The sequence below is a fragment of the Pinus tabuliformis genome, chromosome 4_2, assembly GCF_031772625.1.
Source record: "Pinus tabuliformis cultivar Carrire ecotype Pingquan chromosome 4_2, CPIR1, whole genome shotgun sequence".
NCBI classification, from domain to species: Eukaryota; Viridiplantae; Streptophyta; class Pinopsida; order Pinales; family Pinaceae; genus Pinus; species Pinus tabuliformis.
In genome coordinates, this window is record NC_142304.1 from 1,088,266 (window position 1) to 1,232,444 (window position 144,179).

The window sequence follows — 144,179 nt, forward strand, 5'->3', positions numbered from 1 at the left end:
GGATTGTTCTAGAGAGAACAGGCATTGTAATTTCATCTTGATTTTCCTGATTAATAGAAAATAAATAGTGGGGTTTTGAGTTGTGGCTTTCCCCGGATATTTATTGTGTTATGTGCCTTTGATTCTCTTCCTCTATTTATTATCGTTTGCTCGATGTTTATGGGCTTCCGGTGTAAAGAGTAGAAGTAGATTCTTGTCTCTTGTTTTAGTAGATTACATGAGCTTGTGAATCTACAAGTTTTTCTACAAATTTGTATGCAACCATCTGGGGGCTTAAGGAAGACCGATGGAGATAATGGGGGGGTCCCTTCCAGGGAGCAGCCACGGGTAGACTAGATTTTGGGGGTCAGTCTTCCAGTCTTCATGGTCCCATCTCTTAGATAGGATGGTTTCTTCGGTGTTTTCTATGACATGGGCCCATATCAATAGGCTGGAGGGAGGTTGATCTTTAAAAATTTCCATATTGCGCCCTTTCCATATATTCCAAAGGGTGAATCCCATCACCATCCACCATGCACGATTGATAATGGGGTTCTTAAATCGATGAAGTTGTCATCCCTCCATTGTCTCTTGAATGTCCTCTAGATGGCGCTCAATGGGCCCAAAGAGGTTGGCAAGGGAGTTCCACACCTCACGGGCTTTTGGGCATGCATCCATCAGGTGTTGCAACGTTTCTTCATTTTGCGCACATAGCGGGCATTGAGACGGGCCCACAAAACCTTACTTCTGCAGTCTATCCCAGATGAGGACCCTTTTGTACCCCACAAGATAGAGGAAATGGGCCACTTTTGGCTAGAGTTTGCTGGTCCATATTTTACGCCATAGTGGCCTGCTAGGGAGGCCGAGAGCATTTATTTTGATGAGGTATGCTTCTTTCAGCAAAAAAATCGCGGCTGAGAGCATTTATTTTGATGAGGTATGCTTCTTTTAGCAAAAAAATCCCGGAGTTGGAGTGGCCCCATCTTAATTTATCATTATTTTGGGAAAAGGGGATTCTACGCTAAGAAAGTTGCTGGGCAAGAGGCCCCCATACATCTACTGATATTTCCCTTGGACAGTCTGTCTCCATTTTCCATCGGCGCCAGCCTTGATCATTGTATCCTACTACCCAGTAATTAGCTACCCTCCCTAGCCATAGACCCTACAGGAGGTGTCAGAGATTGTTAAGATCCTGATCCCAATTAAGCCGTGGTAGCTACTGCCACGACTCCGACTAAAACAAAGGAGATTGACCATTCTTTATTTCCCAAAAGAAGTGATCTCGAATTAGATCGCTATTTTGATTGGCCATGTTCCAGATCATTGATCTTGTTAGGAGGGTGTGTTCACAGAGAAGGTCCTCTTTCGACTTACCCTACCCATATTTTTGAGTCCAAATCGATTTCCACTGTTCACCTCCTCCTTGGAGCCATCGCCACCATAATTTGGCACCTAGAGCCGCATTAAAGAGTTTTGGGTCTCGCAATCCTAGCTCGCCAAGTGTCTTGGGGAGACAAAGCTTGTGCCAGGAAACTAGCACCATTTATTCTCCATGGATGCTCCAATCCATAGAAACTTTCAAAAAGTAGTCCTCAACTCCTTATAGATACATTTGGGAGCGAGGAGGGCCGATAACTAGTATAGAGGAATTGCATATAGGACGAACTTCAAAAGCGTAGCTCTTCCGACCAAGTTTAGCACACAGAAAGTCCAGTTTGCTAATTTCTTGGAGATCTTGGAACATAGTTCCTTCCAAGGGGAAATGCAAAGAGGATTGACAATAAGAGGAACTCCTAAGTATTTCGAAGGCAGGGACCCAATGGTGAATCCCAACACACGAGCCAGAAATATCTGAATAGGGCGAGGGGTGTGAAAAAATAAATGTTGGATTTGTCTTTATTCAGGAGCATACCTAAAGCTACCTAGAATTCTGCGAGGATGTCGTCCATCTGAAGAGCCTCCCAGAGGGTGACCTCGCCATATAGGAGGTTATCATCAACAAACTGTTGATGAGTCATGGAGATGTTCGTTCCGGGCTGTTGAATTCATTGAAGGGCGTTGGCGTTGTTGGCGGCATTGATCAATTTGCCAAGGCCCTCTGTTGCAATGATGAATATGAATGGCGAGAGTGGGTCTCCTTGGCGAATTCCCTTGGAAGATCTAAAAGTGGCTGAAGGTGCTCCATTCACCATAATAGAGAAAAAGGGAGTGGATATTAAGGATCTAATCCAGAGGAGCCATTCTTCTGTGAATCCAAAACCTCACATTATTTCCAAAAGGTAAGTCCAATTGAGCCTGTCATAGGCCTTCGACAGGTCTAGCTTGAGCATCATCCCCTTATTTTTGTGGCGATTGAGGGAGTGAATAGTTTCATGGGCTGCAACTATACCGTCTAAAATCTGCCTCCCTTCCATAAAAACCGATTGTTCCCGACTGATTATGTGGTGCAGGAGGGGCTTGAGATGATGAACCAAAATGGAGGAAAGGATCTTATAGATCACATTACAAAGGGAAATAGGTCTGAAGCCACTTGGGGAGTCAACCTCCTGAGATTTCAGGATTAATGTGATGAAAGTGGCATTGAGACCATACCATACTTGCTTAAGGCGATGAGATTCCTCCACCATCTCTACAACTTCGGTCACGAAGAATGACCATCCAACTTTGAAAAATTTTGTAGTAAAGCCATCAGGCCCTGGAGCTTTGTTAGAAGGCAGTGCTTTGACCACCGCTTCTACTTCTTCAGAGGAGACTGGGCTTAGTAGGGCCTTATTTTGAGCTGGAGAAACCAAAGGCGGTGTGCATTGGGTTATCTTTGCTAAATATTTCGATTTGTCGTGCCCCTCATCACTCAGAAGTGAAGAGTAGAAGGTGATTCACGTTCAAGGTCTTTCTGACTTTCCAGATTGACGCCCTCTGAGGATGTGAGTGAGTTAATTCTATTGTGATGATGATGCTGGATCATAGAGCGGTGAAATAACTTGGAGTTCCTTTCCCCTTCTTAGAGCCATTTAATATGTGATTTCTGCCTCCAAAAGGTTTCTTCTTGGGCCTTCCTTTCCTCCAAATCCCTGATCAGATGCCCTTCTTCCTCCACTAGGTCGCTGGATTGGCCCTCACAGATGATTTGCATCTGAACAGTCTCCAGGTGTTCCTCTAGTTTGCGCTTCTCCACAAATATGTCACCAAAATCCTCCCGGTTCCAAGCCTTAGTCCATTACTTTAGTGCTTGAAGTTTCCTTTGAAAGGTTTGCATGCAATTGCCAGGACGCACCTTCAGGATTTTCCACCAAGCTTCTAGTTTTGCTAATAATATAGGGTGCCTCAACCAGAAACTTTCGAAGCGGAAAGGTCTCTTCTTGGGCATGGCATAAGGGGACAAGGTGAGGCTAATTGGCCAATGATCCAATCCCATGGAGGGGAGGATATAAGCTTCTATGGCCTAATCCTTCAACATAATGGATTCCGTCAAGAGAAATCAGTCCAAATGACTAGGCACCTGGTGCGGCCTCCCTTTGCGGTTGTTCCATGTATGGAGACCTTTTTGGTGATAACATCTGCAAGGTGCAAGTCTTCAATCGATTCAATAAAAGTTGTGGACGATGGATCAAGTCGCCGAATGTCACCTTGTTTTTCCTCCAAATTTCTAATAATGTTGAAGTCACCTCCCATTCTATTCAAGCCCAAGAATGGCTTAGGCCCCGCAGCTGCGAAAGGAATCTATCCTTATCCTAGGGGATAGAGGGTCCATATATCGCAGTCAAACTGGTCCAAGCTTTAGAGCCAATGGGTCTGAATGTTCCCGAAAAAGAGAATTGAGAGTCGATCCAGTCTTTGAAAAGAACTTTGTTCGAATCCCACCATACAACGATTCCTCATGCCGATCTAATGGCATTGATCATCATGGCTTCGTTGTTATGCCAATAGTGTTGACTGGCCTCAATAACTTTGCTATCTATCATCTTGGTCTCTTGTAAGAGTATTATGTCAGGTTTAGACTTGGCTATCTTTTCTTTAAGAGATCAGAGCTTACCTTTTCTATTTAAGCCCCGAATGTTCCAAGAGACTATCTTCATTGAGAAGGAGGGACAGATCTGGGAAAGTAATCTGTCAATTGTCCCATTTGACCTGAGCTGAGCAATAGTTCTCCAGCTTCTCTTATTACTTCCTTGGTTGTCTTGCGTCCCTTCTTCCCCTTCTCTGGAGCCCCTGGATATGGGAGGGTAAGGGCTAGGAGGTTACTTTCCTTGCCCGCCCCTCTTGGATCTGGTTCCTGTTTGCCCGATCTAGCACTCCACTGGGTGTAGAGGTGTCCAAAGTGGGATAGATGATTTGTAGGGATGTCCTTGATATCTGCCTTGATCTAGATTATGAATATATCCAACATTTTATGTTCTTTAGGTCCCAATTTGTTATGTTTGTCCTTTGTTTCCAAGACCTTGCTGGTTTGATAAAAGATCTCCTTCAATTGCTGGTCATTCTCATTAGATTCCAACATTTTCGTTTTGGCGACCAATTTGTCCCCTTGAAGGGGAATCAGTTTGTCCATCTCCATGGCTTGGAGCGGTTGAAGTGGTTTGTCGATGGGTCTCCAGGATTGCGAAGGGGTTTTCATCACCAGAGGCCTGGGGTTTACTTAGAGCTTGGGGAACAAGAGTAGATCGGGGCTAGGGGGTCATCTCGGGAGGGGGATGGGCCTGCGAAGGGCCTTGCTGGGCACGGACTGGTAAGGATCGTCTACTGCCGACTTGTTGGAACCCATCCTTGTCTCTCTGCTAGGCAACAAAGTAGGCTTCTTCTGCAATAGTCTGAGGCCAATCCCATAAGAGGTGGCCATACTCATGACAATGTCAATATTTGAACAGAACATGTTCATAGTCAGGGGTTGAGTCCATGTTGAATTGTGGGAGACCAAATCTATGGATTCAGGGAGCGACTGCGATATATTCATATGCACACAGAGACGGGAAAATGCTGCATGTCGGCATCGCTTGGTGATCTCCAACACTTTAAGAAATTGCCCAATGGCATTGCCTATGCCTTCCAAGATGTCTGCTTCCCATAATTCATTCGGTAAGGAATAGAAGCGAACCCACACTGGAGCCGCCTGAAATTCTTCCTTATCCGGATTGTAGCATTCCTCCGAATATCTTAAGAATAGTCCAACACTACCCGTGAAGTACGACCCATTCTCAAAGACTCGTTTCCTATCCTCTAGATCGTAAAAAATAACTGTAAATAATCCTTTGGCTTGAAGGTGGAGTTCGATCTGCCCTCGAGGAGCCCACTTGTTCTGGATCCACATCAGTATGTCTTGTTCCCTGGGCCAGATGCCCAAAAACTTACAGATCATTGCATGATCTTTCACGTATTGACGAGCTCTCTCCAACCGATTGTTAGGGATCACAAAGTTGGGGTTCTTGGCTCCCTTAGGGAGACAATGAATTTTCTATTCTCTAGCCTGCCATTGAGCGCCCATAGCTAAGGTTTCTGCTGCTGTTGAGGAAGAAGTAGTGGCACTAGCAGTGGGCTTGGAGCCCTGGACAAATGGCATTCGATTCATTGCATCCTTGAAGGTTTGAGGCCCCTCTCGCTTGAATGAGGGGTTGCTCATTGTGAGAACCCCTACAACACCAATACAGGGGTAGACGACTCAATTTGACAGGGAGGACGTGGCTGATCGGCCTACCGAAGCTAGCTCGGGGACGAATAAGAGGGAACGACTCTGACCAAACCCTAGCTCCACCACGCGAGCTCTAAAATGTTCCTAAAGTTTAATATTACATAAATGTTATATAAAACATTAATCTGAATATTAAAAAAAAATATAAACAAAAAAAAAACCAAACCATTCTTCCCATATAAACCTCCAAAGGAGAATCTCCAACATATTTGCAATAGTCTTGTATACGATATCACTTAAAAAACACTAAAGTAAATTTATGATGATTTACCTATGAGATGTAGACCAGTTGGTTTGGGTGGGGTTTAGTCCCTACCATGTCACACGTTCAAACCTCATGGGGAGGGGTTGAGGAGTGAAAGCCACTGCAAAGAATTAAACTTCCCAAGGGGTGTCGAGGCTTGACCAAAGCCTCACACCTCCCACAATCCCGATGATAAGCATCCCATTATGAGTAGATTGGTCATCTTCCAACCAATAAACAAGCAGATTGACCTAGGTTCCACCTATTTACCCAAAAAAAATACCTAAATACCACACACAATCCAAGTTATAAGTATCCCATTCTGGGTAGATCGGTCAATAAACAAAAAGGCTGACCCTAGGTTCCACCTATGTACCCAATTTTTTTTTTTAATGATAATTCTAAAAACACTAAAATAAATTTATAATAATTCGAATATTTAAAAAAATAAAAACAAAATTTTTGCCCTCAATTGTTTTATCCCTTTCCATAATTCTAAATATAAGGTCGAAATACATGGTTGAGGGGGAGCTCTGCTACCCAACCATAGTGTACTTCGAACACTTTCCACTACGTGCAAAGCTCACTTTTAAACCATAAACCCTACAAACCTGACGCAAAAATCACGCAGAACATTAAAGTCTGCCTAAACACAAAATGCAATGCATTTCTTATCACTGGCTGTCTTCAATGGCCCTATTCAAACTCCCATCCATTTGCGGAGCATCCTTAGGCCCTCGAAATTTACAGTTTATAAGTCGAAATTTGATGAAACTATCGCTATTTTCATGTCCGCGAACTCCTAATTTATCCATGAAAATATTCTCCAACAGAAATCATTCAAAAACTGGTTTAGCAGACGAGGATTTTGAAGAAATCCAGAAAGAGCAGTATGACGACGGCCACGTTCCAGTATTGCTCCAGGAGGTGTTGGAGGTTTTCCAGGGGCGTCAATTGCGTTCATTTGTGGATTGCACTCTCGGAGCCGGGGGCCATGCTTCGGCTGTGAGTGCTTTCTACTCGATTCTTTCTTTCTTTTTTGGTTCTTTCATGCCTTTTATTATTTTTAATTTACATTAGATAATTTATTTTTGTAAATTTATAAGATGTTTATTTACATTCACTCCTTTTTTTTAATGACATACTTAGGAAACTCTTCTGTATACATAATAGCATGAAACCAACTAAATGCAAAATAATAAACCAAATACACAACCACATTGCACAATAATATAATCAAATACACATATATATAATTAATTTTTTTACTCGAAAACTGAGGGGATGCGGAAGTTATTAATTTCTGATAGGTATCTATGTAAATTCCATTTTAACAGGATGGTATGAAGTTGCTGTGTTTTGTTTGTTTCAAAAGTATGGGCATATTCATCAATCCGAATGCGCAGTCTAACCATGGATTCAGGGCCTAGAAAACTCTGGGTACTTCAGATTATACAACTAAAAATATGATTTTCTAATTTCTAACCGGAATTTGGGCAAAATCAACTTGAAAACTTACCCGGAAAAAGGCCAAAAGGTTTTCTTCTTAGACTACTGCCAATCCGAATGGTCAGTTGTATGTTCAGTCTGTTGTAAGTTTGTCCAATAATCTAAGAAGACAGCAATCGCAAAGAAAAAAACCTATAAAAAAGATGAGCTCAGTGAAGTACAATATAATAAAATTTTCATCATCATCGGATATAACCCTCTGTCCACAGAATCCTTTAGGGATGAACTTTTGATAAAATGCTTCCAAGATTGACATATGCACTTAATACAGGAAAAAATTGGCTACAATGCAGCCGCCACAAGCACTAGCTAAGAGGGTGGGTTATAAAACAAAAACGCTCATTAACCTGATAGTAATAGTGTCCCCTTGGGGTTACATATAGCATAACAGTTCCTAAAATGTCCAAAACACATCAAAAACAAATGTCCCAAGGCCGGAGAGTAAACACAACACAAATTACCAGACAGCTGTAGGGAGAGGCCACGCAGTGGGCAACAGATCATCGATGTCTTTGGGGGTTGGCCCCCGACCAGTAACATCAAGCTCTAAGGTTTCTGATGATTGGCTTCTAGGCATTAATGGCTGGCTCTGGTGGTCTTTCCTCCAAAATTGCAAGTGCAAGCACAGGGAACTTGTAATTCTTGGCTGGGGAGGCCAGTCGCACCCCCACTGCCTCTTCTCCATTGGAAGGAATTCAAAGCTCATTCTCTACGATATGGATCAAATACTGGCAGTACAGTTATATAGTTATATTGACACTGAAATGGTTGGTATTCAGACTTCGACAAAATTAGCGGTTCTCTATTCGATTGATTTAAGGTTGGTCTATTTCATGATATACATAGTGCATAAAATAGGTGCTGAGTTGCTGACTACTCTGTTGTATCTATTTGAAGGTTATGCACCATGGCTTATAATGAGTATGCAAGCAAGATAGTTTGGGAGAGTAAACATTTGCTATTTAGCTGCTTTTTCCTGTAAATTGTTTCCCAATCTGAAAAGTACTTTCCATTATGTTACAATGATGATAATTTTCCTCTCAAGGATTTCCTTTTCATTCGAATCAAGCAAACCAGGAATGGGTATATGTTGCAGAAATGTTTCCCTCCTAACCATGGCAACAAAAGCCCCCTAAAATTTTACCATGATTCAAAATTAATAAGTCACATTAATAACTAGATGACAGGGAATATGAAACAAACTATCACTCTCATTGAGGCTATGCAAATGACACTTGTTTTGGAATATATATCTATTCAAATGGTTCTGCTTCTATTGCTCGTCTGAATTTTTTGCTATTGTGATTTGGATTGGATCATTATATTATTTGTCATCTATCTCGATTCTTTTAGAGTGGAAAAAATTGGACTCAGCTTGCGGGGTCATTTTAGCAGTAGGTATTGGTTTGGAAATTGGGGCTTTTAAACCATCCAGAGCCATTTTTTAGGCATGAAATGACATTTTTTGGGGTGAAAACTCTCCCAACTTTGGTTGAGACCTTTTGATGCTGATCTACTCAAAGACCTTTCCAATGGTGCAAGAATTGTGTCAATCAGAGCTCGTATGCAAAAGTTACGCCTCTTGCAAGTTGACCTACCGTGTTGACCACCATGATACATGAGGATGCCACTCTAACCTCCGTTACTCACACATGGGGCTACTCACGTGTGGACTTTTAAGAAGATTATATAAGGTCCAAAATCATAACTATAATTGAGGGTTGAGGAAGTCAAAACCATACCCCTAGATGGCTATTGGATAATGTTGAAAACTAGGCCACTAGGAAGAGAAGGGGTTCCATTCTATGTCATTGTGTTTGTTCCATAGTTGAGTAGAGCATTGTTAAAATTGGCAACTAGGGCCAAATTCCACCTTTGGGACAGCTCATATGATGGAGATGATTATTGCATTGGATTCCTCTTTTCGAGAGGTCCAAATTTGATATAAAGATCATCTCATTTGGACAAACAGAAGTGGTATTTTGAATTTGTTCTCTCTCATGCACAAATTGTTAAGGTCAGCCTCAGCTTAATGTAGGCTCAAGAAGCCCAATAGATGTGTCCTTTCACCCTCAACGAATTGTATCAATAGGAGTGACCTCTCTCCTCATTTGGACATCACTCACTCTTCATTTTTTCTCTCTCCAAAACAGATTGGTTCGTACAACTTGGTAATCATCTCTCTCTCTCTCTCACACGTGTCGATGAAGGATGAATTCTGGGTCAGATTGCAGGCCGGATTTCAGAGTTTCAATACAACGTTGGCCAAGGCTTTATTGACCAAGTTTGACTGTGTTTTTAGGGTCAGATTTTCATTCTCTTGAGGCCGCATTTATTGGCACAGAGATCGAGGTGTTTGGGACAGTTTGACCAACGTTGACTTCTGTTTTGACTGCAGAAAATGACAGCAGATTTTCTCTCTCCTTTGACTGGGTTTGACCAAGCTGTTTTGGGCTGTGTTTGACCTCCTCTTCAAGCCGAGTTTGACCAAGGAGGACTGAGCTGCATTGGTGATGTGTTGTTGCTGTTTTGACCAACGTTGACTTTCTGGTTAGGGCTAAACATAGTTGCGGGGGAGCGCCCCCCCCCCCCCCCCTCACTCCTGCTCCCAATACGCGCTCCGGGCGGGAGCGACTCAGGAGTGGGTCGGGAGCGCGCTCCCTAAAAAAAATTTCGCTCCCTGCCTTTTCGGGAGCATTTTGCCTTTTTTGCATTTTTTTTTGTAGTAATGTTCGAAATGCAATTTTTTTTGAAAGAAACAAATAGTTTTTGAGTGGGGCAGCTTAATGATCAAGTCTAGGCCCTATTATTGATATGCTATTCATGGCAATGTTAAATTCTTACAGTAAAAGTGACATTTTCTTTAATTTTCATTTTCATCCTTTTACTTAAATTTTTAACATTACCATGAAATGACTCAGGATGTTTGAGAGTGGTTTCGTCCTCATTGGATTTCATATGGAGAAAGTAGAATTTTAGATTTCATTCAAAATCCAGCAGACTTATCAGTTTTTCAGGATTTCAGGATTGGGGGATTGCAATGTTTCCATTGAATTTTGTCATGTATTAGGGTATGGAACTCGTATTTAATCAAGAGTACCAATCCCTCTATGTACCTTGATGTTAGTGACATTGGTTGTCGAACTCCTCTATCATGACCCTTCTAAAAATGTACGCATCACTCAAACAAAATCTTGACTTGACATGCTATGTTTTTTCTATCTTATGTTAATGCTTAGAGGGTGATATTAATGACAAAGATCCCTATACAGATACAAAGGTAATGACAAAGATACCTCTGGATATTAATGCTTGGAGGGTGATATTAATGACAAAGATCCTGATTTTGCAACAAGACTTAAAAATTAGACATTTCTCGTGGTGGCAAGAGGCCCAAGCATAAGAAATAGATAATAGATTTACTTCTCTTTTCTAGTTTCTAGTAGCTTTTATAACTATTGACTCTTTCATATTTATTATGAAATTTTTTTAAACAATATATGACAATTTAAGTTTGAAGTTAGCAATTATAACTCATTAGTAATGAATTATGAATATGATGCTTCATGAAAGTTGAAAGCTGTTTCATTTCATTTCATTTTATAACGTTTCATTTCATGTTAGATATTATTTGTTGTAATGGTTACACTTAGCTTACAAGTACAACTTTGGTGATCAATGATGATAAATGTTATATATTGAATTTTGAAAGCTTGAAACTTTAAGATTGATGAATCATGAGACTCAATATGTTGTATGTTACTATGTTACTAACTTGCGGACGTGGTTGATGAAGATTATAACTTCTAGATGATTGTTGTTATATGGTTCAATCTATGCTTTTTTATGTTTTTTTATATCTAATTCATCATTCTACATGTTTTTGTTGACATATATGTATAAAAAATTAAAAAATATATATATTTTTAAAAAATCGCTCCGGGATTCGCTCCCAAACCGGGAGCTTCTGAAAATGGTCGCTCCTGCTCCCGTTTTCGCTCCCGCTCCCGCTCCCAAGTAACATTGGGGCTGAAATTGACTGCAGAATTTTTACAGGGCTGATTTGACAGTGTATTGGGCAAGTGATATTGATTTTTGTACTCTCTCTCTGCTGAACTATTGAATAATAATAAGAAGATTTGATCAAAGGGTTTTCTCCACATTGGTGTTTTTCCTTGGTATCCACCAAATCTGGTGTCTTGTTGTCTTGGCTTGTTTTCTGCATAAGTTTTTTTGTTCTATCTACATTTACCATCAATGTGATTGCTACTGGAAATAATTGGAAATTGTCATTGGATTGCTAAAGGAACATTGAAGTAAATTGTGCTAAGCATAGAACATATCGTTGTTATCTAAATTTAACATGGGATCGGAGCTCAGGTGAAGACAAAGCCCAAGCAAGAGTGAGGAAAAGCAATCACTAAGGGAAGTTGTTGGACAAGAACTTGGAACTAGTCCCAATGACGACTACATCTTACTTCAAATCTAAGGACAAGCTTAAGGACAAATTTGACTATCATGCATGGAAGATGTCTCTAGATTTGACTTTGGAAGAAAATGATGCCATGGACTATGTCAAAGGAAGAGTAGTGGAGCCTCCTTCAAATGCATCCGCTACTGCACAAACAAAGTACAAGAAAGGTGAGGTTAAAGCTAAGAAAATTATTGTTGATTCTATTCACAAGCCTTTGGTTGCCTATATTTCTGATTTGAAAACATTTAAGGAGATGTTTGGCAAGTCGATTGGGATGTTCAAAGTAAATAATGCAAATCAAGTTCTCTTTCTCAAGAACAAGTTGAAAGACATCAAGATGGATAAAGGAGAATCTATTCAATCCTACTTCATGAGGATTACCGAAATCAAGAATGATCTCCAATCTATTGGAGAAGTTGTTGGTGATAGGGAGCTCACTCTTATTGTTCTTGGAGACCTTACAAGAGAATGGGATGTGTTTAACACTACAATTCTCAACAATGACAGGATTTCGGGATTTGATGAATTATTGGCTAGATGCACTCAAGAAGAAATAAGGATGATGGAAAGAGACAAGCCCTCAAATGGAAACAATCCTATCGCCTTCTCCACTCATGCTAAAATGAAGAACAATGCTGGTCCAAGAAGACAAGGTCAAGGGTTCAAGCCAAGATTCAAAGAAGGAAGAAAAGGAAGATGCTTCAATTGCAACAGGTTTGGCCACTTTGCTAGAGAGTGTCCTCACAAGAAGGATACACCAAGAGATGATGATAACAATAACAACAACTACGAAAGCAATGGAAATCAAAGGAACACCAGGTTCAACAACAAAGGAAAGAGGAATGCTCATGCTACTCGATATGGAAATGGTCGTCTTCCCAAGAAGTCGAGAAACTCCAAGTATGAAGAAGTTAATGTTGTAGAAAAACAAAAAGACTTTTATCTTATTTTTGCCCTCACCACAGCCTCTCTTTCGGATACATTGGATCATTGGTTGATTGATAGTGGTGCCTCAAGGCACTTCACTGGGTACAAAGAGGCCCTCTCAAACTTGATTGAAAAGAAGACTAATATGGAGATTATAATTGGGGATAATGCCACTTATCCTGTGAAAGGAATTGGGATTGTTACTCTTCACTTAAATCAAGGTCAAACCCTTCATTTACAAGAAGTGTTGTATGTACCTGATTTGAAAAAGAACCTGGTCTCTATTTCTGCGATGGAAGATAAAGGTTTCAAGGTGACATTCGTAGGTTTGTGTTTGGCAAGGGAACCCGAAAGATGCATTTACTCTTGGATTTAGGGTTGAAGGTCTCTATTAGGTTGGAGGAAGTCTGTTGGGAGCAATGACTTGCGATACTTCTCTTCAATCTGAATTATGGCACCAAATATTTTCTCACATTCATTACAAAGCCTTACCTGATGTAAGGAAGATGGTCACAGGTATGCCCGAATTCAACTTAGATCATGAAGGAGTATGTCAGGGTTCTGCAGTTGGAAAACATACAAGGGGATCATTCCCTTCAAGTGAAAGTCAAACTACCGATATTTTTCAATTGATTCATTATGATCTATCAGGTATGTTGCCTGTAACATCTTTGGGTGGATATTTGTACTGTGCAATTTTTGTGGATGACTTCTCTCGCAAAACATGGATCTATTTCTTAAAGAAGAAGGATGAAGTGTTCAAATGGTTCCGCTCTTTCAAAGCCTTGGTTGAGAATCAAACAGGGAAAAAGATCAAAATATTGATGACCGATAATGGAACCGAATACAAGTCAAATGAGTTCAATGACTATTGTAGAGAAGCTGGCATTAAGAGGGAGACCACTACTGCATATACTCCTGAACAAAATGGTGTTGCTGAAAGGAAGAATCGAATTATCATAGAAGCCACCCATGCCATGCTTCATGACCAAGGTCTACCGAAGTTCTTATGGGGAGACGCTGCCAACACCGTTGTGTGTGTTCAAAATAGATGCCTGCATCAAGCATTGGATTTCAAGGCACTCGAAGAAATTTTCACCGATAAGAAACCTGATGTTTCTCATTTTAGAATATTTGGTTGTCTCGTGTATTTTCATGTGCCGAAAGAGAAAAAAAACAAGCTAGATGCATATGGGAAGAAAGGAACGTTTGTGGGCTACAGTGAAACTTCGAAGGCATATAGAATCTATGTGTCTACTCAAAGAGAAGTGGAAATAAGTTATGATGTCACTTTCCATGAAGATTCCGCTCTTAGGAAAGTCTGAGATATTCCCATCCCTAGGAAGGACAATGATGATAATGATGAATCTCCGATGGATAATCCGATGCCCGATGTTGAAGGTCTGATGGATCCCATTGATCCACCTCCTAGTGAGCCCTCTACTTCAAGAAAAATACCTTTGTGGCTCAAGGATACTCTTGAAGATGCCAAGAGACATGTTGCACCAAGGGGAACATTTCGTGAAAGCAAGAAGCCGAACAGGTACCAAGGGTACTTAGCTGCCATGAGTACCATTGTACAATCTAAGCCATGTACATTCGAAGAAGCCGTGAAACACCAAGTCTGGAAGGATGCGATGAATGAGGAATATGAGTCGATCATGAAGAATGATGTCTGGGATGTGGTTCCTAGACCCAAGGACAAGTCAGTGGTCACTTCAAAATGGCTTTACAAAATCAAACATGGAGCTGATGGGAGTGTTGAAAAGTTCAAGGCCAGATTCATTGCTCAAGGCTTCTCTCAAAAGGAAGGAGTAGACTACGATGAGATATTTGCACCGGTTGCTCGATATACCACCATCTGTTCGATCATAGCCCTTGTTGCCTTGCAAGGATGGAGCCTACACCAAATGGATGTCAAAACTGCTTTCTTGCATGGCTCACTTAAGGAGGAAGTCTATGTAGAACAACCCGAGGGATTGGAAGTTCAAGATTGTAAGACACATGTATGCAGGTTGAAGAAAGCCCTCTATGGGTTGAAGCAAGCCCCCAGGGCTTGGTATGAGAGGATAAATAACTATCTTATGAAGCTGGAATTTACAAGGAGTGAAGCTGACCCGAACCTATACTTTAAGGTTGAAAAGGATAGGCCTCTCATTCTGGTCCTTTATGTGGATGATCTCTTTCTGACAGGTGATGACCCTCTCATTCTTCAATGCAAGAGGGAGTTGGCTTCCAAATTTGAGATGAAGGGTCTAGGACTAATGCACTATTTCCTAAGGCTGGAGGTCTGGCAAAAGCCAGGTGTGATTTTCCTTTCTCAAGGAAAATACATTGTGAAGCTACTTGAGAGATGTGGGATGGTGGATTGCAAGTCCGTGTCTACTCCAATGGAACTCAACTTCAGGAAGTTATGTGGAAGTGCTACTAGGCCCAGATTAGCAAACTCTTCCGAGTATCGTCAACTTGTGGGGGCCTTGATATTCTTGGTAAACTCCCGTCCTGACATATGCTTTGTTGTGAACACATTGAGTCAATTTATGGTCGAGCCTCATCACATTCATTGGATTGCTGCTAAGAATCTCTTGAGATATCTCCAGGGCACAATCCACTATGGACTAAGATACACTGCCGGGAATTTGAGGCTATATGGATATATAGATGCTGACTGTGTTGGCACTGTGGTGGATCGTAAGAGCACGTTTGGATGCTGCTTCTCTTTGGGGTCTACTTCAGTGTCTTGGATGAGTAGTTAACAGAAATCGGTTGCTTTAAGAACCGCCGAGGCCGAATACATTGCTGCGAGTATGGTTTTTTGTGAAGCTGTTTGGTTGAGAAAGCTCTTTAGTGAGCTATTTGAGCACGTGCTAGATACCACCGTGATCTTCTGCGACAACTAGAGTGGGATTTTCCTTTCAGAGAATTCGTGTTCCACAACCGCTCCAAGCACATTGATATCAGATACCACTTTATCCAGGATATGGTACAACGGGGAGCAATAAGGCTCCAACACATCAGGATGGATGAGCAGGTTGCAGACATTCTCATGAAGCCTTTGGGGAAGGTCAAATTCTTAACCTTACAAGAGAGACTTGGAGTCCTTGAAAGACCCTCCTATGAGGGTCCCGTATGAGTTGTACACAGGGCTCTGGGAGCTCCTGGGGGCTTGGGGTACTTCTTGGAGCTATGAGCGACCATAGGGTGAGTGGTTCACCTTCCCCTAGTGGTGCGCTATGTACAGGGTGAGCGGTTCACCTTACCTTGTGATACCCCATGATGGTTGACATGTGTTTAGGGTGAGTGGTTCACCTTCCCCTACAATTGACATATGCATAGGATGAGTGGTTCACCTTCTCCTATGGCATATGAGCAGGATGAGTGGTTCACCTTCTCTTGCTGATTCCTTAGCATACTTCCTACCCATGGAGTCTGGGACTCATGGAAAGTACCTCTCATCTGGCCAATGAGTTGGGAAAAGTGGTTAGGGACCATAGCACTACCGATGGACGCATCATGTACTGCCTTACTCTCTATGTTTAGGATGCATGGTGTTCAACAACTTGATCTGGGATCAAGGATTGACTTTTGTCAGTGGAGAGTGATAAGGTCTTGTGACTCACTCTCGATCACTTCTTCTTCATTATTACTTCATGGTTCAACAAAGAAGAGCATAGCAGTGATGACAAAGATGGTATATGATGACAGGATGGCATGATGATGACAAATGGATTGACAGGTGGAATTCTCCTTAGTTGAGAGGAAGTGTTGAAATTGGAAACTAGGGCCAAATTCCACCTTTGGGACAACTCATGTGATGGAGATGATTATTGCATTGGATTCCTCTTTTCGAGAGGTCCAAATTTGATATAAAGATCATTTCATTCGGACAAGTAGAAGTGGAATTTTGAATTTATTTTCTCTCATGCACAAATTGTTAAGGTCGGCCTTAGCTTAATGTAGGCTGAAGAAGCCCAATAGACGTGTCCTTTCACCCTCAACAAATTGTATAAATAGGAGTGACCTCTCCCCTCATTTAGACATCACTCACTCTTCATTTCTTCTCTCTCCAAAATAGATTGGTTCGTACAACTTGGTGATCATCTCTCTCTCTCTCACACGTGTGGATGAAGGATGAATTCTGGGTTAGATTGCAGGCCGAATTTCAGAGTTTCAATACAACGTTGACCAAGGCTTTATTGACCAAGTTTGACTATGTTTTCAGGGGAAGATTTCCGCTCTCTTGAGGCTGCATTTATTGGCACAAAAATCGAGGTGTTTGGGACAGTTTGACTAGTGTTGACTTCAGCTTGACTTTTCTCTTGACCGCAGAAAATCACAGCAGATTTTCTCTCTCCTTTGACTGGGTTTGATCGAGTTGTTTTGGGCTGCGTTTGACATCCTCTTTAGGCCGAGTTTGACCAAGGAGGACCGAGCTGCATTGGTGAAGTGTTGTTGCTGTTTTGACTAGTGTTGACTTTCTGGTTAGGGCTAAAATTGACTGCAGTTGACTGCAGAATTGTACAGCGCTGATTAGACAGTGTATTGGGCAAGTGAAATTGATTTTTGTACTCTCTCTCTACTGAACTATTGAATAATAGTAAGAAGATTTGATCAAAGGGTTTTCCCCACATTGGGGTTTTTCCCTGGCATCCGCCAAATCTGGTGTCCTCTTGTCTTTTCTTGTTTTTTGCATATGTATTTATGTTCTATTTGCATTTACTATCAATGTGATTAAGTTAATGTGATTGCTACTGGAAATAATTAGAAATTGTCATTGGGCTGCTAAAGGAACATTGAAGTAAATTGTGCTAAGCATAGAACATACCATTGTTATCTAAATTTAACAATCATTTAGAAGTGGAAAGTTAGAGAGTAGAACAGAGGGGGATAAGATTCTGTAGCAGCCTTACATGCCACAAGTCTTAGATAACTTCATAGAGAGTATCTCTTTCTTTGTATTTGCATATTTTCATATTGGAGAAAAGAGAGTAGAGTGGCCTCACCTTCTACCTAGGTTTTCCCTTGTATGGGTTTCCTAAGGTAAATCTCGTGTTTATTTGTGGATGGTGTGTGTGTGTGTGTATATTTATGTTCTCTGTTTTTTCACATTTAAGCTATTTCATACATTTGAGTATAAAAATCAATAATTAAAGAATTTGAGATCTAAAGGAAATTAACCTTCACAGTAAAGGTTTCAGTATTTTCTTAGATCTACTATGATAAATTGTTCTAGTGGAATATCTATATCAGTTTACATATCATATTGGTATCAAATCAATTTTTTTTGGGGCATTTTGTGGGAAGATGTAGGAATCCAGGAATTGATTTAAGAAGAAAGTCACAAAACCCCAGCCATGGCTGATGAGTTTGTTCATAATAATCATCTAGATCTAGCGTAAGAGAGATTTACGTGGTTAGAAGCACAAGTTGCTGACATCAATCGTAATATGAACCTCGTCATGGTGGCTTTAACAAGCAAGTTTGGACCGTTCAGAGAAGTTGAAGGTTCCAACTTAGGGATTAGATCAAAGTGGAAACTGGGAGATAACGAAGACCCAAAAAAGGAGTCGAGAAAAGAACTTGAGAAAGAGCAACGAAGCTTGAGTGTTGTTAACCCTTGATAGTCCCTATTCAAGAGGAAGCGAAAGTGGAAATAAAGCCATACCAAAGTGAGCTCAATGCATTATAACTAAGTTATTGGTTGCAACAACTAGAAGTTTATTTCAATGTTCACCATTTATACGAAGAATAAAAGATGTCATTTACAAGACGGAAGTTAGAGGGACATGCTTTAACCTAGTGGGAAAGGCATATGGAAACACTTAGGCTAGAGGGTTATTCACTAGTAACTATGTGGGAGGACTTCAAAACCCTGATTAAGTCCCAATTCTACCATATTGAGTATGTAGAGGACCATCGGATTCGGTGGCATTGAGTTAAGAAAGATGGCCATCATGTTGGGTATCTATCCCAAGAACCCGGATGTACTTCTCAAACATTTGAGTGGTCTACATAGCCATCTATGAAAGCAAATGATGCTTTTCAAGCCAAGGACAATGGATGAGGCATGTGTAGGGGCATAGTATCTGGGAAGCCGCAGGCTACAAGAAAGGGTAGATAAGTGGTTCCAAGTAGAAAGAGCACTAGGAAGCTTCCCAGGAGCATAAGAAGAAATGGAAAAGGGGGAAGGATAAGAAGATGATAGCCACTATGCATTAGTGCAAGGATCCTAGCAAACATTGTAACCATTATAAGATTGATGGTCACATTGAGGAAATGTATTGGAAACTACATCCAAAGCTAAACCCAATGAACCGCAAGAAGGATGCAAAGAAAAGAATCTTCAAGCCACAAAGTCAAGCAATCAGAGCAAAGGCAACTTTGATGTGGATGAGAAGATTGTTTGTACATCAATGCAGAAGGAGGTGAATCCGAGTAGCCTTCATTACCAAGAAGAGAAGGAGATGACCGAACTCTTCCAAATCAAGATCCAGTTCAAAAAGACTAAGATAGACATTTTGTTTGACATCAGTTCATAGGCTAATCTCATAAATCAGTTCATAGGCCAATCTCATAGCAACAAATGTGGTTAGCGAGCTTGGACTAGAGTTTCACGATCATCCTAGTCCTTATCCATTGGGATGGGTAAACAAGGATGGAGAGATCAAGGTAATGCAATGGTGTACGATTAATTTTTCTGTAAGTGTTGATTATATTGATGAAATGGAATTGGGTGTAGTACCCCTTAAGGTATTTTGAGTAGTGTTTTGAAGCCCCTACTTGTATATGAGGGATGCGATCTTCATGCGGGGAGCAAACCAATACTACCTGATCAAGGATGGGAAATAATCCTACATCATCAATGCATAGAAAGGCAAGTCAAAGTTTCATTGGTAAGTGCCAATCAAGCCAAGAAGTTGATTAGTTCCAGCAAGAAATATGATTCTCTTAAGAGAGAATTAGTCAGATGATGAATTAGTAAGAGTAAGACATCCTTGTAGGGGTGTACTAATAACAGAAACATTAGTTGGAAGAGTTTCTATAGGCATATAGAGGAGTGTTCCAGCAGCCTAAAGAGCTACCACCCAATAGGGAAGTGGAACACAGATTACTATTATTGCTCGACTCCCCATTGTCACATACTGGGCTATATAGACAATTTGTTTAGAAGCAAATGTAGCAATTGTTGGAGCAAAGGGTTATTCAACTGGGTACTATTACTACACAATCTAGTAGGGGTTAGGAGGGGTTCCAAAGGGACTACTACTAGACCAAGTGACAACAGTGGGACAAGGACCCACTGTCACCTCAATCGATGTCCCCCGCTCTTTACAGACTTTCACCGATGGGTGGAGTTCCAGTATGGAGGAAATCACTTGAATGATAGGATCAATGACAAGGTATAATGTGATTTCCTAGGCCCACTCAACGGAGAGGCTCAATTAGTGGTTCAAATACTTAAAAAAACACTAAAAGGCTCCCCAAGAAAGACCTATGAAGGATGACCTCAGGCTTAAGAATATTCAAAAATGATGAATGCCTAAGATCAAAACTTCCAAACTCCCTTACTTGTGATTGATGTGTTTATACAAGGGTTCCAAGTGAGGCAAGGATGGCTCATTCAATGGAAAGATTCAATTAAAGTGTGAACTTTGGGAGAAGCTAGGGTGACTTTCCATGTAAAGCCCTTTGAGAGAAATACTATAAGAGACCAAGGGTTGAGAGATGTAGCGTGTTAAAGGCTCATCCAATGATCACCTATAGTAAAGAGAAAAGGTTTTGAATGATGAAGTACAAAGTGCAAACCTTCAAGAAATCCCCACGTCAAAGCAACTCCAAGGGTTCCCTCTTGGTGTGATAGCTAGGGCATCAATTTATTTGAAATTCCACTGTCGGAATTCGTTCAAAACTGGAGGATGCGTAGAGGAGACATAAATGAAGAAACTTGTCCGGATGGAATCCTAAAATTCCTCCTCCCTAAAATTTCACACGAAGCCCTAAAAAATCTCCTTATCCTTAGGGGACGAAGAAATGAGGAAAAAAATAGGTGAAAGAATGATATTTCGTTAAGTTAATGTGATCACCAAGGATCTAGGACCAGTGCCTGGCTATTGGGAAGATTGGAGTCAAAATGATCAAGATTTAGGAACTTTGCTCTTCAAGGAGGCCTAAAGAAGCAGCTACGCTCTCTGTGGATGCAACTTCACAACAACTTTAGACTTTTATACTTCGATATGCAAGATTTGATGGAGTTTCAGGGTAAAAGGTGCACAACCTACCTCTAGGAAAATTCATTCTTCTTACCAAGATGAATAACATATGCAACGAACTAAGATTACAAGTGTTTCATAAATTCACATTAGTTTTTAGGGCACAAGTAAAGTCATGAAATAACATTCCATACATTAAACATGAAACATTATGAAATTCGGATGAAAAGATTACTTACATGACAAAAAGAGTATCATCCATAAATTTGCCAAATAAAAGCTGAAGAGAGATAGTGAAAATATTCCACGCATCAAAATGCATTTAATCATCCAAATCATTCCACAAATTGCAGGTCCGAAATCTTTAGAAAGATATATCCCAAATCCAAGTGATGATGAGAGATCAAATGAACCTCTCTTATATTTATATGATCTACCAAAGATTTCGAATGGCCTAATTATGCCTAATGATGCGACAATATCCCTACAATAAAAATAATTTGCAAAATAACATCCTTTTGGTGACAAGCCCACCAAATAGCTCCACAATAAGAATAATTAGCCTCTCAAGAGGGCCAAAATGATACATAAGTAGCTAAGAGGGTCGTTGGAAGGCCAAATAAAGTCCAACATGTGCCAAAATGTATAGAAGGGCTCCAAAAATACTGATGAAGGGGATTGCCCCTTGATCTCCAAGCAAATGATCTGTGGTGCCGCTAATTAGCTGTGGGGGCACAAAATCATCCTCATGGGTCTCCAATTGAATTGAACAAACATGTATCCCATTTGCAAGGGATGGAACAATGATGCAACCTCTCCCTTTGTCTCCCATGGTGAGACATAACCCCATTTAGGCCCTGGATCAACTTCCAAGTGTGTGGTGCAAGGGTGTAGCCGACTGGGCAAGGTGGTCCAGGTGCATCATCATCATCAAATAAGTGGGACATGAGCGAGCAATGAATGGTGCTGAAGGATCCCATGGCATGGCTATCTGCTCTCTGCTATAGTGGAGGCCCTTGGCTCTGAATGCACACCCTATAAATGCCAATATGACCCTCTGGAGGGCTTGGACCATGTATAAGGAGACCAAACCTTAAGATGAAAACCCACCTACAATCTTGCATAAGGTCCAACATCTCCTCACCTTCTAGTACAACAATCATTAGTGTAATTGAGCAAATGAGCTTACAAGTCATGGAACCAAGTGGGCATTTCATAGTGGCATGCCCTTCCATAATGGGCTTTAGAGTGTATAGGTGTCTCCAAGTTCAAGGAGGTTAATCAAGGACCCTATTAAGTGATTTCAACCTTTAAGGGAGTAACAGGTCCATGGTACATCTGTCATATGGTAGGTGTCATGTGATATAATGATGGAACCTAGTGGGTGATCAGGGGAAGGCTCCAAGTCACATGCCATGGTACAAGGGTAGCTATGAAGAGGGAGGCCCACAATTGGGTGTATAGATGTAGGAGGGAGCAATCGTGGTACATGAGTTACCTCGACCTTTGTTTTTCCACCCTTCTTCATATGCATTTTGCCTTTTATTGATTTTTCTTTTATAATTGCTTGGGGATCCAGAGGATGAGAGCATGATGCGTATGATATAACAGTGAATACCTCCTTTAAGGTTGGGTAGTTCATCGCCCAATAGAGGTTGGGACAATCATGGGTTCCTTGGTGATGCAAGGGGCCAATATAGGGGCCCTCGGAACCAGGGTGATGGTGATGATGATAAGGGTAGACCTCATGTTGGCTTTTGCTCATGTGCTAAATTTGTATGTCTCGACCATCTTTTGCATTTTATGGTGCATTTCCTATTGAGGGTGGCCAAATTATGCTTTTTACTTTTTTTTTGGCTGCCTCAAGCTTTGGGGCATTGTTCTAGGCCCGACCCAAAGTGTGGACAAGGGGAGTGGGAGGCTAACTCCTTGTGGACCCAATGGACAGATGTGGATTGAGATGAAAACTATGTGAAAAGGGGTTATAATGAGCGGAGGGGAGTGATGTATGTGATGTCGAGAAATGGGACCACACAACCAAAATCGGGGTTTCCCATGTAGTGCCACTTCTAAAGCTAGTAGCCAATAGAGAAGATCCCACAAGACTAGAATACAAGGTTAACAACCAAGTTGGACAAGGGGATAGAGTACAGACGAAGCCCATTCTTTTCGCTGAATCCCCCCACTAATCCATGCCCAAAAGTGTCCATAATAAGTAAGCAAAAATACCCAACTACATAATGAAAGCCATAGCTTCAGGGTTGGAAGGCCCACCTTCAAACATATGATCTTGACAGATGGGCGAGTGTGCATAATGGGTGGCTCAGGTGGCAGAGATGGTGGCACATCGAGCTATTTGGGGGTGCAAGGGGCTGTTGGCTGAACACAATCTAAGAGAAAAAAATTCTCCTGTGGGTGTCACCCACAGTTGGTGGGTAACATCTAGCTCCAATTGGGACATGATCTCTCAGTAGAGTGCACAAACATACTTGAATGGGGAGGTCATGAGAACACCAACAATCTCTTAGGACCGTAGAATTGTTACCTGCACATGAAAGATTAAGCACACAGGGCAACATGTTTTTACGACTTCTTTTGATCGCCCAAGCTTTTGTTAGGCCATAAAAATCAACAGGAAATAAAATCTAATTCTAAATGCGGTTTCAATCTAAATGCATCTAATTTAGTATGAGAACAAAATATGATATTAGTTCTAATATGAAAATCAACATGCGATGCATCCTACTCTAATATGCTTATTACATCATACAAATACTAAGTGTAATCATAGGCCCATTGTAACCAACATATCATCCAATCAATATGATAACAACTGCCCCTTTGGTTACTCATGCAATAGATCCAAAGGCAAGGGTAGGAATAGGCAAGTTTCCTCATAAACTTCCGATGGATGGCCATTGGCAACCTCAGGCATATCATTCTCATCATGGTCCTTATCATTCATATCGTGCTTTATGGCCACCCTAGGGCCAGGAAAGGGAGACTGCTGACATGGGGAGACACAACAAGCATGTTGCTCATGACGATCATATTCAAGCGAGAGAAATGATTCTTTGCTACAAGAAGGGTTGAGGAAAGGGTCCACATGCAACTCAACTACAACCCTAGGATTGTGAAGAGAGACAAGGGTCCTATTGGTATCCTCATCATCGGTGTCATAGATAGGGACCTTGTCAAAACGATTCCCATGAACCTCCCATTTCCCTTCTTCAATATGTAAGTAATCACTGATATCAATGTTTGAAGGGGTTACGAGATCACCTTCTCCAAGGTCTTCAAAGAGTGGATTATCAAAAATAGTATCCTCAGAAAAGGTAGGGTTAACCTCAACTTCACTTTCCATAGACTCATCCTCCCTATCACACATGTTTTGAAAATTATCTTCATCACCTTTTTCGTCATGTGGACCTAGGGAGGACCCTCCTTCCTGCTCATCATCTAGATTCCCAAGGTCATCATGATGCTTAATGAAGGCTTCCTCTTGAATGTTTAGTGCAGGGCATACTTGAAAATGTCTAAGAAAGCCATCAAAGAATTCCTCAATAGACGAGATGCTCCTAGGTTTGTGATTATGCAACCATGAATTATGACCATGGAGGGATCTCATGAACAATAGTATAAGGACATCTTGGTGGACCACTTGCATCCTTGAAGTATGTGCGGTCAATTTTTCTACATGGTCAATTACAGTGAGTGGATTACCATCAAACATGGGTACCCCACGTACCATCCTCCCTGTGACATGATTAGGGTGCCCAGGGATGCTAGTGATGTCCAAAGTAGGAAAATCATCAAAGAAAGACATCCTATTGAGATATACATGTAAATTATGTAGGAGTTGCCAGGGTGAATTTAGAGATGCCTAGAGAAATGCTTTCTCTACCCTGCAAGCACTGACCTTAAAGTTCAATGAAGAACTAGGGCTTCGTTCTTCCAATGGAATCACCAAGAATGATATATCAATGATGTTGTAAGGGAAATAAGACACTTCTCATGTCCCTGACAATGACTCCAAAAATATTACTGCACAATCTAGTAGGGGTTCCAAAGGGACTACTACTAGACCAAGTGAAAACAATGGGACAAGGACCCACTATCACCTTAGTCGATGTCCCTTGCTCTTTACAGACTTTCACCAATGGGAGGAGTCTCAATATGGAGGAAATCACTTGAATGATAAGATCAATGGCAAGGTATAACATGATTTCCTAGGCTTGTTCAAAGGAGAGGCTCAATTAATGGTTCAAATACTTAAGGAAAAGCTGAAAGGCTCCCCAAGAAAGATCTATGAAGGATGACCTCAGGCTTAGGAATATTAAAATGATGAATGTTGAAGATCAAACCTTCCAAAATCACTCACTTGTGATTGATGTGTTTATACTAGGGTTCCAAGTGAGGCAAGGATGACTCATTCAATTGAAAGATTCAATTAAAGTGTTTGTTTTGGGAGAAGTTAGGGTGAATTTCCACGAAAAGCTCCTTGAGAGAAATACTACAAGAGACTAAGGGTTGAGAGATATAATGTGGTAAAGGCTCATCCAATGATCAATGATAGTTAAGAGAAAAGGTTTTGAATGATGAACTACAAAGTGCAAAACTTCAAGAAATCCCTAAGTCAAAGCAGCTTCAAGGGTTCCCTCTTGGTGTGATAGCTAGGGCATCAATTTATTTGAAATTCCACCATCGAAATTTGTTCAAAATTGGAGGATCCCTAGAGGATACATAAATGAAGAAACTTGTTCGAACAAAATCCTAAAATTCCTCCTTACTACAATTTCGCCCCAAAGCCCTAGAAAATCTCCTTATCCTTAGGGGACGAAGAAAAGAGGAAGAAAAGAGGTGAAAGAATGATATTTCGTTAACTTAATGTGATCACCAAGGATTTAGGACCAGTGCCTAGCTATTGGGAAGACTGGAGTCAAAATGATGAAGATTTAGGAACTTCGCTCTTCAAGGAGGCCTAAAGAAGCAGCTATTCTCTCTATGGCTGCAACTTCACAACAACTTTAGACTTTTATACTTCAATATGCAAGATTTGATGGAGTTTCAGGTTTAAAGGTGAACAACCTATGTCATGCTCCTTCCCAAATAAATTTTGTAACAAGTTTTGGTCTCTCCACAATTTTGCATAAATTTTGATAAGTAAAAGAACCCAAGCATTTTGGACTTAGGAACTTAGGAGAAAGGAAGGCTGAATTAGATTGCTAGTGGAAGGTGGGAACCACCCACGTGGGAAAACGCACTTGGGCAATTCGAATTGCCTTGGAGGGGAATCAAATGGCTTGGAGAGGGGCCCACATGAGGAAAGGAAGGCCCACGAAGATATAAGGAGGAAGAGCTCCTCAATTGAGGTATTCATTTTGCACATCAAATTTACTTGTGTTGCTCAAGCTGCTTAGCTGAGTTACCTGGCTGTTTAGCATCGAGTTTCTCAGGTGGGAGACTCAACCTTTCCTTCGGGGGACTTCGAGTGCCACCCTAGGAAGGCATTTCACGCTACCTTGAGGAGAACTAGAGGAGATTTGTGGCCATACCACTCAACCTTTGAACCAACAGAGCATATTTCTGGAACACGCAGAAAGGGAAACACGCAGAGGTGATTGGGAGTTCATCTGGGCAGCACTTGCCGGGAAACTTTGGAGAGTTGGAGTACAACAGAGGATTAGCCTTTGTGAGGAGATTGGGAGCAGGAGATTGCTGCATTTGGCCAGCTCGACTTACAACTTTTGTGGACTGCGCAGAGGGCCATTCTAGGGCTCATGTGGGAGTTGGTGGAGAGAGCTACGGAGCTGGGATCAGTGGAAAGAAGGGAGGGGATAACATCTAATTGTTTGGGGCATATTTGGGGGGGCTTTCCCAACCAATTCCAGACAGACCGAGTTTGCCAACGTGAGGAGGAGGACATGTTCCTTGGAGGTTGATTTTCAGGGTTCTGAACTAGGCCTAACCCTTCCTGTGTTTTGGTGGGTTTTTGTTGAGGAGTCGGGAGCTGAAGTTGCAAAATTTTCTCAGCATAGGAAGCAGGGTTTCCAGCACATCCTTTCCAACGGGCAGCGCAATTTTCTGGGCAACGTAGAGTACCTCTGGAGTAGCAGTTGGGCAGCTCTAGGATCATCATTTTCTCACCTAGGTTTTGTTACGCTTGTCGTTGGAGACAGTCCCAGGTGCACCATTCCATCACTGTTGTATTTGCTTCAAAAAGATTTAATAAAATGGCTTAGATGTTCTCTATTTCCAGTGCTTTCAGAGGTGTTTATTGATTGTATCTCATTTCTGGATGTTGATTTGTCTATTTGCTTTGTGTATCACTAAATTTCCTAGTTAGGAACATTATAGTGGTATCAGAGCCCAGATCTTGGCTCAGTCGTGGGGAGTTTCTCCTATGAGTGAAGGGGACCGACAGAATATTACATACAGGAGGCAGAGGTACCGAAGCAGAGAAAGAGAGCTGGAGATCACTCCAGACACGGAGGATAGGGGAAAGGCAGTAGTAGAAGACATGGGAGAGCCCAAGAGCAGGGAGGAGATGGCCTTTGATAGCCTCTTGAAGGCTCTGAATGATTTAGAAAAGGGTTAGAAGGAAATGCTAGAGGAGATCAAAACGGAGAAACGGGAGAGAAGCACTCCTAGGGGGTTTCTATTTGGAGAGACTTCGGGGGTCTCTCAACAATTTGACCATCCTTTACATGCGACACAACCTCCATGAGCGAGTGGGCCAACTCGAGCTACACTGCCCTCTTTCGTTCCTTTGGCACAGAATGAACCAACAGGGGTCGAAGATCCTTCACAGATGGGAGAGCACTTCAAGGAATGGCAGTCCATGGGAGAAGACTTCAGGGAAGCACTCCCTTTTAGAGATTTCTGGAAGCTCAAGCAGAATGAGAAGAGCAAGGGCTATGGAGGATAGGGCACACAAAACTATGAGTTGCAGCGAACTATAGGAAGAATGTACTTCCCCACATACGATGGCATTGCCAAGTGAATTGTTCGGGCCTGGGTTGAGAAGATGGACACGTATTTCCAGCCCAACTGGATGACGGAGCTGGAGGCCATCAAGATGGCCATGCTACACTTGGAAGGGGAAGCCCACTGTTGGTGGTTTCATGGCTTGGCTACCTTGGGGCATTCCAATGTGACTTCATATGAGGATTTCACTAGGAGTGTGGTGGAGTGTTTTGACCAGAGGGATTCGGAGGCTCACTTCAGGGAGCTAACCCAACTCCGACAAATAGGTAACCTAGAGCAGTACATATCGGAGTTCTTGAGAGTCTCAGTGATGGTGCCAGACCTATCAGATGCTCGGAGGGTGTACACTTTCATAGAGGGCCTACTCGAGCCTCTTCGTGGACTGACGAAGTCAAGTAGACCCTCCACGCTACAGGAAGTAGTTACATGTGCCAGAGATTTACAGGGGGCCATCCCCAAGTCACGAGCACCCTTTCTTGCACGTACTCCCTACCCCCAGAAGGGGAGTGATACTAGACCACCACCACAGAGAGCAGCTCATGGGCAAGGGCAGCTAGATGATGAGACGCCGAGGGACCTCAGGAGGAGGAAGCTGTGCTTTACTTATTGGGAGCCTTGGGCACTGGGCCATCGGTGCACAGCTGGCAAAGCCCACTACATTGAGGTCTTCTCAGATAGTGATTAGGAGGACGAGGTGGAACCAGAGTGTGGTGTGGGAGATGGTGAGAGTTCGACAGAGAGGGGTCCCCAAATTTTTGACATTGAGGATTAGAGGTACGATATAGGGGCAGCGGGTTTCAGTCTTAGTTGACAGTGGGGCTGCCCACAACTTCAAGATGCCCAGTTGGTTCAAAGGAGGGGCCTCACCACGACAGAGTTTGAGGGCTTTTTAGTCTTGGTGCCGAGTGACTGGACCATGCAGTGCACTCGGTATGTGCCCGTCTTGACGGTGACCATGGGGAACTACTCCACGATAGACCATTTCTTTGTGGTTGATGTGTCAGACACCAACGTGGTGATGGGTGTCCAGTGGCCGTACTCCCTTGGATGAGTTACTATTGATTGGAAGAAGCTGGAGATGGAGTTCATTGGCCCAGATGGCAAGATGGTGGTCCACAGAGGCATGCATTCATACCCACCACAGATAGTCTCAGCGCATAGGATGGAGGCAGATCTGCAACATGGAGACATAGTGTGGGCAGTAGAGCTGAGGGTTTCAAAGGTTGGGGGACAAGCCCAATCACCACCTCCGGACATATAGGCCTTGTTAGACAGGTACTCAGTAGTATTTGGAGATATTCCACCAGGGCAGCCACCAGACAGGGGATTCGAGCACACCATCGAGTTGGAGCTTGGTGTGCAGGCAGTGATTACTACCCTTATATGCACCCTAAGGCCTATAAGGACGAGATTGAGCGAGCCATCAAAGCGCTGTTGGCATTGGCCACATCATGCCAAGTTCCAGTCCCTTTGCTTCTTCAGTAGTGTTGGTGAAGAAGAAGGATGGAACCTTGCGTATGTGCATTGACTACCGGGTGTTCAACAGGAAGACATTGAAGAACCGGTACCCCATTTCTCACATCGATGAGTTGATGGATGAGCTTAGAGGAGCCAAGTACTTCTCTAAGATAGATCGGTGATCGAGGTACAATCAGATTAGGGTGAGGGATCAATACATCCCCAAGACAAGACAGCCTTTCGATGCCATTATGGGCACTTCGAGTTTTTGGTCATGCCCTTTGGGTTGACTAATGCCCCGGCTACCTTCCAGTCATGTATGAACCATGTGTTCCGGAGGCAGTTGAGGAGGTTTGTATTGGTGTTTTTTGATGACATACTGATATACAACAGAACTTGGGAGGAGCATCTCCAACACTTGGAGGAGGTGCTGCGTATTTTGGAGGAACAACAGTTCTATGCCAAGTTGTCCAAGTGTGAGTTTGGTCTGACCGAGATGCTCTACTTGGGGCATATTATTGGCGCAGAATGGGTGAAGGTACATGAGGAGAAAATACAACCTATCCGTGATTGGCCAGTACCTAGAGATGTGACAGTGCTGAGGGGCTTCTTGGGCATCTGCACGTATTACTAGAAGTTTGTCAAGGGGTTTTCGCAGTTAGCAGCTCCTCTCACGAATTTGACTAAGAAAGGGGCTTTCGCATGGACCGATGGGGCATAGTCAACTTTTGAACGCCTCAAGGAGGTGATGAGCCACTGTCTAGTATTGGCACTTCCAGACTTCTCCCAACCATTCACCGTGGTGTGTGATGCATTCGGGGAGGGAATCAGGGCAGTTTTATCTCAGGATGGGCACCCCATTGCTTTCGAGAGTCAGAAGCTCTTACCCCATGAGAGGTCATATTCTATATATGACAAGGAGATGCTGGCCATCATGCATGCCTTGGCCAAATTTCGGTAGTATTTGGTGGGTAACAGATTCCGAGTGAAGACTGATCACAACAGTCTTCGTCACTTCATGGGGCAGCAGGGCCTCAATGACAAACAACAGAGATGGGTCAGCAAGGTGTAGGCCTCTCACTCATGAGCATTTGCCATGATTGGAAGGCCCAGTTGTTGGTAGAGTATTCCAAAGATAGGAGGGCATGCGAGATTCTGGAGGGGACCCATGCAGATGAGTGCTACTGGGTGATGGAAGAGGTCATCTACTACAAGGGGCGCATATTTCTGGTTCCCAACTCGTAGTTGAGGGAGAGAGTGCTCCAGGCAGCACATGACTCGCCATTGTCAGGGCATCAAGGGTTCAAAAATGCATACATGGCAGTCAGCGAGCGTTTCACATGGAAGGGCCTCAAGGGGGACGCGTTGAGGCACGTACAGGAGTGTGAGGCATGTCAGAGGAACAAAGGGGAGCTGATTCACCCCGCCGGGTTATTATTGCTACCGCTCCCCATCCCTGAGGGGAAATGGGAGAGTATCTCCATGGACTTCATCACTAGGCTCCCCACAGTACAGGGCAAGGATTGCATCTATGTAGTAGTTGATCGGTTGACTAAGTATGCCCACTTTTTCGCCATCCCGACCCGGTATTCGACTTCACAGGTTGCAGAGCTATTCTTCAGGGAGGTCTTCCGGTTGCATGGGCTTCCTAAGAACATAGTGAGTGACCGGGACAACAGGTTCATGGGAGGATTATGGCAGGAGTTCTTCAGTTTGGTTGGTACTGAGCTCACCCCTAACACGAGCTACCACCCCTAGATAGATGGCCAGACCGAGCGAGTTAATCAATGGTTGGAGGGGTACCTTAGGAACTACGTGATTGGGCAACAGAGGGCTTGGATTCGGTGGCTGCACTTGGGTGAGTATTGCTACAACACCACCCATCACATGTCCATCGATATGACTCCTTTCCGTGCCTTGTATGGTTATGATGCATTATCTTTTGCTGACATTGTTTTTGGAGACAATCGGGCCCCAAAGGCCAAAGACTGGATCCTAGAGAGCCAAGACATCCTCAAGGTTCTCAAGGACAACTTAGTAACAACATAAAATCAGCAGAAGATGTATGCAGACAGGCACCGAACTGAGAGACACTTTGAGGAGGGGGATTTGGTGTATCTCCAGTTACAACCATACAAACAGTCCACCTTGAAGCAAAAAGGGGCCGAGAAGCTACAACCACATTTTTATGGGCCGTACAGGGTGGTCAGACGAGTTGGAGAGGTGGCCTACAAGATGGAGCTGCCTCAGGGAGCAAAATTCACAACATCTTCCATGTCTCATGCCTCAAAAAGGTGTTGGGACAACAAGTGACAGCAACAGTAGAGTTACCCCCACTGGATGATGAGGGCCATCTGGTTTTGGAGGCTGAGCTCATTTTGGAGACCCGGAGAGGAAGCTGAGGAGCAGGACCATTAGGAAGTTTTTGGTGTGTAGGAAGAACTTGCCGGATGAGGATGCCACATGGGAGGGTGAGCACATTCTGGAGCACCCAACGCTGAAGTTGCTTGAGGGCAAGCAACATTTGGGAGGGGAGGACTATCATGTCCCTTCCCAAATAAATTTGTAACAGGTTTTGGTCTCTCCACAATTTTGCATAAATTTTGATAAGTAAAAGAACCCAAGCATTTTTGACTTAGGAACTTAGGAGAAAGGAAGGCTGAATTAGATTGCTAGTGGAAGGTGGGGACCACCCACGTGGGAAAACGCACTTGGGCAATTCGAATTGCCTTGGAGGGGAATCAAATGGCTTGGAGAGGGGCCCACATGAGGAAAGGAAGGCCCATGAAGATATAAGGAGGAAGAGCTCCTCAATTGAGGTATTCATTTTGCACATCGAATTTACTTGTGTTGCTCAAGCTACTTAGCCAGGTTACCTGGTTGTTTAGCATCGAGTTTCTCAAGCGGGAGACTCAACCTTACCTTCGGGGGACTTAGAGTGCCACCCTAGGAAGGAATTTCACACTACCTTCAGGTGAACCGAAGGGGATTTGTGGCCATACCACTCAGCCTTCGAACCAACAAAGCATATTTCTGGAACACGCAGAAAGGGAAACACACATAGGTGATTGGAAGTTCATCTGGGTAGCACTTGCCGGGAAAGTTTGGAGAGTTAGTGTACAACAGAGGATCAACCGAGGAGATTGGGAGTAGGAGGTTGTTGCATTTGGGCAACTTGACTTACAACTTTTGTGGACTGCGCAGAGGGCCATTTTGGGGCTCACGTGGGAGTTGGTGGAGAGAGCTACGGAGCTGGGATCAGTTGAGAGAAGGGAGGAAAGTCATAGGGGATAACATCTCAGTGTTTGGGGCAAATTTGGAGGGCTTTCCCAGCCAATTCCAGACAAGTCGAGTTTGCTAGCGTGAGGAGGAGGACGTGGTCCTTGGAGGTCGATTTTCAGGGTTTTGAACTAGGCCAAACCCTTCCTGGGTTTTGGTGAGTTTTTGTTGAGGAGTTTGGAGCTGAAGTTGCAGATTTTTCTGAGCATAGGAAGCATGGTTTATAACACATCCTTTCCAGGAGGCAGCGCAGTTTTCTAGGCAGCGTAGAGTACCTATGGAGCAGCAGTTGGGCAGCTCTAGGATCATCATTTGCTCACTTGGGTTTTGTCACGCTTGTCCTTGGAGACAAGCCCAGGTGCACCATTCCATCACTGTTGTATTTGCTCCAGAAAGATTTAATAAAATGGCTCAGATGTTCTCTATTTCCAGTGCTTTCATGGGTGTTTATTGATTGTATCTCATTTTTGGATGTTGGTTTGTCTATTTGCTTTGTGTATCACTGAATTTCCTAGTTAGGAACATTACAACCTACCCCTAGAAAAATTCGTTCTTCTTGCCAAGATGAATAATATATGCAAATAGCCAAGATTACAAGTGTTTCATAAATTTGCATTAGTTTTTAGGGCACAAGTAAAGTCATGACATAGCATTCCACACATTAGACATGAAACATTATGAAATTCGCATGAAAAGAGCACTTACATGACAAAAAGAGTATATCCATCCATAAACTTGCAGAATAGAAGCTCCAAGAGAGATAGCGAAAATATTCCACATATCAAAATGCATTTAATCATCCAAATCATTCCACAAATTGCAGGTTCGAAATCTTTAGAAAGATATATCCAAAATCCAAGTGATGATGAGATATCAAATGAACCTCTCTTATATTTATATGATCCACCAAGGGATTCAAATGGCCTAATTATGCCTAACAATGCCCCTACAGTTAAAATAATGTGCAAAATAACATTCTTTTGGTGACAAGCCCAACAAATAGCTCCACAATAAGAATAATTAGCCTCTTAAGGGGGCCCTAATGATAGATAAGTAGCTAAGAGGGCTGTTGGAAGGCCAGATGAAGTTCAACAAGTGCCAAAATGAATAGGACTCCAAAAATAGTAATGAAGGGGATGACCCATTGATCTCCAAGCAAATGACCTGTGGTGCCCCTAAGTGGCTATGGGGGCACGAAATCATCCTCATGGGTCTCCAATTGAATCGAACAAGCATGTATCCCATCTGTAAGGGCTGGAACAATGATGCAAGCCCTCCCTTTGTCTCCCATGGTGAGACACAACCCGATCTGGACAAGGTGGTCTAGGTACATCATCATCATCAAATAAGTGGGACATGAGCGAGAAATGAATGGTGCTGAAGGATCCCATGGCATGGTTATCTGCTCTCTGCTATAGTAGAGGCCCATGGTTGTCAATACACACCCTATAAATGCCATATTGATCCTTTGGAGGGCTTGGACCCCGTATAGGGAGATTAAACCCCAAGATGAAAACCCACCGGTGATCCTACATAAGATCCAATACGTCTCCTCACCTTCCAGTACAACAAATCATTAGTGTAATTGAGCAAATGAGCTTACAAGTCATGGAACCAAGTGGGCATTTCATGGTGGCATGCCCTTCCATAATGGGCTTCAAAGTGCACAAGTGTCTCCAAGTTCAAGAAGGAGGTTAATCAAGGACCCTATTAAGTGGTTTCAACCTCTAAGGGAGTGACAGGTCCTTGGTACATCCGTCATATGGCAGGTGTCATGTGATATAATGTGGAACAGAGTGGGGCATCAGGAGAAGGCTCCCAGTTGCATTCCATGGTACAAGGGTAGCTATGATGAGGGAGGCCCACAATTGGGTGTATAGATGTAAGAGGGAGCAATCGTGGTACATGAGTTACCCCGACCTTTGTTTTTCCACCCTTCTTCATATGCCTTTTTCCTTTTATTGGTTTTTCTTTTATAACTGCTTGGGGCTCCAGGGGTTGAGAGCATGATGCAAATGATATAACAATGAATACCCCCTTTAAGGTTGGGTAGTTCATCGCCCAGTAGGGGTTGGGACAATCATGGGTTGCTTGGTGATGTAGGGGGCCAATATAGGGGCCTTAGGAACTAGGGTGATGGCCATGATGATTGGGGTAGAGCTCACGTTGGCTTTTGCTTACGTGCTAAATTTGTATGTTCCGGTCATCTTTTGCATTTTATTGTACATTTCCTGTTGAGAGTGGCCAAATTATGCTTTCTACCATTTTTTTTTTAGTTGCATCAATCTCCGGGGCATCGTTCTAGGCCCGACCCAAAGTGTGGACAAGGGGAGGGGGAGGCTAACTCCTTATGGACCCAATGGACAAATGTGGACCCAGATGGGAAATATGTGAAAAGGGGTTATAATGAACGGAGGGGAGTGATGTATGTGATGTCAAGATATTGGACCACGCAACCAAAATCGGGGTTTCCCATGTAGTGCCACTCCTAAAGCTAGTAGCTAGTAGAGGAGATCTCACGGATCTAGGATACAAGGTTAACCACCAAGTTGGACAAGGGGAAAAGAGTACAGACCAAGCCCATTCTTTCCACCGAATCCCCCCACTAATCCATGCCCAAAAATGTCCATAATAAGTAAGCAAAAATACCCAACTACATAATGAAAGCCATACCTTCAGGGTTGGAAGACCCACCTTCAAACTTTCAATTATGATAGATGGGCGAGGGTGCATAATGGGTGGCTCAGGTGGCGGAGATGTTGGCACATCGAGCTATTTGGGGACTGCAAGGTGCTGCTAGCTATCAGCTGAAGACAATCTACGAGAAAAATTTCTCCTATGGGTGTCACCCACAGGTGGTCGGTAACATCTGGCTCCAATTGGACATGATCTCTTAGTGGAGTGCACAAACATACTTGAATTGGGAGGTCATGAGAACACCAACAATCTCTTGGGACCGTAAACTTGTTATGTGCACATCAATGACTAAAGACATGGGAAAACATGTTTTTATGGTGTCTCTTGATCGCCCATGCTTTTGTTAGGCCATAAAAATCAACAGGAAATAAAATCTAATTCTAAATGTGATTTCAATCTAAATGCATCTAATTTAACATGAGAACAGAATATGATATTAGTGTTAATGCGAAAATCAACATGTGATGCATCCTACTCTAATATGCATATTACATCATATAGATACTAAGTGTAATCATAGACCCAATGTAACCAACATATCATCCAGTCAATATGAGAACCACTACCCCTTTGCTTACTCATGCAATAGATCCAAAGGCAAGGGCAGGAAAGGCTATATGGAAGGTCACAAGGGCGGAAGGTGGGAAAATAGAATGAGCACACATAGAGTATCACAGGAAAGAGGTAACAAAGGGATGTAATATGCTCCACATGATCCTTTCTTCCAACCAAAATATATAGATATCAACAATCAAGCTCATAAAATTCCGATGGATGGCAAACTCAGGCATATCATCCTCATCATGGTCCTTGTCATTAATATCATGCTTTATGGCCACCCTAGGGTCAGGAAAGGGAGATCGATGACATGGGGAGACACAACAAGCATGTTGCTCATGACGATCATATTCAGGCGACAAAAAGGATTCTTTGCTACAAGAAGGGTTGAGGAAAGGGTCCACATGCAAGTCAACTACAACCCTTGGATTGTGAAGAGAGACAAGGGTCCTATTGGTATGCTCATCATTGGTGTCATAGATAGGGACCTTGTCAAAACGATTCCCATGAACCTCCCATTTCCCTTCTTCGATATGTAAGTAATCGCTGTTATCAATGTTTGAAGGGTTACACGATCACCTTCTCCAAGGTGTTTAAGGAGTGGATTATCAAAAATAGTATCCTCGAAAAAGGTAGGGTTAACCTCAACTTCACTTTCCATAGACTCATCCTTCCTACCATATGTGCTTTGAAAGTTATCTTTATCACATTTTTCATCATGTGGACCCAAGGAGGACCCTCCTTCCTGCTCATCATCTAGATTCCCAAGGTCATCATGATGCTTAATGAAGGCTTCCTTTTGAATGTTTAATGCAGGGCATAATTGAAAATGTCTAAGAATGCCATCAAAGAATTCCTCAATAGACAAGATGCTCCTAGGTTTGTCATTATGCAATCATGAATTATGACCATGGAGGGATGTCATAAACAACATTATAAGGACATCGTGGTGGACCACTTGCATCTTTGAAGTATGTGCGATAAATCTTTCTACATGATCAATTGTAGAGAGTGGATCACCATCAAACATGGGCACCCCATGTACCATCCTCCCTGTGACATGATTAGGGTGCCTAGGGATGCCAGTGATGTCCAAAGTGGGAAAGTCATCAAAGAAAGACATCCTATTGAGATATACATGTAAATTATGTAGGAGTCGCGAGGGTGAATTTAGAGATGCTTAGACAAATGCTTGCTCTTCCCTTCAAACATTGACCTTAAAGTTCAATGAAGAACTAGGGCTTCGTTTGTTCCAATGGAGTCGCCAAGAATGATATATCAATGGCGTCGTAAGGGAAACAAGACACACATCTCGTGTCCCCGACAACGATGCCAAAAATGTTACCACACAATCTGGCAAGGGTCCTAGGAGGGGTTCCAAAGGGACTATTACTAGACCAAGTGACTACAATGGGACAAGGACCCACTGTCACCTCAGTTGATGTCCCCTTGCTCTTTACAAAATTTCACCCATGGGAGGAGTCCCGGTATGGAAGAAATCACTTGAATGATAGGATCATTGGCAAGGTATAACGTGATTTCCTAGGTCCATTCAAAGGATAGGCTCAATTAATGGTTCAAATAATTAAAGAAACGCTGAAAGGCTCCCCTAGAAATACCTATGAAGGATGACCTCCGGCTCAAGAATATTAAAAAATGATAAATGCATAAGATCAAAACTTCCAAAATCCCTCACTTGTGATTGATGTGTTTTTCCTAGAGTTCCAAGTGAGGCAAGGATGGCTCATTCAATGGAAAGATTGATTTAAAGTGTGAGCTTTTGGAGAAGCTAGGGTGGCTTTCCACGAATAGCTCCTTGAGAGAAGTACTATAAGAGACCAAGGGTTGACAGATATACCGTGGTAAAGGCTCATCCAGTGATCACCTATAGTTAAGAGAAAAGGTTTTGAATGATGAACTACAAAGTGCAAACCTTCAAGAAATCCCCAAGTAAAAGCAGCATCAAGGGTTCCCTTTTGGTGTGATAGCTAGGGCATCAATTTGTTTGAAATTCCACCATCGAAATTTGTTCAAAATTGGAGGATGCCTTGAGGAGACATAAATGAGGAACCTTGTTCGAACAAAATCCTGAACTTCCTCCTCCCTAAAATTTCACACCAAGCCCTAGAAAATTTCCTTATCCTTAGGGGATGAAGAAAAGAGGTGAAAGAATGATATGTCGTTAAGTTAATGTGATCACCAAGGATCTAGGACTAGTTCTTGGCTATTGGGAAGATTGGAGTGAAAATGATCAAGATTTAAGAACTTCACTCTTCAAGGAGGCCTAAAGAAGTAGCTACACTCTCTGTAGATGCAACTTCACAACCACTTTAGACTTTTATACTTCGATATGCAAGATTTGATGGAGTTTTAGGGTAAAAGGTGGACAACCTACCTCTAGGAAATTCGTTCTTTTTGCCAAGATGAATAACATATGCAACGAGCCAATATTACATTTGTTTCATAAATTTGCATTAAGTTTTAGGGCACAAGTAAAGTCATGGCATAACATTCCATACATTAGACATGAAACATTATGAAATTTGCATGAAAAAGAGCACTTACATGACAAAAAGGGTATATCCATCCATAAACTTGCCAAATAGAAGCTCCAAGAGAGATAGCAAAAATATTCCACACGTCAATACATTTAATCATCCAAATCATTCCACAAATTGCAGGTCCGAAATCTTTAGAAAGATATATCCCAAATCCAAGTGACGATAGAGATCAAATGAACCTCTCTTATATTTATATGATCCACCAAGGGATTCAAATGGCCTAATTATGCGTAATAATGCCCCTACAATAAAAATAATGTGCAAAATAACATCCTTTTGGTGACAAACCCACCAAATAGCTCCACAATAAGAATAATACTCATGGTCTCATTATTCAATGATACTTATGCTCAAAACTTCGGTCTAGAAGATGATAATGGCTTGAATGTAGCTCTGTCTTAGGTTTCTTATATTGATAGGAGTATAGGTCTTGGCTACTTTTGACAGAGGATTTCAATTAGGACTTATGCTCAGATTATCCCAGAGATCTGAAGTCACACAAAGTTTTTAGATCCTTCTAGAGTGAAAGAGGTGATGCCCAACACTTTGATGTAATGCTTAATGAGCTCGACCTTCCTTGGAAAGCTAGATTAAGCTTTCGACCCTCCAAAAATGGTGCTCTTGTGCCTTTTCTCTTCTATTATAGGTCTGTAATCTTGTTACATAGAGTAGGGCTAATAAAAGGTGCCTAGATCCCCATTTTGTTTGTCAATGTGCTCGGCCTAGAGAGGGCTATTGGATTAGCCCCTCGGTCTCCTAGAACAGGGCTTGTATGCCTTTCAAATGCCCTCGCCCTTCCTGTAAATGCTTGCGACTTTAACACTGTAGATAGGGCTTATAATCATGCCCAAAATTTCGATCTTGTTGCCCTACGAGTTCCGTCTTTGATAGATGACTTCCTTGAGATGAATTGGAGTCAAATTGATCTTCTTTTTTGCCTTCTCTTCAAAGCCCTAACTCTGATACCATGTTGAGAAATCTAGGGCAGAGTAGTTAGGGTAATTATTAATTTGATTTCTTTTACATCTTGACATTTTTTTGTGATATCATATTAGTGCTTCATCATTATTATATTGTTCAGTTCATCAGCAAGACAAATGCCAATAAGAAGATCACAATGCAAACAAGAAGACTTCAGAAATAGGCTCCAAGCCAAGGCAAAACCCCTCAACAGGGGAAAACCTAGGGAACTTCTCTTCTTATAGAATCAATTCAAGGAGACTTCCAAGACCAAGACACAAGACTTCACCAATTGATTAGATCAATGACCCAAAAAAAAAAAAGATCTGCTGCTCCTTCCTTCACAAATTCGAATCTGTTGCTCCTTCCTTCACAAATTCGGATCTGCTGCTCCTTCATAAATTCGGATCTGCTGCTCCTTCATAAATTCGGATCTGCTGCTCCTTCATAAATTCGGATCTGCTGCTCCTTCACAAATTCGGATATGTTGCTTCTTCCTAGAAAATTCGTCCAACTGTTATGGTCATGGTCATACGTGAATGACTTACTCAACGCAGTTGAATCCCAAAATTATATCTAATATAATGCACTGTGTAAACCCCCATACTTAAATTCAAAAAAACCCTTCTTTTTCACTTTCTTCTGCTCCTCTTCGCACTCCCTTATCTGCCTTAGATGTCCTGAAGAAGATTGATTGCTCAAGTGCATCCAAAGGAGGTCATATCCCTCCCTTTATATAGTCTTTTAAGTGGGTGCGTATGCCTCTTCTAGGCTGACTTTAGGGGTTGACCGACCTGATCATTTTGGTTGTTCCTAGATTCTTTTATTACAAAAAATATATTTCTTTAGCTTTGATACAAGAGCCCTCCAAGGGACTTTACATTATGACCTTGATTCTTTGACATGGCTGAACAAATCCTAAAGCACACAATGGGTGCTTGACCTACAATGGGCAAGAAACCCATTTCTCAATAAAATAATTTTCTTTTTTCCAAATAAATATTTTCTTTTCGTTCTTTTTATAAGTACGACGATTACATGATATCATTACAACTATGAAGACCAACACTAGTTACATCTTCAACAGGAAAGTCACCCTAGCTTCTCCCAAGGCTTGCACTTCAATTGAATCTTTCCATTGAATCAACCATCCTTGCCTCACTTTGAACCCTAGTATAAACACATCAATCACAAGTGAGGGATTTTGGAAGTTTTGATCTAGTCATTCATCATTTTTGAATATTCCTAAGCCTGAGGTCATCCTTCATAGGTCTTTCTTGGGGAGCCTTTTGACTTTTCTTTAAGTATTTGAACCATTAATTGATCCTCTCCTTTTAATGGGCCTAGGAAATCACGTCATACCTTGCTATTGATCCTATCATTCAAGTGATTTCCTCCATGCTGGGACTCCTCCCATCGTAAAGAGCAGGGGACATCGATTGAGGTGATAGTGGGTCCTTGTCCCATTGTTGTCACTTGGTTTAGTAGTAGTCCGTTTGGAACCCCTCCAAGGACCCCTGCTAGATTGAGCGGTAACATTTTTGGCGTCGTTGTTGGGAAAACGAGACGTGTGTCTTGTTACCCTTATGACATCATTGATATATCATTCTTGGCTACTCCATTGGAAGAACGAAGCCCTAGTTCTTCATTGAACTTTAAGGTCAATGCTTGTAGGGTGGAGCAAGCATTTCTCTAGGCATCTCTAAATTCACCTTGGCAACTACTACATAATTTGCATGTATATCTCAATAAGATGTCTTTCTTTGATGATTTTCCTGCTTTGGACATCACTAGCATCCCCGGGCACCCTAATCATGTCACAAGGAGGATGGTACGTGGGGTGCTCATGTTCGATGGTGATCCACTCTCTGCAATTGATCATGTAGAAAGATTTATTGCACACATTTCAAAGATGAAAGTGGTCTGCCAAGATGTCCTTATATTGTTGTTCATGAGATCCCTTCATGGTCGTAATTCATGGTTGCATAATCACGAACGTAGGAGCATCTCATCTATTGAGGAATTCTTTGATGGCTTTCTTAGACATTTTAAAGTATGACCTTCACTAAACATTCAAGAGGAAGCCTTCATCAAGCATCATGATGACCTTGGGAATCTAGATAATGAGCTGGAAGGAGGGTCCTCTCTGGGTCCACATGACGAAAAAGGTGATGAAGATAATTTTCAGAACACGTGTGATAGGGAGGATGAGTCTATGGAAAGTGAAATTGAGGTTAACCCTATCTTTTCAGAGGATATTATTATGATAATCCACTCTTTGAAGACCTTGGAGAAGGTGACCTCATATCCCCTTCCAACATTGATATTAGTGATTACATACATATGGAGAAGGGAAATGGGAGGTTCATGGGAATCTTTTTGACAAGGTCCCTATCTATGACACCGACGATGAGGATATCAATAGGACCCTTGTCTCTCTTCACAATCCTAGGGTTGTAGTTGAGTTGCATATGGATCCTTTCCTCAACCCCTCTTGTAATAAAGAATCCTTTCTCGCGCCTGAATTTAATCATCTTGAGCAACCCGCTTGTTATGTCTCCCATGTCATCAGTCTCCCTTTCTGTCCAATCATGACCCTAGGGTGGCCATAAATCGCGATATGAATGATAAGGACTGTGATGGGGATGATATGCCTGAGTTTGCCATCCATCATAGGTTTATGAGCTTGATTGTTGACATCTCTATCTTTTGGTTGGAAGAAAGGATCCTGTGGAGTAGATTACATCCCTTTGTTCCCTCTTCCCTCGTGATACTCCATGTGTGGTCATTCTATTTTCCCACCTTCCGCCCTTGTGACCTTCCATATAGCCATTTCTGTCCTTGCCTTTGGATCTATTGCACAAGTGAGCAGAGGGGCAGTTGTTCTCATATTGATTGGTGGATGATATATTGGTTGCATTGGGTCTATGATTACACTTAGTATTCGTATGATGTGATATGCATATTAGAGTAGGATGCATTGCGTTTTGATTTTTCGCATTAGAACCAATATCTTATTCTTGTAGCATGCTACATTAGGTGCATTTAGATTATAATTGCATTTAGAATTGAATTTTTTTATTTCTTGTTGATTTGTATGGCCTAACAAAGGCATGGGCGATCATAAGACGCCACAAAAACATGCTACCCCGTGTGTTTGGTCTTTGATGTGCCGGTAACAGGGTTGCCGTCCCAAGAGATTGCTAGTGTTCTCATGACCTCCCCGCTTGAGTATGTCCGTGCACTCTACTGAGAGATCATGTCCTAGTTGGAGGTAGATGTTACCCACCAGTAGTGGGTGATACCCATTGGAGAAATTTTTCTCGTATATTGTCTTCAACTGATAGCTAGCAATGCCTTGCAGTGACCAGATAGCTCGATGTGCCACCATCTCTGCCTCCTAAGCCAACCATTATGTGCCCTCACCCACCTGTTATGATTGTATGTTTGAAGGCGGGCCTTCCAACCTCGAAAGTATGGATTTCATTTTGTAATTGGGTATTTTTGCTTACTTATCATGGACACATCTGGGCATGGATTAGTGGGGGGATTTAGCGGAAAGAATGGGCTTGGTTTGTACTCTTGTCCCCTTGTCCAACTTGGTGGTTAACCTTGTATCCTAGTCTCGTGGGATCTCCTCTATTGACTACTAGCTTTAGGAGTGGCACTACATGGGAAACCTCGATTTTGGTTGCATGGTCCCGCTTCCTGACATCACATACATCACTCCCCTCCGCTCATTATAGCCCCTTTTCACATATTCCCATTTGGGTCCACATTTGTCCATTGGGTCCACAAGGAATTAGCCTCCCCCTCCCCTTGTCCACACTTTGGGTTGGACCTGGAACGATGCCTCGGAGGTTGATGCAACTAAAAAGAAAGTTAAAAGCATGATTTGGCCACTTACAACAGGAAATGTATTATAAAGTTGGTCGAGACAAAAATTTAGCAAGTGGGCAAAAGCCAAACATGAGCTCTACCCCTATCATTATGGCCATCACCCTGGTTCCTAAGGGCCCCTTATGTGAGCGCCCTACATCATTAAGGAACCCATGATTGTCCCAACCCCTAGTGGGTGATGAATTGCCCAACCTTAAAGGGGTATCCACTGCTATATCATTAACATCATGCTCTCATTCCCTGGAGCCCCGAGCAATTAAATGAAAGAAAATCAATAAAAGGAAAAAGGCATATGAAAAAGGGTGGAAAAACAAACACTGAGGTAGCTCATGTACCACGATTGCTCCCTCCTACATTTATACACCCAAGTGTGATGTTCCCTCGTTAGGCATGTGGGTTGGAGCCTTCCCCTGATTCTCCACTCTGTCCCATCATTATATCACATGACACCTGCCATATGATGGATGTACCATGGACTTGTCACTCCCTGGAGGTTAAAATTGTTGAAAAGTGTAACTAGGTTCGGTCTTCATAATGACGTGTAATTGTGATTTTATGTAATTGATGAAAAGAAGATAAATAAAATTATTATTGTAATGCTTGTCTCATGGGTTTCTTGAGCAAAAATTTTATTTTTAGTAATGGATCCCATTGTGAGCCTTTAGGTTTTGTCATCTAGTCATAAAAGTCAAATTGAGTCAATGTCATGTATGAAGGATCCTTCTTGGGCATGTTACATTTTGTATGAGTCATTAGATAAGTATAAATAACCCTCCAAGACAAGCACAAGCATCTCCCTTCAAGTCAGATTCAAAAGGAATAATAATATCTCTCCAAATGACATGTCGGCCTAGCCGGATGACAAGTCGGCTTATTATCATGGCAAACAACTATAAATAAGTCACTCGGTCTCATTTCAGAGCAGAGATTTTCGCTTGTGTTCTGAAGTCAGTAAGTGGTGCGAAGGTCCGCGAAAGGAAGCCTCCTAGCCTGCATGCAGAAAGAAAGAAGAGCGAAGTTTTCTTGGGTATCATTTGGATATGTTTTGGGTCTGTTTTAGGACACACATATGAAGAAGGAAGAGGACATTTGCTGCAGAAAGAATCGAGAAGGATAACAATCCTCATTGGGTAGCCGAGTTGGAAGAAGGTCAAGACAAGAAGGGAGCCGGGTCAAGCTAGAAGAGGACCCTATCCAAAGCGAACAAAGTGAAGGCATAAGATAAAGTCTTGTGCATAAGCTAGGGTTTTTGAAATAGGATTGCAGATCTAATTCAAGGAGGCTGAAGGTTTGAAGCAATAGGAGGTCGAAGTGGAAGAGGAGTCGAGAAAAGGGAGGAAGTAGAAAGTTGACTATTGTTGTCTAAGGATATCATCAAGGGAACTTGTGTCTTGGTCTTGGAGTGGCAAATAGGTCAAGGGTCTTGGTCTTGGTATTCGTCAATTGGAATCTCTATAAGAAGAAGAATTTGTTCGGGTTTTCCTCTCAAGTGGGAGAGGTTTTGGCCCTGGTTGATAGCCTATATTCTGTGTCTCTTAGCTCTTTATGGTTTTTTCATTGGTAGCTGTTTGATGAAGAAAAACACTAATAACGTAAGTAAAAGAAGATCCTGATTTAAAGAAGTAAAAAGCACTCAATAGAAGAGAAATCACTTAATTTCTATGCCCTAGATTTCTCAACATGGTATCAGAGCTAAGGTGACTAAGTCAAGGAAGGGCATCTTATCAAGGGACACTCAAGGATCAAATATCAAGGAAGGCATCAAAGTGAAGATCATCTTGAAGTCAAGATCTACAAAGAAAACATCATTAGGAAGTCATTATTGATCTTCATCAACAAGACTTCACCATCAAAAGGGATTTCCCTCTCTGTGAGATCAAGGATCATTATTGAAGAAAACTATCTTCATCAAGCGAAGTTTTCTATTCTCTATATCATCATCAACATCAACATCAAGGAAGTAACAAGGAGAAAGAGAATCCTATCAAGTAAGTATATTTATGTCCACATCTAAATCTGTCAAAATGTCTTTTTGCAAGGAAAGTAACAAATTGGTTGGGGCTTCAAACTATCTTGCATGGAAGAAAAGGACAGATATGAATCTCATTGAAAATGAGGTTATGGAACATGTCAAAGGATCTATCACTAAACCAAGAAAGGAAGATGCTCAAGCTCTTGCCAAGTATAGGAAAGGGGAAGTTAGGGCTTAAAGGATTCTCATAGAATCCATCAAGGTTCCCCTCATCCCATATGCATCTAAACTCGAAACTTCAAAAGAAATCTATAACAAACTGGTAGAGTTGTATTCCGTAAGCACTGCTGGAGAAGTCATCTCATTAAGGCAAGAACTCTACAAGCTGAAGATGTCAAGGGAAGGTGGAATAGCGTCATACTTTAGAGGATATCTGAAATCCAGGATCAACTACAAGATCAGGGAGAAGTCATGTCTGATAGAGAAATGACTATAGTGGTATTAAATGCACTACCGAAAGAGTGGGGTACCTTTACTTCAAGTATTTATGGGAAGAAAGAAGCTACCCCATTCTAGGATCTACAGTCACTGTGCAAGTTTGAAGAATCTAGAATAAAGGCCAAATTTGATGTGTGAGAAAAATCAAGCATATGCTGCAATGACAAAAAGAAAGGGAAAATTTGGAAAGTTTGGTCCTCAGAATAAGAAGAAGAACATGGCTAAAATACAATGCTATGGGTGTCAAGAATATGGGCACTATAGGAGAGACTGTTCTAATCTTAAGAAGGACAATAGCAAAAGAGGAAGAGAAGAAGCCAACATCACCAAGGAAGTGGAGGAAGCTGAAAAGAAGAAATCCAAGAAAGAGGAAGTAATAGATCTCCACTATTGAGATAGTCTTCCTCACCTAAGTTCTTTTCAAGTTCCTAAGTCTTCTATTGTAGGATATGACTATCACGATTCACTAAATGGGATGCATCAAGGCATCATAGAAGCATTGAAAGCAAGAGCTCGAGACATCATCATAGAGAAGCATGAAAGATGGTTAGAATCTATGGAAGTCAAGGATATAACTCTTGGGAATCTCATTGGATACATAAGTGCAAAGTCATCTAGTTCAAGGTTCATCATACATCTGTCAAAAATAAACATTTGCTGATGGGGATACTTTAGATCCTCAAGATTCTCTGATGGAATCTTCATTGAAAGGTTCACCAATCGTGTAATGTCCTAAATGAGAAAATTTTGGAACAAGCTCTTCAGATAAAATTTATCATACATTTAACAGAAGATTGCCATGTAAAAATAAGCAAATAAAGCACTGCAATTTCATAACACAATGAACAGGAAATCCTCAACTTTATTATGCAAATACAACCCATATAGCTGAGATCAATGGCCTCAGACAGATCTATAATAATGCCACAATCGGCCTCCAAAACAAACTGAAAATCCAATACACTGCAACCTGTGAACCCTGAATGTGGATTCACCAAAGGAAGAGATGGATGCTCGCCCACTCTCACTAAATCACCCGAGGGTTTCCGTCCTGGGGCTACTACTGGAGTAGAGAACTGGGTCCTCAACCTCACATACAAGAAATAATATCAAAACCAAGATGTCCTCCAATGGCCTCCAACTCCGCTCTTATGGATCTGATGGACCCCTCTAGAACCTTCTATTTTATTATTGCAACACTTTTTCCTCTTTTATTTTAATTAAAATATTCTTTTTTAATGCGGGAAAAGGGTAAATTGGCCACCATGTCTCCTCAAGTCACTAAAACTCACATCCAAAAGTCCCATCATGTATATCTTCTTGTTCCGGTTCCAACGAGCTATTACAATGAGGTGTTCCATCAATTAACTCCCCGGAATGCCACCTCGATCATAATTAATTAAGTTATGCCCAATAATAATACTGATTTTCGAAAGTTGTCGGAATGCAATGGAACGAAAGGCAAACTATATTGATGATGGAATATGCCAAGCAAATGCCATCAAATCCCATAAAAACTCCTCAAAACTCCATCAGGACCCCTGATGACATAAACCTGCTCCACTGACTTGGCCATCCCCTGTCGTGGGAATCCACCCTAGCTGTATTATGAAGAAGAACAAAAATGGGGACATGATAGATCATGAAGGGAAGAAAGTGTTTCATCAAGAATTCCAAACTTGTGGAATTCATGGGAGGATGGTATGATGACATAAAAGTGAAGCAAATAAAGGGATTGAAGCAAGGAAGCTGCTGCAGGAAGTCTGGATGACCCAAAGGGAAAATGAGGTATGTGTGCTTACATTTGATATTGTGGAAGTCATGTCATATGGTTGCAAATATCATGAATCAATGCTCTATCTTAAGAGCATGATCAAAAGAAAGGATCTCCTCCCTCAAAGGGATGCAGGAATGCATGGGTCACACATTCACTAGATGAAATCAACATAATATGTCCTCATATGAAGTATGAGGTGGTTGACTACAATTGAGGAACTCTGATTGGAAGCTCCCAGGAATGAAATATTTGAAGAAAGGAAGGAAGAGTTCGTGGAATATGCAACCATGGTAAAGGCAATCAACATCCGAAAGACCAAGAAGATTTGACTATGATATCTCCCAGTGTTTTAAAAACCGTTTTCAAAAACCGGTTACCGGTCAAACTGGCCGGTCCGAACCAGCCAAAAAACCCGGTTTGGAAGGCAGTTTCTCCAATTTTTGGCCCTAACCGGTGAAAATCGGCCGGTTTAGGACGGAACCGGCCGGTTTTAGGCATGCCCACCATAACTTGCAAAAAGCGGATTTCTAACTGTGGTTTTGGGGTTTTGGGGGGGAACTAAGGGTGTTTTCCCTCCAAAAACACCCTCTTCAAGCTATAAGAGGCCCCTCTCACTCATTTGTCTCACACAACTGATTTGGAGTGTTTGTGAGTTTGTTTGTGAGCTTGGAGAGTGTTGAGTTTTTGCTGAAGTAGTCATCTTGGAGTTGGAGTTGGAGCTATTTTGGAGATAGTGTGTAGCTGTCAGTGGAGTTGCCATCTTCAAGAGGAGGCTAAGGAAGCTAGTTTGCATTTCCAGGTAAGGATTTGCACTTGAAAATTCCTTATTTGACTGTTGTCCATGAATTAATTTTTTTTATGTGTTATAAACTTCTCACTTCTATGATCTACCATCCAGGGAGTCATCATGCCTCCAAAAGCCAGAGATACTGCATGGGCTCATTGTGATATGATTGATGGCAAAATGATCTGCAAATATTGCCAAAAATCCATTCAAGGAGGGGGTATTAACAGGTTCAAGCAACACTTGGCTGGGATAGGAGGCCATGTAAAGCCATGTGGAACACCAAATGAAATAATAGGGCATATTAGGTCAGAATACCTTCAGAAGTTTGAGACTCAAGTCACTGAACCAATAGAGAAGTTTGTCACTGCAAAGTTTGGGAGTCGAGACTCAACCAACTGAGTTTGATCATGATGACTGAGACTCGTGAGAAGTTTCAACTTCAAGTGATAATGTTGATCACTATTATAGTATTTACTATTATCATATATGTAGAGTCTAGACTGAAGTCTTGTAGTAGGCCACTGGCCCCATAGTTTGTAGGCTTTGTTTTTGCACTCTAGAGGCCATTTAGAGCCTTATTGCTTATGTATTTTTTCGATGATATGTATTGCACTCGGTGCCATTTTGATATATTCACCTTTACATGGTATATAAATGAGCAATCTTTGCATATTTTGTCTCTATTGGCTTGGAATCATGGTTTTAAATCTTAAAAATAGTTTTTTTCATTAAAAAATAATTATTTAATGTATTTTTCTAAAACCGGTTCGTTTAGACCAAACCAGTCCCGGTTAGACCGGTTCCGGTCGGTAAACCGGTTCATTAGGTGGACCGGTCCGGTCACCGGTTCCAATTTTAAAAACATTGATATCTCCATGGAAGATATGAAGACTCTGATGGAGTCTTAAAAAGAAAGAGGCCCTTGACAATATATATATATTTGAGAGATGTGTCGATATGTATGCAAGATGCTGATGCAAACTAGAAGATGTCATGATGAAAGACCATCACAAAGGTAATGTTGATTTTAATGTTCATTCCTTTATTTTTGAACAAATATCTGGATGGGTTTATGCAGAGATGCTGAGGGAAGATCTATGGATGTCTTCCACCACCGATGCACATGTAGTAGGATGAAAGATCCTTAAGGAAACATGGCATGAAGGAAGGCCAGATATGGATCGATGGATCACTTTCCGATGATGACATGGCTGACTCATGAATGAAAGTGATGGATGGTCGATGCCCTATGAAGAAGTCCCAAACATGAAGATTCTTGGATAATGAAAAGAAGTTCATGACATCATAAGGAGGAGTTCTTCAAGCAGTTCTTCAAGAAAGAGGCCAAAATAAGCAAAGCATCTAGGTTTTTTATGCTAAAAAGTAGGATGATTTTCCTTTTAAATAACTAGATTGATTCAAACCTAAGTCACATGACATGAGGACATGGGAGATAGAGGACATGAAAATGCAAGTGTCTGATAGGGACATGTTGACCTTGGAAATGTTAAATTTCCATGAAACTTTGCAACTACTTAGATGGATAACTGAAAACTGAAACGTAGTTAACTTTCACCCAAATATAGAGTTTCTTAACAATTCATAAGCAATAGAATAAAAACACAGAGGTAAAAACACATCACACAAATTGACACTTATTTTTCTCAGGAATCCCAACAGGGAAAACCTGCTTGCTTGATGTGGTATTTTATTGATTGTCTTGGAGCAATTGAATATGTCACAAAGCAATCTGTCACTCTTGAGAAAGCTTTTTGCTTCTCTCAGAAATCTCAACTGATATAGTTGATCTCGGTCTGCCATGATCACTGCTTGATCTCGGTCCTCTAGCTTGCAACCAATCCTCTGCTGCCTGCTTGATTTGCTTTGCAAACCCTGCTTCCTTGCTCAATTATGCTCCTACTTCCTTGCACACTTAAAGTCCTATTTTCTAGCACACTTGTGCCCTATTTCTTAGCACATTTTTTGCTCCTATTCTTTAAAAGCCAGTCCCTATTCTTTGTGCACAACCAACTCCTAAATCCTTGCACACTTGTTCTCCCTATTTCTTAGGACACAATTCCTGTGATCTCCACAATCAAGGCTCCTCTCACAAACTCGTGAGCTGTCTTGTCACACAAACTTGTGCACAAAACTTGTGAATTCTTTGTGCCTTCGTCCTCCTCTTTATAGGCCCAATTCGAACATGCAAGGAGGCTCAGTTCAAATTTAGAACTTGAATTTTGATTGACGAGTTAATTGAGAGTGACACTCTCTCTCCAATCAACACTGGAGTTCTTAACTCATCCTTCCTTCAATCAATATTGAAGACTAACTCGCTCTAACCGAACTTGTAACTGCCACCTCGTTCTGTAGTCAAACTGATGAAGACTTTAGTTAACTGAAGTTGCAACTCTACACATGTTAACTTGATAGCTATTCCAGTAAACTGAAAATAACTCATCCTAATTGAAGGCTAACTCACGAGGACAATTCGATGTCTTCATTGGATAAGGCACAAGCCCAAAGACCTTGCTTTCTACGTTTTCAACAGGAAACAAGACACATAGGTCATTATATATATATATATATATATATATTAAAAAAGTTACATTCAAAATTACAAATAAGGTAAAATAACTATGTTGCAGGAAATGACCCCCAAGATGGCATCCTTGTACTCGAAACACCCCGAAACATCGCCGAAATGTTACCGAAACGTGGCTAAAACGTTTGGGTGGCATTTCCTGATTTGGAAACTCCATCAAAACGCTGCTGAAACATTTCTATGGCGTTTCGGCCAATTCTGCCCCGTTTCCGACCAATTTGGACCCATTTCCATGACTTTTTTGATTCTGCGGGCTCACTCAAGCACCCAAGAAGGTTGTGGGGCCCTTTTATGGCCAAAATATATTTAATATAACACTAAATTTTATGTCTAATCACTTCACAAATTAATTTATCTCTAATCAATCCACACTCTAGTTCTGCTAAAAAAACTACTTGTTCTATTTTTGTTAATGAATATGAAGATTAGAGTTATAAGATATGTAATTGTACTTGTCATTAGCGTATGTTATGTTTCATTTTCATCACATATAGCCACGTATAAAGGCTGATTTTGGATGTAAAGCCTCATGTATAGAGGCTGATCTTCGAATCTTGGATGTACAACCTCATTATAAATGCTAATTTAAAATTTTGAATCATTTAATCATCTATGAGAGGTCACATATGCTGGGTTTTCCTTTTAAAATGTCATTTATGTGTCTCATTCTTTTTTTTCTTGCAAGATGCGTTAATAATTTTTTTTACCTATATATATATATATGACGTTTCCATTTTTGGGGGGTTGTGTTTCCAGCCGTACTTGTTTCGGAAACTTCCAGATGTTTTGGCATTTCGTGCAACTTAGTAAAATAATTTTATTGATGTTTGACGAATGGCTATGAAAGTAAGTTAATGGGACGAAAGAATACATCCAATAAGAGTACAATGTGGGAGTGCAAGCACATCTATTAGAAAATGTTGAAAATAATTTGAAAAGAAACCTACATTAGTGCAACCTTTGAACACATGTATAAAACCATGACAAATGTACAATGATATAAAATATAAAATATTAAGTGAGTTTGTTTGAGACTATAACAGTGGACAGCTCAAGAGTGAGTCTAGAGCAGTGATGCGGGGGAGCGGCCCCCCCCCCTACGAACCCGCTCCCGAAGCGCGCTCCGGGCGGGAGCGGCTCGGGAGCGCGCTCCCCAAATCGCTCCCGGACGGGAGCGATTTTCGGGAGCGCGCTCCCGTAAAAAAATTTGCGCTCCCTGGTCTGTGAGGGAGCGCTTCAGGGAGCGATCGCTCCCGCGCTCCCGGAGCGCTTTTTAATGCCCGGGAGCGATCGGGGAGCGATCGCTCCCTGATCGCTCCCGGGCATTAAAAAACGCTCCGGGAGCGAATTTTAAATTTCCGGGAGCGATTCGGCGGAAAAAAATTCCGCGGACCCGAAAAAAACAAAAAATTAAACTAATTTTTTTGGATTTATAACCCCAATGGGCCAAAACAAAATCATTTCAATGAGATTGAGGTTGAGTTTGAGAGCAAAGGAGCAAGGAGCAAGAGCTGAGGAGCAAGGAGCCAGAGCTGAGGAGCGAGGAGCAAGTGCCAAGGAGCGAGGAGCAAGCTTGCAGAGGTAAGTAACTTAATCATTTAGTTAGTTTAGCTGGTTAGGTAGTTAATTTGGTTAGTTTCATTTACCTGTTTGAGTTTAAAGATCATTAATTTAAATTAAATTAATAAATTAAATGAATTAATCCCAATAAACTAAATTAATTTGCAGATTCAAGACTCAAACCCTACAAACATCAAACACGATGGACCTGAGCATTTTTATTGGCATTTTCCTCTTCCTGGTCCCCTTTCTGGTTATTATGGTGGTGGAGAGTAGGAAACGGAGGGGGCCTGAAACTGAAGAGGTGGATGAAGAAGCCGGAGGAAGTCAAATAGGTGAAAACCCCAGTGAGGAGGATGTGGAGGGTGAACATGAGGGTCAAAAAACTAAACAAGACCAAACTCCATTGTGGAAATATGTTCAGAGGCCTGAAACAGGGAGAGGGGTGGAACCACTAAATTTCATTGCCCCCATTGCAACAGTGATTTCACAGGCTCATACACCCGTTTGAGAAGACACCTTTGCGGGAAAAGGGCATGGGATGGAGAGAAACAAATAGGAATCAGAACTTGCGACGCGGTGTCAACAGTTGATAGAGCCAAATACATAAAGGAAGAGGAGGACGCCCAATACAAAGCAAAAAGATCAAGGGGTTTCTTTGAACCAAGCTCACAAAGAACTCCTTCAGCATCCTCCCAAGGCAGTGGATATGGACATGGAGGCTCAGGGTCATCATCTTTACGCCGTAGAACCATATCAGATTTCCTTGATGAGGGGTGTAGGAATGATGTGGATTCAAAAATTTACAGGTTCCTCTATGCAAATGGGATACCATTCAATGTTCTACGCTCACCTTATTGGCATGAAATGGTTTCTGCCATAAATGATGCCCCTAAAGGATACAAGAGCCCTGGGTATGACAAGGCAAGAACAGTTGGCCTTGATCATGAAAAAGCAAAAATATCACATTCTTTGAATAAAATGACAAGTTCTTGGACTGACAATGGGGTGTCCATTGTATCTGATGGATGGACAAATGTAAAAGGCAAGCCATTGATAAGTGTTCTTGCTGTGTCCCGAAGTGGTCCCATTTTTCTAGCTGCACATGATTACTCAGACAAGTTCAAGACCGCTATCAACATTGCAGAAGCATTGCTTGAAACAATTGAGCGTATTGGCCCATACAATGTCATCCAAGTCATCACTGATAATGCTCCTAATTGTAAGGCAGCGGGAGCAATTATTGAGGATAGATACCCGAACATATTTTGGTCTGGATGTTTGGTTCACACATTGAACCTTCTGTTGCATGATATTGTCAAAAACAAAAATGAACAATACCAATGGATTGGGGATTTGTACAAGAGAGGAAAAAAAATGATAAAATTTATTACAAATCATAGCAATACCCATGGCCTTTTCCGCAGTCACTCGAGATTGGAGTTGCTGAAGATTGCGAGGACTAGATTTGGTAGCTATTACCTCACCTTCAGGCGCCTTTTGAAGGTAAGAGAGGGTTTAGCTAGCATGGTATCAAGTCCAAATTGGCAGGTGTTAAAGGAAAGGGCTACAAATGTAGCTGACATTGCAGGTTTTGAAACGGTGGAGGAGGCCGCTCTTGATGGGCAGTTTTGGACAGCTGTGAGACAGGTATTGGATTTCACCAAGCCAATTTATAACATGATTCGGTTTGCAGATACAGACAAACCAGTGATTGGCGAGGTGTATGAGCAAATGGATACCATGTTGGGGGAAATAAAAGACATTGTTAATAACAGAGATCCCGACTTGTACAATCTGATTCACGATTGTGTGTGTGAACGGTGGAAAAAGCTTAACCTTCCACTACATTGCTTGGCGTATATCCTTACGCCAAAATACTACTCAGATTCTTGGTTGGGCAAACCTGCAGCAGGGGGTGGTGTTAGGACCAAACCCCATTTAGATCGAGAGGTAACTAAAGGATATCTGGATGCATTAGAAAAGTTGGTGCCTGACAGGGAGGAATGTGCAGCTGTGCGCCTTGAAATAGGCAGATACTTCACTGGCAGTGGTTTGTATGGTAACTTCCATGCAATGGACGACAAAGATAAATTTGATTCTCTCACATGGTGGGAAACATATGGCGGCGACGGACTTTTGCGAAAATTGGCATTGAAAGTTCTTGCACAGGTTGTAAATTCTTCTTCTGCAGAGAGGTGTTGGAGCACCTACAGTTATATACATAATGTGAAAAGAAACAGGCTCAACGAAAACCGAGCAGAAAGCTTGGTTTATGTGCACTACAATTTGAGGTTGTTGAGCCATTACTGTGATCGGGCTAATGAAGATCCCACATATAAAATTTGGGACAATCACCCTGAGGACGACAATTTAGAGGATGGCATTGTACATATGGAAGAACTAGAAGATGAGCTTGTACGGGATGAAGCTGAAGCAGCTGCAGCAGCCATGCCACCTCCACCTCCACCATCCAGTAGCAGTTCTCGGGGCCCGAGTCTTGTTCCATTGCTGTCGCCACCTCCATCGACACCCTCGCGTGGAGGCTCTAGTTCTGGTCGTCGGTCTGGGCGGGAGACTCCTAGAAGACCGCCAAGACCTACTTATACTCCTGGAGACTCTCGTGGCAAGGGCCACTTGTAGATTTACAGTTTACTTGTCTTTTTTAGTTTCTATTAGACTTGTCACTTTAGTTTTCATAACTGTTCAGTGTTGAGTTTTGAGTCCTTGACTCTTGACTCTTGACTCTTTCATATCATTATGACATTATGATATTTTTTGTAAACATTATATCACTGTGACAATGAAAATTTGAAGTTTGAAGTTGGGCCTTGGCAATTATAACTCATTGGTAATGATTGTGAATTATGAATATGATGCTTTGTGAAAGACTAAAGTTGTTTCATTTCATCTCATTATTCATGTTTCATTTTATAAATTTTTAACATTTCATATCATGTTAACAGTTACAAGTTAGGACTTAGAAATATCTTCGATATTACTTCTTGTAATGGTTAAACTTGGCTTACAAGTACAACTTGTTACTTTGGTGATCAATGATGATAAATGTTATTGAATTGAATGTTATTTTAATTTATTATTTTACTAAGGTTGATGACGATTATAATTTCTAGATGATTGATGTGATATGGTTCAATGATCAATTCATGTTTTTTTATGTTTTTTATGTCTATTTCATCATTCTACATGTTTTTGTTGACATATATGTATCAAAAATTAAAAAATATAAAAAATATATATTTTTTTAAAAAATCGCTCCGGGATTCGCTCCCAAACCGGGAGCTTCTGAAAATGGTCGCTCCCGCTCCCGCTTCCGCTCCCTCTCCCCGCTCCCGCTCCCGCTCCCAAGTAACACTGGTCTAGAGAGAGAGAGAGAGAGAGAGAGAGATCCACTAATGAGGTCATTGGTGTCAAGGTCTCCTAAGTTTGATGGTTGAGGGCAAGGGGGAGCTGGGAACTGGTTTGCTGTTAGAGTCGTTTGGAACCTTTGGGTGGTCCGCGTTGCAATGTGTAACTAGGTTCGGTCTTCATAATATTCTATGTACTATTGATTTTATTTGACGTAAAACTTATTATTGTTATTTTATAGCATGGGTTTCATGCTCAAGGTCAATTTGTTTTAGGTCTAGCACCCATTGTGTGCTTCTAGGGTTTGTCACAAAGTCAAAGAAGTCATTGTCATATGTATTAGACCCTATTGGGCATTTTATATCAAGTCAAAGAATTTATTTTAAGCCAAAAGTGTCAAAGATCTTCCTCCAAGATCAAGTTAGCCTGCAAGAGAACAAGTCGACCTGCAAAGATGAAGTCGGCCTCATTGGGGCTATTTGAGCCTCAAAAGAAGCCTATAAGAAGTGTTAAAATTGGCAACTAGGGCCAAATTCCATGTGGGTCATCTTATTTATGGCAGCTGATATTTTTCTTGGATTCCTCTCGTCGAGAGGTGTAGGATTGATCTAACGATCATCTGATTCTGACATGTATTCATGGAGATATGAATTTATTTGTATTTCTTGACAATTTGTCAAGATCGGCCAACATGTAAAATAGTGTTGCACACCCCCAGCTAAACCTCAACGTGGTATATAAATAGAGGAGACTTTGAGGCATTAGATCACTCATCTCATCCTCACATCTCTTCTCTCTCCTTGTCTCTTGGGTATGCAAAGGAAAGAGGACGCAACTAGGGCATCATTGTGAGAGGACACAGTTAGGGCAGTAAGGACGCATGAAGGTACAACAATATTGTTTGGGGTGATTTAGGCCTGCGTTGACCAGTGTATAGCCTGCATTGACTACGGCTTTGTGTGGGCAGCCTCTCCTAGGCTAGGGACAACCTGTGTTGACTTGTTGGAGAGCTCATTTGGGACAACGCTGACTGGTTAGGGCTGGTTGCAGTATGCTGTAGCATTGATTGCTGTTTTGACCTTATTACATTGACTGTTTTGGGCTACAATTACTACGGTTGGAGACCGAATTCCCCGAGATTATCTTGAGAACATTTGGGAGCTGATTGGTCACTCTTGTTATTGTTGTTCAAGGGTTTCATTATTGTTGTTGTAAATAATAGATTTGTGATATTGTATCATCTCTCTCTCTCTGCTGAATTATTGAAGAATATAGAAGAATTGATCAAAGGGTTTCCCCACATTGGGGTTTGTCCCTGGCTAACGCCACATCTTGTGTCTCTTGTCTTGGCTTGTCTTCTGTTGATTTCATTTATGTTCTATCAACGTTTTACTTTCATGTTAATGTGATTGCTATACTGAAATTGACATTGGGCTAATAAGAAGAATTGAAGTAAATTGCTCTTAGCATAGAACATACCATAATTTAACATGGTTTTAGAGTTGAGTTTAAGACAAAGCCCAAGCAAGAGCAAGAACAATCACCGAAGACAGTTGGAAAAAGTCAAAAGGCTTCATGGGTTCCTCATCACACTTCCCCGCTGAAGACAAGCTCCGTGAGAAGTCTGATTATCACGGATGGAAGATGTCTCTTGATTTGATATTGGAAGAGCAAGAAGTGTTGGACTATGTGAGAGGTAGAATTACGGAGCCTCCATCAAATGCATTGATTGCTACAAGGAACAAGTATACTAAGGGTGAAGTCAAAGCGAAGAAGATCATCTGGGACTCAATTGACAAGCGTTTGGTGGCCTATGTTTCTGAGTTGAACACCTCCAAGGAGATCTACGATAGACTGGTAAGCTTGTTTAAAGTTAGTGATGCAAATCAAGTTTTGTTCCTCAAAAATAAGCTGAAGGATATTAAGAAGGGCAAGGACGAGGATATTCAATCCTATTTCTTAAGGATCACTGAGATCAAGAATGATCTCCTATCGATTGGAGAAGTCATTGTTGACAGGGAACTAACTATCACTACTCTTGGAGGGCTCCCATCCAAATGGTATCTATTTAGAACCACTTTTCTCAACAACGATCGAATTCTAGGATTTGAGGAATTGATGGCAAGATGCATTCAAGAAGAGACAAGGATGGTGGAGCAAGAAATGCCTTCAAGCAAAGGCAATCCCACTGCTTTCTCCTCTCATGCCAAAAGGAGAAATAATTTTGGGTCTAAAGGTCACTTCAAAGGAAAGACCAGATTGAAGGGTGGAAGGAAGGGAAGATGCTTCGTTTGCAATAAATTTGGTCACTATGTGAGGGAGTGTCCAAATAAAAGGACTCATCACATGACGATGATCAAAATCACTCCCGGGACAAATCCAACCACAATCAAAGGAATGGCAGGTTCAATGGCAAAGGAAAGAGGAATGTCGGAAATCAAGGAAGTGGTCAACCCTCCAAGAAAGAAAGGAACTCCAGGTATGAATCAAATGTTGTTAATAATAAACAAGATGAATATTATCTAATATCGACCCTCTCCCCTACCTCTCCTCCAGACTCGTTGGGCAATTGGCTTATTGATAGTGGTGCCTCAAGGCATTTCACTGGTTACAAGGAAGCTCTCTCTAATCTGATAGAGAAGGAGACAAACTTGGAGATTATCCTTGGAGACAGTTCCACCTATCCCGTAAAGGGTGTAGGGAATGTTACTCTTCAATTAAATTAGGGTAACACAATTCATTTGCAAGAAGTCTTATATGTACCTGATCTCAAGAAGAACCTGGTGTCCATTTCGGCAATGGAAGACAAAGGCTACAAGGTGGCCTTCATTGATGGCGAGGTACATGTATGGAAGAAGAATTTTAAAGATGCTTTCACTCTTGGGTTTCGAGTTGATTCTTTATATCAAGTTGGAGGAAGTCTGTTGGGAGTCATGTCTTGCGACACATCTCTCATCAAGCATTGGATTCCAAGACTCTCGAAGAAATGTTTGGTGGTAAGAAACCTGATGTCTCTCATTTTAGAATTTTTGGAAGTTCCATATATTTTCATGTGCCGAAAGAGAAAAGAAGCAAATTGGGTGCATCTAGGAAGAAGGGAATCTTTGTGGGCTATAGCGAAAATTCTAAGGGCAATAGAATCTATGTGGCTGGTCAAAGGGAAGTCAAAATAAGTCATGATGTCACGTTTGACAAAGACATGGCTCTTAGCAAGGTTGACAATCTTCCTATTCTAAGGAAAGATAAAGAAGCTGACACCAATAAGCCGGATGAGAAAGAAGATGAGACGATGCCCGATGTGGAAGAACCTATGGATCCGATTGATCCCCTTCTGCAAGAGCCTTCCTATTCTAGGAAGAGGCCCTCATGGCTTGGGGGGACTCTTGATGATACTGAGGGACATATTGCACCCAGAGGGACTTTCCGTGAAAGTAAGAAGCCAACCAGGTATTAGGGATACTTGACCATTATGAGCACCATCATTCAAAATGAGCCTTCATCATTCGAAGAAGTCGTGAAGCATCAAGTATGGAAGGATGCCATGAATGAGGAATATGAGTCCATCATGAAGAATGATGTCTGGGATGTGGTCCCCAGACCCCAAGACAAAACTATTGTCACCTCGAAATGGCTTTACAAAATAAAGCATGGAGCTGATGGGAGTGTTGAAAAATATAAGGCTCGCTTTGTTGCTCGAGGCTTCTCTCAAAAGGAAGGTGTATATTATGATGAGATATTTGCACCTGTTGCCCGATACACCGCCATCTGCTCGATCATAGCCCTTGCTGCTTCGCAAGGATGGAACCTACATAAGATGGATGTCAAGATCGCGTTCTTGCATGGTTCGATTAAAGAGGAATTCTATGTGGAACAACCCGAGGGGTTTGAGATTCATAATCGGGAATCTCACATATGTACGCTGAAGAAAGCTCTCTATGGGCTGAAGCAGTCACCCCGAGCTTGGTATGAGAGGATCGATAGCTACTTGATGAAGCTGAGATTTCACTAGGAGTGAAGCTGATCCAAACCTTTACTTTAAGGTTGAGGATGATAAGCCTCTCATACTGGTGCTATATGTTGATGACCTCTTTCTGACAGGTGCAGACCCTCTCATTCACAAATGTAAGAGGGAGTTAGCTTCCAAATTTGAGATGGACGACCTAGGACTGATGCGCTATTTCCTAGTGCTGGAAGTCTGGTAAAAGCCAGTAGAAATTTTCCTATCTCAAGGAAAATACGTGGTGAAGATATTGGAGAGATTCGGTATGGTGGACTGCAAGCCCGTGACTACCTCGATGGAGCTTAACTTCAAGAAGTTATGCGGTAGTGCTGCCGAACCTGCTTTGGGAAATGCTTCTAAGTATCGTCAACTCATAGGAGCATTGATGTTCTTGGTGAAATCCCATACGGATATATGTTTTGCAGTCAACACGTTGAGCCAATATATGGTTGAGCCTCATCACTCACATTGGATTGGTGCCAAGAATCTTCTGAGATATCTTCGGGGCACCATCACTCATGGGTTGAGATACACTGCCGGAGATGTGAGGCTACATGGATAGTCTAATGCTGATTGGGCAGGCAGTGTGGTGGACCGAAAGAGCACTTCCGAGTGCTACTTCTCTTTGGGATCTGCCTCGATATCCTGGATGAGAAGGAAGCAGAAGTCGGTGGCTTTGAGCACCGCTGAGGCAGAGTACATTGCTGCGAGTATGGCCTCCTGTGAGGCTGTATGGTTGAGGAAGCTCTTCAATGAGTTGTTTGGACATACACTGGATACTACCGTGATCAATGTTGCACGAAGCGGGGATGTTTTTTGGAAGGAGGAACGCGGAAGCGTCATTTTCCAAAAATCTAGGAAGCGAAGCGTCTGCGGAAGCGTCTGCTACATGTATATATATATATATATATATATATATATATATATATATTTTTGCATTTATACTCAAAACAAACATCCAAAATACCAAATTAGTTGTAGAAGACATGAAAACATGCATATTTTTGCATAAATCAAGATAGATATAACATCCATTGTACATTAATGATTAATTATTCGAGCATCAACCATTTAGATGCATCAACCATATAGAATCTAGATTCTTCTCCTCTTGTCTAGCCTTTGCCTCTACCTCGATTGTCTAGGGATATTAGTCAACATTGCCCAATTTTGATCAAACTACCTAATTCAAGACTTAAAATATGGTAGAAAAAGCTTAACATGCTTGATTGATGATTTTGACTTGATTGAAAGGTAATTTTTTGCTAAGGGCGTGCCGCGTGACAAAGGAGTTCAACAATTAACACCACCAACACTAGGGTACATATAGGGCTTGGTGCTCTTGATTAAATGCTAATCGCATACCTTCATACTTGATATAATCTAATGAAATGCCACAATCCCATTGATCCTGAATTCCTGAAAACTATTAAGTTTGCTGAATTTTGAATAGGATATGAAATTCTATTTTCTCCATATAAAGTCCAATGAGGCTGGAACCACTCTCAAACATCCTGAGTCATTTCATGGTAATGTTAAAAATTTAAGTAAAAGGATGAAAATGAAAAATAAAGGAGAATGCCACTTTTACTTTAAGAATTTAACATTACCATGAGGGAGCATCTGCTATATTTATATTTTTTTTGCCTTCATTCTCACCCTAACCCAAGGTGGACCCACCCCCAACAAGCAAACTCACCTAAAATTAAAAAAAAAATTGATTTTTTTTTTTTTTTAAACAGCGCGACGCTTTTCCGGAATCGTACGGAAGCGCCACGCTTCGTACTGCCGAAGCGCTGTACGAAGCGCACTTCAGAGGTCTGGAAGCGCGCTTCCGAGCCACACTTCCGAAAAGTCCAGGAAGCGGCAAAAAAATTTGGAAGCGCGCTTCAGGCGAAGCTTCCTAGGCGCTTCCGCACGGGACGCGCTTCCGGGCTTGGAACCCGGGGGGGGGGCGCTTCGTGCAACATTGACCGTGATTCTCTATGACAACCAGAGTGGGATTCGTTTATCAAAGAATCCCGTATTTCATGATCGCTCCAATCACATCGATATCAGGTACTGCTTTATCCGGGATATGGTACAACAAGGAGCAATAAGGCTCCATCATATTGGGACTGATGAGCAGGTCACTGACATTCTGACGAAGCCCTTGGGAAAGGTCAAATTCTTGACTTTCCAAGAACGATTGGGAGTCGTGGAGAGACCCTCTTAAGAGCTACGGGGGGCTTGGGGTACTTCTTGGAGCGACGAGTGACCATAGGGTGACTCACCCTCCCCTAGCAGTGCGCTATGTACAGGGTGAATGATTTAGCCTTCCCCTGTGATACCCCGTGGCGACATGTAGGCAGGATGAGTGGTTCATCCTTCTCCTGCAGAGACATCCTATCCATGCAGTCTGGGACTCATGGGAAGTACCTCTCAACTGGCCAATGAGTAGGGAAATGAGGATAGGGACCATAGTAGTACCGATGGACACATTGTGTATCTACCGTACTCCATAAGCTAGGATGACATTGATCTGGGATCAATTGGAATTTCCTTCGGGTCAGTAAGAGTGATATAACTCACTCTCTTTTGGAACTGACTTCAGGTCAATAAAAGTGGTATAACACACTCTCTTCATTAGGACGGACTTCAGGTCAGTAAGAGTGCTATTGGGCACTCTCTTTTATCTGGGACTGACTTCGGGTCAGTAGAGGATGGTATGATACATTCTCGATCATTTCTTCTTCTTCATAGTTCAACAGAGCAGAGCATAGCTAAGCAATGCAGGTTAGTGCATTTGATGGCTAAGATAGTACCGACAGACAGATGGATTAGCAAATGGAGTTCTCCCCAGTTGAGAGGGAGTGTTAAAATTGGCAACTAGGGCCAAACTCCATGTGGGTCATCTTATTTATGGTAGCTGATATTTTTCTTGGATTCCTCTCGTCGAGAGGTGTAGGATTGATCTAACAATCATCCGATTCCGACATGTATTCATGGAGATATGAATTTATTTGTATTTCTTGACAATTTGTCAAGGTCGGCCAGCATGTAAAATAGTGTTGCACACCCCCAGCTAAACCTCAACGTGGGATATAAATAGAGGAGACCTTGAGGCATTAGATCACTCATCTCATCCTCACATCTCTTCTCTCTCCTTGTCTCTTGGGTATAAAAAGGAAAGAGGACGCAGCTCTCACGTGGGAAAGAGGACGCAGCTAGGGCATCATTGTGAGAGGACGCAGTTAGGGCAGCAAGGACGCAAGAAGGTACAACAATCTTGTTTGGGGTGATTTAGGCCTGCGTTGACCAGCGTATAGCCTCCATTGACTGCGGCTTTGTGTGGGCAGCCTCTCCTAGGCTAGGGACAGCCTGCGTTGACTTGTTGGAGAGCTCATTTGGGACAACGTTGACTGGTTAGGGCTGGTTGCAGTATGCTGTAGCATTGACTGCTGTTTTGACCTTATTACATTGACTGTTTTGGGCTGCAATTACTGCTGTTGGAGACCGAGTTCTCCTAGATTATCTTGAGGACATTTGGGAGCTGATTGGTCACCCTTGTTATTGTTGTTCAAGGGTTTCATTACTGCTGTTGTAAATCACAGATTTGTGATATTGTATTATCTCTCTCTCTCTGCTGAATTATTGAAGAATATAGAAGAATTGATCGAAGGGTTTCCCTGCATTGGGGTTTGTCCCTGGCTAGTGCCACATTTTGTGTCTCTTGTCTTGGCTTGTCTTCTGTTGATTTCATTTATGTTCTATCAACATTTTACTTTCATGTTAATGTGATTGCTATACTGAAATTGACATTGGGCTAATAAGAGGAATTGAAGTAAATTGTTCGTAGCATAGAACATACCATAATTTAACAAGAAGGAACTCGACCTCATTTGACGAATTCATTAAAAAGAAAGTTCGATCACAAAGAATAAGAAGAAAGAAGACAACAAGAATTAAAGAACTAGGAGAAAGAGCAAAGAAGCTAAGAGAGACAAAATTGAAGTTTTGGGCATCTATCTCTCACATGTGCAAAAAATAGGGCATCATTTCTATTGCAGCAAGTTCCAAGTTGAAGTCATCTAAAGGAGTCGAAGTTTGGTATCAAGAAGATCAAGTTTGAAGGCTGAATACCTAAGGAAAGAAGATCAAGTCAAGCGAAGGAGAAAGAAGGCCTAATTTAGTCTCTATTACCCACACGTGCAAAATTGAAGTTGTTGCAGGAGGGCCGAAAAAGTGCAGATTTGCGGTGAAGGCCGTTTGTTGCAGTGGTCGAAGTTGTGCAAATGAAGAAGAATTGACTTGGGTTGACTTTGGAAGGAGAAGTTCATGTAAAGAAGGTTGACTTGGTCTTGGAGGGGTCTCTGTCTTGGGTCTAAAGGTCTTGGAATTCGTCATTTGAAGATTCTATAAGAAGATAAGAATTTCTTGTGGGTTTTCCTCTGTAGGAGAGGTTTTGGCCCTAGCTAGCAGCCTATATCTTATGTCCATTTGTTCTATTGATTTTCATAGTTTGGTAGCTGTTTGATGATAAGAACACTATAATAATCGAGTAAAGAAGAAGCTAATTACAAGTACATCAAGTTAAAGTAAAAGAACATAACAATCAGTGATCAAAGGAAAGAGAAATCACCCTAATATCACTGACATTGATTTCTCAACAGTCTGACTATATGATCCTATTGGGAATGTACAAACAAGGGATTCTCCTAGTATCTAAGGTCAAAAGAAAGAAACTCTAAATGGATCTCTTGTTGCTGCCGTGAGATTGGGAGGTAGTTTGATGGGAGAGGCACCCTACTCTAGATTTCTCTGAAGCTAATTCCTCTAACACCCATAGGAATGTGTGTCCTGATGTATATGCTTCAACACCCTTGAACTAGTCTCGATAATATCAGTTGGTCTCACAAAAGGGGATGTTGAGGAGAAACCTGGGGTCTCACAATTCTACTACTTGGGGCACTCTGGGACTTTGCCTGCTCTTCATTGCTCCAATCTGATAGATCAACATGAATGTATAAGGTGATCATCCTAGTCATCTAAGGTGGGGCACAATGTGTATGAGCTAAGATCAGTATAAAGATCTTCTTAATGAAGTGGGATAAGCATCTCTAGTCCTGGTATTGAAAGAAAGTAGAGTGGGATCCCCTTGAGTCCCTATAGAGGCAGTAATAATGTCCTATGATCTCTTAGTATAGAGGGCTCCTAAAAAGAAGGTGCATCTCTATCTCCGCTTCGTAGAGGTGACACACTTGACAAATCCTATCAAATCACGGTATATGTTGGTTTGTCTCTATTCAAAGTTGATGAGAGCGGACTTGGAGTTGTCTCAAAGCTATGTTGCAGGAAACTTCTAGGAACCCGGTGTTTCAAGCTGTACTTGTACTCGAAACACTGAAACTCGACCGAAACTTGGTCGAAACTCGACGATCATGTAATCATCTATGAGAATTAATATTTTTTTAGTTTTCCTTCTAAATTGTCATCTATGGTTCTTATTCCCTTTTTTATTGCAAGATAGTGTTATTCACTTATATATATATATATATATATATATAGATATGTTGCACTAAACTTTTAGGAACCCTGCTTTTCGGGACATAGCCGTACTTGAAACTCCGAAACTCGGTCGAAACTTGACCGAAACTCGACCATCATGTAATCATCTATGAGAGTTAATATAGACTTGGTTTTCCTTCTAAATTGTCATCTATGGGTCATATTCCCTTTTTTCTTACAAGATAATGTGTTATTCACTTATTTATAAATTTATTTTTAGATATATAAACATATATGACGTTTCAGCTGACGTTTCCATTTTTGGGAGGTGACGTTTGTAAGTGTACCTGTTTCAGAATCTCCCAAACGTTTCAGCGCTTCGTGCAAGCTATATATATATATATATATATATATATATATATATATATATATATATATATATGGCGTTTTGACGTTTCCATTTTTGGGAGGTCACGTTTCTAAACGTACCCGTTTTAGAGACTTTGAAACGTTTCGATGTTTCGTTCAACTTAGTCTCAAAGGGATCCTGAGTGAGTGCATCCTATGTTTGTGTGTATAAGATGGACGAAAGATGATGCGGTCTTGCAACTCCAAAAAGTGCTCTAGGTAGAAGGATATCTTTGAGCCCAGGGTTGTCGGAGGTGAGGTTTAGGTGACCTAAATGTACAATATATTTATATTCTCTCTAATAACTTGATTCAACAACCTGTTTAGTCGGCAATAGATGGCTTGGCACATCAAGGGAGAATCTGAATGGGGGGAGGCATTTTGGGGAGATAGTCACCAACAAGAGAAGTCTATATGCCTATACGAACCAACTTCGTGCACGACTTGAGGGAGAATCCCAAGCGAGAGCTTCCTAGGAACAAAGTGCAAGGTAGGGTTACTCATAACCATGTGATAAGACATAGGTGCACCCTGACACGTGCTAGACTGGCCCATACACTAGTGATCATCCCTACATAAGCAAGGCTCGTCTAAAACAATGAGTCCCTCCAAGATCCATCTAGAATCCCTTGATCTTATATAGGGTAACAAGACCAAGGACTTAGCCCAAAAGAACAGGCCATGGCCGAACGTCACAAGGTCTAGGATACATAATATAATGACTCACATGGTTGTTATAAGGCTTTTGACTTGTGACCTTGGATTTACAATGGAGATAAATGCAATGTGAAAATGTATGTGTACCCCTGTTGAAATGAGGGGTAATAGGGATCACATTTGAATCTCCTAGTATGAAAAAATTAGGCAAAAATGGTTGCTTTAGTCATAGGCACAAATGAATCACTAACACAACGGTTCAAAAGGATAATCTTTAAATGAGACTCCACACTAATCATAGACCATCCCATTAGGCTTAACTAGTATTCTTCTTAGGAGATAACTAGTTAGATGGAATGGATTAGAATACTTCTCCAAAACCTTCAGGATCACAAGTTCATTCATGTAAGAAGAGTAGCTAATTAGCTCATTCACTACTTAGCCAACAAGGCGATAATGTGCAAGAATACCCACATAATTTCTTCATGGCTAAACAATGATTGGAGTATGATTGGAGTTCTCTAGCAATATTTCTGTGTTAGTTTATTCATGGCTACCTTGTATCTAGGGATGCCCATTTGTATCACCCAAGGGCCAAAGGGGATCACCATATACACATGGCCCCTTGTGGGTCACCATGCACGGTTACCCCTGTTGGAAAAGTAACTAGGTTTGATCTTCGTAATTATCTTTGTACTTGTCTCAAAAAGCAAAAAGAAGAAAAATATTTATATTATTATTATTTCTTTAGTCAAGCATGTTCTTCATGCTTCTAGGTTTTGTTGAGTTAGAGTCCATTTGGACTCTTTGTAAGAAAAGGGAAATCATTTTTGTTAAGTCAAAAAGAGTGAATTTGACCTCCATAAGACCAAGTCGGCTCTCCAGATGGTCAAGTTGGACTGCTCAATAGATGTGACCCTTCACATTGACAAACAACCATATATTGGCGTGAATCCTCCACCAAAAGGCAAGCAGTTCGTTGATGTTCTGAGATAAGATATGCGAGTCTCTGTGGCAGGGGATATGCGGGTTTCTTTGAAGGCATAAATGCAAGTTTCTTTTGTTGTAAGAGATGTGAAAAGAATGCGATTTTTTTGTGACAAGTGACCTGAAAAGAATGTGAATTCCTGAAGAGATATGCAAGCTACTCAGACTATTCCTGTGATGACATGCAAGCTCTAGAAGCACTGTTATGCGAGCTATAGAAAGGACTGTTATGACTGTGTTATGCGAGCTATAGAAGGATCATGAGGATTGAGGAATACAAGCTACAGGGAGGATGAATTTCTCTGTGACTCAAGGCATCTAAAGGGTAGGTTGGTGACAGATCAAGGATAAAACATGACAGTGAATGAAGGGTTGACTTGGGGGATCTTATGGAGGTATTTGTCTTGGTCTTGGGTCTTGGATATCTCACTTTGATCTGATTCTATAAGAATATTATTGGTTGGGTTTTACCCTTGTGGGGTTTTGCTCTGGGGTGGAGCCTACATCTTGTGTTTTGTTGTTTCTTTCTGATCTTCATGTATGTTTTGGTAATTGTTTGATGAAGAAAAACATAATAAGAGCTAATAAGAAGCCAACAAAATTTACAAGCAATTATCATGAAAGAGAAATCCATTGTAATATGTAAGTAACTTGATTTCTCAACATGGTTTCAGAGCTAAGGTGAAGCAAAGATGGTTTGAAGATCACTCTTGTTGGCATTGAAGAAGAAGAACATCTAGACCAGGGAAAAGTGCAACACCTTAAAAGGATGTTTGGACTAGTGTAATGACCAAAAACTGAAATACAGTAAGAACCAAGAACTGAAATACAGGAACCGTAAAGGATTTTGAATACCTACCTGAACTGCTGCTTGCTCTGGTGTGGTTGATGACGCTGCGGCTACTCTGATCCAATTACCGGGAAACCAATTCCACCCAGCCATACTGAGCAGAGCCTGGCTGCTCAATCCAGTAAGCTTCTCGCAGAAGCTCACTGTCCCCCGTGCCCAGAACCTCAGACTGGTTAAAGGCGATGGTTTATATGTAACATTAAGGTATTAAAACATTATATATGTGTTATTGTTATTATAACACTATTACGTTTCATTATAACCATATAACATATCCTGTATTACTTTATAATATTTATATGTACTTTATCATATTTGTTGTCATTTTAACTTTATGATATTCATATATACTTTGTTTTACTTATATTTGTTTTTAATATATACTTTATTTATGTTTGTTTTTAATATAAACTTTAGAACTTTAGATTAATTAATTATTGATACAATACTTAATCTTTATTCTATTTTATTAATATCATTTCTTTTCTTTTCTTTTCTTTTTTTCAATATTCTGGAGCATATAATATATGTATTTAGAGATGGGTCGTTACATACACTCCCCCTTCGGAAAACTTCGTCCCGAAGTTAGAGTTTTATCTTATCTGATTACTTATGATAGTAATTAGTACCCCGTTCTTAGGTTTTGTTTGTTTGTTTGTTTGTTTAAATCAAGAGACTATAAAATTAGAGTTTTAGGTTTATGATTTTAATGGACATGTCTTGCCCTATCCAGGTTCCCAAGCTATTCTAAAATCATCCTATCCTTCCTAATCTCTTCCGCTCCCATCCTATCCGTCCTCTACTGGAGTATGCCATGGCGTCAGTTTTACTGACCTAACCATTCATAAACTCTAAGGTGATAGCGTCGGTTATACCAACCTGATTCCCAGTAGGCATCTAGCATTCATCATCACACGTCTAGGGGAGCGTGGTTCACACAGTCCTCCCATGACTCCAGGTTTCGGAGGATAAACGGTGGGCAACACCTCCACCCCTCCCAATAGAACTTAGGGCTAACACCCTATCATATAATCACTTGGAGCTTTAATTGTTCTGAGGTTCTGTCGTTACGTGGTCATCCCGGTAATTGTTTATTACCTGCAATCATACACTTATCCATGCATTCGTAAAATGTACATCAGCATATTCAAAATAACTCATGTATTATTCACATATGACACTACAGTATAACATATTTTACCATATTCTATGCATGTCTTTTGACTTTCATCTAAAATGTATTCACTTCTTGATTTCTATTCCATTGATCATATTGGCATGTATAAATAAAACAAATTTACAATATCTTAATTTCTATTAGAAGTAAAATCATTTAACTGTCTTAACTTTACTTTGACAACTATAATTTAATAAAATGAACCACATATATCGTTTTGGTATCCATGTACCAGCAGAAGTTAAACATATATTATGTCATAAAATTTCACGTTTATCTATAATTATTCAAAATGTTTCTGAGTCTCTGATTGCAGTGAAGAAAATATATACTAAACATAGTTAAAGCTCTTTCAAAATTGACATAGATTAGGGTATCTTTGACATATGTCCTCTGTATTTTCCCAAGTCGCTGATCCATAACATACATTCGCAACATGTCTTCAAGTACTTGATTTACTCTTGTTTGCCCATCAGTCTCAGGATGGTAAGCAGTGCTTAAATTTAACTGAGTATCTAACACTGTCTGCATGCAAGTCCAAAATCTAAAAGTGAATCGCGAATCTCTATCGGATATAATCTTCTTAGGTACTCCATGAAATCTAATAACTTCATTTATGAATACTCGAGCTACATCAACAACATCGTCATCCTTGTAAAGAGATAGGTATCGAAAAGTGAGATTTTCTCTCAGTTTTCAAGGAATGAATTGTACTTAGCTAATCTTAAAATACTAGCTTTTATGTGTTAAAATTTTACTGGTTTGCTCATCTTTGCATCGATTTAAAATGGAATTATAATATTATTCAATCTGCTATAAAGAGAGAGTTTGTTTAACAGTGGTTTTGAAGTTTGGAAGTTACTATTTTAAAATGTATTAACTTCCCTTGTCTTCTCATGATACATCTTTATGCTTAGAATCTTGAGTTTAGTTTTTGTATGTTTTGAACAATGCCTTACCATATCTCTTTGCTCTTAGCAGTCTAAAAGAAGCACCAGGCATGCCATGATATAGAAGATCAGGAAACTGCTTCTATACACCAATCTTCAGTCTTAAGTCAAGCAACACTGGCCAGTTTAGAAGCCCTATTAAACACCTTTTCAGAGGTTTCCATGTTCTTTGTAGAGACGTTGCAATGCAAGACATAAATTTCCAAGACATGTAACAATAACCAATAATTTCTAATAATAACAGGAGATCAAGTAATTGACATAATATGCAAGTACTTCACAAAATAGAAGATTTTCGTTAGTGTTCACTTTGCAACTTCTAGACCCATAAATAGATGGAAAGATAGAACAATATGGAATCATATCAAGTAATTGACTCACTACGTGAGCACTTCACAATTTTTGCTTGGTATTCATTTTGCAACTTGTCGAACCTATAGTAAGAGCTACTTGATAAAATGAAATATCTCACTTAATCTGTATCTCTAGAAAAGATAGAATTTATGAGAACCAATATACTCGATGGGTTCTATAACAGTTTGCAGGTGGACATCCTTAATTTTAAGTAGTTCACATAAATGATAAACTGTTTTTATATTGCACTCCAAATAACAGAATCTACAGATTCTGTAGGTCTTGACAAATGAACAATATATGTGATAATGCTTGTTTCGTTAATAAGAATTTGACATGTTTAAAATTTCTTCCCAGTCAATTCCTTAGCAGTTGAGTGTGGGACCAAGAGAGGGAAAGTTAGGGTTCTACAGTTGTACAGAAATCTAGGTATGTAGATAGATAAAGAGCACCACATAATTAATAAGGTGCTCATTGACTCGGAAATATAGTGGTCTAAATACTAGGAAATACTAATAAGCTTTGGCATCATCTAGAAGCTCAGCTATGATAAAAACTTTGCTAGCTGAGGCACAACATATATAGAATACGTTTCTGTTATCAAGAACATTTAAAAACCTCATTCATATCCACGTCAATTGAGAGCAAATTTTTCAGCCGCTCCGAGATTGTCAATGCCAATGTTGCCAATATCGCAAGAATATAGTCAATATCGTGATATCTCACCTGGTTCATAGCAGTTTGACCTTTAGCCGGAAAATTTACCATAGACATGTCATGATTAAAATCTAGAAGAGATACAGTTCAGCAGTATATCAAAAATGTAGATTGGGGTTAAACGGAGGAAATAAATTAGGATAAAATGTGATTATGATTGTTAGAACCAGTTTTGTTTAAGAATGACCCCATCAAAGGATACAATTACTACAATTGTGTTCTCTGAAGGATGCTTTGAAAAGTAGTTTTTTATAAATTGCACATAACACTTTAATGGTTGATGCAAATTGACTGCAATTGGATTCATAGAAAATCTTGTGCTATCATAAGTTCAAATTTCACAATATTTGGCAGAAAACTTGCATAGATATTATCTGAGAAAGTTTAGTGTGTAGACTGGGCCCCAAAGAAGGTTAAGAAAACACAAGTCAACTTAAATCTGGCATAAGATTCGACTGGTATCCATATAAGGTGATTAAAAGAATTTATTTATTTATTTTTTTATATATAAGAGAGCATAAGCAAGAATAATCTATGAGAAATTTGGACCATCTCATTTGGTGGTTGAAGAAATATCTAGTTTTAAAGGTCTTGGAAAATACTAGCTTGCGGAGTTTAATCATTATTGTAGAACCTTCATAAATTTCAGCATGGAACTTAGTTTTGAGGAATTTATTGAAGCAGTATTGATGATAACAAGTATGGATTAAACTTTTTACTAGTCACTTCTAAAGATTGCACAGATGTTGCAAAATTCATGATGATGGAGCAATTAATCCAAGAAAATGGTTGACCTCTTTCCAAATCTTTGCACTATTTTAAACTGATAACGCTGCCTTTTCTCGATTCCTAATTAAAGGAATTGATGCAATAGCAAGGTCTTGATGAATTCCTTATGGTTACAAAAGTGCCCATTGCAATAAATTACTATTGTTTTTATATTTATAGAAACAGGCCAAAATGGCCTCTTAGTTGCTTGCTTCTTGCAGGCAACAGCAATGGAAGGTGTGAAGAGCAGCCTTCAGACCGACTATATTCTCAAGGCAATGAATTTGGAGGCAAACCAAGCTGTAATTCAAAGCTTAAATAAATATTATAGGTAGCAGATACTGCGGACAAACTACCGGTTTCTGGGAAAAACTCTACTAAGTCTAAGAAACAATCTAATGAAAGCAAGCAAACTGTTGATGTTTTATTGCACAATCAAGTGGCTGTGAGCAAGAAACAGGGAGTGCTAAAGCACCTTTGACAAAAACGAAAATGAGGATTGCGAAGAATCCATGATTGAGTCAACTGCACCAGACAAGGTGTTGGTAGTAAAGTGGTGTCCCTTTAACTGTTTACAGTCTGATGAGCAATCTGATCATGGGTTTATACAAAATCTAGAACATTATTTGATACAATGCCATTTATGATATGAAAATACATGGATACTTAAGTTAAAATCCATTAACTAATTTTAAGGAATAGATTATTTTACAAAAATAGAAATCAAGTTCACAATTATTTTTTTTTTTTTTTTTTAAAGTTGGATAATCCCAACACTACAAGGTACAGTCTGAAAACAGATTCACAAAAAAAAACATATTCAAATCAACCAGCTACTAGGAATAAACCATAACAAGGATGAGAAACAACTGGAAGCAATTAGGATGGATGCAGAATTAATGGATCCGAAATCATAAAAGAGCCTAGGTGTATTGTACCTCTCGTTTGTCGCTAATATTTTAGCTTCTAATATTGTTATAGACACTCTTATAGTCTACTGACTACATATTGTGCTCTCTAGTCCCATTGACCTATTTCTTGGTCAACTGTGGGAATTAATCAAATTATCTAACCATATCCATACGAAATGACAGCAAATGAAGATACTTTAAACTTTTCTATGTGAAGGAACCTTCAATCAGTAACAAAAAAAAACTGATAAGAACCCAATAAAGGCATAAGTTATATCTAGAATCGTTATATGAATAAAGTCCTAGATTCTGATTATTTGACATATTGGTAAAGATAGATAGCACATATAGGAAGAACCCGACAACAGATGCCTAGGCAAATATAAACATTATGATTCTCAAAATGCTTCAACCTTACATCCAAAATGCAACACATTCACTATAATTCCAAAGCCTATACATCCTCGGTATAGAGTAGATATCAAATGGAAATAAGAATATAAAAATACTCAACATATTGGTTAAGGTACGCTCTTTGTGGAGGAGATGGCTTGAAGTCGAATCCTATGGAAAATTTTGACATATATTTGACTGAGGGTGGGTATTTTTTGTTTTAATGTGTTAATCTCAGAAAATTACTCTGGAAGAGTTCTGTAGATTCTCTTTCATAAACAGAGTCTGGAAAAAGGTGTCCGTCACATTTGTGCATATATAAAAATAGTTTTGATTTATCCTGCCGTCTCGTGTTAAGGTGTAAATGGAGCGGTAAGAGACGAAACTCTACTATAATTGATGCAGGCTTGTTTGAAGACAGAGACATCCTTTCATTCCTTAAGACACGACAAAGGTTTATGATGGCCCTTCAGTCATATGGATAAATTTACAACTATAAGAAGACTTGGCTCCATCTCAACTTATTTGGTTCCAACAGAACTCGAGATTTTGGGCAGAACTGTACCCAACTGATTCTGAGTGAATGTATATGATTCAGAAATGCTCAAAGACATACATTGCCATAAGGCTTCTGTTCCTTACTATGCGATGATTATGTCAGTACATGGATAAAGAAACTTGATGTCACACATGCTAAGATGACAATCAATACAATCATAATTGTGAGCAATCATGCTATATTGCTGTTATAATAATGCCGAGACATGTGAATACTGATTTCATACATGGCATAGTGATGTGATCAATATAAGAGAGCTGAATGTTAATGCTAAACCAAGGTCCTGCATTTGTGCAAGTGCGAGATAGTCATAAGGATACTATAGTGCGAGTCATAGTCTTGTAGAGTGTGTGAGGTCCAGAGGTAAACGAGTCCATTAGTAAACTTCTTATATCAGATCCACTTCCTTTGATAAGATACACAACTTTGCATGGCAATTTATCTATTTTTGAACACACAGATCATGGGAATTTGACCTGAAATTTTAGTCACTGATAAGGGCTTCCAAAGAGGTTTCTCCCTCTGCTTCTATTCTATATATTTTGAAGGAATTTGCATTAACCTCTACACCAATCGACCATTGAAATCACCAGAACTTTCACCCTCTCTGACATGTTTACTTTTACCGGAACCTACTGTCAGAGATTTGAACCCGGATCGTCCTCACAACAAGCATCCCTACTGGCCTTTAGACAACAGCCGGAAGGATAGCACTACATTAGTACATTATTAATTGATTTTTATATGCATAACATGTGCTGTGAGTGGGGTGGGTACACTTTTCTTATTTCCCCCAAACACTCTGGTAGTACCCTTTCTCCTTCCGTTTCCCATTCCCCTTTTCTGTTAATGCTACAGAGATAATTCATGTGCATATTTAGATTGCTCTGCCTAGTCATAACCAAACGTAAGCGGCACCATAAGAGTTCAGTTTAAAGATGCCTATTTTGCATTGCAGACTTTTATTGCAAGGTGGCTAACCCTACTGAGGAAAATAAAATAAAAAGTAGGCTGATCGTAGTCGTATTCTCTTAATAGGTATTTATTTAATTTGAATCTTTCACGCATTTAAGTGCTTAAAAGTTCAGAAGAAATAACCCAATTAATCATGGTCGTTGTATTACCATAGAGAAATTTAACTTGGCAATAAACAAAATACGACCAAATGATTGCTTGAGTTTCAGCTAAAACGTGGAAATGTTCATAATGTCAAACCATATATTCGAGGAATTCTTACCAAAATTGGCGCTAGATTGTATCTTCAGGGACCGAAGCAAATGCGATTAAAGTAACTTTTCGCACGAATATTAAACTAACAGCAAATGCCATCCATCTGTCAACGAAATAAAGATTCGCTGGGAGTTCAATTTAAATGCATAGGCAAAAGAATCGGTAAATACTCAGAGGCGGAGATATCTCTTTGCCAGAAGCAGGTGCCCCGAATATCATTATCTTCAAAGGCTTTCTTTGGCCTTGGCCTCGACATTGACCAAAGGCAATGCAGTAAGCCGTGGTTTTTGCACTCTGCGACCGTGGTTACATTTGAAATTAATGTGAATTTCGCTATTTCCGAGGCCACCGCACCTTCTCAATTCCACGCTTGAACATGAATGGAACGGGAAATTTAAAGGACTGAGATTAAAAGAGGCCATCGAGGATTGAGGGATGCATTACAGGGTGCATGGATTGCATAGAGCTCGCAGGACGACATTTTCTGGTTTAAAGTCTATGATAGTTATTATTTATTAGAAATGTCTTTCAAATTGCTACGATCAGAAGCTTGAGCAGCGAAACTAAGGCTAGGACTTATCATCAGTTGGCATCATTTTGGCAGTTTCTCTTTCCTGGGAAAGAAATTGATACTTGCAGTTCAACGTTAACGACCACCACTAATCCTAGAGGTCCTAGTTCCAACACTCGATTCTGAAAACAATCCTGTCGGACCTTCCAGTCTCGGCAGTCGCAACCCGCGCGTCGTCTGTGTCACTTACCAGCGCGTTTTCACGCATCAGAATTCAACCACAAAAATTACAGGAGCGTAGGGCCTATGAGGTCGAAGGGTTTGAACGAAGCTCCGATACCATATGTAATGACCAAAAATTGAAATACAGTAAGAACCAAGAACTGAAATACAGGAACCGTAAAGGATTTTGAATACCTACCTGAACTGCTGCCTACTCTGGTGTGGTTGATGACGCTGCGGCTACTCTGATCCAATTACCGGGAAACCAATTCCACCCAGCCAGACTGAGCAGAGCCTGGCTGCTCAATCCAGTAAGCTTCTCGCAGAAGCTCACTGTCCCCCGTGCCCAGAACCTCAGACTGGTTAAAGCTCTTCCAATAGCAGACCTTCCTCCTTCCTGAATTCCTCCTCCTGGTTTTTACCTCCGTCGTTCCCCCTCTTCTCAGCTCAGTTCGGCAGTTTTATAGCCTGGGTTTAGCGGTGGCCGCCCTGTACACCAGCGACTCCACCGCTTTCTCCCGCGGTGACAGCGTTCCCATGCGCGTGAGTCATCCTCCAGTTACAAGTGTTGCTGCCTTCCTTAGGGTTCAGTTTTTAATTTAAATGCGATGGTTTATATGTAACATTAAGGTATTAAAACATTATATATGTGTTATTGTTATTATAACACTATTACGTTTCATTATAACCATATAACATATCCTGTATTACTTTATAATATTTATATGTACTTTATCATATTTGTTTGTCATTTTAACTTTATGATATTCATATATACTTTGTTTTACTTATATTTGTTTTTAATATATACTTTATTTATGTTTGTTTTTAATGTAAACTTTAGAACTTTAGATTAATTAATTATTGATACAATACTTAATCTTTATTCTATTTTATTAATATCATTTCTTTTCTTTTCTTTTCTTTTTTTCAATATTCTGGAGCATATAATATATGTATTTAGAGATGGGTCGTTACAACTAGTTTTGGTAATGATTTTTTGTGGCTAATATAGTGACAAGGCCGAAGTGTATCAGGTTGGTAATTCTAGGCTGAATCCCTTGTTTTGTGAAGAGAAGTAGACTGAGTTCATCCGAGTAATAGACCAAGTACCCAAGGAAGGGACTCTCTGTGAAAAGAGCTCAAACTTGTGGGACATTTGCTATGGAAAATTGCACTTTCCAATCATGTCTGCTATCCCAAGCAAAGGATGACTTACCTCAGTGATATATCCAGATCATGTTCTATCTAAACATTGAAAAATTATATCGAGGTTCTGAGAAGGCATCTCTCTTATCCAAGATCCATACCCCATGCCAAATGACAATAAGCTACTATTGGACCGAGACTTATTATGAAGACTAGTATCCAAAGCTCCAAGATATGTGAAGTATCTTTAACATTATACAACACTTGTGATTATGGTGATACCTCAGTGAAGAAGAATTACTACAAAGATCCGAAGACTGTATTTAATCAAGAAGGTCTCACCAACATCAATAAAGCAAACCTGTAGAAGGAGAAACCAAGCTAGTAGGCTGAGTAAGGTTGCTAGTAAAAACCTAGATCAAATCCTCAAGTGCATGAGACCCCAAGAAGACTTCAAGCCTGGTATGAAAGAGAGTCACAGCAAAGAAGGGTTTTGATCTTTCCAAGCTCGTAGAGGATTTCACTGTATTTGGGTAGCCAAGTTTTCTCCAAGATTACAGTTTGATCCTGTGGAAGGAGAGGCCGAGAATAGGCATTATATTCTCCAATCTATGAGAGAAGGGCCACAATTCTGTGGAGGGCCAAGCCTCTGTTCACCATGAAAAGGAGGCCATAAAGCTTGGTAGCTGGTAGAATAGAAGCTCGAGTTACCTCAAGACACAGCCCAGGCGAGGCGGCCTGTTAAGACTGAGATATGGACTCCAACAAGTGGAGAAATATAGGCCACAGACCTGTAGATGGAAACCGAGGATTGTCAAAGAGCTTGATTGGTAATCCGAGGTCAGAAAAGTCGACATGGAGCTGCTTGGAGGCTGCAGGTCGTGGAGATTTCATAACTAGATGTAGGAGCTGTTCCTAAAGTATTTAGGAAAGCAAAAATTATGCCCTAAACAAGGGTTTCATCAAGAACAAGTTAGATCCCTAGTTTTGTACCTAAACGGCCAGTTTCTGTGCACAAGTATGATGGATTAGAATGTGTTGGGACGTGATGGACAAATGTGTTGGGTCTGATTTGTTGAGAAAAAGAATGTGCTAATTGTGATGAGAAGGATGGCTTAAGAACAGTTAGAGAGTTGACTATTAGTCGCTGTTCAATAGTGCCCTAAGTTCTGAGCGGAAGGAGCCAGATAGTGGGCAGTCTTACAAGCCTTAGATCTGTGCAATTTGAGGAGTCGAATTTCAGAACTGAGCTCTGGAAATTTGGAGCCCTAGATCAGTCAAGCATTGACTATAGTAGGGCAAATCTGGAAGCCCTAAGAAGCACTCTTTCAATGAAGTTGGAAGGATGTTTAGAAGGTTGATTGTACAAACCCTAGGTGCAACATTCTGGAGTAGCCAAATTGTTGACAAGATGGGCAGATATGAAAGCCCTAAGGAGAGTGACAAGAGCAGTTGATTTGTCATAGAGTTAGGGAAGTTTTGGTAGCCCGAGGAGCAATCTTCTGAAATGACTAGAATAATGGAAAATAGGCAGATCTGGAGGATGGGAAGCCGTGCAAGACGCAGTGTCTGGTGCCGTAGATGAAGACCTTGAGTGCAGGATCATGAGAGAAGGAAGCATGATCTGTTAGGAGGCAGATTGGGAACCCTAGTTCAGTGAGTTGCAGTATGGAAAACTTAGTGATAAGAGGGCCGCTTGAGGAAGCTACAACAGATCTCTACAGAATAACAGGTCGCTGATGTAAGGGAAGTATGAGTACTTCTGACACAAGTTGAGGCTTGTTGATGTACTCTACCTGTATGAAAGGGATTTGGTATGGATTTCTCCTCTCAGGTTGAGAGGGAGTTAGGTTGGACACATGTTTCTCCTTGTGTCAGGTATTGTGATGGATTAGAATTGACATCCTAAGTCAAGTACATGGACATGGATAAGGAGAATGGTGGATTGGATAAGCATCTTGGACAAACATTCTTGAGTCATGTACTGTGGCAGATTAGGATTGACATCCTAAGTCAAGTACATGGACTTGGATAAAGAATGGTCCGGTGGATAGACATTTCCTTGAGGGAAATGGTCTAGTGGAGGACATACTCTGGGTATCCTAGGTGGAGTATGTGCCTTGGAGAGGCGATGTAGTGTCCTATGGAATGCCTCCCAACATTGTGCTCTGATCTTGTGGAGAGATAGATTGTATCTGTTAAGGCCTTGGTAATGTGACAATGCTAGCCATGATGATAATATCATCATTGATGCTTATTGTAACTGCTCAAACTAGCAGGGGACCTAAGGGGATCCCTAAAGGGCAAATGCTAGGCCAAGGGCAACAAATGGAGACTTAGCCCACTGTCACCTTGGCTAAGGCTCCCTTCTATTTACGGACTTTCACCAATGGGAGGAGACCTGATATGTATGGAGTCACTATTGAATGATAAATCAATTGATATGGGTGACCTAAACAAACCCTTTCCCAGAAAAGTTTGAAGGATGGAGCTTGCTTGCTTTCTAAGCAAGGGGTACTATGTATTCTAGGGAAAGGAAGAGAGGATTTTGAAAGTTAGGTTTATGGGATAATACTTGTGAAGAAGTTCTCTAGTCCCTAAAATTCTTATTAGAATTGGTATCCTAGATGGTTCTTGAAGAATGATCTTTTAAAGGAGTGGGATCACATAGGGCCAAGTGGACCCGGTCTAGGGTATGAAGAAAGTATGTAGCAACCAATGATATTCTTACCCTAGACAAGGTGGGTAAAGGATCAAAGAAAGAATTTTCACTCAAAGATGTGGTTTTGACCCTGAGGTACTGGACTTGGGGATGGCAAGGCAAGTTTTGATCCTGGAGCTAGGGCTTGGCTTTTCTCCCAACTCCACTGTCAGAATGTCTTCAAAATTGGAGGAGAGCTAGAGGAAAGGCCAGAGCAGAGGACCCTAGGAGATCGAATTCTTTTGATGGCTAGCTTGTCGGGAAATTGATGCCCTAGGTACCCTAATGTGGCTAGTCCTGGAAGGATGTGAGAGAATATGAGTTTTAGTGACTACCCTTGGTAGATCAGTGCCAATCTTTGGGAGAACGGAGTCAATGTTGAGTATGAATAGGATTTCTTGGTTCCCAGTCAAGGAGGCCTCAAGATCACTTCGTTTGCCTTCTAGATCAAGAAGAAACAACCTTGCAGTTTTTATACTTTGATGTGCAAAAGGAATGGCTTGTCAAGGTCGAATTTGTTGATAGAATTATCGCTAGGAGATTTCGCTCCTATTACATGGCCCATACATTGAGAGATGCTATCATAGAGACAAATTCCACAATTTTAAGTAATACATGCATGCAACAATTAGCCCTAGAACAACGAGAATCCCAGTCCAACATATATGACAAAAGTAAACAAGAATAACATCAAAAGCACATACTTACATGTAATAGAGTATATCAAACCATTCACAATTGACAATAAAGAAGCTCCAAGAGAAGATAGACCAATATCCACACATCAAAACTCATCCATAAAGCTCCAAGCCTCCAATTAATCCTCTAGAAAAAGTGTGAAAATCTCAAGAGAGACAAGAGATCCAAACCAAAGTGATGATGAACAAATGAGCTCATCTCACTTGTATTTATACACAACTTAGGAGTTTGAATTAGCCTCCTTGGCCTACATAAGCCCCTAAAATAAAATAATCTTCTAATAATTCAACTTTTGGTGACAAGCCCACCAAACTAGCTGATAAATGAAAAAGTAAGCCTCTCAAGAGGTCAAATAATAATCTATGTATGTTGTAGGGTCCTCTAAGAGGCCTAATGAGGTCCATGGGTGCCACAATGAAGAATAGGACCCTCAAAAGCAGTGGACAAGGGGTTGGCCCCTTGTAATAACTTTTGGTGCCCCAAATGACATGTGGGGGCAACAAGTGTCCTCATGGGTCTCCAAACAATTCGAAGACGCCTGTAGATTGCCTGCAAGGACTAGGACGATGGTGTAGGTGATGCCACATCATCGTGCAAGTCCTGGATCATCTGCCAAGTGTATGGTGTAGATCTGGGGCCAGCTGGACATGATGGATCAGGTGCATCCTCCACGTCCAATAAGTAAACCACGAGCAATCTTTGAATGGCTGTGGGGATCCATGAAGTGCAATCTGCTGCTGTGGAGGCAATGGCTCTCAATGCTCACCCTACATGTGCCAATGTAGCCCTCTAGAGGATTACGACCCCGTATATGGAGACCAAACCCATGATGGAAACCATCTGCAATCCTGCATAAGATCCAATGCGTCCCTTAGCCATCCAATACAACAAGTCATTAAAGAAATAGAGTATATGAGCTTAACTAATCATGGACCATAGGTGGGGACTTCATAACGGTTTGCCCTTCCATAATGGGCTTCGGGTGTGCCAGTGTCTCCTAAACTCCAAATGGGGTGAACCAATAATCCTATTAAGTGGTTTCTACTCCTAAAGGGGATAATATAGTCAAGGTACATCCTTCAAAAGGTGGTGGCATGTGATAGATAGGTGAATGAAGTAGGGGATGAGAGGGCCCAACCCTAGGTCACATGTTGGGTACAAGGGTAGCTAATAAGAGGGAAGCCCACATTTGGGTTTAGAATGTATAGGAGGGAGCAATCATGGTACATAAGGTGCCCCGACCTTGATTTTTCCACCTTTCTTTATATGCCTTTTGCCTTTTTATGATTTTCTTTGATTAACTGCTCGGGGCTCAAGGGGTGAGAGCATGGTGTATAAGATATAACAATGAATAGCCCCTTTTAAGGTGGGGCGGTTCATTGCCCACTAGGGGTTGGGAAAATCATGGGTTCCTATATGATGGAGGTTCATACTACGTTACCAGATCTGACAGCAAAGGGGCCAAGATCTACGTACCTTCGGATTTGATCTGATCCGGATCTGGATCTGCAAGAATACATGCAAAAAACGGCAGGTGGCAGATCTTTAATTTTGGGAAACGGATCCTCCTCGCTTGAAACGCATCCTGATTGAAAAGCTGAAACCCGCAAAAGTTAAAAATTAAAATGTATGCGGAGGAGTTTAGGGTTTTCATTTTTGACTTTAGTTAAAGTTAGTGTGGTCCCTCTTTGTCGGCAGTGCACTCAACAAGGGGAACATGCGATGTTTATTCAAGCTTTCAGCATTTGGCGTTATTCATTTCTTCAGGGCCCAGGGTTTGTCGTTATTCAATTTTCACTGTTCGGGCATTCAAGTTTCAACGTTTGTCGTTATTCACATCAGCTGGACCAAGTCACTGCAAGGTATTTTTTATTAAACAACCATTTCAATTTGTCTATTCGGCTGAAATCTTTCCGCCCTCGAGTCACCACCGCCACAATTTTTTAAGACAAGCATTACACGATAGATAAAATATATCTGGTCTTTTAAATTTAATGGTTTAAATTCGTGCTTGTCTCTCATGATTAAGGCTTAAGCTTGTCTCGTTTATTAGAACCATCAACATACATCACCATCGTTTATAAGATGTGTTTCCTTCAAATTAGTTTTCCGCTGATCTATTCCTTTATGGCGTGGCATTCTTTTGGCAATAGAAATGGTCCATAGGTTAAAGTAATTTAGATCTCATATGTCTTAAAGATCTTCCTACAACAATCGACCCACAATGACGGTGACAATTGTTTTTTTGGTAGTTGAGGTCTCTTGTGTGTGCAGCCTGTGTTGAAGACCTGAGTAGGAGGTTGGCTCCCCTTGGGCTCGATCTGGCATTTGTATGCAGTTTCTGGGTTCCATTAGTTCGCTTGTTTTCAGTGGCGGATCTTTTGTTTTCAGTCACGGTTTATTAATAAGCTACAAGCCAATATGCTCTTATCCCAGAAATCACCTCTCAATATATTTTTTAATCAGACCCCCTTTTTTAATCCCATATGTAATTTCATTTTCCACTTAATTAATTTGATAAGGTATGATTATATGATATAATCATATAAGTTTTTGTTTGGATCTGTTGGGTCCCTATAATACTAGTGATTACCCCATTACTATTGTAGTTATACCCCTTATTTATATTGTTGTGCCCCTATTACCCCCATATTGTTATTTCTGTGCCCCATAGAATCCCTCTATTGTTATTTTTGTGGCTTTATATTATTATTGTTAGGTCGGCTGGATTATATTGTGACTCCATAGACTCCTATATATAGAAAGGAGGTTTTGTCATTTGTATCATCCAAGAATTGTTCATTTATGTAATGTAAAGGAGGTTGCCCCCTCGAAGAGGCTGAATTCTAAGGCGTTGATCTATCTTTTCTATCTTTTCTTGAGCTGGTTTCATAACATTTGGTATCAGAGCTTTGGATTCTAGGGTTTCGCTGCTCCAAACAGGTCATCGTGGCATTTTCGCTATAACTTTTTTTCTGTGACGTTTCAGAAGTCGAAAAAAAAACCCATTTGAGAAGAAATCGCGTTGAACTTTGGGTCCGAATTTCAGAGCTTTTCGCGCGATATTTGCGGAGATATGATCTGAGGAAGTTGGTATTTTTGCAGACTCCTGAATTACATTCAAAACAGGTGACCTGGGGAAAATCGTCATAACTTTCTCTTTGGGGATCGGATTGAAATTTTGTAAGAAGCTACAGAAAGAGGACGGACTGTAGTTTCTTGTATGCGAGTTTCAGATCCAAAGGTTGAAACAGTGACTCGTGGCACGTCGTACAAGTTCGCTCTACTGAAATAGTCTAAAAACAAGTCACTATGGGAGATTTCACATAACTCTTCCTTGGAGAATCCAATTTGGGTCAGACTTGTGGCATTGGAAAGAGGACACAGAGGGCTACTACAGATCACAAATTCAGAACTAGATGATTGGAAAGTACAGAGATATATCAGAGGCAATATCGAGCTCCTACAAAGTGAAAAAAGGTGTGTAGATTTTCTTAAATTTTTGCTTAAGCTTGGTTTGAAAATTTATTTTGAAGGAATTCAAAGGGCATAGTAGAGCATTATTATCGGTAACTGATGCCCCGAGGAAAGAAAATGCAAACACCTAGCAAGGAACCTGAAAGCTCTAGCATGACTCATGAAGAAGAGGAAGAAATGCAACATGATATATCAAAATTACAAGACCAAGTGCAACAACTGTCCCTTGCACAAAAAGGAACAGAATCTAAGATGGATGGTTTAAAGAAAGATGTAGAAGCTAAGATGGATGGTTTAAAGAAAGGTGTAGAAGCTAAGATGGACTGTTTAAAGAAAGGCGTAGAAGCTAAGATGATTGACGTGGAAGCTAAGATGGATGATTTGAAGATAGATTTGAAGACAAACATGGACGAATTGAAGATAAATATGAATAAGTTGCTACAATGGTCCCTAAGGGTGAAAGGGTACTAAAGGAAACTCATGATGAGAACATAAGAAATGTTAATCATGATTCCATAGACGCTAATGTTGGATTGAAGAATCATCATATTCCAAAAATCGATATGAGGAAGTTTGATGGCAAGGATCCCGCCACATGGATATTACAGATGGAGCAATTCTTCGATCTCAATAATGTGCAAAACGCACAAAAGGTACGTATGGCAACTGTATATTTGGAACCAAATCAGTTTGTATGGTATCAATGGCTTTGTTCTCGTAAACAATTTATCACTTGGGCAATTTTTACGGAAGAATTGATAGCACATTATGAGGATACAAAAAGCAACACTTTTTTTAGCCAATTGATAAGTCTCAAACAAAAGGGTTCAATAATGGAGCACATTGAAGAGTTCCAAAAATTGAACATAAGGGTAAAAGATATTCCAGAGGAGCATAGGATTGATGTGTTCATAGGGTCTTTAAAGGATAATATCCAACATGATGTCCGCCTTTGGGAACCTGATTCATTAGAGAAGGCATTCAGGTTAGCAAGGAAAATGGAAAGCAAAATTATGGCAACTAGGAAGCATACCACTCACAACTATAAAGACGGAAGTGTTGTTGCCCCTAGTCTTCCACAACCTACAAGGTTGACACCACAACAATTGGAAGAAAAAAGAGCAAAAGGGCTTTGTTACAATTGTGATAGCAAATACACAAAAGGTCATAAGTGTGCTGAGAAGAAATTATTCTACATAGATTGTGAAGAGGAAGAAGAAAAGGAGCAAGAATGGTCAAAAGAAGAGAATATACTCCAGGAACAAAGCCTAGATGAAGAACAAATAAATCCGACCATATCTTGTAATGCATTGGCGGGAATTACCACTCCTCAAACCATCAAGATAGAAGGACAAATCAAGAAGAAAAAGGTAATAGTGTTGATTGATTCAGGAAGCACCCACAATTTTATTCATTGTAGGGTAGCAAAAGATCTGAATTGCTTCCTATATCCAGCACCAGAGTGTCAAGTGATGATTGCAAATGGAGGAACAATAAATTGCTCTGGAAAGTGCCATAATATCAAGCTATCCATGGGAGAATATGTATTGACTAGCCCAATGCTTTCCATTCCAATGGGAGGTGCTGATGTTGTACTAGGAGTCCAATGGCTAGAATCCTTGGGTACAATAGCTTTTAATTTTCAAGAACTTTTCATCAAATTTTCTATGGAAGGAAAGGAAGTTGAATTAAGGGGTATTGCAGGGAAACCAGGAAAGATAATCAGCTCTAATGGCATGACTAAGCTTCTTAAAAAGGAGCAAAGAGGTGTAATTGCACAATTATGTTCACTAGATGTTTCCACATTGGAATCATCTATTTCTCCATATCTCCAGAAAGTCCTGGACAATCATTCCAAGGTATTTGAGACTCCCAAAGGTCTCCCACCTATGCGTGATCATGATCATGCTATTCATCTGATTCCAGGAAGTGTTCCTCCAAACATAAGGCCGTACAGATATCCCTATGCCCAAAAAAGTGAAATTGAACGTATGGTTGCAGAAATGCTAGAGGCTGGTATAATTCAACCGAGTCAAAGTTCTTTCTCAGCTCCAGTAGTATTGGTGCACAAGAAGGATGGATCATGGCGCATGTGTCCGGATTATAGGGAGCTCAACAAGCTCACTATTAAAGATAAGTTCCCCATTCCTGTCATTGATGAATTACTGGATGAATTGCATGGATCAATTTACTTCACCAAGTTGGATCTTCGTTCGGGATATCATCAAATCAGAATGAAGATTGAAGACATTCCGAAAACGGCATTTAGAACTCATGAGGGTCATTATGAATTTTTGGTCATGCCTTTTGGCCTTACCAATGCACCTTCAACATTTCAAGGTTTGATGAATTCAATTTTCAAACCATTCCTTAGAAAATTTGTGTTAGTATTTTTTGATGATATACTAATCTACAGCAAGTCTTGGAAGGATCATGTTGAACATGTTGACAGGGTTCTACAACTATTGGAGGAGAAACAATTATATGCAAAAAGATCCAAATGTTTCTTTGGAGTCCAGGAGGTGGAATATTTGGGTCATATTGTATCTCATGAAGGAGTTAAGGTAGACCCTAGAAAAATTAAAGCCATTAAGGAATGGAAAATCCCCACATCCATAAAGCATCTGCGAGGATTTCTTGGGTTGACAGGGTATTATCGCAAGTTTGTTAAGAATTATGGGAGAATAGCAGCACCTCTAACAACATTATTGAAGAAAGATTCATTTTCATGGACTCCGGAAGCAACAAAGGCCTTTGAACATCTTAAAGAGGCAATGTGCCAAGCACCGGTCTTAGCTACACCAGACTTCACAAAAACCTTTATTGTGGAATGTGATGCTTCAGGAAATGGAATTGGTGCTGTTCTAATGCAAGATGAAAGACCCATTGCTTTTGAAAGTCGTCCAATCAAGGGAAAGTTTTTAAGCAAAGCTATTTATGAAAAGGAAATGTTGGCAATACTCCATGCACTTAAGAAATGGCGACCCTACCTAATGGGAAGACACTTCAAGGTAAAAACGGATCATGATAGCCTTAAATACTTTTTAGAACAAAGATTATCCTCTGAAGAGCAACAAAAGTGGGTCACAAAGATGTTGGGTTATGACTTTGAAATCATCTATAAAAAAGGGAAGCAAAATGTGGTGGCAGATGCACTCTCAAGAAAGGATGAGGACGTGGAAGCATTGTTGTGTGCCATTTCTATTATCCAACCAGATTGGATAAACGAAGCAAGGAAGGAATGGAAGAATGACGAAGAGGTGTGGGCACTTATTCGAAAGCTACAACAAGATTCCAGTATTTCTGATACATTTAGCTGGCAAAATGATTCGTTATGGTACAAAGATCGCTTATACCTCTGTAAGAATTCCCAGCTAAAACAAAAGATTCTTATGGAATTGCACACTTCTCCCCTAGGAGGGCACTCAGGATTTTTAAAAACTTACCACAGGGTTAAGAAGGAATTTTTTTGGGATGGCCTTAAATCAGATATTCAAAAGTTTGTGGCGGAATGTTTGGTTTGCCAACAAAATAAAGTTGAAACAGTTAAGACACCGGGTCTATTACAACCTTTATCCATTCCAAGCCAACGTTGGGAGGAGGTTTCAATGGATTTTATCACAGGTTTACCCAAGTCTGAGGGAAAGAGTGTCATCATGGTGGTAGTTGACAGACTTACCAAGTACGCACACTTTTGTGCATTATCACATCCATTTAAAGCCAGTACAGTTTCTACTGCATTTATGGAAACAGTTCAAAAGCTACATGGAAACCCAAAGATTATTGTAAGTGACAGAGATCCCATTTTCACTGGAAATTTTTGGACAAAATTATTTTCTTGTCTTGGTACTCAGTTAGCTCATAGCTCATCTTATCATCCTCAATCTGATGGGCAAACTGAGATAGTAAACAAATGTTTGGAAGGATATCTTCGTTGCTTTGTATCTGATAAACAGACACAATGGGTCAAATGGTTGCCTCTGGCTGAATGGTGGTATAACACTTCCTTCCATACAGCAACAAAAATGACCCCATTTATGGCACTTTATGGGTATCAACCACCATCCATCACATCATATTTAAGAGAAAATTCTAAGGTTCAGGCAGTGGAACATCACATCGAACATCAACAACAAGTCCTCCAACTCTTAAAGGATAACCTCGTGTTGACACAAAATAGAATGAAACAACAGGCAGATCAACATCGCAGTGAAAGAAGTTTTGATGTAGGTGATTGGGTATTCCTACAGCTACAACCATATAAGCAAATGTCCCTAAAACAAGCTAAGAAGGATAATAAATTATCACCAAAGTATTATGGTCCGTACAAGGTGTTGCAAAAGATTGGTACTATGGCATACAAATTGGAGCTTCCTGCAGCTTCTCGATTGCACCCAGTTTTCCATGTTTCATGTTTAAAGAAGGTTATAGGCGACAAGCTCCCAATTCAAACAATATTGCCAGAACTTGACGAGGAAGGAAAAATTATATTGGAACCGGAAGCAGTCACAGAAACAAGAACTCGACAGCTACGAAATCGATCAATTTCAGAGTATCTTATCAAGTGGAAGAACTTATCCGCTGAAGATTCCACATGGGAGGATGAGAATTTTATGCAGAAGTATCCAGAACTACTCAAGCGTTGAGGACAACACTTTTTTGAAGGAGAGGGGCATGTTGGGTCCCTATAATACTAGTGATTACCCCATTACTATTGTAGTTATACCCCTTATTTATATTGTTGTGCCCCTATTACCCCCATATTGTTATTTCTGTGCCCCATAGAATCCCTCTATTGTTATTTTTGTGGCTTTATATTATTATTGTTAGGTCGGCTGGATTATATTGTGACTCCATAGACTCCTATATATAGAAAGGAGGTTTTGTCATTTGTATCATCCAAGAATTGTTCATTTATGTAATGTAAAGGAGGTTGCCCCCTCGAAGAGGCTGAATTCTAAGGCGTTGATCTATCTTTTCTATCTTTTCTTGAGCTGGTTTCATAACAGGATCTTTTCCATTTCCAACGTTTTCCCCTTTATTATAACCTTTCTTTCTTGTAGCTGTTGTCCTTAGCAAGTTGGCATTCTAAAATTAATGTTGTCTTATTTTAGTTTTTGTTATTCCACTTGGTCATGGGTTTTGCTATTATTTAATTGTGTATTGATAATTATTAAATTTTAATATATTATAATTTGAATTTTATATGCAGTGTTGAGTAAGGTAACCTATCGAACCATCATAGCATGAGCAAAGTGAAGGGGAAATCATCAAAACAGTCCCAAAATCTCCTCTATGGCAGTATGTGGAGATTATTGGAAAAAATCTTGGAGGTGGTTCATTTAAATGGAAGTGCAATGAATGCCAAGATATAGTAAATGGCTCATATACTAGAGTGAAGGCCCATCTCACTGGTTAAACTAACACATGGGTGCAAGTATGCAGTGGGTCAAAAGATGCAAATGGAAAACCTGGCAAAAGTTTGAGTCCTGGAAAAATGAAATTCTATGCATCTTTGCAATAAGCTGCTGATAGGAAGCATGCTAAGGGAAAACACCCTGTGCAAAGCTCTACAACTAGGCCTCCATTGCCATCTAGGCCTATTGCCACAACTAATAAAAGGCCCAGTTTAGGCCCTCTTGAAGCAACTTTCAATAATCAAGGTAGAGACATAGCCAATGAACATGTAGCTCGTTGCATCTATGTAAATGGGCTAGCATTCAATTTGGTGCGTTCCCCTTATTGGCAACAGATGATTAAGGCAATTAATGAAGCGCTAAAAGGGTACAAAAACCTTGGATATGAAAAGGTCCACACTACTTTGTTGGCATCAAAGAGACAAACCGTGGATAAACAACTACAGGCAATCTAGGATACATGGGCAGAAACAGGGGTGTCCATCATTTCTGATGGATGGAGAGACCAAAGAAGCCACCCATTAATTAATGTTGTTGCAGTATGCCCCCAAGGGGCAATGTTTTTGAAGGCTGTTGATTGCAGTGTGTTAAGTTATGATATGTTCCATGCTTATAACAGTTTACTTCTTTTTCTTATTATATTCCACCGATTAGCAATCACATGTACATAAAGTAAAGTGCAGATATAACATTAAACGATCGACAGAAAACAAGCCAAGACAAGAGACACAAGATGTGGCGGCTAGCCAGGGACAAACCCCACAATGTGTGGGGAAACCCTTTGATCAAATCTTCTTTTATCTTCAATAATTCAGCAGAGAGAAATAGTACAATAAATCTGATTCATATCAGCAGTAGCAAACCCTAGATCAGTGGCATCAGCATTAGCGGCTTCATTATCAAACTAGGGCAGACCATATCTCACAAACCGACAGTCGGATTGACTTCATTCCACCACCAAAAGTTTCGGCTTTCAAAGGAGGTTCAGATGAACCTACAGCGCAGTTCCAAAGAGGAGATCTTCTAGGCCACACAAGTCAATCTTTACTTCTGCAGTTGCAGCTTCAGTTTCAGCAGTTTCCGGCTTCAAACTAGGGCAGTCGATATCTTGCAAACCGTTCGTCGGATTGACTTCATTCCACCACCAAAAGTTGCGGCTTTCAAAGGAGGTTCAGATGAACCTACAATGTAGTTCCAAACAGGAGATCTTCTAGGCCACACAAGTCAATCTTTACTTCTGCAGTTGCAGCTTCAGTTTTAGCAGTTTCCGGCTTCAAACTAGGGCAGTCGATATCTTGCAAACCGTTCGTCGGATTGACTTCATTCCACCACCAAAAGTTGCGGCTTTCAAAGGAGGTTCAGATGAACCTACAACGCAGTTCCAAAGAGGAGATCTTCTAGGCCACACAAGTCAATCTTTACTTCTGCAGTTGCAGCGTCAAATTCAACAGCTTCCGGCTTCACATGTGTGAGAGAGAGAGACCCATTTCAGCGCAGTAGAGAAGAGACTCATATCTGCGCAGTAGAGAGAGAGAGATGTGATGAGATGAGTGAGTCCAAATGAGGAAAAGTCCTCTTATATTTATACACAACGTTGGTGGGTGAATAGATGCGACTGTTGGGCTTCTGAGCCTACATGAGTTGTAGGTCGGCTTGATAATAATTCCATAATCAAAATAAATTCATATCTCCATGAATACTTATCGGAATTGGATGATCTTTATATCAATCCTACACCTCTCGACGAGAGGAATCTAATAAAAATATTATTAGCCATGAATAAGATGACCCACATGAAGTTTTGCCCTGGTTGCCAATTTTAACACTCCCTCTCAACCATGGAGAACTTCATCTGCAATCTGTCTATCGGTCGTTACTATTCATCCATCAAATGCACTGCCTTGTACAACCTGACCCTTGCCCTGCTCTGCTCTATTTTGCCTGTTCTGCTTTGTCTTGTTTTGCCCTGCACTGATTTGTACTGCTCTGCTCTTGCATTGTTCTATTCTACTCTGCTTTTGTCCGAATTATGAAGAAGAAGAAATGATCGAGGATGTATCATACTGACTCAAAGTCAGTCTCAGAGTATGTACTACTGGTCCCAGACCAGTCTCAACCAACCCAAAGTCAGCGTCATAGTGAGTACAACTCCAATGGTCCCAGACCAATATCATCCTCCACTGACTCAAAGTCAGTCTTAGAGTATGTACCACTGATCCCAGACCAGTCTCAACCGACCCGAAGTCAGCGTCATAGTATGGTACAACTCCTACCATTGGTCCCAGACTAGTATCATTGATCCCAGATCAATGGAGGTCATCCTAGCGTAGGGAGTACGGTAGTTACAACGATGCGTCCATCGGTACTACTATCGTCCCTAACTTCATTTCCCTGATCATTGATCAGATGAGAGGTACTTCCCATGAGTCCCAGACTGCATGGGTAGGATGCCTCGATAGGAGAACTAATCAATCCTGTCCTCACAGGAGAACACATCAATCCTGCTACAATCGCCATGGAGAACACATCAATCCAGGGCGCCATGAAGAATACATCAATCCAGGCCTCACAGGAGAACACATCAATCCTGCTACAATCGCCTTGGAGAACACATCAATCTAGGCCTCACAGGAGAACTAATCATCCTGCTACACAGGAGAGCGAATCATCCTGTTCCACAAGAGAGCGAATCATCTTGTCCCACAAGAGAGCGAATCATATTGTTCCACAAGAGAGCGAATCATCTTGTTCCAGTGCGCACCACCAGGGGAGGGTGAGTCACCCTGTGGTCGTATGTTGCTCCAGTAAGAACCACAAGCCCTCAGAGCTCCCAGAGCTCAATGTATGCAACATGCAGGACCCTTGTACAAGGGTTTCTTGATGACTCCAAGTCGTTTGGGAAAATCACAAATTAGATATTTCCTCAGGGCTTTGACAAGGTGTATCAACCTGTACATCATCTTAATGCGATGGAGCCTCCTTGCTCATCAACTTACCATATCCCAGATGATGTTTATCTGCTGGAGCAATCGACGAATACGGGATTCCTCAATAATCGAATCCCGCCTCTGGTTGTTATAGAGAATCACAATGGTATCAAACAGCTCACTGAAGAGCTTTCGCAACTAGACTGCCTCACACGAGGTCATGCTAGCAACAGTATATCCTGCTTCAGCGGTGCTCAAAGTCACCGACTTCTGCTTCCTGCTCATCCAGGATATTGAAGCAGATCCCAAGGTGAAACAGCACTCGGAAGTGCTCTTATGGTCCACCACACTGCCTGCCCAATCAGCATCAGTATATCCAAGTAGTCTCACATCTTCGACAGTGTATCTTAACCCATTGTGCCACGAAGATATCTCAGAAGATTCTTGGCACCAATCCAGTGTATGTGGTGGGGTTCAACCATATGTTGGCTCAACGTGTTCTCCCTCGGAACCATGTCAAATACTTTTGAAGTCTACAAAGTAACTATAAACCTTGCAAGAGTGATGATGAGCCTCCTCAATAATGGCTTGGAGTGTGAATATGTAATCAATCGTCTGGTAGTTGGGCCGAAAACCTGCTTGTTCTCTAGCTCTGGATGGCGGCTTTAGCTCCTTAAAAATCCATTGGTGCAAGGCTGTGGCATAAAGCTTGGAGAATGTATGACTCACCATGATAGTCTAGTAGTTATTCAGATCAGAGCTATTCCCTGATTTGCAGATTGGATGAATAATGTGTCTTGTCTTGGAGGTGAAGAAGCTTGAACATACTACATGGTTAAATAAGTCAACGATACGGGACTCAAGGGATTGGATGCCATGTTTAAAGAATTTGGCTTGAAGCCCTTTCTCATCAGCTACTTTGTTGGTACACATAGCTCTGACTGCTCTTCTAATGTCACACTCTAAGAAAAGGTGGCAAGTGTAGGGAGGGGAGGAGATGCGGGTGGGAGGTTGTCCAGGTATGTCATAAAGGGACGTTGTGTGGGAGAACATGGCCTAGGGTTCAAGGTCAGGTGGAATGGCATGGTGTCTAGGAAAAAGGGTGCGCCAGAAGGCATTTGGGGAGTCACGAAGGGTCTCATAGAGTTCTCACGCCTTTGGAGCTCCCATATTTTTTTAGAATATGAAATAGTTGCAAAACACTCGGACTCCCTTTAGATCTTGATTTTATTCTCCACTTTCACATTGAGAGACTGTAAGAATGCTTGGCATATCACTGAAACTGAGAAATAGTGAAAACTATTTTTAGTAGTCAAATAGGTAGGACATAGTTGGGGCATGTGTTCAACACATGTTTGGCACATAACCTATGTTTAGGACATGTGCCAAACACTTGTCCTAGCGTGTCAATGTATGGCATGTGGGATACAACCTACAGGCACAACAACCCTTGGGGTCCATGTCTTATTAATTAGGTTCAAACTTGTTTTTATGATTTTTTTTAGAGCTATGAAATATATCATATCTAAACCAGAAATCAATACACACAAAACACACAATAGGGGCCCCTGCAAGCAAAGATGTCCTTAGGTTCTTGGGGTGATTTTTAGCTATTTTCTCAAGGGAATAAGAGTCAAGCTTGAGATGTATTTTTTGGGGTATATATGGCTCAAATGTAATCTGATTTTAATGGTAATTTTCTGAGATAAATTCCAGATTGCAAAATAAACAAAAGAAGTAAAAGATATGAACTTTGGATTTTTTGGGTTGGTTGAGAAGGGAAGAAGACTAGTGCCTTGGTTGTTATGGGCAATGTGGTAAAGAAGCAACTTGAGGGGGTGATTCTTGCAAGGATCTAAGGGGCAAGTAGGGCTTTCAAAAGAAGATCCTACAAGTCCTAGATCTAGCAAAGGAACTACTCCAAGTATTGGAAGGGAGGGAATGCCACCTCTAGAACTATGAGGGAGTGCTTTCTCTTGATAAGGGAATGCATGTTTTTTTTTTGACAAGATCGGGTATTGATTGTATTTCCAAAAGAAGAAAATGAGCATGCTCCTGTTACATTTGATGGAGGTTGGAGTCAAGCTGTAGAAGAAAAGTGGGACGCAGTCCCTAATATTGTGCTTGAGTCCCAAAATTCTATTGCTACCTATAACTATTCTAGCATACTGCCGTACATATTGGCCTGATAATAAGATAAATTTACAACGCATAATACTTAAAATCTATTTGTAATATTTGAAGATGCTCAGTGTTGGTTTACTGAGTGCTCCTGATAAGAATTCTGCTTTTTGCCTTGACAGACTGAATTTTCTCCCTCCTGGCTCAGGGTGGAGTTTTTGATGTAGGCCACAACTTCTTCTAAGTGCACACATTTGTTTTTTAATGCAAGTATTTCCGCTTTCTGGCTTTCCATATTCCTTTTTTGGTAGCTGAATTCCATTTTCATCTCTGTTCTTAGATCTTGGAGTGCTTCTTGGAACCTGCTAATCATAAACTTGTTGGCCTTATAGGTGGCACAACCATCATTCCTAGCTGCTTTCTCTATGGGTTACCCTCTTTCTCTGTGATTTTGTAGTGCTTCTTGTGTATCTTGTATATGCTTTTCCTCTGCTTTCTGCTGCTTGTTTTGTTTTTCCCCTTCCTTTGTGATATTGGAGAACTTTGTAAGACTTCCTTGCTGTTGTTGGGCGCATTGTTAGTTTTGAAATGGGCTGTTCTGAAGGCTTCAAGGTTGAAATGGGCTGTTCTGAAGGCTTCAAGGTTGAAATGGGCTGCTAGATTGGTAATGGGCTGTTGTTCATTTATTTCTTTCTCACACAGAGAAACAGAGCAGTTAAAAAGGATTGCTGATGGAGAGCTGATGAGAGAAGATCTCGGATTTATAAAAACTGCGGATCTAGTGAGGCGGTGGGGCAATATGGTAGCAGAGGCAACAATGAGCTTCTTATTACAGACTGGAGGGGGGGAGTAGAGCTCGTGCTTTGGTAAGTGAGGGCAATGGGGGTCACTGGAGAATAGGCACTTCTTTTGATCCTTTGCGCACAGAGGAGTGAATCGAGCAAATGCACTTATGAAGGGAGACTCAGAGCGATGACGAAGAGATAAAGAAAAAATGGGTGAATGGCTCAGAGGATGGATCAGATGAAGCAAATGCGTGGAGAGGATTTCCTGAGGTCTGTGAGAGGAGTGATACAAAAGTGTTTCTGTATATTCTTTGACAAAGATACAGTGAAAGGAATTGAGGGATTGCTCGTTATTTAAGGAGGGAATTCTGCATCGATGGATGATGAGGAGAAGACTGTTCACATCACCGTTCTGATACACAAGATCTTTATCCACCTTGATCTTCGGGCTGAAGTCGAATGCGGATACTCTCAGGATTTTCTATTGAGATACACGTGATTTTCTCATGAAATGGGCTGCTGAAATATCTCTCCACTGATTTGCTGATGTCCTCTTTCTGATCTTTTCGTTGATGTTCTGTCTTTTTTTGAGGAAAGCGTTTTTTCTCATGGTGACTGATTTGATCTAAGGGATTGACTTGTAGTATATCTCCTCGTTTTCCCTGATGTTTCCTTCACTTCTATCAGTTGCCTTATTTGCATATTTGTCTGCTGTTTTATTATGCTCTCTCAGAATATGCTTAAAAGTAACCTTGCCTGCATTGTCTAGATTGCTTCTTATTTGTTTGTATATCCTATTCATGGTTGAATTTGATGGATCTTTTTTGCTTGCCATTGCCTCTATGATGACCGCTGAGTCTCCCATTATTAAGGGATCTTTGATGGCTCTCTTTTTAATTATCCTTGAGCCCATTAACAGGCTGTATGCTTCTGCTTTGTTGTTTGTAGTTTCTCCTAGTCCCCATTCGTAGGAGACCACTTTCCCCCATGGGTCAATTATGATACCTCTCGCGCCTGCTTTCCCTGGGTTGTTTTTAGATGCCCCATCAAAGAACAAGCAATAAATTTTTTGATTTTCTCTCCATTTTGTGAGTTCTTCTTCATTTAATCGGATTTTCCAGTTCTGAGCTGTAGGAGTATGCATGAGACTTTTTTTCCTGTTGTTTTTTATTGTTGCTTTACTGATCCAGTCTCTTTCTTCTTGCTGTAGGAGGTTGTAATCAATTGCAGTAGTGCCTTTAGTATTTAGGAATTCAGATATCAAGCCCCAAGTTTTTGATAAAATTCTCCCTATTCTTGGTGTTTGGTCTTTGAAAATACTCTTGTTCCTTGAAAGCCATATTTGCCAACACAGAACTGCTGGAAGACATTTCCAGAACCTGTTTATTGTTGCCTTTTTCTTTGTCGAGTAGGGGTATGCCTTTTCCCAATCTCGAAAGAAATCCAAAAAAGTTTTGGAGAAATTTAAATTAATTTCCAAGGGGCTTGAAAGTTGTTTCCAACACTCTTTAGTTACTATGCAGTCCAAAAAGAGATGTTGAATGGTCTCTTCCTCCTTCAGGCACATAGGACATCTGGATGGGCCATGAAACCCTTTTTTCTTGAGATTTTCAGAGGTGAGAATTTTCCCTTTTAATAGGGTCCATATAAAGATTTTGATTTTAGGGAGGCTTTCAATCTTCCATACTGACTTCCATGGAGCCCAATCGTGTTGGTTCTGCTGTTCTTGTAGAGCTGTGTAGCCTATCTTGACTGTGTAACATCCCCCGCTTGGATCCCAAGCAAAAGTGTCTTCTTCCTCAATGCTTGTTGGTGCTGCTCCTTTGAGGTGCTGCCTAAGACTGTCCCATTGACCTTTCAGATTTGGAGGAATTCCTGTGGTGTGCCATTCTTGCCAATTTCGATCTTCCCATTTGGAGATTGAATGTATAGTTTTCAAACCTCTATCATTCATCCACTTTTGAATGTCTTCATGGCCCAGAAGGAGGTTTAGGGGCTCCTTCCCCATAATTTTGTCCTCCCAAATTAAGACCGTTTTCCCATTGCCTGGAATTTTAGATATGATTGCTGATTAGAGGTGTTATCTTCTTCACAAGCTTCCAAACTTGTGTGCATGGTCTAATTGGAATATTTTCAGTCAGTAACTTTGTTCTCGATTGGCTCATGTATTTTGTGGCGAGTGTTTTTTTCCACCAGCTCTCCTTGCCTGTTATCATCCTCCATATAATTTTCATTCCTAATGCAACATTCATTAGGCCAGGAAGTCTTATGGATAATCCTCCTTTTTCATACGGTAATGTGACTTGCTCCCATTTTACTAGACTAAACTTTTTGTTTTCTTGTCTCCCTCCCTGCCATAGGAAGCCTCTTATTATTTGTTCCATTTGCTTATGGGCACTTGCCGGTGCTAGAATTGTAGCATACTGATAAATTGGGAGTGCCGTGAGTAAGGCTTTAATCAAAATAATCTTGCCTGCCATGTTAAGCCACATCATACCCCACTTTTGGATTTTGTCTTTCATTTTTTCAACTTGTTTTATCCATAGTTCTGCTTTCAGATTCTCTTTTGAGATGGGTAATCCTAGATAAAAGAAGTGAGTCCATCTTTCTTGAATGGGAATCTCGAGAATTTGAGAGATCCTTTGCATGATTCTGGGGGAGGTGTTCCAGCCATATATTTTGCATTTTGTGTTATTTAAGAGGCCACTCGAGACCTGTAAAAAATCGTCCAGAACTTTTTTAAATCTTCTAGCAATTATGCTTGAGGCCCCTCCCAACAAGAGTGTGTCGTCTGCAAACAGAGAATGGTTAATGCTTTTGACTCCTCTTATGATTTGGAGTCCTGTAATGTTTCTTTCTCTCCTTTGTTTTTCTAGAGCTATGCTTAGAGTTTCTGCCATTATAATATAGAGGAAAGGAGATAGAGGGCATCCTTGTCTCAAACCTCTTGTGCTCTGGAAGAAGTCACTTGGTCTTCCATTTATAAGTGGTGCTATCCACGGGTCTGTGATGCATGCCTGTATTACCTCTATTATTTCTTTTGAGAACCCGAATTTTTTTAGAGCAGCCAATAGATATGGTAGGTTGACCCTGTCGAAAGCGTTTGCCATATCTAGTTTTATGATAATTCCTTTTTCATTTCCGGGAATGCATGTTACTTTTCTTCACAAGGAATAATTGGGCAAAGACTCACACACTTGCAATAAAAATCACTAGTATGCTCCAAGAATTATTTGCCACATTTCAAGAAAGGTTGATCATCTATTATCACAAAATCTTAGACAAGTGACAAGTGCTAAAGAGCTTATTCCAATAACTTCCAGCCAACTTACAAACAAGGGGGAGGCTGCTCTTTATAGATGAAGAGTTCAACAACATATACAATAGAATAACAATAAATCTCTAACAAACTCCTATATCTGTGCTAAAAAAAACTAATATCCTCTAACAAACCTAAGATCTAGTCGACAACAATATAATATGGTGGACTAATGTCACTTGTAATATACAAGAGAATATATGCCTTTACAAAGTGGATGCCCTCCTAGAAATGTATTGAGTGGTCAAATTTGGTGATAATTTGCCTGCGATGGAATTTTAAAGCACCATAATCGTGTCAATTTTTGTAAGAATTTCTATTATGACCACATTTTGGAAATCTTGTAGCCATTTTACATCTAATGGCATTGATTTGGTGGAACTCTGGGCACATTGTCAAAAGGTATTTTCCCCATGAAGCTAGGCCACCCTCAAAATATGTTCAACAATCTCCTCAATTGGACATCCTCATCAAAAGTGAAATAGACATGGTCGAAATATAATAAATTCCCTCATCTATGGTGGTTGATCTCATTTGAGTGATATGGGATATCCTCAAAATGCTCCACAAGCTCCTCACACATGTGGATCCAATAAATGGGAGGGCCATCCCCTCAAAATACTCCATCACATACTCAAAATGTCCCACACTTGTGAGAGTAAGACCCCAAAGTTGAGTCTGTCTTCTAAATCCTTCATCATCCTCTTTAAATGATGCTAAATGAGTGGAGTGTGGGCAAGTGTGGTCCTCAAGTGCAATGACTTTAGTCGAAAGGTTAAAAAGAGCATTTAAACCCCTCAAAATGAGTGATGATGTAGCACATGTGGTATCCAAGAGAGTGTGCATGGTCCTGTCACAACACCCAGTGCATGTCTCATGATGCCCTAGGCATGGTACACAACACCCTAGGCAATCATGGATCTTGATGCAAGTAGGTACAAGAATCTTGAGGTCCCAATGGAGGTACATGAATCTTGAGGCGGTACACAAATCTTGATGCAACATAAATGGTGCGTCATGTCTCAATGCAAGTGCTATTAGGTGAAGTTACATTAATTGTAATTTTTTTAAGTTTTTAATTTCACAATAACTCATTGAATTTATACCGTTGGCCATGTTTAACCATGGTGGGGACAACATCAACCTCTATTACATGTGACAACTCAGATAAGAAGTAATCCCTAGGTCATGAAATAAGGACTATGCCATATAATGGATGATATGACAAAGGTGGGTGACTTCATGAATTGACTTGCATACTCACATAAGGTTTGTTAAAAATATTTTAAAAATATTCATCCATACGAGTGCCTTTAAAGATGACGAAGCTCTTTAGCACATTACCATTTCTTGGCACTGTTTCTTACAACCCCGTTTCTTGCATTTTTCTTTATTTATTTTATTAGTCATTTTTTCTTTACATATTCATTGTTAAGCATGGGACTTGGGGCATTGGCCTCATAGCGAGGTGGCATGGATCAAGCTTTATTATGTTGGCTTTAAGTTTTAGCTGCATCAACCTATGGCTTTTAAGATCAGGCTTTCCCGATGGGACCATCAAGTATGAACCTTGCTATGACATATGACAAAACAACCATGAGCAGGGAAATGGAATATCTCTATGGAATAGTTGAGAAGATGAAAAGTGTTAAGTATGATTTGGGATATGTACACACTACACCTTCCTACACCTATGGTAGTACAATCAAACCCATGAGTGGCAACAATTATTTATAAGATGACTATAATCCACGATGGTACAAGAAGGAAAATAATAACAATTTAGAGTGTTAAGATCCATTATCAGATTTAGCCAATGTTCACACGGTTAATGACAAATACATGATACACTATGACTATACATGAGCGAAAGAGAAAAATATGACAATATCTAATACGTCAAGTCTCATAATCATAGTCATCGATAGAGTGTCATGTGTACGACATCATTATCTGTGTGCTAAATTAACTGAACTATACTATCATCATCATGAAATCATCAAAGGCATATCCACTGTGCCAGGAAGGTCATTATGCAGCAAGGCCTCTAACATTTAAGCTGTGGAAGATCATTCTGAAGTGCCCATGATCATATGTGAACTGGAACATCATGCCATTGGGAGGGTGGTGCTTGAGCAAAAGTCTTTTAGCATGTGATGATGGACATTGTCTTGTTCATTCATACAATTGATTTTAAAGTTTGATCTTTCAGGATTCAAATAAGATCTTCTAAATTTAAATTGTGTAGCATGCATTTAGTTGGAAAAACAATTAAAATGTGCACAATGCCATTGGACATGGGAGCTTTTTGCTATTGATGTGTCAATACTTCAAGTTCATATATGGTTTAATAAACTCCAGAGGTTGTGTGCTATTTTGCAAATTTTGGTTTGAGTCCAATAATTTTCATTCTGTTGTAGTTTTGACTTTAATATACTCAACAATAATATTATTGTACAGATCATTAAAGCTCATCCTGAGCTACAAGGATTTATTGGACTGGACGTAGATCCTGCCGCACATGAGCAGGCACTTCCCAAATTACAGGCTGTTCTTAAAGAAAATGCACACCCAACAGCTTCAGATTTGAAACTTAATCTACTCTGCAACAACTTTAGGGATATCAAAAGTGTTTTGGGACAAGTGGATCAAAACCTTTCAGTGGATGGAGTTGATGGGATCTTGATGGACCTGGGCATGTCTTCGATGCAGGTATCCACTACTGCTCCTGTGGCATTAAGGTCGTTTTAAACGTCTAATTTAACTTAAAGCTGCATCCGTCATTTCATTTTATTTTGATCAGTGAAATATTAGTTGAATAATAAATTGGTATGTTCAAAGACGAATTAGATACTGGTTGAGTGCTTGATCACCAAATTTGTTAGCTTATTTGAGGGAGAAGTTTATCTGTTGAAGATCATTAAGAGTTGACTAGGTCGTTTCTTTACTTCTGGTTGTTAATTTTACAGGTAAACAGTGCAGAAAGAGGCTTTAGTGTGCTATATGATGGACCTCTTGACATGCGTATGAGTCCTACAGTAAGGAATTTGATCTCAAAGTTCTAGTTTTATTTTGATTTCTCAGAAGGCTATGTTTGTTTATGGACGTTTCTTTAAGCACCGAGATATAGTTTGAACAGACGAGTCTTCTGTATCTAGCCGCCTACTTAGATTCGGAGCTAAAGTTTTCAACTAAAAAAAATATTATTTCTATTAACTAATGGTAAATTGGTATTTGATAAATACAAAGCTATTTCAACAAAAAGGGCTGTGAAAGGTAGGCCAAGGGCTAACACAGTCATCTTGGAGTGAATGTGGCAGAATAAAAGCCAAAATAGCACCCATTAAAAATCCAGTAACAAAATAGTGTAATAATAATTGACAGTACCATGTATGAAAAGAACCCAAATTGATTTCAAAATATAAATGGCAACTAACCAAATCAAATATCGTTGCAATAAGCGGAGTGAACAATCAACAACCACCAACTCACTGGTTGACAGTAGATTTGGATCATGGCCATCATTTCCCCCCCATCCATCATATTGAGGTCTATCAATGAGTGACAGCTATCAACCGTCAACCATCTGCCTAGTTTGGTTGCCAAGAATCAGGATATGTAATTCACCAATTTCGTAGTTGGGCACTTGTTAGAATTTGATGGTGGTGTTTTCCATGCCATTGTTGATTTGTTGCAAGTCGTGACCCTTGGAGTTAGTTGGTGTTATTGACAGGTCCATGGCCATGCCTTTTCTCTCCTTTGTTGCATGAGCCATGTTTTGTTTCTTTGTGACTCTTGGAATCGACAACTGAGGCAATCTCATACTCACGTGACATCAGTGTCTATTCTGTTTGCTACCAATATAACCACTAGGTGCACCATGCCTGCCCCTAATGTGGATAGGGGTTAATTGGGGAATCGAACCAAGGACCTCATAACATTTTACGTAACATGCTTTGCCAAGTGAGCTACCTCCGGGGTGTAATGTTCCAAAAAAGAAATAACAGTGATAAACAAAGCAAAATACCATAAAACACCGAAATATTTAAACAACAATCAAACACCCACAATTTACACCAAAACTGCGCCAGAATTCAGCGGTTTTATTATATATGGAGAAGAGTACAATGCATGAAATGTGTGCACCTGGGCTTGCCAAAGCAAGCTAAACAATCCCAGGTGAGAAATATGCTACCCGGATGCAGAGGAAAGGCTTCTCCTCAATGTTCTGCGCTGACCCTGGAAATTCTACAACTGCTGGCTGGAAGAAACCCCTGTTTGAGCCTCCAAAAATGCTCAGAAAATTCCACCAAATTAATCTTGAGCTCTCCACCAAAAACCCAAAAAACCCTGAAAGGGTTTGGGAAATTTTTACCGACCACCCAGGACCCAAAGTTTAAGCTCACTTCTCCTTATTAGCTGCCAAATAATCATGTTGTTTTGGGGCACCAAAACTCCAAAACTTCTACAAAATGAGAAGCAAACTTTTTGACCTCTGACCGACAAAACCTAGAAAGGAATTGGGCTAATTCCGACCTCCCGAAATTACCCAATTTTTGGTGCTATGCCCTTCCTGGCAGAAACTGTGTCCTCCCACACTTCAACTGCTAGATTTGGCACTTGGTTCTCCTCAATCTGCTATAAAACTTCCTTGGATTTCCTTTCCAAAAACCCGCACAAGCATGAAGTATTCAACCCCACGAATTTTACCCATTGTCACTACTGCACAGGCCCTAGAGTGGCATTTTGGATCTCACAAAAGCTGCAACCTTCGGCCCTGAAAATCTCCACAAATGCTAGTCTAACTTGAGGGAATTTTCTTCTAAATTCTCAGGCCAAAATACCTTTTTTCTCTTCCCCAACTCAGTGGTACGATTTTGATCCCTGCGTCCTCCCTGGAAATCGAACTAACTGAGAAATGGGCTGAAAAGTACCACAATACCCAACAAATATACCTCCCACTGAGTTCGGAAATTCCTCCTTAGCGTGGGACTCGAAGTCCACCAAAAGAGAGGTTGGAATTCCTGTTTGGGAATTCCAACATGGGTTGTCTTGGCTAAGCAGCACAAGAGAACTAGAGTTGATTTGTAAAAATGATCAAAGATGCGAAATGGAGGCCCTAAGCTCTATTTATAATTGTTGGCACTCTCTTGTGGTCCTCACCTTCTAGTGATTCACACCCCTTCCTTTCTCTCTCTCTTCTCACTAGTGTGAATTGCCACTTGGGTCGAATTTCTCTCCTTGTGGTACCTGCTGTCCACTAAAGCTGCAATTTCCCTTTTTCTTCCTAAGTCCCAATGCCAAAATTGCCGCCTCTTCCAAAAATCGTCTCTAATGCGGAAAATCAAAATTGGGGATATTACAGTCCTCCCCGCAAAAAATTGTTTGTCCTCAAGCAATGCCTGAACAAGTGCCCCCTCTGATTGTTGATCACCACTATCACCATCAATAATACCAGGGTCCCAAATGTGCCACTGAGTCATCCCTGATCTCTGCACTATCTGGTCATGAAGGAATCCCTTGATACCCAAATCCCAAGCCATCCTGATCATTGTGAAGCACCCCTTGCTCCGCTCACTGTCCAATAAGGAATAAGTACTAGAAGCCTTCTGCATACTATCAATAAGTAGAGCATTATGATAATGTATGACTCTGTCCGACTCCCCATGAAATTGCCCTGCCGAGTAGTCCACCTCCTGCACTCCAAGAGTAAACTCCTGAAGATACAATCCAATCCTTGTGGGGATGAAATCTCTCCCACATGGGCTTCCCTTGATATCCTCCTATTGACCAACCTGCCATGCTGATGAAGTCCCCCATGCCATTAGCGAGTCACAAAATCCCAATAGAAGATCTGAATGATCTCCCCCTGTGGTAGCCAGCTCATCCCTCAAGGTCATTGAGCTGTCCAGTACTGCGATGCTCGGGTCCCATGCTAGCCTTAGAAGGGTGCCACCATGTTGCTGCTGCACCACTCTGACTCTGATGGGCTGCCCATCGTGGGCACACTGTATTCTCCTCCCTTGAAACTTGGTGGTGAAATGAAGCGAACAAAGTTCCTTCCATAGATTAATTACTCCAAAAGACTTGGAATGTCAAGATATCCATTTAGGATATAAATATTATATATTAAATATGTGAATAAGAATGAATTATTTACAAATGAGAACGAGAGGCTTGCTTATATACCAAGCAAGTGTCTCTTCATGAAGAGTCATGTCTCATTTAGACATGCCTCTTCAACCTAATTACTAATTAACTAATAATTATTTATGATTATTATCATCTACATTATATTTATATTATTTATATATTTTATTCGTTACATTGTCTCCTTCCTCAAAAAGCTTGGTCCTCAAAGCTTGTCGATGAAAAACGCTTGATCTCTTTTCCGGCTTCGAAAGTCTTTCTATCTTGGAATAGTCATCCTCATCGATACAAGTTGATATGATCTTCTTAGTGACAAACATAATTGTCGCACTGAGAAGGGATCAAACCATCCCAGATTAATCTTCTGTATAGTATTCTGATCATTGGAATTTTGTAACGACTTGTCTGTATAAGACGGAATTGATGTTACGTCATTATTCTCTGGAACATTAGTTTGTTGTCTACGGTTTGAATGGTCCTGATAGACAACTTGGTTGATTTGTTTATTCTCATGATTCGGATGCCGATATAAAGTTTTTAGATTTTCTTCTGGCGAAGATGTTGTTGAATTGGTTATGGAACATTCACTTGGGATGTCCATTGTCTGAACTACAACATCTACGTGTGTCGTTTCTTCAACTGACTTGTCTTCTTGAGTTGTCATATTCACTGGATCGGTATTCGTTCCCTTATTTTCAACTTGAACTGTTGTGACTGGAGATTTCGATACTTCTTCTTGAGTGACTTGTTCCAACTTATCTTTTAATGCTTTCTTATCCTCCTTAAGTTTCTTAGTTTGATTGAGCAGACTTTGATTATGGTTTCTCAGATGTAAAAGTTCTTTGGTTTTTGATTCATCAACCTTATTTTTAGTGTTTTGAATTTTAAGTTTTTCATCTTTTAGATCTCTGATTTGTTCTAATAAATTTTATTAAGGTTCTTTAAACGTAAATTTTCCTCTTCTTGTTCTGATAAATGTTGCTTGAGTTCTTTCTTTGAGACTTTAGTCTTCTTCACTTGTGCCAGTAATTTTTCAATGTGGTCCTTGAGACGAGAAATTTCTTCGTCCTTTTCCATTATTTCTTTGTAATGTATATCCACAAGATTTTTATGTTCGCATTCTAACAATTTCTTGCTTTGTTGAATTTTGGCTATTTTGTCATTCTCTTGATCTTTTAGCTGCACTTTCTCGGTACACTGGATAACATCATTCTGTGGAAGTGATGATGGATGTAGAGAATCGAAGAAGGAATCCATTCTCTTTCTCTTCTCAATCTGTCGCTCAAATATTGTAATTAATTGTTCTATATCTCTTGTGATTGATTGTCTTTGTTCCTTACTCATGGATTCCATATTTTTTCTTTTTCTTCACTTCTTTTATCTTCCCTTTTTTTTTCAACAATTTATTTATTTATTTATTTTTTAATTTTTATATGATATATTCTCTCTCCTTTTTTTTTTCAACTCTCTTTTTATATAATTTCTCTTTTTATTTTATATATATAGCTTTTTTTTTTTTTTAATCTATAAAATATATTTCCACTTCTCTCTTATAAAAATCTAATATATATATATATATATATCAAATATTCTCTTCTTCTTCTTCTTCTTTTTCTTCTTTTTGTTCACTCTTTTAATAAATTTTTTTATATAATAATTTTTTTTTTAATAAATTATATACATTATATAATTTTAATTTATATATATTATAAAGTTATAATTATATAAAATTTATATATACTTTTTTGAGGCCCACTTTTCCTTTTATATGGTAACTATTTAAGGCTTATATAGTATCCTTTTTTATAATTATAATAATATTTTTTTCTCAGAAAATTTGGATGAGACGTGACTCTTGGTTACGGTCACAATCTTTAGATTTGAATGGTTAAAATTATTTAGATCACACCTTTTTTCTCCAATGTTATCAAAATATCTTTTACTTTTAAAATACCACGGGCTATTACCAGGGTTGTTTTTAAAACCTCCTGTAAAAAGTAATATTTACCTTTCACTAAGAGCTTTTGTATCCTGTTTTTTTCTTTAACTTTTAAAATACCATGGGTTGTTTTTAAAACCTCTGTTAAAATGTTCTCCACGCAAAAAGTAAAACGTATTCCTTTTGTTTTTTGTTTTTCTTTTAACTTTTTAAAATACCATGGGCAATTACCATGGGTTGTTTTTAAAACCACGGGCTTTTCCACGTAAAAAGTTTTAAATATACTTGGTATGAGATTTTGTATCCCTTTTGTTTTTTCTTTTACTTTTTTTATTTATTTATTTATTTACTTTGATATATATATATATATATATATATTTTTTTTTTTTTGGTTAATTTTTTATTTATTTATTTATTTATTTATGGCCGAAGGCCTAGAAAAACAGAGAAAGGAGAAACTCCCAAATATTGAGCAAAATGCTTCAATTATACGACAACAAGGTTGACGAATTTCGATAGTCAAAGACTTGGATAGGAGAATGAGCTCTATGCACCGGTTAAGCAACCTAGAGGACCGAACTGCTCTGATACCAAATGAAGCGAACAAAGTTCCTTCTATAGATTAATTACTCCAAAAGACTTGGAATGTCAAGATATCCATTTAGGATATAAATATTATATATTAAATATGTGAATAAGAATGAATTATTTACAAACGAGAACGATAGGCTTGCTTATACACCAAGCGTCTCTTCATGAAGAGTCATGTCTCATTTAGACATGCCTCTTCAACCTAATTACTAATTAACTAATAATTATTTATGATTATTATCATTTACATTATATTTATATTATTTATATATTTTATTCGTTACATGAAATATTGACGAAGATCGAGCTCATCATGCCCAGCTATCTCTATGATGTCAATGTCTACCCATCCATCATTGATCAGGGATCCCGAGCAACAACTGGAAAAACCTGCCTCGCCATACAATGGAGGCCTCAACGATCCCCCATGAGTCAACTTCAAAGTTAGCTAGATCACCCTCTGCCATGACCCTTCTCATCACAAAATAGAGTGACCTATCAGCCAACTGAATCCCCGGACCCCATAACCAGTTCCGCTGCAACATAGTCCTGATGATTGCTGAAACCCTCCTAGTCCACATCTCTGCTCCCTGCATGCAATCAATATATAGACTCTGCGTATCATGAATCGACCTAGTGTACTCAAAACTGCCCTGCGCTTGCCATACCACATCATCAAACCTACGATCCTGCCTCCTGAAAGCACAACTCGATATTACCTGGAGCCTAAACATCTTGCCCACAAGAGAGGTCATCCACCTGTTGTATATGTTCCCATGACACCTCAGAGTGCCTCACCCAAAATGTGTCATGTATCCTCTTAAGTGTGAATTCAAGGGTGAAACGTACGCCATCGCTATAACAACCCATGCACTCCCCAAATTTCTACCTGCCAACTTGTGCCCTGACCCAATGTCATCGCTAAGGAGTCTCTCCCTTGGTGCGCTGAGTCTCGTCCACATATCTCAAGTGAGCTCCCAGCCCCTTGCTGCTCGTGCCCAGAGTGTTAAGGGACAACAACCAAATCATCTGTGCTTGTAAGTGATGTAGAAGAGGGATAGGCATGTGAGTCCCCATGGATACCATCAAGTATCGCTCATCTGCATCCCTGTCAATCCTGGTTGAACTACACCCAAAGGTATGCCTGGTGTCTGTCCATAAGTCTCCCTGGAGGCAACACTCCAAGATCCTGCTATGCCACCATACGCCTCTGCCTGCCATCGAGCATCCTTGTTCTCCTTGACATGCCACTGTACATCACGACCTACCCATGTATACCACTAGATACCCCCTACTACTGCTGTCCCATCTTGTATCACCTCGTGTCCTGCATGTGTCACTGTATCTGACACTCCTCGTGGGTACTCAATGCGATGCGAGTCACTCCTACTTCACTGTGTAAATCGACATCCTACGACACACCACCATGCATCTCCATGCTCCTCTGTAGGCCACTTCTCCTCGCTGCATAGCCCTGCACACCACTAGATGCTATGGCCTAAAATTGGGTTTGTACACATCAATCCACATCCCTCTACATAACACTGGACCCTACGACATAACTCTGTGCAATCTTTTTTACCACTGTCCACTCTCGTACTACCCTGTAACATACGATATCTTGCGGGTGCCAAAATATCCACCACTCTGTTTGTAAACCCTCCATGATGTGGGCTACATCTCCCCATCTGCCCTGTAAGACCTGAGCAACCCGACTCCTCACATGCCAACGGGGATGACACTACTGTGCCTATCCTCAGTAGTTCCGGTGTCCAATATACCAATGAGAGAGCACAATCTCCATGTAATGCTCTCTCTGGTGGCTTGCCGATGCCACCTCCTCCTACCAACTCCTGCCAGGTAGGCTAATCACCTTGTGACTCCACACACAGTCAATATGCCAAGACAACTCATGAAATTTGTTTACTCCCCTGTCGAACCATCCTGTCACTAGTGCTGTTCAGGGCTCTGATGGAGATTTGAAAATGTGTGTGCCCAAACATCAGATCCATCACGCAACTACTACCATCACTTATCGACTCTATGATGTGATGGGAAATCCCACCTGGATCCCAACAACAATCTAGCCCTCGTGTCCCTCTGGTAATCCATGGCCTCTACTGAAATGTGGCTATGGATGTATCCATCCGCCTAGCTTGCTCCATCGAGTACTAGCTCAATGCCTCTCGCCATTCAATCCCAAAGGAGGGATTGAATGTACAATCCGTTGTGGAAGGAACAAGCCCTCCAAGCTGATGCAGTGTCATGCTTAGCTCATGTCGCTCAAGCCTGCTAACCTGGCCATCCCCTCGGGTAAGTCTAGACAAATTTGCCTCCCTCAATCCAATGTGTAAGGGTGGGATAATAACGCTGTAGATCCCATTAGTGTGCCTCTGAAGCGAACTATGTTGAAATCCCAACGCGTGGCCTCTATGCTGCGCCTCATCAATGGCTAGCCCAAAGGATGGCTGCACATCCTCCTCCATCATGGATTCAACATGAGCCTCCAACTGCTCCTCCATAGACAACCCAACACACAAGACATGCTCACCAGTTAGCTGCAAGTGACTGTTGTCTGACAACTCTGTCATAGATCTAGATGCCTTTGTACCTATCGTCTCCTCAACAATGGTGGAGATGTCTCTTGACACCTCATCAAGCTGTGGTGCGTTGCTATCACCTGAGAACTCGGTCACAACCCCGAATACCTCATCAATGGATACCTCAACAACGGATGGCATCTCATCAACGAGTGTATGCTCAACTGTCTCCTTGCTAACCATGGCCCCTTCAAATACTCTTTCATCTTCTGCCTTAATCCTCTTCATCAACCCTGCATAATTCCACTGAATTCCCACTGATTTGTTCATGTCTCTTAGTTCATAGAACTCCCAAAAAGAGAGGGACGCTTGAATGCTATGTCCCAATCATTGATATGCCCTCCAATTTGCTGCCAACAACTCCACATAAGTTGCAATAATGTCTTACCATCTTGATGCATTATCCACAATTTTGGGCATAGTGGATTCGTTGTATAATTGAGAATTGTCCTGATTCCCAATTGTTGTTTGAATCAACTGCTTCCCCACATCAATAATCATTTGTTGCATCCTAATCACCTCATTCAAGGTTACTGCCATGTTGTTTGATTTTAACCTTTCTTTGGATCCCATGATTTTTATTTATTTATTTATTCTAGTCTTGTCATAGAATGAAGGGTTTCGCACAGGTTGAGCCAAGATTATGGCTCTGATACCACTGTAATGTTCCAAAAAGGAAATAACAGTGATAAACAAAGCAAAATACCATACAACACTGAAATATTTAAACAACAATCAAACACCCACAATTTACACTAGAACTGCACCAAAATTCAGCCATTTTATTATATATGGAGAAGAGTACAATGCATGAAATGTGTGCACTTGGGCTTGCCAAAGCAAGCTAAACAATCCCAGGTGAGAAAGATGCTACCTGGATGCAGAGGAAAGACTTCTACTCAATGTCCTGTGTTGGTCCTGGAAGTTTTGCAACTGTTGGCTGGAAGAAATCCCTGCTTGAGCCTCCAAAAGTGTTCAGAAAATTCTGCCAAAGTAATCTTGAGCTCTCCACTAATAACCTTGAAAAACCCAGAAAGGGTTTGGGCATATTTTACCGACCACCTGCGACCCAAAATTTAAGCTCACATATCCTAACTAGTTGCCAAATAATCATGTTGTTTTGGGGCACCAAAACTCCTCCAAAAATTGTACAAAATTAGGAGCAAACTCCCTAACCCCTAACCAATGTTTTAAAACTCCGACTTCGACTCTGACTCGATATCGACTCGGCCGGCTCGATTTCAGTGACTCGGTCGTTGTAAAAAATACATTAAATATTTATTTTTTATAAAACCACATAATTTTAAAGATTTTCATTCATGTTTCCAAACACACAGCATTAGAATATAGATAGAAGACAACATATGATCAAAGTAGGCTCATGAATATATCCATTATATCAAAATGGCACCCAGTGCACTGTCCAATACATACACGATGATGATATAGAGATCAAAACAAAAACACATAACCAAGGAGGCTATAAATGGCCTCTACAACAAAAGTCTGTGACCAGTACCACTGGCTACTGCTAGAGTTGCCAACATCATCTGGCTCAGTGTTACTTGGGAGCGGGAGCGAAAGTGGGGAGCGAGAGCGAAAACGGGAGCGGGAGCGACATTTTCAGAAGCTCCTGGTTTGGGAGCGAATCCCAGAGGAGTTCGACAACCAATGTCACTAACATCAAGGTACATAGAGGGATTGGTGCTCTTGATTAAATATGAGTTCCATACCCTAATAAATGACAAAATTCGATGGAAACATTGCAATCCTCCAATCCTCAAATCCTGAAACACTGATAAGTTTGCTGGATTTTGAATGAAATCTAAAATTCTACTTTCGCCATATGAAATCCAATGAGGCCGGAACCACTCTCAAACATCCCGAGTCATTTCATGGTAATGTTAAAAATTTAAGTAAAAGGATGAAAATGAAGATTAAGGAGAATGTCACTTTTACTTATTTAACATTACCATGAAATTTGAATAGCATATCAATACTAGGAGAGGGGAATGGATCCCAAATAGCATTTAACTAATTTAGAAAATACCTTGGAGTCCCCAACACTCGGCTAATAGTTAATTTTTTTTTAAAAAAATATGAAAAATCGCATTTTTTTTGGGGTTACAGGCCGCATTCATTGACTCGGCCGACTTATTGTGGAACCGGCCGGGTTGACCGAGTCATGACTGACTCGGCCTCTCGTTCTGTTTTTTCTGCAGGGTCACAAAAATCCCAACAACTCGGATCAACTCGGCGGTTTCGGATTCGATTCGGCCGTTTTTTAAAACATTGCCCCTAACCGAAAAAACCCAGAAAGGAATTGGGCTAATTCTGACCTCCCGTAATTACCCAATTTTTGGTGCTATGCCCTTCCTAGCAAAAATTGCGTCTCCCCACACTTCAGTTGCTAGATTTCAATCTGCTGTAGAACTGCCTTGGAAATTACCTCCTGAGATGTGAGTGGATTTCCTTCCCAAAAATCCGCACAAGCATGAAGTATTCAGCCCCACGAATTTTACCTAGTGTCACTACTGCGTAGGCCCTAGAGTGTCATATTTGGCTTTCAGAAAAGCTGCAACTTCCGACTCTGAAAGTCTCCACAAATGCTAGTCCAACTTGAGGGAAATTTCTTCTAAATTCTCAGGCCAAAATACCCCTTTTCTCTTCCCCAACTTAGTGGTACGATTTTGATCCATGTGTCGTCCCTTGAAATTGAACTAACTGACAAATGGGCTGAAAGGTACCACAATCTCCAACAAATTTACTTCCCACTGAGTTCAGAAATTCCTCCTTAGGGTGGCACTCGAAGTCCACCGAAAGAGAGGTTGGAATTCCCGTTTGGGAATGCCTTGTGCTAAACAACATAGGTTGTCTTGGTTAAGCAACTCAAGAGAACTAGAGTTGATTTGTAAAAAGATCAAAGATGCCAAATGGAGGCCCCCAAGCTCTATTTATAATTGTTGGCCTTCTCTCCCTTGGTGTTCCTCACCTTCCACTAATTCACACCCCTTCCTTTCTCTCTCTCTTCTCACTAGTGCGATTTGCCACTTGGGTCGAACTTCTATCCTTGTCCCAATGCCGGAATTGCCTCCTATTCCAAAAATCGTCTCTAATTTGGAAAATCAAAATTGGGGATATTACACGGGGGCTACTGCATGAGCCATGTTGAGACCATTTCCTGCTGCTATTGTCTTCTCGAGGAGGGGATTTATTGCTTGTACAAACAATGTTGCCCTAGTGGCCTTTTAGGTTGTGTAGGTGGTCTATTTCCACAACCAACCTGATACTCACATGAAGTTGGTTATAATAATGCTAGCACAGATTCATCTTAACCCTGGATCTGTTACACTGATTGGTATGAAAAAGCTGAAAATGCCAATGTCAATGTTTCAGTCACAACCACACAACAGTTAGTTAATTACACCAAGTGGGAGTGAGAACAATGAGATCATTACCTTGGTTGATATGGCACCAAAGTTGCATGATACAGGGAAATGGGTACGTGTTTCTGAAATGAAAATGCACTGGAAACATGACTCTCCTAAAATTTGGAAATGGAGAAACACTATATATATATATAGCACATTATATTGAGACATGAAAAGAAAACTTTATAAATAAATGAGCAAGAACATTTAAATGACAATCATAAATGTCAAGCAAGTTTCCATCATCACTTATATTGGGAATCGGGATTCTCGTCATTAGTATCACCCTTTGCCTCTACCTCTATCCTCTAGAGACATTAGTCAACAACACCCAATTTTGATGAACCTACCTAATTCAAGCTTTAAAATATGGTAGGAAAATCTTAACATGCCTAATCATGCCTAATCAGTGATTTTTTGCTTGGGTGAAGAGTACATTTTTGTTAACGCCAGGACAAAGGAGTCCAAAAATCATTATCACTAACATAAGGTACATAAAGGGCTTGGTGCTCTTCATTAAATGCCAGTCCGATACCCTCATATGTGGTAGAATCTAATGAAAATGTTGCAATCCTACTAATCCAGAAATCCTGAAAATTGTTGTCTGTTGAATTTTAATTGAGATATGAAATTCTACTTTCTCCATATGAAATCCCTTGAAGTTGGAACCACTCTCAAATATCCTGAAACAATTAATGCTAATGTTAAACATTTAAGTAAAAGTTCATATTTGCTTTATCTTATAAAGAAAAATTTCTGGTCTTAGAGGCTTCTATCTTCTGTTTAGGTGCATTTTCCGGTTGCCTGGTTATCCAGATGCACAAATCCAGATCTATGTATCTTGTTTTTTATATTTCCTTAATATAATCCATGTCGGTTTTTCCTTCTGAAAAAAAAAGTCTCTCATTAATTCATAGTTAGCCTCTACTTAGGAATTAAAACCAAAAATTTGGGTCCCAACAATCAAATTAAGGCAAAGTCGAACAATTTTTTTTGGAAATGCGCTGTACGGACACTGAAACACGTTTCCCACAAGTGAAATGCGTTTCAAGTGCATTTCAGTGTTTTGGTATGGAAACATGACTGATACGAGGGTGCGGGGCACATGTTTCTCGCAACATAGTATGGCATCATAGAGTCCTTGGCAGATCTTGGTGCATAACAGATCTGGGGTTAAGATGGATCTGTGCTGATTCTTAGTTGTTGAAAATTGGTTATAACTTCTGTTCTTAAAATCTTCCAATTGTTGTTTTTACAAGAAAAGAAGAAACCCAATTTGCTTGATTGTAATTTTTTTTAGGGGGACTAAAACCCATTGTGCTTAATATTTAATAAGTTCGAACTTTTAAAAAGTATCAAAAGTATGGAAGTTCTTTTGTAATTAGTTCTCTTGACATACATCTTTGCCGTACGATCTGATAAAAATGTCATAATATGAAAACCTAAAAGAACTGTCTCATTTAAAATATATAATTTTTACAGGAAAGGAGTCCCCTCTAGCTACATTTTAGAAGAATCTGAACAATTATATCTTCCTTCAATGGGGAGGCTTGTTTCTATCAAAGGTTCAGAGTAAAATGTTTCGGGCATAATAGAGGAAGTTATCTGTCTTATATAAATGGTGATACCAGTTTGTGGGAGGAGTCTGGCAGAAGACTGACAAATCAAGGTACATGACAGGCAAGTCTAAAAGCAGAAGACATATTAAACTTTTGGCATGAAGCAGAACTAGGCCGCATTCTGCGTGATTATGGTGAAGAAAGTAGGTGGCAGATATTACAGAGAAAGATTGCAGAAGCCCGTTTAGCTGGTGGTATACATTCTACTTCAGAATTGGTGGAGCTTGTGCGAAGAAATATTTACAAAATTTCAGGTATGAATTGCCAAAATGACACCCGTCACATTTTTTATTGGTATATTGAGTGTATAGACAATATTTATCAGCTAGTTGATCATATGTTGGACCAAAGATGAGTTGTAACATTTGTTAGCGTGACTTGCTTTTACTGCTTTTTCTATGCCTTAATATTCAGTTTCAGATTCCGAAATCTAAGCCATTCTCACTAAACTGATTGCATTTCTCATAAATATATAAAGATGAGTAATTTATTTTTTCTGACGATATCTATTTTGATTGGTATGCTGAGCTATAGTTTTCTGGGCACATATATTGCTAATTGTGTAACGATATATGCAGGGAGGCAAGGATGGATGAAAACATCAATTCGTGTCTTTCAAGCATTGAGAATCGCTGTGAATGATGAGCTGAAAACGTTGGAAAGTACCCTTTCAGATGCTTTCTCATGTCTGTCGCCAAAAGGAAGGCTGGCAGTTATCTCCTTTCATAGCTTAGAGGACAGAATAGTAAAACAGTCTTTTTTGAACATTATTAACAAGGATCCTTCCAACATCAGTAACATAGAAACTGTTGAAACCTTTGGCCATATCCCTGGTGAGACCAGATACAATAAACATAGACGGAAGGCATTAGCTTTAGAGTCTTGTGCTCAAGGTTCCAGTGAAGAATGGAGCAAACATAGAAAAGAAGGAAAGTATGCTACAATTCTAACAAAAAGGCCTATAAGACCAACTATAGAAGAGGAGAGTGTAAATCGGAGATGTAGAAGTGCAAAATTGAGAGTTATAGAGAAAAATTAAGCGGAACTGATACATATTTGGACATGGGGATGCATATGAATTTTTCAAGGTTCTTGTTTATTTTGTAATTTCAGGTGTGGTAAGTTTAATCTTCTACATGCCACGTCATTCATGCAGCTATAGCAAGGCTTTTATTATACTAAATAATCATGCACTGAGTCTTGAATTTTTGAAGTTGCAGTTTAGTTGTTTTAACCTGTGTCACCGGGTTTGTATTTGTGCCCATATATGAAGATGGAATATTAGTTGGAGTCAAAGAATTCAGAGAAAAAGTCAGAATTGAATCAGAAGCTATATATGTGAGATATTTTCTGTAATATGTTGCAACTATAGTTCAAAGAAATTAACGTAAAAATAACGTTAAATTTTCGTCCTTGCCAGTGAAATATCATCCCTTTATAAATGGAACGAACATTGTATATTTCCTTAACAATAATAACATTTCAAAAGTTTTAAAACTAAATAAATGTCAAACTTAAGAATTAAAAAGTTTAAACTATAATGCTTTATGCTTATTAAGCATTATACGATACATGAATTTTATTTAGAAGCCAGAAACATTGAAGGTTGGTGACAGATAGGTAATTGATCTCCATCCTTAGTTTTTGATGGTTTGATTACAAGTCATTATTGTCAACAACAGAGCAACTGAATGATTAGTTGCTGTATCGTAGGAGATCTTTAAGATGTTTTGTTTAAGAAAAACCAACAATATCATCGGAACTAAATAATGGTCATTCATATTCCAACACCATCCGCATATTTTAAGAAGACCTAGATTGCCTGAAGTTGAAAAACTGAGCAAATCAAAGTTGAACTTTATTTTGTTGGAAGGAAATGAGCTCACTGGATAGGTTAATTTTGTCTACTTATTAACTCATTTTAAAACTTTGTTCAGGTTTTGCAAAATAAATTTGGAGTTTTAAGAATAGCGTGAATGGGATTTCAATGAGGTTCAATTTACATTATAATTACAGCAAAATGACCATATATGGTCAAGGATTTTAGCTCTTGGATATTGTATCATACCGATTTCATTTATGGTACAATTAGATTCTGAAAATGGTCAAGATTTGTTTATATTTGACCTTTTTAAGAAGAAGAATGAGCATGGCTATATCAAGTCATACCAAGATTGATAACATAACTGACGATGAGTTAATATTTTATAAGATGCCTTAAAGCTAGTTATTATTATTGTCATTATAAGATCATTTATATAGCCACGTGCCACCTCTTCATCAAAACTTATTCAACTTTTCTATTGTTCTCTCTTAAAAATATTGATAACATAACCAATAATGAGTTGATATTCTTTTGGAAGTTTGATTATTCTTCTTATTATAAGTAATTTATATATGTAGCCATCTATTATCTTTTCATGAAAGGTTGATCTTTTTTTTTGGTTCTCTCTTAGCTGCCCTTTGTTTAGTGAAGGTTATCTACATGAGGAAAAGATTTTTCATTCATTGCCACAAGCAAGTGTGAAAATTTCTAACACGAAATTTTACTGTAGTGATTGATTTATTTCTCCTACTTAAATAAGTTATTTACAAAACCCTTCAGTAAACATCAAAATAAATTCCACTGTAGTTATCGCATAATAGCATAGAGAAAATAATAGTGATATACAAACACAAGAATCAATCACATCAACACAGTTATTTTTGGACAATTGTCTTCGAAAAAACCCAATGTAGGAAAACCGGTGCAACAATTGAGGGTTTATTTATTATTCTTCAACAACAATATCTTTACAAGGAACGATTTTACAGAATATAGAGACACTTGTGAGAGAAACACCTTAGACAATTTTTCCCCTTGCTCTGGAGAAATTCTGACACCCCGGAGACCCTTCAGCCTTCACTGTGTCACTTCTTCGTGAGGCCTACGTGAGGATTGCGTCCCTTACTGCGTTGTCTCTCTGATCTTCCCTCTGCGTTGTCCCTCCGATGCTTTGTGTCACCTCCTCCTCAGTCTCTGACTGATGCTAATGCCCTCCTCTTCCTTCACCCTGCAACTCTCCCTTTGAAGTCAAACTCCTCTTTGAGAATCGATTTCCCTCGGGTTGTTGAGTATTTGCCCGTTGTATCTCCAAATGACTCTCAAGTCTTCTCTTATACTTTTCCTGTTGATGAATCAACAACCGAGATTAAGTCCCTAATCAACGACTAAGATTAAATTAGACTTGATCCTCATCTCTTAGAAGCTTCTCACCCATACTTTCATTAATACTCATTAATATTTTTATTTTCCTAAGTTTAGACTTAGGAACCCCATTAAAAATATTAATTATTTTAATAAAATACAATCCGGGTGGAATTTCTCCAAATGATTTCTGGGTCTTGGAGATCTCATGTGTTTTAGCCCCTCCACAAAATTTCGGAGCTAGAGCACATTTGATACTACCAAAAATCAACAGTGAGGATACTTCCCAACAGAAGTATCACACTGATCCACGACATCGGTCCTCTGCGCTGTTGATGCTCGGCCTGCTGCCTCTCATCTACTGCGCTGCTGCAACCTGTATTGCTGCCCATGACATTGCCACTGTCACTGCTACATCTGTACTGCAGCTCCCTCTAAATATGCTGCATCATGCTGCCCATAGCATTGCCATTGCAACTACTGCACTGCAACTCCCTGTACTATCTGCTTCTGCTACTGAAATAGATTCTCAATCATCCCCATCTTCTCGTTGAAATAAACAAACTTTGTTCTTCTTAGAGCCTTGGTGAGAATGTCTGCCACCTGTTCTCCTATCGGAGTATACCGTAACTGTACTGCCCCTCGTTGGACACAGTTTTTGATAAAGTGACACCTAATGTCAATGTGCTTCGACCGATCATGAAAAACTGGATTCTCAGAGAGCTTGATGCAACTCTGATTATCACACAAAATATTGGTCGCTTCCATCCTTCTCCTGAATAGATTCACAAGCAACTTCCTAAGCCATATGGCTTCACACGATTTTGTGCTAGCTACCATATATTCAGTGTCAGCTGAGCTCAAAGCTATGAATTTCTGTTTCCTACTACACCAGGAGGTCATTCTTGATCCAATGTTGAAATAGTACTCAGTGGTACTTTTCTGATTTACTGAACTTCCAACCCAATTTGCGTTAGTGAACCCACTTAGCCTGACGTCATTGCCTCCACTCAACCTGATGTCATTGCTTCGGGTGTACATTAGTCCATGCTCGACTGTTCCTCGTATATATTTGAGAACATGCTTGGCTGCTGCCCAGTGCGCCCTCTTCGGTTCCACCATGAACTGATTGAGGGTGTTGACAACGTAACAAATGTTTGGCCTGGTATTGACCAGATACATCAAGGACCCTATGAGCTGCCTGTACAAGGTGGGATCGACTTCTTTATCTTTAGATGCATCAATCTTCTTCCAGTTGGTAATCATTGGAGTAGCCATAGGTCTACAGTCCTGCATTCTGAACCTTTTCAAAATTTCTGTAGCATATCTCCCTTGTCCAAGGAAAATTCCATCCTTCTGCTGCCAAACTTCCAACCCCAGAAAATAATGCATCCGCCCCAAATCCTTCATGTCAAATTCTATAGCTAGGTTTTCCTTGCAATCTTTGATGAGCCTGAATGAACCTGTTAGAAAAAGATCATCCACATATAACACCAGAATTAGATGCTCATTCTCTACAATCAGATAGTAGAGGTTGGGATCCGCATCACTCTTAACAAATCCCATCTTTTGTAATTAACCATCAATTCGATCGTACCATGCTCTAAGCACCTGTTTAAGCCCATACAAGGCTTTCTTCAACATGCATACATGAGATTTCTTCTCATGTGTCTCAAAACCCTTTAGTTGTTCAATGGATACTTCTTCTTCTATCACCCCATTCAAGAATGCAGTTTTGATGTTCATCTGGTGAATCTCCCACCCATCTGTGCTGCAAGGGAGATCACAGATCTAATAGAAGCATACCTGGCTACTGGGGTGAAGGTTTCTTCGTAGTTTATCACTTCCTTCGAAGCATATCCCTTAGCCACGAACCTGACTTTGTATTTTTCCACACTACCATTTGCAACATATTTGACTTTGTAGATCCATCTCGAACCTATAACTGACCTGTCCTGAGGCTTAGGTACCACTTCCCAGATCATCATTGACCATTATAGAACTGTATTCTTCCACCATAGCATCTACCCATACTTGATGCTGAACGACCTTTTGAAAACTAGAGGGTTCTCCAACCCGAGCCACCAAGGCTTGGAACCTATTTGGCTATCTACGCTCCCTTTTCTTGTTCCTAGGAGCTCCAACGAAATCCTCTGCATCCCATAGTATCTGTCGAAGTTCCCGACTCATTCTTCCACTGGTAGTGGGTAGATCTATTTGCTCCTCTTCCTGAGACTCCACCTGTTGTGATACCTCTGGAATTTTGTCTTTAGGAGAAATACTGGTGTTGGTTTCTGCTGGTCAAAGTGGCTGGACCAATGGATCATCCTTTGACTGCTCTTCGGAAGGCATTTCTCGGGATTTCCTGAAAGCTTTGTCCTCCATGAACTTTACATCCCATCGAACTATGATCTTCATATTTCCCATAAGATAGACTCTATATGCTTTAACATTCTCACGATATCCCACAAGATATCATTTTTCTACAGTTTGATCCAATTTCTTTCTCTTTTCTTTGGGTATATGGCAGTATGCCAAACTCCCAAATATTCTGAAATGACTCACCTCAAGATTCTTACCAGTGAAGACACTCTCCAGAGTAATCTTACCTAATGCCCTGTGAGGAGTCTTGTTCTGGACATACACTGCTGTGCTGCATGCTTCTGCCCATAGAAATTTGGGCATATCCTGATCATACAACATCGCCCTTGCTGCTTCAACAATAGTCTTGTTCTTCTTCTCTGCTACTCCATTCTGCTTCAGATTATAAGGAGTTGTCCTTTCTCTTCTGATGCCTTCCCTTGCACAAAAATTAGTGAAGTCTTTATCAATGTATTCTTCACGATTGTTTGAGTGCAACACTTTTATCCTCTTCCTTGTCAAATTCTCAACCAGAGCCTTAAACTCTTTGAATCGATCAAAAACCTCATCCTTGGTTTTTAGAAAGTAGATCCATGTCTTCTTGGAATGGTCATCAGACGAAGTATTCGGCACCACTAAGAGCTTTGTGGACATGGGTCTGCAGATATCTGAGTGTATCAATTCCAGAACACTCTTAGCCCTACTGTTACTTCTAGAATAAACTGATTGGCGTAGTTGCCTAGTGCGCACTCTCTGCATACATCGTCTTGTTTGGTACTCAACTCTGGAACTCCTGTGACGGTTCTTCCTAGAATCCTTAGAGCCCCATGGTGCAAGTGTCCCATCCTTCTGTGCCATAGTTCATTCAAATCATTTTCCCCACTGCTGCATATCAGTGCCATTGGAGATTCTAGCTGTACCTTATACAACTTGTTACTTCTGACTCCAATTTGGGCCTTCTTTTTCCAACTCGGATGTTTGCCATATACTTTCTTCCCAGTGAAGAAAACATCATAGCCCTTGTTTTGTAACTGAGATACAGAGAGTAAGTTCACCCCCACTCCTGGCACATGCAACACATTGGTCGCTCGAAGCTGATCCCTTGCTTTTGTTTGAAAGATTATAGTACCTCTCCCTACAGGGGTACATTTTGACTTATTTTCCATGGTGATTTGGAAGTTCATCTGTTCTTCCTGATAGCTTGAAAACATTCTCGTATTCCTGTAATGTGTGCAGAAGCTCCACTGTCAATATACCAAACCTCAGAGGAAGCAGAACTTGCTAAGCAAGTGACTTCTTCTTCTACTCTGGAAGCTAACGTAGAATAGTCGTAATCCATATTCTTAGTGCTTTCCTCTTTTCGGGGAAAACTGCGTGAGTCCTTTTGAGTTGTTACCCCAACATCATGCTCCCGACTCATTGCAGATTCTCTAACCCTGTTGCTCAACCTCGCTCTGATACCATGTGAAAAATTCTAACACGAAATTCTACTGTAGTAACTGATTTATTTATCCTACTTAAATAAGTTTATTACAAAACCCTTCAGTAAACATCAAAATAAATTCTACTGCAGTTGTCACATAATAGCATAGAGAAAATAACAGTGATATACAAGCACAAGAATCAATCACATCAACACAATTATTTTTGGACAATTGTCCTCGGAAAAACCCAATGCGAAAACACTGGTGCAATAGATGAGGGTTTATTTATTATTATTCAACAACAATCTCTTTACAAGGAACCATTTTATAGAATATAGAGACACCTCAGAGAGAAACACTTCAGACAATTTTTCCCCTTACTCTAGAGAAATTCTGACACCTCGGAGACCCTTCAGCCTTCACTGCGTCACCTCTGTGTCACTTTTACGTGAGGCCTGCGTGAGGACTGCGTCCCTTGTTGCGCTGTCTCTTTGATCTTCCCTTTGCGCTGTCCCTCTGATGCTCTGCGTCACCTCCTTCTCTGTCTCTGACTGATGCTGATGCCCCCCTCTTCCTTCACCCTGCAACTCTCCTTCTGAAATCCAACTCCTTGAGAATCGATTTCCCTCGGGTTACTAATTATTTGCACGATGTATCTCCAAATGACTCTCAAGTCTTCTCTTATACTTTTCCTGTTGATGAACCAATGACCGAGATTAAGTCCTTAATCAACGGCTAAGATTAAATTAGACTTGATCCTCGTCTTTTAGAAGCTTCTCACCCATACTTTCATTAATACTCGTTAATATTTTTTTTTCTTAAGTTTAGACTTAAGGACCCCATTAAAAATATTAATTATTTTAATAAAATACAATCCATGTGGAATTTCTCCAAACGACTTCTGGGTCTTGGAGATCTCATGTGTTCTAGACCCTCCACAAAATTTTGGAGCTAGAGCACATCTAATGCTACCAAAAATCAACAGCAAGGTTAGTGCATGAAATTATATGCTTAATTCTTCAAATCCATATGATCGCATGTATGATTGTTTTTCTAATTTGTCTTGTGAACTCAATCCAATTAGCAATATTAATTAATTCACCACTCAAAAGTTGATCTAGGTAGATATTGGTGGCCCACCGCCTATTCCACTTGGACCCTCAACACTATTTATATATATATATATATATATATATATATATATTTATTTTTATTTATTTTATTTATTTAAATTTAAATTTTATTTATTTATTATTATTATTATTATTTTTTTTTTTTTTTTTTCAGTTCCCTAATTTCCAACACAATTTCTTATTTTGACATTTTTCTATTTTTGGTAGTTTTTCGGGCCCTGAACTTTTAGCGTTGTTTTGAGGCCTTAAATGACATATTTTGGGCAAACAGGCAAACACGAAGCCAACAACTTAGCGTTTGTAAAATTTGTTGTCCTCAAATGGACTTTTTTAACGAGTTATCATGCACGCCAAACAAAGATCGTATGTCAAAGTTACTACCTCGGGAAGTTGACGTTCTAACTAACCCCAACAGGGCCCCCAAGCTTTGGCACTTCATATATTAGGGTTAGGTTTTTGGATGTTTAGGGTTTTCTATTATTTCTTGATAATAAAAGGTCTAAGAATCGTCACATCTCTTCTCAGAGATAAGCTACCATCACTCGAGCTAGTTTGTTTCCTTTCTGGATGTAAACATCTTCCAACAATCACTATTTATTAATTGAAGTTCTTTTTACTAATCCAAGTGGATATTGGTGGCCACCCACCTATTCCACTTGGACTCCCAACACTGTTTCCTTTCAGTTTCCTAATTTCCAACACAGTTTCCTATTTCGTCAATTTTCTATTTTTTGTAGTTTTTGTGTCGTGAACTTCCAAAGTCGTTTTGAGGACCTAAACGACGTTTTTTTGGTGAAATGGACAAATAGAAGGCTTGTCAGCTACGTTTGCAGTTGGATTTTGTTTTCCTCAAATAGACCTTTCTAATGAGGTATCATGCATGCCAAATGAAGATTGTATGCGAAATTTATGACCTCGGGAACTTGATGTTCCAACTAACCCTAGCGGGACCCACAAAATTTTGGCGCTTCATCTCCCATGGTTAGGTTTTTGGATGTTTAGGGTTTTCAATTGTTTCTTGATAATAAAAATGCCTAAGAACCTCATTGTAACTCAGTTTAGAAGGCGTGTAGCCGTCACATCTCTTCTCGGATCTAAGCTACCATTGCCCAAACTAGTTTGTTTCCTTTCTGCATGTAAACAAAACTTCAATTAGTAAATAACAACTACTGGAAGCTGTTTACATAAAGAAAGGAAAAAAATTAGCTCGAATGATGGTAGCTTATCCCTGAGAAAATATGTGACAAATATTGCCTTCTGAATTGAGTTACAATGAGACTCGTGGGTTTTTTTAATCATCAAGAAACAATGAAAAACCCAAAACATCCAAAACCGTAAGAGATGAAGCGGCAAAAGCTTGTGGTTAGTTGGAACATCAACTTCTTGGGGTCATAACTTTGACATATGATCTCTGTTTGGCACGAACGATAACTTGTTAGAAAGGTCTATCCAAGGATACAAATTTTTCATTGTTTGTTTCCCAAAAAAACGTTGTTTAGGGCCTCAAAACGGCTTCGAAATTTCAGGACCCAAAAAAATGCCAAAAATAGAAAACCACTGAAATGGGAAACTGTGTTGGAAATTAAGAAGCTGGAAGGAAACAACGCTGGGGTCCAAGTGGAATAGGCAGGTGACCACCAATATTCACCTAGTTCAAAAGTCAAGTTGGGGTTTATTTAAGAATAAACTGTCTTTTTTCAATTATTAAATATACCACAAGCAAGAAATACAAATAAAAACAAGGCATTCATGTTTGTTTGACATTGTTGTAAAGGTGTGATTTATGAATAACAATTAACAAACAACTACTCAGGGTGTTCCATTACCACTTCCAACATAAAATCTCTTGTAATTTATGAGAGGAATGTAGTGATATATTTGCTTTTGCTTAAGAATCAATGTTGATTTATGCTCTTATAGCCTGTTTGTCGTAGCAATAATATTTAATCCTTGGGAAATCATAAACTTATTACAATGTTTGGGGCCATGGAAGAGCTTGACAATGGGGTATCTATGTAATGTTGGAGGCACTATTTTCATCTCACTGGTTGGTTTGAGTTTGAGGTAGTTAAAATATAAATGCAATTAGGAGTTCTAGAGCAAAGGTAGATTATTACAATGAGAGTGGGAATGTTGCATAAAGCAGGATGATATTGATTTTTAGGGTTTACAATTTTAGGTATATAACTAATCAAAGGTTTAGATTGTAATGAACACTAATAGAGACATGAAAGCATATCTAAATTGAATGCGAATTAGATTGTAATGAAGTTAGGTATCGAGCATATTGTCAAGGAGATTTGTGGTTTAAAAGTTGTCGCTCAAAATTCTCTTAAACATAATATTTCTGAAATATTAAAATCAACCCTTCAAAGACATGGTGGACACTCTGGTATTACTAATTGCTAAAAATCAACAAATTAATGAAAATATGAGAGATGAAAAATATGCACTACTTTACCCATGCTCTTTAGATCTTTTTGAAACAATGAAATAAAATATGTTGAAATAAAATATCAGAAATAAAAAATAAAGGGGTGGACTTTCCTGTGTAATAATAGGAACTCGACTAGTGATGCCAATCTAAATTTTAGATACTCAATACACACACAACCTTTTAAGTCAAAAGCTTATTTTAATCCCTTCCCTTTTCTACCTTCCATAGTGGAAGGGTGGTTCAAATGTTAGAAATGGTAAAATAATTAGTCTTTACAAAATTATAATCACTTAATTAACTTGTACTATAAATAGTGTAGGTTAGATTAATCATCATAGAAATTTATAAAGAAAAATAAGTAATTTTTTAAACTATGTGCAAACAAGCCCTACAAGGACCTAATGAACTATTATGCTTATTGGTCTATTAACATTTCAGTTGAGCTAGCCTTATTAACATTTCAGTTGAGCTAGCCTAAATATAAAGTATAATAATAAAGCAAAGTCTATTTTATGATGATTTTTCCATCATCTATTAAAACTTGTATTTAGACCAACTCTGTAATAATGTTAATCGACCAGCTAGAATAATAGCTCATATATTGGCCCTTGGCCCTTTGTAGGGTCTCATCATTCCCCGTGGACTCACCATTTTATGATGATTGTCCATCATCATAAAATATAGTCTGTCTCACTATTAAAACTTGTATTTAGACCAACTCTGTAATAATGTTAATAGATCAGCTAGAATAATAGCTCATGTATTGGCCCTTGTAAGGTCTCATCATTCCCCTTGTATTAGTGGACTCACCTGGAGTGTACTTGGCAACAATCAAAGTGGGGGGACTTTGTATCGCTGGAATAAGATTGGTCTTCTTGGTCAAAGTTACCGTGTCGCTCCAACACACTCGAAATTGATAACATTCTCCATTGGGCATGATGGTGACATGTATATTTTCAAGTTTTCTTTGTTAATGTTTTGTGCTTAGACTTCAATATGATTTCTCTTTAAATTAGTAGTGTGTATTGTAGGATTTAAAAATGAACTTTTGTTTATGTCATAAGGGGGATTTTGAATTAATCTCAAACCTGTAAAATTTTCGTTAGTTTTAGGCTACCACATGTTCAACCACTTGTTTTCAATGCTTCATTCTTTTATCAAGCAAGCTAATAAAACCCTCCCACTTAAATAATTTGTGCTTGTCTCAACAATGTGCGTGGGATGGATTTCTTATGAATATCTTTAGGATTGTACCACGTTGTGTGTTTGTTTTATTTATAACATTTTGACACATGGCCTATTGTACTTGTAATTTTGTTCATAATGTAGGTTTAACAAAACTTCTTATTGAATGATGCTTTTAAATAACTCGAAGATTTTTTCTTCATAAAATTTCTAGGCCTCCTTCTTGTTCATGCCTTTGATGCTGGAGAAGGTTTGTGTTAATTCTCTTCTTCCTTTTGGTTTATCTTTTTTATTTTTTAATATTTTTTATACAAACTTTTTATATATTTAATAATTATTTTTTGAATCTTTTAATTTATTATTTTTTTTATACAACTTTTTATATATTCCATAATTGAATATAGAAAATGGTGAATAAAAGAGGTTAATAAATTAAAAGATTTATATAAAAAGGTGTATAAAAAAATTAATAAATTAAAAGATTTAAAAATGTTAATGAGTCTTTGATTGAGGAAGGACAATATTAAATTCATTTACTTTTTTACACTATTTTTTTATTTAAGGGTTCATTTTATTTTTTTGACAAATAATTCGTAACACTATTGGCTAATACAACAATAGGCAAAAGTTTTCTAATGGATCCCAATGGTTTGCTTTCAACTATTTCAAATTCATACCCTCAAACTTGTATGTTTTACTTTCAATTTTGTTTCATTTAACATTTGGATCAAGTATTTTATTAGTGAGGATATAGATAAACAAGCACGAGTTAAAGTTTGTGTGACGAGGTTAATGGTGGTAGGTGCCATTACAAATGGTAGGTGGTGCAATTTGAGTGTTTTCACCATGGTGTTATTCTAAGCAATGTCACTTGAATGGTGCCACTTGCAATTTGAGATAGCATATGCCATTCCTAATCTCCTTGTAAATATTCTTGAGTTAATGATTATGCTTGATGATAATTATCCTTAATTGTGATTCTTCTAGTATTTGATCCTCGAGTATTTTATTCGATGAGGATAAAGATTGTTGAGCACAAATGCATCCTTAGCTTGATGTGTGAAGAGGTTAACAATGGTAGTTGCTAGCTCAAATCACATGTGGCATGATTCAAGGGTTTCCATTATAACATTGTTCTAGTTGGAATTACTAAAATGGTGTCATTTTCCATGATTAATCTCCTCATAATATTGTTGAGATGACACAATCCCGGAGGATCCCAAAAAGCCTCAAAATTCAGGGTGCTAAAAATGTGATGGAAATAATGCCATGTCGAAGAGCTCGACGAAACGATTGCGTCGCAACTTGAACATGAAAAAACGGATTTTGTACGCGAAAGTTATTGTGTTTTGAAGTTTACATGGCATAAGGAAAAATGTTAGCAGGGCTGCCATGTGGCAACACCAAGAAGTGCCAAGTGGCACTGCATAGAAATTGACATGGAAAGTTTGTATGATGATGTGGCAAGATTAGATTGTGACACATGGCAAGAGTTGTATGCTGACATGGAAATACAAGCTTCATGGCATGATAGGTGGTGCACTGATGTGGCAATACATGTTATCATGGCATGAGAGGTGGCACATTGACGTGGCAACAGATTACATGGCACTAAGTTGGTATGACATGGGTGTTGACTGGGATATAGGTGGACTAGTAGGAACATGCCACTTGGCTCGATTAGAGGGCACCACATGGCACCTCGAGAATGTTGAATTTTGTAGCTATGATCGATATTCATATTAATATATTTTTATTGATGTACTGTTTATGTGAAGTGTGTTCTCCATGCTCAAAAGAAAATTATATTAGTCATATTTTATCAAAGGAAAAAAAAATTAAATTTCGAATTTTTGTTTTGACACCACAAGATGTCCAAGTCAACCCTCAAGTCTTCAAGTCGGCCCATATGTTTAAGGCACCCATTCGGCCTATTGATCACTATATATATGAGACACTCGTCCTCTTCTCCACCACTATTCGATCTGATCATTAAGACACAATATTTTCAAGCCATACGAAGGAGATTAAGGAGTAGAACGAAGAAGATCAATAAGAAAATTAGAGTCAAGTCTAGTCTTGTGAAGAAGTCGATTTTTCTATTGTTATTCTCTGAGGAATAGGGCTAAGATTTCTATGATTATTCTTTGTAGTTTAGGCTGAGAATCTTGTGGTTTATCTGTTGGAAAATGTAACTAGGTTTAGTCTTCATTAAATGTATTTAAGTCATCATGTAATGTACTTGTCAAAAGAATAAATAAAAGAATTATTATTATTATTATTATTATTATTATGATTATTATGATTATGACTTATTAAAGCATGGGTTTCATGCTTGGGTCATCATGTTTTAGGTCAAAGTCCCCTTTGAGGACTTCTAGGATTTATTCTAAGTCAATAGATTCATTGTACTTTTAAATGTGAAAATTCTATCACTGCAACATCTGATTTACTTGCCTACTTAATTTCAATAAGTTTTTTTTATGAAATTCCTTCAATAAATATTAAAATAAATTTTGTTGCAGATAACACACCATAATACAGAAACAAACACATGCAAAAGAATCAACACATCGACATAGATATTTTGGACAACAGTCCCCAGAAAAACCCAATGTGGGAAAACCGGTGCAGCAAGGGAGGATTTTATTATTCAACAATTCTTTAGTACAACCGGGTGCCAAACGACTTATCCAACAGAGAGAAAAATTCTCCAGCACTTCTCCCAATCCCAACATCAGCTTGGAGGACCTCTGCTTGGCTCCCAGACACTCCGTGTCAGCCCCTGCTTGTCTGCATCAGCCTTGGGCCTCTCTGCATCACCCACGCAGGCCCTCTAGTGACTACGCAGTCCCTGCTGCCTCAGCGTCTGCCTCTCCTGCCTATGCGCTGGTCTTCTATTACTGATCCTGACTCTCTACTCCATACTTGCTGCCTCCTGCTGCTCTCCAGACCACTAGTTCGAATTTCTCAGCTAACCCCGCTCCAGAAATCAAACTGACTGGTCTCCCTCAGTGTGTTCTCCAACTGACCCTCAAGCCTCTTCTTATACTTTTCTCGTTGGTCCATCAATGGCCGAGATTAAGTCCCTAATCAACGGCTAAGATTAGATCTAGCTTGATCCATGACTTTAGGACCATTCTAACTCAGATTTATATTAATTCACATTAATATTTTATTTTCCCTAAGTTTAGACTTAGGGACTCCATTAAAAATATTAATTATTTTAATATCTTCCAAACTGGTTAGATTCTGCCCAAACCATTTCTGGGTCTTGGAGATCTCATGTGCTTTAGCCTCTCCACCAATTTTCGTGGCTATATCACATCCGATGCTACCACAAATCAACACTCCCTCTTAGCGAGGAATGTGCTCTACTAATACTCCTCACTGAGTATCACCTTGATCATTCGGCATCAGTCCCTCTGCTGATGCTAAGCCTCCCTGCTCAACATCCTCTGCGTTGCTGTATCTTGTACTACTGCCCATGGCTCTGCTATTGCCACTACTGCATCTGTACGACAGCTCCATCTGTATCCGTGCTGTTGCTAGTCCTTTTCTCCCAACACTGCATCCACACTGCAACTCCCTCTGCATCCGTGCTACTATCACCCCCATTTCTACTACTGAAACAGGTTCTTTATCATCCCCATCTTTTCCCTAAAGTAATCAAACTTTGTTCTTCCAAGGGCCTTGGTGACGATGTCCACCACTTGTTCTCCTGTAGGAGTGTAGCTCAACTGTACAACTCCTCGTTGGACATAGTGTCTGACAAAGTGACACCGGATATCAATATGCTTTGACTGATCATGAAACACTGGATTCTTAGAGAGCTTGATGCAACTCTGATTATCACACATGATCCTGGTCGCCTCCATTTTCCTTCTGAATAGGTTCACAAGCAGTCTTCTAAGCCATATGGTCTCACACGAAGCTATGCTCGCTGCCATATATTCTGCCTTAGATGAGCTCAGAGCCACGGATTTCTATTTCCTACTGCACTAGGAAGTCATTCCTGATCCAATGTTGAAACAGTATCCAAAGGTACTTTTCCAATCCACTGAACTTCCTGCCCAATCTACATCAGTAAATCCTCTCAAGCTGATATCCTTACCCCTGTCATACAAGAGTCCATAATCGACTGTTACCTATAAATACCTAAGAACGTGTTTGGCTGCTGCCCAGTGTGCCCTCTTCGGTTTCACCATGAACTGACTGAGGGTGTTGACAGCGTAGCAAATGTCTGGCCTCGTATTGACTAGATACATCAGGGACCCTATGAGCTACATGTATAGGGTGGGATCAACATCCTTGTCTTCTGATGCATCAATCTTCTTCCAGTTGGTGATCATTGGAGTAGCCATGGGTCTACAGTCCTCCATCCTGAATCTTTTTAGGATTTCTGTAGCAAACCTCCCTTGCCCAAGGAAGATCTCTCCCTTATGCTGCTAAATTTCCAACCCTAGGAAGTAATGCATTATTCCCAAATCCTTCATATCGAATTTTGTGGCTAGATTCTTCTTGCAGTCCCTAATGAGCCTGGATGATTTTGTTAGAAAGAGATCATCCACATACAATACTAAGATTAGTGGCTCATTCTATATAACTAGATAGTAGAGATTCAGATCCGTGTAACTCTTGACAAATCCCATCTTCTGCAAGTAGCCATCGATTCGACCATACCATGCTCTAGGTGCTTGTTTCAACCCATACAAGGATTTCTTCAATCTGCATACATGAGACTTCTTCTCATGTGTCTCAAAGCCCTCTGGTTGTTCAATGTATACTTCTTCTTCTATTACCCCGTTCAGAAAAGTCGTTTTGACATCCATTTGATGAATCTCCCACCCCATCTGAGCTGCAAGAGATATCACGGTCCTAATAGATGTACACCTGGCTATCAAGGCGAAGGTCTCCTCATAGTCAATTCCTTCCTTTTGAGCATACCCCTTAGCCACAAACATGGGCTTGTATTTCTCAACACTGCTGTCTGTAACATATTTGATCTTGTAGATCCATCTCAAACCTACTACTGATCTGTCTTGAGGCTTTGGCACTACCTCCCAGACATCGTTCACCATTATGGAGTTGTACTCCTCTACCATCACATCTAGCCAAACCTAATGTTGAGCTGCCTCTTGGAAACTGGCAGGCTCCCCATCTTGAGCTATTGATGCCTGATATCTATCTAGCTGTTTTTTTCTCCCTCTTATTGATCCTTGGCGCACCGATGAAGTCCTCTGCATCTCACAGAATCTGACGAAGTTCCCTGCTAGTTCTTCCTCTGCCAGTAGGTGCCTCTGTTAGCTCCTCCTCATCCTGTGAATCTTCCTAATCCGAGGAAGAATTCTTTACTTCTGTTGGTTGAAGAGGTTTAACCAACAACTCTTCTTTTGACTGCTCCTCAGAAGGCATCTCATGAGATTTTCTGAAAGCCTTGTCCTCCATGAACTTCACATCTTGTCGAACCATTACCTTCCTGCTCCCTCGAAGATAGATTCTGTATGACTTAGTGTTCTCTCTATATCCCACTAGATATCCCTTTTTTGCAGTTTGATCCAACTTTTTCCTCTTTACCTCGGGTATGTAGCAATATGCTAAACTCCCAAATATCCTGAAATGACTGACTTCAGGCATCTTCCCTGTGAAAACTTTCTCTGGAGTAATCTTGCCCAATGCCCGATGAGGAGTCCTGTTTTGAACATAGACTGCTGTGTTGCATGCTTTTGCCCACAGGAATTTTGGCATATCCTGATCATACATCATGGCCCTAGCTTCTTCTACAATAGTCCTGTTCTTCCTTTCTACTACTCCATTCTTCTCCGGATTATACGGAGTTGTCCACTCTCTTCTGATGCCCTCCTTAGTACAAAAATCAATGAAGTCATTATCGACATACTCTCATCCATTATCTGAGCACAAAAATTTTATGTTCTTCCCAGTTAGATTCTCCACCAAAGCCTTGAACTCTTTGAATAGACAGAAAACCTCGTCCTTGGTTTTTAGAAAATAAATCCAAGTTTTCCTTGAGTGGTCATCAATGAAGGTAAGGAAATAGTCGACACCACTAAGAGATTTGGTGGACATAGGTCCGCAGATATATGAGTGTATCAATCCTTGTACACTCTTGGACCTGTGTTTACTCCTAGGAAATGCTGCCTTGGCATACTTTCCTAGAGCACATCCTCTGCATACATCATCTCGTTCCGTACTAAGATCCGACACTCTTGTTACAGTGCTCCTGGGAATTCTTAGAGTGCCATGGTGAAAATGTCCCATTCTTCTATGCCATAGTTCGTTCAAGTCCTTGTCTCCATGACTACCTATTAGTGCCATTGGTGATTCTAGTTGTAATCTTTACAACCTGTTACTTTTGATCCCAATCTGCACTTTCTTTTTCCAGCTCGAATGTTTGACGTATACCTTCTCCTTGATGAAGTAGACGTCATAGCCCTTGCCTTGAATTTGCAACATAGAAAGTAAGTTCATCCCCAATCCTGGTACATGCAGCACATTTGTAGCGCAGAACTGTTCTCCTGATTCTGTTTGAAAAATTATGGTACCCTTCTCTACTGGAGTACACTTTGCCTTGTTCCCCATGGTGATCTGAAAGTTCATATTCTCTTCTCGATACTCTGAGAGACATTCCCTGATTCCCATCATATGCCAAGAGGTTCCACTGTCTATATACCATACTTCTGATGATGCATAACTAGTCATACAAGCCACTTCTTCTTCCATCCCGGAAGCCAACATGGAGAAATCAAAATCTCTTGTCTCGGAGTCCCTTGACGTGGATGCCTATGCATCATGGTCTCGACCCATAACTAATTTTCCCTTCCTGTCTCTGATTACTCGCTCTGATACCATGTGAAAATTCTATCACTGCAACATCTGATTTACTTTGCCTACTTAATTTCACTAAGTTATTTATGAAATTCCTTCAATAAACATTAAAATAAATTCTGTTGCAAATATAACACCATAATACAGAAACAAACACATGCACAAGAATCAACATATTGACACAGATATTTTGGACAACAATCCTCGGAAAAACCAAATGTGGGAAAACTGGTGCAGCAAGGGAGGATTTTATTATTCAACAATTCTTCAGTGCAACCAGGGGCCAAATTGGCTTACCCAACAGAGAGAAAAATTCTCTAGCACTTCTCCTAGTCCCAGCGTCAGCATGGCTGACCTCTTCTTGGCTCCCAGACACTCTGCATCAGTCCCTGCTTATCTGCGTCAGCCCTGGGCCTCTCTGCGTCACCCATGCAGGCCCTCTAGTGACTCCGTAGTCTCCTGCTGCTTCATCGTTTACCTGAAAGGCCATGCGTCTGCCTCTCCTTCCTCTGCGCTGTTCTTCTATTGTTGATCCTGACTCTCTGCTCCGTACTTGCTGCCTTCTGCTGCTCTCCAGACCACTAGTTCGAATTTCTCAGCTAACCCCGCTCCAGAAATTGAACTGATTGATCCCCCTCATTGTGTTCTCCAACTGACCCTCAAGCCTCTTCTTATAATTTTCTCGTTGGTCCATCAATGATCGAGATTAAGTCCCTAATCAATGGCTAAGAAGATTTGGATTGATCCATGACTTTTGGACCATTCTAACTCAATTTTATATTAACTCACATTAATATTTTATTTTCCCTAAGTTTAGACTTAGGGACTCCATTAAAAATATTAATTATTTTAATATCTTCCAAATTGTTTAGATTCTTCCCAAACCATTTCTGGGTCTTGGATATCTCATGTGCTTTAGCTTGTCCACCAATTTTCGTGGCAAGAGAACATCCGATGATACCCAAAATCAACATTAAAGAGACCCTTCTTGGGCTTTTGAATCATGTAAAAAGGTTAAGTATTGAGTCAAATATGAATTATGTTTCCTCCACACCAAGTCGTCCTTAAGATGATCAAGTTGGCCTCAAAGAGGGCTATTTGACCTCACCAAATGACTATAAATGAAACAATTCGAATTCCATTTGAAGCACACACTCACAAGCTAGTTCGATATCTCTTGAAGCTGGGAAAAGTGCGAAATAGATGAAGGAAGAAAAGGAAATGCGAGTTTGGTCTAGGAGAAAGAAAAGAGGAAGATTGAAATTTTGGTGCTTCTATCTCTCTCTCGTGCCTTGGTTTGGAAGATCGAAGTTCTCTTGTTGATGTCGTAGCCAGTTGCGGTATGTTGATGTTGCGAGATCAAAGTATAGGTCGAAGTTGCTGATGTTGGGTGTTGCTGCCTTAGGAAGTTGTACTAGGCCAATATTGAAGTTCCTATGTGAAGATCGAAGTCCTACAGTGAAGATCGAAGTCTCTAGAGCAAGGTCGAAGCTATTGGGTTGAAGAAAGTGCTGCTACTGTTGCCAGGTCAAGAAGGATCATTTGCAAGAAAAAAGGAAGGCTGACTTGGTGTGGAGGAAAGTTTGTGTCAAGGTCTAGAGTCTTAGAATATCTCTGGAAAACTATTGAAGGAAGAATGAATGATTGAGCTTTCCCCGAGAGAGGGGTTTTTCCTTGGCTATGAGCCTATATTTGGTGTCCATTGTTTTATGTGCTATTGCTTTGGTAATTTCTTGATGAACTAAAAGAAGGAATATATAAAGAAACCTAAGAAGAAGCCAATAACATCACAAGTAATTATCAAGTATAAGAAAATATTTATGCCTTTTTGATTTTCTAACATTGTACCAATATTTGGTGAAGAAAGAAGAAAAAGGCAGTCTCAAGCACTTCAAGGAATCATTCAAAAGGATTATTCAAGGAAAGAAGTATACTATCTTCAAAGACAATGTCTAACACAATCAAAGGAGAGAACAAAATTGAAGGAGCCTCAAACTACATATCTTGGAAGAAGAGGATTGACCTCATCCTTGAAAAGAAGAAGGTTCTAGACTTGGTCAAAGGAAAAGTAAAGAAGCCTATAGATGACTCCTGTGATGCAGATAAAGTGAAGTTCAGGGAATTAGAATTAGTGGCCATGACCTTAATGGTAGAAGGAATAAAGGACAACATTCTCCCGTTTATAGCCAACATCAATCATGCTCAAGAAATGTATGAGGCCTTGCTTATTCACTATTAAGAACATTGGTCAAGTAGCAAGCTTGAAGAATGAACTAAGGACCACACAGATGACTAAAGAAGAGACAATGGCCTCCTTATTTGTGAAGATAACAAGAATAATAGATGATCTTTTGGCCATTGATGAAATTTTCCAGACAAAGAACTTGTGATCATGACTCTATTAGGATTACCACATTCTTGGGGTGCATTTGCTGTAGGAATTAACAGTTGGAAGGATCTCACTAGTTTCCAATCGTGAAGAAGTTTCAAATTCCTACACTGCTCAACACAAAGGAAAGAAATTGAAAGGACCAAAGAAGAAAGTAGATATGTCCAAAGTAGAATGTTATCAATGTCATAAGAAGGGTCACTATAGGAGTGATACTCTTGACAATCCGAGAAATAAGAAAGAGAGAAAAATAAAGAAAAAGATAAGTATTTTATAGCTTTCTTCCTTTATTATTACTATTGTTGTTTTTACTAACAATTAGTCTGTTGTCTTTGTATCTTTTGCATGGTTATTATTGTTCTTCCATGGCCTCCTAGTGAGGATTGCAGGTACGTGTTAAAGATTCTCTCGTAGGATATGGAAGAAGTGAAAGAACGAAGTAAAGCATGTGACAAAATGACTTTCCTAGAATGATGGTTTATGTTGAGAGATATTATACTAGATGAAATACAAGCTCAAAGGGAGCTAGTAATTCAACAAGTTTGAAGTATGCGTGCAACAAATGGAAACATAGACAAATGAAAAGCGAGAATTGAATAGAAGGTTCTCCTAGTAAAAGGGAGGGGATAATGACAAATATTTAAGGTGCACTTCTGTTGGATTACTATCATTGAGTTGAAATTGCACCAGGTGGATGCAAAGACTGTTTTTTATCAATGAAGAAAAATAAGTGTACATGAAACTACCTTGGGGCTTTGAGGTACATGAGAAGAAATATCATGATTAAAGAAGACCATCACAAGAAGAAAAGTTGGGCTTGGTTGATATTATTTGATTGTCTCTGATGAAAGCTGAAGAACTTGTCTTAGAGGAAGCAACTATGGTTGAAAGAATTGCCTCTGTAACAAAGGGAGCAATCAAAGAGCCTTGTTTTAGCTTAAGAGGGAGTTGACCTCTGAGCTTGAGATAATGGACTATCATTGATAGCTAATATATTGAAAGAGAACAATGGAAGAAGAAGAAACCAGTTAGGGTGATTGGAAAGCATCTGTGATCCAGTGAAGGGAGAAAACCAGTTTATGGTTGAACCAAGATATGTTGCTCAACATGTGTTGGAGTACCAACATGGTGGAATTAGTTATTGTAAGGTCAGTTAGGATTTGATTTTTGTCTTAAATAATGAAGTGCAACTACAGATTCAGATTGGGTTAGGAGTGATAAAAACAGAAAAAGATTACGAGGACACCGCTTTAGTTTGGAATCTATTATGATTTCATTGGATAAGCTTGAAGTAGACATCTGTTACACTCAGTAATCGAGTGTATTGCAGTTGGTTTGGAAAGTTAAGAAGAAATATGACTTCTGAGGCTACTTGTAGGATTATCTTGATCAAGTGCAAGTGACGACCATGATGACAGGTCGAAGTACATTGGGATCAAGTACCACTTCATTCGAGACATGGTACATAAGGGAGCAGTGCAACTCTAGTATATCTCCACTAATGAGAAGATAACTGTATTCTTACAAAGCCTCTGTCTAGAGCAAAGTTTGTGTACTTCCAGGACAAGCTTGAAATTGTGGAGAATGTCTCTCTCATTGATAGGGAGAGCTAATGAGACTCCATTATGAATGGACATTCTCCTCATGTCTTCACAACCTTGGTTGGAGAATGGTCTGATATTCTCCTTGTATCATTATGACCTTGGTTGGAGAAGTTCTCCCCGTGTCATTATGACCTTAGTTGGAGAATGGTTTGACATATTAGATAGAATCACAGATTGACATTCTTCCTGTGTCTTTATAACCTTGGTTGAATAATGGTTTGACAGACTAACATTCTTCCTGTGTCACTTTGAACTTTGTTGGAGAATGGTCTAGTAGAAGACATTCTCCCTGTGTCACTTTAACCTTGGTTTGAAAAATGGTCTGGAAGAGGATATTCTCTCTGTTTTAGTTTGAACTTGGTTGGAGAGTAATCCTAGAGGACGCTTAGATGAGTAGGAGCCTCCCAACATCATGCTTGGGTCTCTTTTTTGAGTGAGATTATTTATCATTGCTGAGGCCTCTGGTGTTTCACCTATATTATGTCTATAATTATTTGACGGTGAACGATGATTATGTATGGTTGATGTTGTTGATTATGATATTGATGATGATGCTTAACTTAATCTTGATATTTCCTTAGAGAATTTGTCAACTTGAGATCATCTTGATAGTCATCATGAATATCTCCCTAGCTAAGAGGGAGGGTCTCCATATTAATATATTTTATTGATGTACTTGTTTATGTGAAGCATGTTCTTCCTGCTCAAAAGAAATTTATATTATTCAAGTATTTATAAAAGGATTTTTTTTTTTTTTTTTTTTGAATTTTTGTTTTGACACCACAAGATGTCCAAGTTGACCCTCAAGTCTTCAAGTCGGCCCAACTATTTAAGGCACCCATTCGACTTGTTGATCACTATATATATGAGACAATCGTCCTCTTATCCACCACTATTCGATTTGATCATCAAGAAACACTATCTTATAGCCATACAAATGAGATCAAGGAGGAGAATGAAGAAGATCAAGAAGAAAATCAAGTCAAATCTAGTCCCCTGAAGAACTTTAGTTTTTTGTTGTTATTCTTTGAGGAATAGCGACTAGATTTTTGTGATTATTCTCTGTGGATCATGCCTAGAATCCTATGGTTTATCTCTATGGAAAGGTTCGAATATCTTGTGGTTAATCTATGTGGAAAGGGCCGAGTATTCTGTGGTTTATCTTTGTGAAAATGGGCTGAGATTCTGTGGTATATACTCTATGGAAAGGGAGATGAATTCTTCGTGTCATCTCTGTGATCAAGTCTGAAATCTTGTGGAAGAAAAAGCTCTGTTGCAGATAGTTTAAGGAGGGCTTGACTTGGAATCTTGGTGGAAGTCTTTGCTGGTTAGGTTGTCCATAGTCTTGAATTTGATATCTCTTGTTGAATTAATTCTCTAAGGAAATAATTGCTAGGTTTTTACCCCAAGTAGGTTTTCCTAGGTAAACATTGTCTTGATTTTGTGCATTGTGATCTCTGTTGATTTTTGCACGGAACTTTAGCTACATGTCTATCTAGGAACATGATCATAACCACACTGAAATACCATAACACTAGCACTTTACACAGTGGAAAGCATACAACAGAGAATCAACTCAATGCATAAGACAATTTTTAATCCAAAAATTGTTATATTACAAACCTTAATACAACAAACATAGGGCTCCTGTACCAGGGATAATGTCCCTTACAAATAACCCTGATACAAGGAAAACTAGGGCTTGGAGTCAACAAATTATGACCACCAATATTTCCTTGAACAAATTACACCTAACCTACTCACTAAAGGTGCACAATACTCAACCCTTTCGGTCCACATACCTTGAACACATCTGGTAGGTCATTTTCCACCTCTTCTGTTGCTTAGAAGTAGTTCTGCTACTCTAGAATTGCCTACAGCTTTAGCTGCTCAAACTACCTCTATCAATCACTCCTGCTGTTCTAAGGATGATTGATCATAGGCCTACTGATCTGACTTTTAGCAACCCTCTTGCTCCACTAAGATGGCCTGTTCTTAGGGACTTCAACAAACTACCTTCTAGCATAGACAAGGTTGCTACGTTATCTCTTCTCATAGGGTATTTATGTTTGCCCACTTGTCAACCTTCTAGATGCTCTAGAATTTTGATCTTAGGGCTTCACACACAACCCTCTTATCATCAATTTTATACACATCAAATCTCTGAACTAGGGCACAAACAATTAGCCCTCACACAGTGATAAGACCACTTCTATATCATTAAACTTAGGGCTTAATTGGCATCCCACACACAACCCATTAATTCCACTTAAGATGACTGAACTAGGGTTTGATCAAATCTACCCATACATCGACAATAATGCCTACACACATATGCTAAACTTAGGGCTTCAAACTACTATCCACCCTCCACATCGACTCCAAACTTCAATGATCTTCACTTCAAGACAACCCCTTCATATTTTCCCTACAACTCACCTCTGTCCACACTTTTAGATGTACTCTATGTTTGATTGCAACCTCTATTCCCACTATGACATATGAAAGCAACAATTGAGGAGTGCAACCCCACACATAGAGATGATAAGTCATCTTATTAGGGTATCGACCCTCATACTTGTGCATATAAAACAAGATGATTAGGGAGAGAACTTGGTGATTGATATTGCATAGAAGAAGCTCTAAAATAGGGCCAATAAACCACTGACCTAAACCATTTAGTACATACCTCCTTGCTTGTCCACTTCAACACTTTTCCTCCACGAATATTCCCTTAGTCCTTTACGCCATGAAAGTTCTAACTACTATCGCTTTCTTCATCCTTTTGTCCACACATAATAGGTGTTTCAAACCGCTTTTAGGAGGAAACATCACACAAAAAGCATGCACAAAGGTGCCCATAACTGCGACCTCTTGACACAAGACTATTCCATGGTTTATCACCCCTCTTAAAGGGTCTCGTCCCTCTCCAACATGAACATAAATTAGAGATATTTTTACAGACCTTATGATAGAACTTCAGTTGGATTTTCATGCATAGAAAGATCCCTAATATAGGGCATGATTTAGAAATTCCTTGTAGATTCAAATTGTAGATTGTAATATTCTAAAACAATTGACTTGAATCTACTATACTCATTAGCAGAAACAATAAACGATCGAAGAAAAATGACGAAGAATACAAGAGAAATAATTTAGTCACACATAAAATAATGATTTTATGGGGAAAGCCACAACTAAAAACCCCTGTTATATGTATATTGCATTAGTCAAAGAATCTGGATGAATACAATATGTTTGTCTCAACTTGCACAAGTATTTTCTATCCTCTGCCTGACTGACTGCCTTTGGCCAATACTTAGCCAAATTCCTAGCCTTCCAAGCTCCTACTTCCTTTCCCTCACAAGCTCCATGCACAAACTTTTGCTTCCTATTGCTTGGTCTCACCTAATCGTGCTCACCAAAACAATGAATAAACTTGTGCCTTCATTCCTCCTTCTAAAGGCAATTCAAATGGTTAAAATTAGTGAGTTCTCTAATTAAGGAATGATTTATTTTAGGCCTTATTATGACTACATGCACCATCTATTTAATTTAGATGATTTTACAACTGATAGTACACTGTCCCTGCACTTTAATCTCAACTAGGTGTTTCTCTGATCTGACATGAATGAGTTAATTATGAGTGAATCTTTAGTTTACTGGTTGATCACTGCAGGCATCACCCCACTGTTCGACAGGTAGCACCCCACTACTGTAGGAAGCATCCCACTACTACAAGTAGTACCCCACTACTGCAGGAAATACCCCACAACTACAAGCATCACTCCACTACTGCAGGTTACATCCCACTACTTCCTCCATTAGTTGGAACTAGTTTAACTAAATTTAACTCATTTAGACTGAATTAAATAATTAAAACTCAAAATAAACTCAACTAGTGCTCCTAATTGTAGGAGGCACTCTACATGACTCTAGTTAGACCCTCAACTAGAATTAACCGAGCTAACTAAGTCAAATTAACTTAGTTAACTATTACAAGTTGTCATGAGATGTGAAATTACATTTTTATTCCCAATTTAATTCAAGGACAAATTAAATTACGATTTTTTTCTTGATGCTACTTTTAACATTTCTTGTTGCTATTTTCAACACTCCTTCTCATTAAGAAAAGAATTCAACTCTATCTCGATCTGTACCTTTGGAATGTTCTTAATGAAACACTTGTCACTATTGCTGTTTCTACTGCAACATCTGCAACCCAAGAAAGCATCCAAACAAAATAAAATGAATCAACTATGTCTACAACTATCTAACGGGAAAAATTGTGCTACTACTGACTCTGTTATTGAGCCTCCTCCTCTACTGTCAACACTGTTCTACACTCCCCAGTATATGAATAACACTGATCCTCCTACTACTGAACACTATGGGCCCCCATGGCAAGGTAATGATCCATGAGACAAAAAACACCTCAATGGATCCTACCCAAATTTTTGCACTCTTGGGACTATTGCTTCACATCGTCCCACCTCTAACCTAGAGGTATGGCTGCATGTGCTCCCTCTGCCCACCTGGCTCAAAATTTCCCCCTACTGGAGGTCTTTGCTTGAGTGTATGTCTTCACTCGGTCTCCTCTCCGCTTCTCCAATTGTGGCTGCTCCACAACTTGCGGAGGCTGCATGTTGAGAGGTAATTCATGCTACATATCAACCACCAAGTCTCTAACCTTTACCTTGTTCACTGATCTTCCCACTAGCAACCTTCTTGCTCCATTAAGAAGTATGCGCATAGGGTCTTCTAGATCTGCCCTGAACTAGAGCTCCATTAATATGCAATGACAAGTTCAAATTCTTCTCTTCTATTGTGATTTCATCTTCGATACCATGTATAAATTTCTACAAATCTAGCTCCGATAACATGTAGAAATTTCTACAAATCTAGCTCTAATACCATGTATAAATTTCTACAAATCTAGCTTTGACACCATGTAGAAATTCCTTGTAAATTCAAACTACAGATTGTAATATGCTAAAAAAATTGACTTGAATCTACTCTACTTATCAGCGAAAACAATAAACGATCGATGAAATCATGAAGCATACAAGAGAAATAATTTAATCACACATAAAACACTGATTTTATGGGGAAAGCCACAACTAAAAACCCCTGCTATTTATATCAAAGAATTTGGATGAATACAATATGCTCTGCTCAACCTTGAGCTCAACCCGCACAAGTATTTTCTATCCTCCACCTGACTGACTGCCTTTGGCCAATAATTAGCCAAATTCCTAGCCGTCTAAGCTCCTACTTCCTTGTCCTCACAAGCTCCACGCACAAACTTGTGCTTCCTATCACTTGGTCTCACTAGCTCATGCTACAAAAATAATGAATAAACTTGTCCCTTCATTCCTCCTTTTAAAGGCAATTCGAATGGTTAAAATTAGTGAGTTTTCTAATTAGGTAATGATTTACTTTAGGCCTTCGTTTGAATGTATGTAACATCTGTTTAATGTATATGATTTTACAATTGATAATACACTGCCCCTGAAATCCAATCTCAACTGGGTCTTTCTCCGATCTGACATGCATGAGTTAATTATGAGTGAAATCTTTAGTTTATTGGTTGATCATTGCAGGAAGCACCCCACTATTCGACAGACAACACACCACTACTGCAAGCAACACCCCACTACTATAGTTTACACCCCACTACTACAGGTTACACCACAATACTGCAAGTTACACCCCACAACTACAAGCATCACCCCACTACTGCAGGTTACATCCCACTACTTCCTCCATTAGTTGGAACTAGTTTAACTAAATTTAACTCATTCAGGCTGAATTAAATAATTACAACTCAAAATAAACTCAACTAGTGCTCCTGATTGTAGGAGGCACTCTACATGACTCTAGTTAGACCCTCAACTAGAATTAACCGAGCTAACTAATTCAAATTAACTTAGTTAACTATTACAAGTTGTCATGAGACGTGGAATTACAATTTTACTCTCAATTTAATTCAAGGACAAATTACATTAGGATTTTTTTTCTTCATGCTATTTTTAACATTTCTTGTTGCTATTTACAACACATGAACTGTTGAGAAATCCTTAGGGAAACTTCTTAGGATGATTTCTCTTAACTTGATAGTTGCTTGTGACATTCTTTTACTTGATTATCTCTCTCTCTCTCTCTCTCTCTCTCTCTCTATATATATATATATATATATTTCATTATTATGTTATTTATCATCAAACAACTACCAAAAACATGAAGAAAAATACACACAAGATGTAGGCACTCAGCCAAGGAAAAACCCCTCTCCTCGAGGAAAACCCAAAAGTTCTTCTCTTCTTTATAATAAAATCACATGAGACAACCTAGAGCTTTGACAAAAAAATTCACACCCTCCAATCCACCAAGTCAACCTCCCATGTAGATTTAACATAGTTCATCCTTCCAAGATTTGAGTCAAATAGGATCTCGACCCTTTTTGCAATTCTAGAACTTTGGCTTGAATCAGATCAGATTCGCAATAACCCT

The 144,179-nt window shown here is 40.0% G+C and overlaps 2 protein-coding genes across 2 annotated transcripts; one reads left to right on the top strand and one right to left on the bottom strand.

The window, feature by feature from the left end:
• Positions 1-4,654: 4,654 nt before the first annotated feature.
• LOC149168083 (uncharacterized) lies at positions 4,655-5,284 on the bottom strand. The gene has a single exon (XM_089428097.1). It carries the CDS (start codon positions 5,282-5,284, stop codon positions 4,655-4,657), a length of 630 nt encoding a protein of 209 aa, XP_089284223.1.
• A 1,130-nt stretch (positions 5,285-6,414) lies between these two features.
• Positions 6,415-116,421, top strand: LOC149168084 (uncharacterized). The gene is made up of 5 exons (XM_089428112.1): positions 6,415-6,911; positions 101,231-101,482; positions 101,740-101,808; positions 115,162-115,354; positions 115,679-116,421. The coding sequence occupies exons 1-5, from the start codon at positions 6,564-6,566 to the stop codon at positions 116,137-116,139; spliced, it is 1,323 nt and encodes a 440-aa protein (XP_089284238.1). The 5' UTR covers positions 6,415-6,563; the 3' UTR covers positions 116,140-116,421.
• The last annotated feature ends 27,758 nt before the right edge of the window (positions 116,422-144,179 follow it).

What these genes read in the sequence shown, in the direction of transcription:
- LOC149168083 (XM_089428097.1), bottom strand. Translation starts at nt 5,284, where the DNA reads ATGTGGATCCAGAACAAGTGGGCTCCTCGAGGGCAGATCGAACTCCAC.
- LOC149168084 (XM_089428112.1), top strand. Translation starts at nt 6,564, where the DNA reads ATGCAATGCATTTCTTATCACTGGCTGTCTTCAATGGCCCTATTCAAA. An exon ending in CCGGGGGCCATGCTTCGGCT is followed by an intron (nt 6,912 to 101,230) that starts GTGAGTGCTTTC and finishes ATTATTGTACAG; the next exon opens with ATCATTAAAGCTCATCCTGA. An exon ending in AAATATTTACAAAATTTCAG is followed by an intron (nt 115,355 to 115,678) that starts GTATGAATTGCC and finishes CGATATATGCAG; the next exon opens with GGAGGCAAGGATGGATGAAA.